This window comes from Cibotium barometz, chromosome 50 (assembly GCF_041138505.1).
Source record: "Cibotium barometz isolate CiBa-2024 chromosome 50, ASM4113850v1, whole genome shotgun sequence".
NCBI lineage: Eukaryota > Viridiplantae > Streptophyta > Polypodiopsida > Cyatheales > Cibotiaceae > Cibotium > Cibotium barometz.
In genome coordinates this window covers 2,758,519-2,889,151 of record NC_141095.1, presented here as the reverse complement: position 1 = coordinate 2,889,151, position 130,633 = coordinate 2,758,519, and the positions used below count along the sequence as shown (strand labels likewise).

General features: G+C 44.3%; 1 protein-coding gene and 1 pseudogene across 1 annotated transcript; both read right to left on the bottom strand.

Annotated features, from left to right (window-relative positions):
* Positions 1–23,128: 23,128 nt before the first annotated feature.
* LOC147609721 (aspartic proteinase 39-like) lies at positions 23,129–99,972 on the bottom strand. Its single transcript, XM_086787356.1, has 12 exons — positions 99,270–99,972; positions 98,992–99,112; positions 98,466–98,896; positions 98,223–98,379; positions 63,148–63,227; positions 52,682–52,778; positions 52,490–52,562; positions 51,246–51,413; positions 51,021–51,148; positions 23,661–23,762; positions 23,481–23,578; positions 23,129–23,365 (listed from the first exon to the last, which is right to left on the bottom strand). The coding sequence occupies exons 1-12, from the start codon at positions 99,524–99,526 to the stop codon at positions 23,200–23,202; spliced, it is 1,878 nt and encodes a 625-aa protein (XP_086643482.1). The 5' UTR covers positions 99,527–99,972; the 3' UTR covers positions 23,129–23,199.
* LOC147609722 (uncharacterized) lies at positions 26,842–35,504 on the bottom strand (annotated as a pseudogene).
* Positions 99,973–130,633: the final 30,661 nt, after the last annotated feature.

The following is a 130,633-nucleotide window of genomic DNA, read 5'->3' as shown; positions in this document are numbered from 1 at the left end:
GTGTGCACTTGCAAGAGCTCAAGCTCTCTTCTCTCCTGCATCTTTTCAGGGGGGGAGAGAGAGAGAGAGAGAGAGAGAGAGAGAGAGAGAGAGAGAGAGAGAACGAGTGCATATTTTATTTTTTCTTACTTTTTTTTGTAGGGAGGTCTCTTGTGATGCACCTTGTGTGCTTATAGGGTTTGATTCCCCATAGACTCAACTGTTTGTTTCCATGAATTTTAATTTTTCATTATTAAATATTTCTTAAACTAAATATGTGCTAAGAGTTATATATATGATTAATTCATATTTCAATTAAGTATGAAGGTCTTTTTTCCCATTTTGATAGTATAAAAAGAAGATATATCTGCCACCTTTGTATGTTGTTTCTTGATCATCTATCTTTATGTGCACATTTATGTGTGTCTATTAGAAAGAATTTCTTTATTTGCCTTCTTGGTGAATATATATTGTTGTCATTCTTGGAGAATACCGATATGGAGGTTTATGAAAACATAGATTCATCATATTTATTTTTTCTTGGTTCCATACTTAGCTTTCATTTTGTTGTGCTTTAAAGATCTCTCAAATATACAAGAGAAGTGCCACACTTAATTCAAAGGGTGATTAAGGATCACCCTTTAAATTAAGGATCCTCTCTTGTACCCTCGCTTGGCATGTGATTAAGGATCACCTTCCAAGCGAGGGTACACAAGAATACTTTGCTTTCTTTCTCTAATTATTGTAGGTTTTGAGATTCGTTTGTATTTTTATGAATGACAACTTGATTGTTTATTTGATGCGTTTTCTTTGCAGATTCTATCACTCATGAGAGTGACAATGTTAGTGGAACCTGAGTAACATTGTGCTTAACCCAAACCTATCTTCTCTTGTCCTTGCTCCATCTTTGCATGCTAACTTTCAGCTTGTAGAATAATCTAGTGAGAGTGATGGGGTTGCATCCTCCTTTGGTGCTTGTGCAACAAAAGGCATCACCTCCAATCCTTTTAACTAAACAAATTACAAAGAGCACTTCATCTTTGAGGGGAACATCCTTGTCAAATATGGGACTTACAAGAATAAAAAACTAACAACTTGACCTAAGTTTTTGAAACTTGACTTAACACATTGTGTAGCTTTCACACTATAGTGCAAGGGCCTTTTCTATCTCACTTAGATAAGATACATGTTGATGACTTTATAAGAGTTAAGGGACCGATGATTGATCTAAAGAGAAAGAATGATGGGGAGATTGCACGTTACTCTCTCCACATTGATGTTACAACTAGAATCATAAATGCTAAACCATTTCCCATTTCCCTTGAGTTTTACACAGAAAGCAGGATCATGCAGTACTTGGATGGATGCCATTGGGCAGCTATTAAGGCACAAACGAAAAAAACTATTGGCTTGTAATGCATAGTTGCCTTTGTGGTTGTACATTGATACCATACTATGGGTTGGTGGAGGGATTGAGGAGTAGATGACTATGGGCTGATGGCCCTTTAGCTGAGAATTGTGCTAGTGTGCATGTATTTGGCCTTCTCTTCTTTATCTAAGTTGTTGTCATTCTTGACTTAATGCTTACTTTTATTATGTGCACAAATTAGCTTTGTGAATTATTGGAAACAACACTACTATCATATGGTTGAAGCCTTTCATGATGATAAGGGCATTGTAATGTACGTCATGCAGAAGCCTTCCATGGCAACATCATGTGGGGAACATTGGAGCACGGGTTAAAAAGAGTAACACTCTTTCAATCATGTGGATTCAATCATCACATAAATAAGGAACAACCTATTGTAGTATGATCTCGAATTGGCATTCAAAGCCTAAATTTTTTATACAGGTTTTGGTAAAGAGATATTGAATTTTTTATACTCCTTGCCTCTTTAGCTATCTGCCTTTACTTGCCATGTCTCTTACTTGACTGGGATTTATTTTTGCTAGGTGTGAGATTGCAAATGTGAATAGCACTCTCATCCAAAATCTTTACTCCAATTGCAAGAGAGCACACAAAGATCAAAGAGCTAGTCTTGTGCTATTTTTTTATTGTGGCCAGTATGTTAGAATCAAAGAAATTCCATAACATTACATGATGGTTCTATCACCCTTGTTACCATACTAGAGAAGTTATGCACACTTTCCATACATTAATAAATTCATGCCTCTATCCTAAGTGCATTTTATATTCTATAGGGCCATGGATCCCATTGATGTAATAATTTATCATCCATAAGGCTTGTGTGTGAATAGAGATAGGCTATGGGCTCCCATTTAAGTTGGATAGTCGGGAAAAGCCCTTTGTATATATACAACATTTGATAATATGAACGCGAAGAATCAAAGAATTTCTTTGGTGCAAAGATTTCTTTTCCTCTTGCTCTTACCTTTGTGCTTGCTTGTGGTATGCATGCTTGTGTGTGATTGCTTGTAGTGTGATTAAGTGTGCAAGGCATGATAGTTAGAGTGAGGGAGTGATTGAACTAGAGTAGAGAGTGGTTTAAGCTTTCTAGGAAGGGTTACCTTAGAGGTTTGAGAGTAGAAGAAGAGCTCAAACAAGAGGGATTAACACTCCTCTTGGCCTCTTTACCCCTCCTAATGGGACTTCCATGATCCAAGATAAGTGGCTTAGCCACTATCCTATGATTCCTTTCAAGAGGGCAAGATGTTTCTTTGACATGAACAAATGGCACCATTGTTGAAGAAGAATGAGGAAAGGAACTAGAGTTATTCTCTCCTAAACAATATTCTATTTTCTCACTTTATCTTGCACTTGGATGCAAATCCTTGGTCTAGTGTTGGAAATGTGTTCTAGAATAGGGTATTGAGTATATTTGAGTGTTAATGTGTGTGATTTGTATGTTTATGTGATTAATGTAGGATTTCTTTCTAACCTTAACCTTTTGGTGCTTTTGATCTATTCTTTATCTTGGGAGTGATGCAATGAAGAGAAAGCTCTCTCAAGTGTGAATGGGTTATCCCTCCACTTGGTTACTCTCATCATTACCATGAGCCTTAGACTAATTAGAAAATTAGTGTACATTAGTATTTTTACCAAGTTTAGCTTAATTTAGGCATTAATCTTTGTTGACCAGGATCTGGATTGTCTATAGCATCCAGATCGTCGTTTTGAAATTCGGATTATTAGCCAAATTTAAAAGTGGGTTGTATGGGACAATCAATGATAAATGATCTTCATTCCTACATACTTGAACTAAGAGGACAATCAAGGTACCATTCAAATATTTTCTTGTAAGAGGATATAAAATTGCATAAGATTCCAGTTTTATAAAGTTGTGTATCTCTTGTAAGTGGGTATAAAGTTATGTCCCAAATCTAGATCACCGACCTATCCATTTTTGATTGTTGGATCTCAGCTCATTAGTCTGGTTTTCTGATCCCTATCCATTTTTTATTGTTGATCCTAGATCATTAGTCCATTTAGTTGACCTGACTTTTTAGATCGTGTGATTCCAAATCCAGATTGTTATCAAATTTAGATTACTGACCCAACTCTCAAATCATTTGGGATCCAGATTATCATTCCACTTTTTGGATCATCAAATTGTTGGATTATTGCTAGTTTTGGATCGCCTTAGTTTTTAAATCGTTTGTGATCTGTATATCGTCGACCCAAGATCTAGATCACGACCTAAGAATCCAAGATCTAGAGCAACTCGGTCGTAGCTCATAAAGTTATTGTCAAAGTCTATGGCATCCAAGCAACACTCCATTAGCATCGATGCCTATTGGCATACAATGTAGCATATAGTTACTTACTCCTCAAACCTTCCAAGAACAACAAGATTAGCCTAGTTTGGCTCAGTTTTCCTTAGTAGAATAACTATTGTTCAAGTTCTTGAGATGATTTATGCAGTCTCATAGTTGCATGTTTAAGCTGCTTGAATTGATATAATTATCTCAAAGCTATGCTTTACACTTGTTTTGGAGAACCTTGTATAAATGCAAGCTCCAAGTCTTCCATGGTTTCTCTTTACAAGTCTTCTAGCATTTAAAACTTGAGCAAAATGTTTCCTTCTCCCTATATGCTACGGTTATCACACGAGACTACAAAAGCTCTAGTCTACATTGACTAGAATGGGGTGCTTTTGGAGCGATGGTTACTTCTAGCATTGCTAGGTCATGAATTCGAGATCCTCGATGATCCAAAAGCCGTCGTTTTGGTATGCACGATGGACACAAAGCTTATGTATACAAAAGGAAACATGCATATCCCACACAAAACTCCTCATGTATATCAAATCTATGTGTGCTAAGTGGAGTACAAGGACCACATAAAGTCCACAAAACTTCATGAGCTAGCACTATTTGAGGATGCCCATGGTGACCTCATCAACTCACCATTTTACATAGGGATGTGAATGGAAACCTCCCAAGGATGCCCATGATGCAAAGTGTCGGTGTCTAGCAAAGATGGACACCATAAATTTCTTGACATACCCTTAGTCAAGAGGTATTATAGTATCAAACTATGTATGCTGCTATAGTATCAAACTTTGTATACTAATGAGAATGGTAACATATCCTAAGCACGACGGCCAAAGAAATGAGGAGTATGGAAAGGTTTGGGCAGGGGGGAGTGTTCCTATCCAATATAGACCTAGAGTATAGAACTTCGAGGCCAAGAGAAGCAAGGACTTCACCTAGGAAAATAACATCAAGACTAGGAAGTTGTGCAATCAATGGGAGAATTTTCATTCTATTCTACCAAGGAAACTACTCATAGACCCAAAGCCAAAGTCAGGCTTCCCTTCACATTAGACCTTTGTAAGAAGGAAGGAACATTTAGTTTCCACCCATATGATAATTGTTAGAGGTAAGAAACATCACTTTTAGAAAGAACCAAGTCGATAACCCCAATTGAACCCATAGTACCAATCCATTTAGGATGGGAAAACAAGAGTTGATTGAGAAGAATATATAGTCTCAAGTATACCAGTAAACCTAGAATAACACTATATGGATACCCACCATTGACACATTCAATCTTTATACCTCCCTATGACTAAAAGAATCATCTTTTGGGGTGCCATCTTGAACCATCCTATACTCACATACCACAAAGTTGAACCCAAGCACATGGCTATAATGGCTCTCCAACCAATAGCAAAACCAACTAAAACAAGGGCCATAACTTATACAGCCCACGAAATGACAAGAACTACATATGCCATTCCAGCAGTAGTTAGGTCCATAAGAAGGTTGGGAGAGGAAGTAGAGTATAGCCATCCTAGGATAAGAGCCTCTTTGATAAGAAGGCTAAGAGAGAGGAAGTAGAGTATAGCCATCCTAGGAGATAAGACCCTATTTGATAGTCGAGTTAATTTCCAAGTTCAATGGAATGGCCACTTTTAAGCAAGTTTATATAGCAAAAAAAGGTGACCGATCATAGAACAAAGCTAGATTCATTTGGCTTAACCTTGGAAGGCAACACTTTGCTCTATTTTTAAATGCTAGAAGACTCATAAAGAGAAACAAGACCTAGAGCTAGCATTTATACAACAAGGTTCTCCAAAACAAGTGTATGCACTTACCAATAAAGACACAAAGTATGAATGGAGTCTAGAGTGTCAAAAGGCATTCCAATGGTGGCTAAAGAGCATGGTGTCAACTGCACCAGTAATAACCACCCCAGACTGGAATGAAATGTTCCATGTGTATGTAGATGCTTTAGACAAAGCAATGAGTAGTGAACTCATGCATGAAAAGCAAGAGGGGTATATGCAACCCATTCATTATGCTAGCAAAGCCCTCACAAGGGCAGAAAGGAACTACAACACAATAGAGCGGGAAGCTCTCTCAATGATTTATGATGTGAACAAGCTCCAACACCACCTCTTGGGAAACAAGTTTGTTTTCCACGTGGACCATCAAGCCCCAATCTATCTGGTGAACAAAGCCTTTATGGTGGGGAAGATGGCAAGGTGAATGCTTCTACTACAAGAGTTTGAGTTCACCATCTAGCACACGCCCAACAAAGAAAATGCAGTGGTGGAATTTATGTCCAAGCTAGATTCTAGAGAACCTGCTCTAGATGGAGTGGATGACCTCCTAGATACCAACTTATTCATAGTAGCAGTTGTAGAAGTGGGAGAAAATTGGTATTATGATATGATGCAGTTTCTAGAGGATGGAACTTATGATGCAGTTTCTAGAGGATGGAACTTATGATGCAGTTTCTAGAGGTTACACTGTTGACAGAAAGCAAAGGATTTTCTTAAGGAGCAGGAACTTCACTATGATTGTAGGGCAGCTCTACAAAAGAGGCATAGACTAGATCCTACGCATGTGTGTCTTGGACCATGAGAGCAACAAACAGTATTAAGAGAAGCACATTGTGGCATTATTGGAGGACACATGGGTGGAGAAATCACAGCCCAGAAATTTTTGTAAGCAGGCCTATGGTGGTGGCCAACAGTCATGAGGAATGCCAACATCAAAGCAAAGCAAACTGGTGTCTCAACAGATGGTTCAACCTGGTGATTATTATAGATTGCCCATCTCGCTCATATTGTTGCTGTTTCATTCATGAAGTGGGGTTTTTTGTTGGACCAATCAAGCCGCCCATAAAAGGCAGCAAGTGTGAATACATCATTGTGGTTTCACCAAATGGCCGGAAGCTAAAGTTGTGAAGAGAAATTCCACATAAGAGGTGGTGAAGTTCCTCTTTAAGGACATTATTGCTAAGCATGGATTGCTGGTGGAAATAGTCAGTGACCAGGGCACCCATTGCATGAACAAGGTGATGCAAGGGTTGATGGAAAAGTACCTAATCAATCACAATAAGTCCTTGACCTATTACCCCCACAGTGCGATGGCTAGGCGGAATCTACCAACAAGGTTCTGACCAAAATCCTAAAGAAGATTATAAATGCCAATAAGGATGATTGGGACTAAAAGCTAGACGCAGCCCCATTCCGCACATCTTACAAAGTCTCAATGGGGAAAATACCATTCAAACTAGTCTATGGGGGGGAGACAGTAGTGCGGATGAAATTTGTGGTGCCCAATTTTAGAGTAGCAATCCAAGAAAAGCTACCAATGGAAGAATCCCAGGAGTATAGAATACATGAGTTCCTAGCCTTAGAAGAAGAAAGACAACTTAACTCTCTACAGAAGGGCAGAGATAGTGCAACGGAGAAGCTAGGATTGACAAGCATCTCAAGCACTTAATTTTCGAGCAAGGAGACCTTATATTGGTCTACAACTCCAAGTTGGGATTGCACCCTAGAAAATTCAAAATCAGGTGGATAGGACCATTCATGGTGGTGAAAAACTTAGTTAGTTAGAATGCCTTTTCCCAAAACAGTGAACAGATTTAGGATGAGGAAATACATGGGCCAACCGGTGGAAGCTAAACCAAAAGAAGAATAAGCAGAGGATAAGGAGCTGGTCCGCGGAGCATCCGTTTTGCGGCATGATATCACTAGCAGATAATGACGCAAAAATCCAAAAATCACCAGAATTGCGGAAGAATTATGCAAGGGTAATAAATGAAGGCCAAGATAGCAAAGAAGCAAGCAACCAAGTGTACGCCAGCCAAATCCATGTCAGCAATGTGAATTTCCATGATGTTGGCAAAAGTAACCGCATGAAGGACAACTATCACAATGACATTAAAATTCCACATGCAACGGTAAGACGGGGAGGCGGCGAGCAAACTTTAATGCCTTTACACCAGTTCGATGGGGATGATATGAATCAAGAGTCAAATCACATCGAGAAATGGGAGGTTGAAAATGACAATGCCCCAAGAAAGGAAGGAAAAGAAGATGATATGGATGATGAAGAAGAGTGGCAAAAAATCACCCAAAAAGCCAACAAGAAAAGAAACCTTAAAGTAGACAAAGAGCTGCTGCTTGACCCAGATGAGTAAAGAAGCAAAAAGTAAAAGAAGAAAGAAAAAGACAACTAGAAGAGAGATAGAAATAGGAAGTCGTCCAATGGGCAGAAGCAAAAAAGAAGAAAAATCTAGCAGAAGAGAAAAGGAAAAAGGAGGAAGAAGAAAAGAGAAGGAAGGAGGAAGAAGACAAAAAGAGGAAAGAAGAGGAACAACAAAAAAAGAAAGAAGAAGAAGCTCAAAAGGGAAAGCTGTCCACAGGGGCTGATCTATCCACATCGGAACTGCAGCCTTGGGTGGCAGCCTCAAGCACAAAAGATGCAAGAAGGGCCAAGCCATAGCCCCAAACTACCTGGAGAATTGGGAGGCACAACTTCCTACCTAGCAACTACACATGAACAAAGGGCTGACTGTGGCCCAGAGCATCCTCTCTCATGCCCTTGCTTCCATTGAACAATATGAATTAGAGGCCCGGAACACCATCAATCAAATTTGCGTCCGAAAACAATAGCAACAACATGTATTGCTAAAAAATGTTGTAGCAAAATCCAGCGACCTGGAGAGCAAAGCACATATAATGGATCAGCATAGCATGGAAATACTGTTGGAATTAGGGTTGCAGGAATGCACACACAACTTCAAGAAGATGAGGAAGCTTGAGCACAACACTGTAGTGTATTATGAGTGCCAAAAATGAAAGATAACCAACCCTAAAAGATAATGGGCGTATATACAATGCACGGGGGAAAAAACCTCCTAGTGAGGGAAAAAGTGCCCCGGCGGTCCTAAGTGTGTTCACACACATCACTACTATAATATGGTAACAAATCCCCCCTGGAGTGATGCGGTGAACAAGAGCTAGCACTCATGTATAGGGAAGTGTCTAGCTATGTGGACGAATCCACAAAAGGGAGTAAGCCCAAAGCTTTGCGAAAAGCTTCGAACTTCTCACGAGGCAGAGCCTTTGTGAAAAGGTCTGCAAGGTTATCCTGTGTTGGCACATAAGCCAAACTGATCTCTCCTGCAGAGAGTCTCTCCCTGACATAATGGTAGTGCACCTCAATGTGCTTCGTACGAGCATGGAACACTGGGTTCCGCGCAACTGCCAATGCGCTCTGACTGTCAGTGAAGATGGTGGTGGCAGATGGCTGCCCAACACCCAAATCAGCCATAAGGCGTCTGAGCCACACACACTCAACCGTAGCTGTGAAAGCTGCCCTATACTCAGCTTCACAACTAGAAGTGGCCACAGTAGGCTGCTTCTTGCTCAACCATGATATGCATGAGCTTCCAAGCATGAAGCAAAAACCACTCGTGGACACGCGTGTGTCATAACAACCAGCCCAGTCAGAATCTGAAAAAGCATGTAAATCTGGCGGCAATGATCCCCCCTTGGGATAAAACAACCCAAGATGCCGAGTACCACTCAAATAGCGAAAGATACGCTTCACTGCCTGCCAATGCTTAATGCCTGGGCTATGCATAAATCTGCTCACCTGTGAGACTGCAAACTGAATGTCTGGCCTCGTAATGCATACATAAATGAGGCAACCAACAGCTGTCTGATAGAGTGTGACATTAAAGTGATCTCCAGCATCATGAAGACTCAACTTCAAACCTGTCTCCATTGGAGTAGTAATAGGCTTGCAGTCTTCAAGGCCAAATCTCCGCAACAATGTTTCAATATACTTTGTCTGACACAAAGCAATACCTCCATCACACTGCTTAAATTGTATCCCCAAATAATGATGCAAATGCCCCAAATCTGACATCTCAAAAGAGGCATTCAAATCAGCCTTAAAATCAGCAATATGACTCTCATTTGGTCCTGTGAGCAGCATGTCATCGACATAGAGAGCAATGATTAGATGTACACCATCCACACGTTTAACATACAAAGTGCTTTCTGTTGGACTATTCTGAAACCCATGTGCAGTCAAATATGCATGTATTTTTTCATACCAAGCTCGTGGAGCTTGCTTTAAACCATATAAAGCCTTTTTTAACCTGCACACTTTGTTTTCCTGTCCTCTTTGAACAAAACCACGAGGCTGCGATACATACACCTCCTCATGCAAATCTCCATTTAAGAACGCAGTCTTTATGTCCAGCTGATGTACATTCCAACCATTATGAGCTGCTAATGCACAGATGCTACGAACAGTGGTCATACGACATGTGGGAGCAAAAGTCTCATCAAAATCAATGCCCTTCTCTTGAGCATAACCTTTTGCAACAAGCCTAGCCTTATGGCGATCCACTGTGCCATCAGGCTTACGCTTCAATTTGTATACCCACTTAGTGCCAATGGCCTTCTTGCCAGGGGGCAAGTCACATAAAGACCATGTACCATTCTTCATAATAGCATCGTATTCTGCTTGCATAGCAGCCATCCAATTTTCTGAACTTTGTGCCTCATCAAATGAAACAGGCTCACTTTCATCGCACATACTAGAAACAGCCAATGCATAACAATCTGACGCATAAGAGGCACCATGAGAGCCAGAACGAGTGCGACTAGACAAAGGGGCATCCAACTTGCTGTCACGCAAAGTCTGCACCAGCCATCTAGGCATATTCCTAGAGCCCTCAATCTCTTGTCTCTCATCCTCAAGTGCATCATGCACATCTGCATCAGATATAGGCTGATCTGTGCCATCATTTAAAACCTGCATAGGCTGAAAAACTGCCTCATGAGGTATTGCACTTGACTGTGCACCACTGAAAAGAGGCAACAATGTATCATAGACATCACGTGAGCTGATATCTGTCTCCTTAGTACATGAAACCAAGGGCTGAACTGCATCTTCCACAAATACAACATCACGGCTAACCAAAATGCGCTTTGTCTGTGGATGATACAAACGATAGCCTTTGCTCTCAGCACTATATCCAACAAAAATACATTTGACAGCTTTGTCATCCAATTTTCTGCGATGTTGCACAGGCACTAATGCATATGCTAGGCAACCAAAAACACGTAAATGGCCAACAGATGGCTTGCGGCTATGCCAAGCCTCATATGGAGTGACAACCTGTAATGCTTTGGTGGGACACCTGTTTAGTACATAAGTGGCACACATGACAGCCTCAAGCCAAAAACCATGTGGTAGACTTTGACTCTTAACCATACATCTTGCCATTTCCATGAGAGACCTGTTTTTTCTCTCAGCCACACCATTTTGCTGTGGTGTATACGGCACTGTACATTGGTGTTTTATCCCACGCTCAGCCAGAAATGCATTAAATTCTGAAGACATATACTCCCCCCCTCGATCTGAACGGAGGGTGCCCATCTTACTTTCTGACACATTTTCAGCCATAACCAAAAACTGTTTGAAGCACAAAAACACTTCGGACTTTGCCTTCAAAGGATATACCCATGCATGCCTGGTAAAATCATCAATGAAAGTCACGAAGTAAAGGTAGTTTCCAAATGATGGAGTTTGCATGGGACCACAAACATCACTGTGAACAAGCTGCAATCTGCGTTCAGCTCTCACTGATCCATCTTTGGGAAAGGAAGCACGCTGCATTTTACCCAATATGCAGCCCTCACAAACATGCTTGACAGGTGCCTCAAGCTTAGGCAAAGAAGACACCATTTCAGATTTCTGCAGGCGCAGCAAACTTGCAAAATTCAGATGACCAAAACGTGCATGCCACAGTTTTGCATTTGAAATAGCCTGCGTATCCATAATAGCACATGCTGAATCCTCTACACATTTGCCATCCATATTGAGCTTATACAGCCCTCGACATAGTGAACCAGATGCTACAATGATGTCACCACAAGAGAGATCATGAACAGTACATCTGTCATCCACAAATTTTACAACCAAACCTGTTTTGGCAAATGCGGAGACTGACAGCAGATTCTTTTTGATCCCTGGCACATACAATGCATCAAAAAGTGTAAAGGTGTTGCCATTTGCAACATTCAGCACAATCTGTCCAACTCCTTCAACGGGATAAGAGGAGTTATTGGCACAAGTGACAGTATTCCCTGTGGGAGCAGACTCAAGGAAAGTGAATAAACTGCGCTGCGAGGTGATATGCTTAGTGGCACCACTGTCAAAGTACCATACATCTGAATCTACTGCAGACATACATGTGTCATGCAAAGATGGGTCATAACTGCACTGCGCATTGAATGCCCATTCTGTATCTAGCACAACATTAGCAGATTCATTGTTAGAAGGAGAGGCATCTGCAACAACAGCCATACCAGCCTCTTTCTTCTTAGCCTCTTTTGCAGCCAGCTTAGGACACGCTTTGATGACATGATCATTTCCCTTACAGTACTTGCAAAATGTCTTCTGTTTGTCACCCTTCTTCTCATCTTTGTCTTCCTTCTTTGGTTGCGCAGCATTTGCAGATTTCTGCTTACTAGAAGAAAAGCCAGCTTTACCTTTCCCGCTTCTCTGACTAGCAACGAAAGCTTGATCTGCGACACGCATAATATTCCTGTTTTGCCTTGACTGGTCTTCTTGCAGCAAAACAGAAACTAACTCCTCAAATGATAAGGCATTGGGATTGCCTTTCATCATCAAGCGAAGAGTGGAAGCAAAACCCTGATAAGAATCTGGTAGACCATTCAAAACAGTCTGCACAAGTGAACTGTCTGACAGGATTTCATCTGCAGAAATGAGCTGCTCTTTGAAATCCTTGATCTTTGTCAAAAAGCTATCCATAGAATCACCTTCGTTCATATGCTCACTCTCCAACTGTTTTCGGAGATAAGCAACACGAGCCTCATTTCTTGCCTGATACAATGTGGCAAGTACATCCCAAGCATCCTTAGAAGTCCTGCAGGAGCGAATATGTGGGATAATGGTACGTTTGACAGACAGCGCAATCAAGGCATGAGCCTGCGCATCTCTACCATCCCAACGAATCTGCTCTGCTGAAAGTGGTGGTTCTCGAACAGCTGCTACAGCACTTGTGCCTGCACCATCATCAACAGTACCTGTTTCTGATGTGTTTGCAGCATTCCCAGCCACAATAGGACGTGCATCAATACCCTGCACAATGTTCCATAACCCCTTTGCTACCAATACATGTCGCATCATATATGCCCACAATGGATAGTTGGTGCCATCCAACTTATCCTCAGCAGCCAACATGCGGAATACATCATTGTTGTCAGCCATGGCCAATGACTGTACTACTAGATGTAAATGCTGTCTGTAAGAGGTAAACCTGTATAAAATCGACCTGTGCTATGTAGCACAGCCCAAAACAGACGAATGGGCACCTGTCCTGCAGATTTTAATCTTGACAGAAAATCTGCACAGTAGGACGATTTTGCATGCGCAGTACTTGGAATGCAAAAACGGAGGGCGAAATGACTTCAGATCAAAATTCTGAAACGAACAAGCCCTACGGGCTTACCCACGGCATATACTAACCTGCAGACGCTCGTGAAACCTCGTCGCAATCGGAGGAGATGAAGCGGCAGGTGCCGGTGATGCTGCCCGGGAGGAGGAAGCCTGCTCTGATACCAATTGTTGGAATTAGGGTTGCAGGAATGCACACACAACTTCAAGAAGATGAGGAAGCTTGAGCACAACACTGTAGTGTATTATGAGTGCCAAAAATGAAAGATAACCAACCCTAAAAGATAATGGGCGTATATACAATGCACGGGGGAAAAAACCTCCTAGTGAGGGAAAAAGTGCCCCGGCGGTCCTAAGTGTGTTCACACACATAACTACTATAATATGGTAACAAATACATAACAAGGTCACTCTAGCGAAGAAGGCCTTAGTCTAGCAGAAAGAGCTGAGTGAAGGAAAAATAAGAACCCTCACCAGTGAGAAAAATATGCTCAAAGCTTATGTGGATAGGCTCATAGTAGAGTTAGCTAAAGCACAAAAGCCAGCCAAGGTCTAGGGCGATGCCATCCAAGGGCTAAAAGAAGAAGTGTTGGAGAGCACAACAACACTAGCGGTCACCTCGACAGAGGTCTAAGCCTTGAAGACCCAAGAAGAAGAGGAGATCCTGTGCCTTTTGCTTGATGCTAAAGTGGTAATCATAAAAATAGCAAAGGCCAGACTCAGCAAGGTTTGGGACCGCATGGCTGTCCGTCAGCTCGTGTCGTGAGACGTTTTTGGTTAACTCCTATAACGAAGACCTAGAAGCCCTACTAGAAATTCAGGAACATATGGCTTGCAAGACTCAAAAGGTCATCCATGACCTAGACGAAGATGATGACACAGACAAAGAGCAGCATCAACAACAACAACAACAACAGTAGCAATAGCAACAGCAATAGCAACAGCAGTAGCCTGTAGGCCAGGGTCTCCCAAACCAAACACTTCTAGAAAGGACAAACAAGCTGAAGATGAGGACCAGAACCTGGTGCTAGCCCTGAAGGCCACCGCTTGGAAGGAAGCTCACTGCTGGAAGAAGGAGGCTAAAAAGCTAGCACAAAGAAATCAGAAATTACACCAAGAATTGTAGGATGCCACACCCTCCCAGGAGTAAGCAAAGATCTTGAGAGAAGCCATGGAGGACAGAGACAAGGCCAAGACACAGGAAGAGGAATACAAAGAAAAGCTCAAGAGGAGCACCAAGTTTGAAATTGACACAATCAATGAACTGAATGCGCTAGAATTAGAGATGTAACATTGTATGGAGAATGAGGCTCAACTCAGAAGAGAAAGGCCTAGAGATTGGACAGAGTACAAGATGGCACTCCAAAAGCAAATAGAGGAGGCATGTCTAGTGACAAACAGGGTACAGTAGACCCAAAAGACTAGACTGCAATGGGTGCTTCAGCTACGTCAAGCAAAAGAAGAGGCTACCACGCTACAAGTAGAACTCATAGTGGTGAAGGCTGATGCAAAATTAGCCATGGACAACCCAAAGACGCTACCAGCTGGTGTGCCAAGGAAGGAGTGCAAAGAGCTACTGGTTAAGGTCTGTAAGCTACAAGATGCCAACCAAGATCTAAACAAAGAAAATGTGTGCCTTAAAGATAGGCTAGCAAACAGTTCAATAGCCCCGTGGGCCAGCACAAATAACCCCCTCTTTGAGGCCTCCCATGTCATGTTCTCAGAACTGTTTAAGGCTAATAAAGAACTACCAACATACTTTCAAAACATAGACAGAATAAGGTCTATACTAACTAGGAAACCCCTTCCTCCAAAGCATCCATGCTCTCAATACTTGTTCTCTCAGACTCTGGAGGGAAGGAAGATGCTGCCACCAAGGGTGTAACCACCAACCAGCGCCGATGTCTGGAAGTGGGGCACCAGAGATCTAAATGTGGAAAAGACACAAAGACCATTTCCAAAACATCTAGTAGAATACGGAGAAGATGCATTAGTCAAGTGGAGGCCTATCCCCTTGGCAGAAAAGGAAATTCTAAGGCAAACCCCACTCCGATTGGTGGTGAGAGTTTTTGACCTCCTGTAGACTTTGCAGACCAACAGAGGTCTTGGGTGCTCAGAAGAGCAGGCAACAAGGCTGAAGAGGATGCATAAGCATGCTACTTACTCATCAAATAATTTATTCATTCCATACTGTACTCCTCCAAAAATGTTCATAAGGTTTAAAGATAAATTTATCAAGGAAACATGTTCTGGATGACTCTAGCACCGGATGGGCTAGGTGTTCCACCGAGCAGCTTAGTGGTGATAGAGTGCGCAATTGGACCACTTCCCACATTGTGAGCACCACCTCGGTACTGCACGTGTGAAGGTGGCAGGCTGTACCCACTAGAATAGCCATTCCCAAGATCAAGAAGACAAAGCTTAAAAGGGTGGTTGATCACTACTGCAAGAGGTTGCACGCTGCTAACAGCTCACAGATAATAGTTGATAGCTAGTAGTGAGAAGTCAAACATGGTCATAGTCCTTAGGAGAAGTAGTAGTGTCTGTGTCAAGCAGTTGCTCTATAATGATCCTGAAATGATTCTAGAAGTAATCCAATAAACAAAGAGCAATGTTGCCATTCATTATGTCTATGTGTTACTCTCTGTAATGTGCTAAATAAGAGTGATGTGTCTCTATTTTAATAAACATGCTGTGCACTAGAGAGAGAGTGAGAGAGTTATGTAGCAGAGCAAGAGCAAAGTGAGAGTATGTGGAGTTCTAAAGCGGAGCGGTGTTTTGAGTGTCCTCATGACCACTCTAGAGATGGTGTTCGAATCTAGAAGCTCTGGTGGGTGGCTACTTGCCTCCCACATCATTGCCTGACTGGTTTGTTACTTCAGATTGTTGTCTTGCCATTCTGCTGTGAGAGGGAAATTGGCAAGAAACATCGTGCCAGGGTAGTTGGGCTCACAGTTATTCAGCCCAGATGAGAGAGGGGCTCAATATTATTGATCTGGATGTTCAGAGCAGAGCGTTACTCTGCAAACTTATGGGGTCAGAAGTTTCCTACCAGGCATTGAGCCTTGGAAGGATTTTTTCTTGTCTTAGATTTCTAGATGTACACCCCGTGTTGGGAGAGATTGGCTACCTAACACATGATGTTAGTTCACAGAGGCTGATATCAAGGCACCATCTTCCCCTCTTATTGCAACCATTGTCATAGCATGGAGAACCATGAGACCATTTTTGCGACAAAAGGCTTCGTAGGTCTTTGGATAAGGCTGGTCTTTGCCATTATCTTTTGGTGACCAAGTTTGTCTTCTTCGTAGACCATCAAGCCCTCTTGTACCTGGTTAATAAACCCTGTATGACCTGCATGTAGAATTACCAGGTGGCTGCTTATCTTGCTCGAGTTTGATTTCATCATTTTACGGTGAGGAAAGGCTGTCACCATGTTCTTGCAAACCACATGTTAATGATCCCCAATGACGAACAACCAATGGGAGTAGACGATGATTTACCAAATGCCACCCTGTTCCAACTTTGCTTAATTCCTAAATGGGGTGAAGAAATGGATCACTTTTTAGCCACTCGCTTACGAGTTGATCCTCTCCTCAACAAGGATTGCACCCATCGCTTAATAAAAAAAGTGGCCCCATACCAACTGATTGTGGGTTAACTTTACAAGCAGGGCAAGGACAAAATCCTAAGACGTGTTAGAGAAGACGAGTATGTCTTGCTCCTTGAACAAGCTCATTTTGCCTGTGCTGTGGTGGTGGACACTTTTGCAGTAGATATCACTACTTGTAAGGTTCTCACAGTTGGGTTATGGTGGCCCACTTTAATGGGGCTGACATTGCTGAGTATGTCAAACGATGTGATGAATGCTAGCGCGTAGCGATCCCTTGTTTCAAGGATCACATGCCCCTGAACCCCATTGTGTCCTTACACAACCATTTGAAAAATGGGGCATAGACATCGTAGGACCCATCAATCTGACACAGCAAAATACACTCAAGCAAGATATATAATCACCGCCACCAACTACTACACTAAGTGGGTAGAAGCTCGTGCAACCTGCAAAGCTGGCTAAATTTCTCTATGAGTCTGTAATCACACGCTTCGGTTGTCCTCTCGAGCTTGTCAGCAACAATGGAATGCATTTCATCAATGAGGTAATCAAAATCCTCTTGTAAGAGTTTCTTGTCACCCACAGGAAGTCCTTCCCTTACTATCCTCAAGAAGCAAATGGCCAAGCCGAAAGCACAAACAAAACCTTGTGTGCCATTCTTACCAAAACAATGGAGGCCAGTGCAACGACTGGGAATAGAAATTCCCGGCTGTACTTTGGTCTTATAGAACTTCATATAAGGGAGAAACTAATGCGATCCCCTTCAGTTTAACCTATGGTACACTGAAGCAGTCATGCCCATGGAGTTCTTAGTCCCAAGCCTACATGTTGCAATACACAAAAAGCTCACCAAAAATGCTTTAAGTTGTCGCCTATTTGAACTTGAAAAGCTCAATATGAAACCCGCCTCCTTACAGTCTACAACATGATGGTAGAGAAGCTAAGGCATAAAAAGTGGTTCAACGACCAGCTCAAGGATAAACAGATGAATGAGGGCGACATGGTCCTCTTATTCAGCACAAAAACACATAAGAAAAAGCTTAAGCTCTGTGGCTTAGGACCCTTGTCTCTGAAACCACACCACAAGGCGTTGTGCACATTGAAACACTTGATGGTGTCGAGATGGCTGGATACTTCAATTGTAGCAAACCTAAACACTACTATGGCCCTCTCACTGAGGCCACCTTGAAGGCCATCCATGATAAAAGCAAATAAAGAAGAACCATGAAGATCTGAAAAATCCACGCAAGAAGAGGCTAAAGCAAGACAAGCCAAGTTGAGGCAAAAGCATATCATGGTCAACATGGCCGAAGTAATCTACTTAGAAGAAGAAGACTGGGAGGTGAAGCCAGCTCGGTTACGGTTAGGAATGACCACACCAACTAGCTTTGTCCAAAAATTATCTCTTGTTGATACAGGGGCAAGTTACAATTTACTGTCCTATGAAACATGGCGTTTCCTCGGGGAACCCCCATTGAAAGGAACACCTATCGTTGTCACCATAGGTTCCTTATAGCATATTCATTGCATTGGCACAATCACACTTTTTTTCCACGTTGGAAATAATCCCTTGGAAGGGAAGTTTTAGGTGATGCCTATAGGAACTATGCGTGCAGAGATCCTTCTCGGATGGGCCATAATAGATGCAACATCAACACAGACACCACCCTACAATTGGCGTCTAGCCACATTACCATTCTAATGATGGGTGAAGAGCCAGTTTCTGGACTGGCTCGCTTCAGAGCAGACCCAGGCATTTTCTTCAGGGAGCTGTGGATACCCCCTTCATTGATGTATACCATTTTATACCCCCAGTATGGTACAGGTTGCATATCATGATTGTATACTCCATGCATATAGCTTTGCATTCTCCTAGTAGTAGAGATCCATCCCCTCCCCCACTCATTGTACTTATTGCACACCCAGATTCAACTTTTTAGTTCAGTACTTTTTCATTTTGTTGGGATGACAGAGGATACCCCACACAGGTACACTAATTTGTCTCATAGGCCGAGTTCGGTCTTTTGGAAGACGTTAATAAAATCTTTCTCTCTCTCTCTCTCTCTCTCTCTCTCTCTCTCTCGCTTGCTTATGGTGCCTTTCTTGCTTGTGATGCTTGGTGTATGTGAATAGAACATTGATCAACATCTTTTTGATTCACCAGCACTACTAATCAAGACCATGGGAAATGGGTATGCATAGGTTAGAGAGCAAATGGATTAAAAAATACAAGGGATGGCGCCCACAGAGAAGAAGAAGGAAGGGTCGAATCCAATGATTAGCACTTGGCCAACCCTATTAGGGTCAACTCCCCGATGTGAGGCCGCTAGGGGCTCACTCTACACTCTCTTTGTGTCACCCAAAGAGAGATCCAAGCAAGCTAGGTGGTAGGAGCAAGAGGGAAGGAGCTATGGAGGACTCAACCTCTACCTCATGCCAATCGTATGCAATAAAGACAAGGTGGAGAGCAATGAGAAGGGATTGAAGGAGAGAAGGGAGAGCAATACCATTCCTAAGCAAGCAAGCAAGCCACCATAAGAGAGAGATAGAGAGAGAGAGGGAGAGAAGGCAAGAATCAATTATGACAAATGGGATTGTCCCTTTTCATATTCCATCAAATGTCTTATATACAAAAGCTTATATTCACAATGTGTGGCCGCCCAATTACAAATGGGGGCGGCCCAAAACTAGTCTTCCTAGTTTAACTAGCTCTATGTACATCGATTCCTTATGACCGGCATTACACAAGTCGTAAGCTCGGTCATCCCATGTCTCTTTTACAATTAGCGCTTAGCGCCGTTACAAAAAGATGAATTACAAAAGAGGTATAGTAGCCATACGAAAGGTCATGTTAACCAGAGTGGTTAACATGTGTCTAAGAATCCATGTAGTCTTATCCAAGTGTGGCTTTCTGTGGGAGAGGGGGGGGCATAAACTAACTCATAAGTACAATAGCATAGCTCAAGTCTGGGCGGGGGATGCATAAACTAACTCATAAGTCCAATAGCATAGCTCAAGTCTGGCTTAGTAATGGTCATGTCGATCAAGCTACCCACTATGCACCTATACATAGTAGGGTCCTCTAAAAGCTCACCTCTATCTATGAAAAGTTTAGTATTCTACTATAATGGCACTAAAATAGACTTACAACTTGTCATACCATAATTCGACATGTCCAAGCCAATGTCTAAGCCATTTTCCATTTTGCCTCCATAATAGCAAAATGCCATCACTTGATTTCACCACCTCCATACCAAGAAAATATTGTAGCTCACCCAAATATTTCATCTCAAAGTTTTACTTTAAAAGCATCCCAGCATCATGCATCCCAGCATCACTATCACCAATGTTTTTCAAGTCATCAACATAAATGACTAGCAACATGATCCCTTTATCAACCTTTTTCACATGTGCGAATGACTTAATTACCACCACTAGTGATAATCAAGTCATCCACATAAATGATTAACAACATGATCTCTTTATCAGTCTTTTTCACATGTGGATGACTTGATTATCACCACAGTGAGATAATCAAGTCAACCACATAAATGACTAACAACATGATCCCTTTATTTATCTTTTTTTTACATAAAGTAAAAAATCTACACTAGATATCTAAAATCCAATGATAACAAGATACTCTCCGATCTTCTTTGATCATGCTCTCGGTGTCTGCTTCAAGCCATACAAGGCTTTGTGTAATCTTCACACAAAATCTAAATTTTCATCACTTTCATAACTTAGTGGCTACATCAGGTAAACTTGTTCTTACAAATCACCATGCAAGAATGCATTCTTTACATCTATTTGATGTTAAGACCTCCTCGTAGTCAAGGCCATATGTTTATGCATAACCCTTTTGGCAACAACCAGGCTTGCCTTATATCTATTATGCTTGACCTTATACATCCACTTACATCAAATTTTCTTCTTATCCTTATTCAAAGGCACTCGATCCCATTTAGCACATCTATATCCAATGTTGACATCTCTTCATTCGCATGGCATCTTTCCATTTCTTATTTCTAAGTGTGCTAGTTCAAAACAAGTGGGCTCTATCTCTTATATGACTTTAACCATGTAAGCATAATGATGCGCTATCTCAACCAATCAATAAGGCATCTAGTGGACCTATATACACATGGATCAATATCAAGTGTCCTCAAAATAGCCTTGGTTCTCCAGAAGTTCACTCTCCTTGGAAAAGTACAAGAACCTATCACCCAAATATTATAGACCGTATGTGACTACATGGAGAGTTGATGATCAAGTTTGTGAACTTTTCCTTCCTGTACTTGAAAATTCACAATGTCTTTCATGTGAGCTTATTGAAGAAGTGTGTTGCACATCCAAGTCTTATATTGGATGTGAGGAGCAAGTTGCTTCTCCTACCCAAGGTTAGGTGAAATTGGAACCAAAAGCAGCTTTCGACATTGGAGAAAAGTCTCTTAGGAACAGGATCTTAATCAAATGGAATTCTTTCTTGGTTGAGGATGTTACTTGGAAAAAAGAGGAATAATTGAGAAAGATTATTCCCAGTTTATGAGATGAAGACATCTCAGATCTTCAAGGAAAAAAGATTATCCCTAGTTTCCAAGATGAGGACATCTTAGATCTTCTAGTAGTAGGGGACAATGTAAGATCCCTCTTCCCGTATCCTAATGCAATTGATGTATTAATTTTTGGATTTATTTCTAGTGAGAGAATGTTAACTTTTAATGAGATGAGCATTTTAATAAGAAACCTGAAAACCTTAGAAGTTGAGAAATTAGAGAAATACAATTCAAGATTAAAAGCCAAGTTGATGTGTGCATAAATTAACTAGGGTTTTTGCATATGCACATGTGCATATATGCACCTCTTTGTACATTTGGGGTTAGAAAAGAGAAAAATATGTATATAATATTTTTAAAAGAAATAAAAGAATTATATTTAAGAAAATTAAATAGTACAATTATTTATAAAATATAATGTATGCATTAGCCTTGGTAAAATTTATAAATAGAGTGCATATTTTATTTAATTCAAGGTTAGATGGGTGAAAGACTAAAGTCTAAGGTTGAAAGGTGAGTGCAAAACACTCGAGGATAATTTTGGGAAAGAAAGAAAATAATTAATGTGGAGATAAGCATGGTGAACTCATAAATAACTCTAGTTGTGCATAAATATAGGAGTTGACTAGACGTATGAGTGGATGCATGTAGGAGCAGTTGAGTGCATGAGAAAATTGGTGGATGCATGAAGTCTAAGGTTGAGTAACGTGAGATATGGTGTGCTACTAACTTTGAGTAAACTAATGGTGCATGTAAAGTGTGTAGCCACCATTTTCAAATATAAAAAGAGGCCCCTCCTCATGAGAAATGTACAAACTTTTTCCTAGAGAGAAGAGAGTGCTTTCTGCCCTGGTTTTAGTGATGCACATGCCCACTTGTCATATGTTAGCATTACCTAGGTTGGAAGATTTTGAAATTACAAAAAGGCTACAGGGCTCTATAGCATAGATAGCACATTGAAGAAAGCCATCACTAGTCATGTTTCCCTCCACACAAAAAAACATAAGATGAACTAGGTCAAAGGAAGAATAAGGCTAACTAGGCCCCCCACTAGTTCATCGAAGACAAAAACAGTGTTCAGGTACAACAAGTACAAAGAAGAAAAGTAATCGTGTCAAAAGACCCTTGTGTTACAAGGGTAGGTAGAAGTTTTACCTTTGGGAGGTATGACAAGCCAAGTAGAAAACTACTGATTATGGCCTTTACATTCATTTATTCCATCTAGAAACAAATCCCTTGGAGTATACATCTAGGGATATGAGAGATTCCATTCCCTTCTTGAGAAGTTCAGCCGCCGGTCCTGTCCACACCCCATTCATACAGCTTGGATTGCAGCTGGAGGTATGTTTCTTGCTTGTCATGGACGTAGTAGAACCTCCACACGTCCTTGCTCCTCTCTCTCTCTCTCTCTCTCACACACACACACACAAAGAAGGCAGGAGGGCAATCTATCATGAAGGTAGAGCACTCATTGAGGATTTTCGCTAACCCAAACAAAAACCTGGGCCAAAACCAAAACTAGAGTATTTTCAGCAAAGGTAATCTGTGCTTAACTTTACAGACAGTTATGTATTTGGTCTCATAGGTCATTTTGGCCTTTTGCATACGTTAAGATTTCTCTCTCTCTCTCTCTCTCTCTCTCTCTCTCTCTCTCTACCCACCTACCTATGTATGTATCTATGTATATGCATGTGCCTAAAATTCAAAAAAAGAACACCAAGATCTGCAAGTGGAACGAGTTTCAAAAGCTGAAAACGGAATGACTTTCAACAAATTTGTATCAACTCAAGCTGTTTTTATTAAGAAAGTACATAATACGAAAAAAATGTGTACACTTCGTGTGTGCTAATGCTGATCCGACATCTCAACACTCTGCTGTATGGTTACATATTTTTGACCTCTGAATCTCCATGTATACCACCACACTAGAATGCCAATTGCAGTGAAAATCACCAATACAAACGCAACCACTATTGCAATAAGCACCCAGAGCCTTTTTGAATCTATTGACCTGTGATTACCATTAATAGATCTCAATTTAGATGCCAATAATAAGCTAGTGTTCATCATACTAGAATGAGAAGAAACAAAGAAGAGAAGCTGCTGATAACTAGATAAGAACAAACCTGTCGTTTAGAGGTCTTATGGCCCAGTTGGTTACTTGGTACACCCCAAATGCATCACCTAGATGGACTTCATTCTTGGTTAGCTGAGCAACAATGCCCTGCCATACAAAGAGTCACGAGTTGCTAATTTGGAGAATAACAGGCTTCTCTGTGCAAATAACCTTAAGGTTGATTGCACACCTGTGCACGAGTATTCAGAAGGCGTTCATCCGTCGCGGCAATATGGACTGTGAACACAACAGTCAAGTTTCCTCCTGTGTTTGTGAAATTGATCAAACTAACCTACAGGTAAGAACAACCCACCTGTAAGCATTCGATACCATTACCACAATAACTTTGCCTGCTCTAAGCCCTCTTTAAGTACAACTATCAGCCAAAATGCAAGTGGGTGTGATCTTCATGTTAACTTGCTTGTATCAATGTAACATTTAACATTCCATTTAACATTCACTAATTAACATAACAAGAGAAGAAGTTTTCTACAAGGAACCTGCCTTTGTTATCGAGAGAGAAAAGAAAGAGAAAGAGAGGGGGAGAGAGAGAGAAGAAGAAGAAGAAGAAGAAGAAGAAGATTGTATTATCGTCCACTGGGGGCCAAATATGACCCATGGGACCAACAAACTAGTACAAGACAAAAAAAAAAAAGTCTCCTTCTGTTACTATGAAGGGTAAAACTAGCAAGCTAGTGTGTGGCATAATGTGACTCAAGCTCCTCTCTATGTTTGAAGAGTCGAGTGATGAATGCCCCCAAAACAATGGGTGTGGCTGTAAGCAATACTTGTGGCAGATGTGTGTGGCCTATATCGAGGACAAACCATGACCATATGTTCTTCTGTCTCCATGGCCTTCATGTCACAAAATTTGCAGATTCTTTCTTGCCTTGGCACCTTCTGCCATGCTCCTCTTTCAATCTCAAGCTTGTGTGATCTTGTCCAAAGACATGCTATATTCCTGTGTGCATGGGGTGGCATTGGTGTGCTTATGTATGCTTAAGTGTTGTCCTTTCCTTGTGTGTAGAATGACCAAAAATCAGGATTAATGGCATCACAATAGTACTCAAATTTAGCCTTTTTCTCAGCTGATTGACACTTGTTACGGAGTGTCTCTAGGAGGGTGTGATGGAAAACTTCCATATCCATATTTTCATGTGGCAGTTCTAGGTATTTAACTACCTTCCATCGTTTGAACCAACCTTGCAAATCTTGCATCAATCCAAAAGATAGCATCTTACTTTTATGATTCTTTTGTAGCCTCTTGCTTGTCTCCCAAGCCTTCTTGGGTAATCTATCATCATTCATACATTTGATCTTGATTATATATACTTTCATAAGGTCAGAAAATCTGAACTTATGAATTGAGGGATTTGAGAAAGAAATAATAGTGAAGAAGGACAAAGACAAAAACAAAGCATTTGAAAGATCAAAAATAAATAAACTAACAAACCTAGCTACTAAGGAGAGGAAATCAAAAGATAATATCAAAAGAAGACTTTTAATTAAGGCATTAACAAAAAAACAAAAAAAACAAAAAACAAAAACAAACAAACAAACAAACAAAAACAAAACAAAACAATTACATGAATGAAAGAAACTTAATTTTTTTTTTAAAAAAAAACATACACACACTTCTTCTTAATAAGAACTTAAAAACCTTTTGAGCTGAGATACTAAACAACAACTCAAAATAGCAAAACAAAGAACTGTAAACTCTAGACCTAAAGCACTTAAGAGCCAGAACCAAACATTAAGCTAAACTTTAAAAAAAGACTTTGACTCAAAAGTGCAACCAGTAACTCCAATGTCTGTCCGAACATGAAGTGTAGGTTCATCAACTCTATCATGCATAGAGTGGACAATAAGCTATGACATCCCTACTCACGTCATCAGTGCCCGAGAGTAGGTGCAGGTTTATATAAGGTTAGTCCAAAAGAACATGCTTTATAAAACCAACGAACTGAGTTTCTATCACTCTCTGGAGGTGATGGGCATACTCAGCCATGATAGAAACTAGCATTCAAAGTCTGCTCTAAGGTATAACAACAAAGAATCACAAAACATAGGAAAGAACCAAACTAAGTCTATATTAAGCCCTCTTCATTGCCTGACTCAATTGGTTGACAGCCCGTCTCTAGGAGTAGTATTGAGTAAGGCGTTGTAGCTTTGACACCCCGATGTCTTCTTAGGAAGGACTTTTGCATTTTCTCAATATCATCCCAAGTTGATTGTGAGATGCTTCCCCCCCATACTTCGACTCCGTACAATACTGTTTGCAGCACATGCATCAAATAACATTTGGCGTACGTGCCATCTTCTTGTATCATTGTGGCTGCAATCATTTTCAAATTGGTAATATTTGCTCCACCCTGTATCAATTCTCCGTTGTATGCATTGGCTCCATCTATAGTTGGCAGGTATGTCGATGCCAAGGTATTTGAAAGATGACACCGCCTCTATTGGCTGCCCATTGTACACAATGCATGGGAGAGTGTTTGGTTGCTGTGTTTTGACCACCATTAGCTTAGTTTTGCTCACATTTACAGTCAGGCCGCTTTCCATGCAGAAAGTACGTAGTACAAGCATTAGCTTTTGCAAGGTAACTTCATCATGTGCAAAAAAAACCACGTCATCTACATATAATAACATCAAGACAGCAGAGTGGCCAATGGTAGGCCCATACAAACTCTCTTTGCATGCAATTTCCTTCACCATCTCTTCCAGTCTATCAATGCATAAAGCAAACAGAGTGGGTGAGAGAGCACAGCCTTGTTTGACGCCCATATTGCTGTAAAATTTCTCGGACATACCATTTGTGCATTTCAATTGGCATATTACCCTTTCATAAAGCCTGCACACAGCCATTCTTAGCTCTTGTGGCACTTCTAGATGCTTCATCCGTTCCCATAGGCTATCCTGTGGCACAGTATCAAAGGCCTTCTTAAAGCCTATGAAACAACAGTAGAGGGTTTTTCCTTTTAAGTGACTCTCCTCCATCCATAGTTGCATTCCGTACCCGTCCTCATCCAATGAGTACCTTCAGTACCACTCCATACGTACCGTACATCGTATGGATAAGGTCTTCGTACCAAATATGAGGTTCAATGTACAACACTTATTTGGCCCGTTTTTTAATTATTTTGTTCAGTGGTCATTGCTCAGTAGCTAATAGATTAGTTTTTATTTCAGTATTACCATTGTCTTTCATTTTGTATGGATGCTAGATATTTCTTATTTTATATATATACATATATACATACATACATAGTAAAAAACGTGAACGTACTTAAAGTACTTATCTTGATGCATACTTTGCGTACTCGTACCGTACACGTACCATACCACACCATACCTAAAGTACTCAACCACTATGCCTCCATCATAACCCGTAGAGCAACAAGATGGTCCATAGTGCTATGTTCAGGTCTAAAACCAGCCTGGCTGTGAGCTCTCTTTTTCTCCTCTTCTACCCAAGTGCTTAGCTTTTGTTCCACAATAGTGCTATATAGTTTGGCCATTGTTGAGCCTACCATGATGGTTCAGTAGTTAGTCAATAGATTCCGGTCTCCTCCCTTGCATAGTGGCTTTATCCAATTCACTTGCCATTCCACTGGGAAACCAAATTCTAAAGCATGGTTCAAGATCATTGACATACATTTTTGCATGTGTTCATTAGAGAGAGAGAGAGAGAGAGAGAGAGAGAGAGATTAACGTCTGCGAAAGGCCAAAGTGGCCTATGAGACCAAAACATAGTACACAACTGATAGTGTCTCATCAAAAGAAAGTCCTAAACAGCTATGAAAGGAAAATATTCCTACTGAGGTGCAAAAGTGTATAATATCTACAACTAGCATAAGACTGGTGTAATCTACTCATCTCAATATCTCTCTCATGGGGTGCTGTAAGATAGAGAAACTAAAGTGGCAAGGTAGTCGTCTCCTGTGTGGCAGGTGATGATGGCTCTAATCCACCGGTGATGAAGCGGCCGTGGACGAGGTCCTGGTAAGCGTGGGCGTCTCGCTCGACAAAGTGCTATGGCTCTATCAAGGGTGACTCCTCCTGAAGGACGTCTATGGGACGTCTGGCTTGCCGAGGGGGTAGTGGAGGTCTTGGTCGTATCTGCCGGGGTGGTCCTGGCCCTGAAAAAATCTGTCATTGCTCGTTGGTGGGGTGGGTCCTGGTGTGCTGTCCCGGCTCGTAGGAGAGCCTCTTGATGGCGTCTGAGCTCCCATAAGAAAAGCCCCAAACACCTCTGATCCTCAAACTCCACATGTCGTAATGGTCCAAAACCCTCTCGGAAGAGACACCAGTATCTCCCTTGTATCTCATAGTACACAGTACATCGGCATATGTAGTGCTCTTCTGACTCCACTTCCTGGTGACATAGAAGACAAATGCAGTCTTCTGGTCTTCTGGCTTCATCCCCTCGTATCTGCCAATCTCTACCCTCAGCTGATGTGATGAAGTCCAGATCTGTACAATGGCACTGGGAATGCCATGTTGGACATGGGTGTCCATGTATGTAGACCATGTCACAAAACCATCTGAGGAGAGATGTAGAAAATGGTCCCGATAGTGGGCCATCTTCGTGCCTAGTCGTAGGGGGGGGCTGGACAGTGTCCTTTCTGCATTTAGCCGCACGATGACCATCCTGATCACCCTATTTTGCTCAGAGAGAGAGAGAGAGAGAGAGAGAGAGAGAGAGAGAGAAATGAAATGATATATTAACGTCTTCAAAAGGCCAAAATGACCTATGAGACCAAAAAGGTTACAACAATTGGTGGATCTGATACAATGTCTGTGTAAGAAAAGCTAAAACATCTAAACAGTAAACTGAAACTAAAACAACAACTATGGGAAAAAGTAAGGTACTAGGAGCTCCTAATGGATAACATCTGGGAAGGAAAACTCCAACAACAAAGGTAAGCATCATATACATCACTATCCAAAGATGTCTCTCATCAATCGATGGCGGATATCCTCAATGTCCTCCATGGTGAGTACTCTGACTGGACGTCTCCCATGCCGTGCTAGTATGGTCCTGATCCTCTGTTGTAGTCTCCGCCAGTGTCGAGATGGGCCTCTCGTCTTAGGGCGCCTGGACCGCCCCAGCTCTATAGCCCGATCAATCAGTGTACCTCTGGTGCGGCTATACTCGCGGGCTAGCTGCAATGCCAGCTGGCTTGACTGCTCAATCTCTGGTCGAAAGAAGTCTGTAATCTGCCTCTGTAGGTGTCTCTCCCTCTCTGATCCCCTCCCTCTCAAGAGACCCTCTCTATGTCTACGCAGCTCCAGCAAGTATAATCCGAGGCATCTCTGATCTTGGTATCGCATGACTCTGGAAAGTGGTCCGAAACCCTCTCTGAACAGGCAGTGAAAACGGCCTCGTATCTCATAATATACTGGACAATGACATATGTAATGTAACTGTCTCTGGCTCCATCTGGCACAACTGACAAATCCTGGCCTCAGCTGGTACTCCTCTGAATCTACCAGTCTCAATCTCTAGCTGGTGTGAGGATGCCCATGAGAAAGATGAGTATCCATGTAGCTGGGTCTAATCACAAAGCCATCCTCCGTGAGCTGGAGAAGATGATCTCTATAGAAAGCCATCTTCGTACCAAGCTCGTGTGTTGGTTGTATCCATGTCCTCCTAGTGTCCAGCTGAGTCAAGTCTTGCCTAACAAGTCTGGTAATCTCTGCTCGTGTGAGAGAGAGGGAGGGTGCATCCACGGAGTACTGAAATGGAGGTAGCCTGTCCATACTAAAGCCATGCAGCTGGAACCAAGCTGTCATCTGTGCATACCAACATGATCCGTCTCCCTGTGATGCCAACTGTCGTGAAGACTCCACGGCTAAGCGAGCATATCTGTCTCTAGGGAGAGCCCAAGTGCTATGTATAAAGGAGACTGATCGAGTGAGTGCCTCTACTACCAGCCATCTCTGCACGGATAATATCGTGTGGTACAGAGGCCTTGGCCCTAATCATCCGCGAAATCATAGAAACCAAGGGCCTCTCCATACATCTCCATCCATCAGTGCTACTAGCTCGGCTGTGGTGATCCACTGAGGGTCCCCATATCTCCACTCCATACAACATGGCTGAAGTGACCAAAGTGTCAAAGAGCCAGAGCTTTGTTCGAGGTTCCTGAAACTGAACCTGGGAACACATCCTCTCTAGTCTCCCCAATGCTGCATAAGCTCTGGTCAATCTGGTCTCCGCTGCTCTCCTCAAGGAAAATAGCGGGCCACTAAAAACCACACCAAGGTAAGTATATGCATTTGTATACTCCACTGTCTCCTGACCATATGTAAAGGTGGGTGCTGACCTCCTAACCCACTGTGCTGTGGTGTTAAACACCATCACCTTGGTTTTACCAAGGTTAACAGACAATCCACTGTCCTGTGCAAACGTGTGCAATGCATCCAAATGACGCTGCATCCCCTCTGGAGAATTTGAGATCAACACAATATCATCAGCATACAATAACAGCGGAATCCATGTCCCTGCTAGTTGTGCTTCTCTGTCACCCTCCCACTCTACATAGTCCGAAACCTCATCCACATACATCCCAAATAAGGTGGGAGAAAGGGGACAGCCTTGTTTCACCCCAATAGTGGAGTGAACCATCTTAGATATACCCTGAGTAGTACGTACCTGCCCCACAACTGTCTTGTATAAAGCCATGATTCCCCAAATCAGCTATGTGGACACTCCCATCTCCTGTAGTCTGTGCATCAGTCTGGCTCTCGGTACTGTGTCAAAAGCTTTGCGGAAATCCACAAAGCAACAATAAATCCTCCTGCCATATGATCTGCCCTCTTCAATAATAGCTCTGAGTGTCAAGATATGGTCAAGAGTGGAGAAACCTCTCCTGAACCCTGCCTGCCCTGATGCACGTATGCCCTCTCTCTCTGCCCATCTACTCAACTCCTGCTCAAGAATAGATGCATATAATCTAGCCAATGTGTGACCAATCATGATGGTACGATAATTCCCAAGAAGCATGGGATCCCCTGACTTGAAGATAGGCACAATCGTGGACATATTCCAAGTCTTAGGAAAACCCTCACACATGGCTCGTTTAAACATCATAGCAATAAGCTTTGCAAGCATATCTCTGGCATGAATAAAGTGCTCTGCTACCAAACCATCATGATCATATGCTCTCCCAGTCCTCATCCTGTCAATAGCTTTCCTTACCATCTCAGCAGTAAAGAAAGCACACGTCTCTAGGCATGGCTTCGATGGGTCTAGCAAGGGTGGCTGTCCCGGTGCTGTGTACAGGGATGCTGCATACTCACCCCAGATATCTGTGGAGGTAATGGTTGGTGATGGTGAATGCTCATGGAATAGTCTCCATGCCTCGCCTAAGTTCTGACTCATAAATAACTAATACAAATCCCTCTCTAACTGAGCAAGCTGAGCCCTCTTCTTCCGTCACACTAGGCGCCGGAAGGTAATCCGTGACTGTCTCTGAGTGGTAACACCCATGAGCACCTCTCTCTGTAATCTGATCCTCATCTCTCTGCACTCCTCATCATACCAGCTGTTCTAGGGCATGTTCCCAGATCATCTCCGTGTAGGGTGACTATGGGGATATGCCTCTGATGCTGCAGCATGAAGCGTCTCTATCAATATCTGAGTGAGCTCATCTAATGGCTGTCCCGACTCCTCGGCACATAAGCGTCTGTATATCTCATCCGTGTACACGGTGTCAATCTCCCTCGTAAAGGTATAACGAATGTGTGTGGAGACTTGTCCCAATGGAGCTGTGCTGAACTGAAATGTGAGAGTGAAGGACAAGATAGCATGATCCACTGCTACTCCAACCGGCCTAGTGCCTACCATAAAATCCTAAAAAAAGGGAATGAGACTGGGCTGAGCCATAGCATAGTCCACTGTACTAGGAAAGCAAGTGAAACCACCCGCTGCCGGGAATCTCTGTAGGCCATTCAGGATGGCCAATCCATGTGCAGTCCCCATGTCTATCAAATACCGCCCATACTTAGTGCGTTCCTCATCCTGTGAGAGTCTAGATAGGCCCATATCCCTAACATCAAGCTTCCTCAACATCTCCTCTGAGATATCATAAAATACTGTCTGGTCATGAGCAGTCCTGGACTTGAAGTCCCCCAGGAGAATGATGTCACCATCCCTGGAGAACTCCCAAATGTCATCATCCAAAATAGAAAAGGGAGACTGCCCGCTAGGTGATGCATACACTGATGTACTAGGAGCAAAATAGCATATAGCAATGTAGAGATATCTGCCCGTCTCTGCCCTCAGTCTAGCCCACATGTACCTAGCCTGCTCATCTCTGCAGACTATATGTATCAGTGGCTACAGCTCCTCTCTAAACAATACTGCCACTCCTCCTGAGCCCCGTCCTCTATGCTCTGAATGAGTATCCTGTCTACAAGCTGTCTCCCATTGGTATCCACTAACATGTGGCATGGACTGTCCAGGAGCTTGTTGCGTCTCAAAGTAGAAGATGATGTCCCTCCCAGTGAATCTATCCTCAAAAGCCCCTACATCAAGGCGTAGAGATCCATTACAATTCCAAGTAGCAACTTTGAGTGTAGTCCCATAGGTCTCGCGCCGTCATGAAGAGCGCCTCTCCATAATCACCACTCTACCATCTCTATAGAAGGGCACTTTCTCTTTCTCTCGGGCTGCCCTTATCTCCGGCATAACTTCTTTCATGTGGGCAAGCTGCCAGAGTGTGAGGTCATCTCCAAGAAATATTCCCGTCTTCTTGAGTGTAGGACGTCTCTTCAAGAAGTCCTTCGCTTCCATGGAGGGGAAACGAATGATAAGTACTCTCTCCTTAGAAGATTCGCCACTACCTTCTCTCTTCTTTCCCACTCTCCATGCCTTTGTGTGCGTGGCTTCAATGCCCATCATAGAGAAGAGCTCCTTGGTTTCCCCTTCCGCATCATCACGGTCTTTAGACCGGACACTCGTACATGTAAGGCCAGGGTCTTTCTCCTTTGCTCCTCTTCAAGGGTCATGTTGATGATGGTGGGAGTGGGGATGGGTGGCGATTCTTTACCTTTCCCTTTCTTGGCGACCTCGATCCATTTCTCCGCCTCGTCCATCTTCTTTTGTGTCTCTGTGATCACCTCCACCCATGAAGATGTCTTCTCTTTATGTTGCTCCTCCTCCTCTCGAATGATCCTCGTTTGTTCCTTGATGGTATTCAGCTCTCTTTTTGAGGGCTGAGATTTCAGCCGCTTGACTTTTAGCATGCAATTTGGCCTCCACTTGTTCCTCCTTTAGGGCTGAAATCTCAACCTCTTGCCTGGATGTTCTCTCTTCGAGCTCTTGGATTTTGTCAAATCCCTTCTTGAGTTTGGAGAGGCGGTATATGATTGCGGTAACGGAAGAGTCGACCATCTTCTTGTTTTCTTTGATAATTGTGCTGAGCTTGTCCTCCACCTTCACGAGCTCCTCTTTAACTCCGGTCTTGGCCATGACTTTTTGCAGTACTTCCCACAGCCAATGGACTAAAATTTAATCCATGACACCTGCGCGCAGCGCGAAACAGCAACAGGGGGGGGGGGGGGGGGGAGGGGGTTCAAGCCATGTACAGGACAGGCGGAAGGTAGAGAAGAGGGGGGGAGGCGGGGGCTGAGAGGACAGGCGGGAGAGAGAGAGAGAGGAGAGGAGGCGAGGGGCTGGCGGGCAGAGAGGGCAGGAGGCGCAGAGAAGGGGGGGGGGGGGGGGGGGTAGCGGGCAGAGGGGTACAGGGGCTGGCGGGCAGAGAGAGAGGGCAGGGGGGGCTGGTGCAGAGAGAGAGAGAGAGAGAGAGAGAGAGAGAGAGATGTTATAGACGTGTACGAGAGACCTGAAGAAAGAAAGAAAGTTGAATTAAACGTCTTTCGAAAAAACCCGAAGGGTCTATGGGACCAAGCTAAGTGTTACAACAGTTCCATGAGATAAATCAATCAACGTAAAGAAAAACATAGACAACTAGTTACATGTACAATGATGATGACAATAGGCATATCTGCATACATGTGAAAATGTGTATCTCTGTATCATAGCAGTACATAAGGAAAGCTCATATGTGTGGGGTATCATCCTCGTTCATCAAGAATATCCAACATAGGGGAGTCAATGACAATCAAGAGGCTTGCCATGTCCACTGCTGGTGGGAAAATGTCTCGACAACACTGGAGGAACTCCCTAGAACTACTGTTTGGAGGGTTGTCGTGAACCCAAGTCCCGTAGGCATCAGGTGCGCTGTCGCTGGTGAGCACAGTCCAGGTTGACTCCAGGATTGAGGTGCATTGTGGGCCGGTGCAGTATGGCATCTAGTCTTCTTCGGAGGATCTACGGGTGCGGGTGTCTCGCAGGATTACTGACCGGTGCTATCATCCCATCCTATATCAAAAAAAAGCTAGTGATGATCAGTTATGAGGTGACTCGACTCTCCAGGCTGTACTATGCTCTCTCTGATTAGGGAGTCCCTGTGTTTGCCGAGCTCCATCAAGTAAAGTCCTAGGCATCTCTGATATGGGAAATTGATGATCCTCGACAATGGTCCAAATCCCTCCTGAAAGAGGGATCTCCCCCTGTTCTCATAGTATACTCGGCATCTCAGATGTACTGCTCCTCTGTCTCGATCTCCCTAGAGCAGAGTCTACAAATCTTGAATCCCCTGGAAAATGCCCTTTGCTCTAAAGGTCGCCATCGAAGGTGGTGAAATGAGATCCACATGGTACCCGTGCAAGTATCCCCACCTCTCAATGGATCCATCTGCTGTAATTGTCAAGTGGTGATCTTTGTAGAACTGCATCTTCATGAGTAGCACCAGGGGTGCAAGCCATGTGATGTGGGTGTGTAGGCTGAGGAGATCAGAGATTGATGGTATCCTAGGGCGTGAGATGGAGGGAGGTAGCATCTAGAAGGTTGTAGAGGATCCATGTGGAGCCCGTGTGGAGAACCAGCGGGCGACCATACCCGATCATGCCCCTTCTTTGCTAGCTATCACGAAGACTCCCAAGCAAGCCTCAATAAACTGTGGTTGTCCAAAGTGTGGAGGTGATACATGTATGTCACACCAAAAGTGCATCTACCACCAGAAGATTGCCCCGAACTCAGATAGGATGGTTTGCTCCGGATCATGAAGGAGAATATCATGACCGGAGCCTCTCAATCCTCTTCCAGTCCTGCTTACCAAGGTCTGGCCCCCACAAAGCAGCCCTGTACATCACCTCTGGGATCACGAAGGTGTCGCTATTGTTGGTCATGTCCATGTCCACTCCCGGCTAATTCAGGTGTGAACCCAGCTTACTCACGGGCACTTTTTCCCTGTGATGACTGGACACAGGTTTTTTCCCCGTGTGAACACACTTATGTGTGTTGGGCACTTTGCCCTAGGCCTTTTAGTACTCACTTGTACTTTCATTTCATATCATTATTGAGTACATCTTTTCCAGCACTCACACGTTTCTCTTTGCTTGAGGTTGTGTGTGTGTGTGTGTGTGTGTGTGTGTGTGTGTGTGTGCAGGCTAGCTTCCCTCCTACCCAACATTGGTATCAGAGCCGGGTTAGGGTTAGGGTTAGGGTTACATCCTGCTGCCCCCCAACATTAGGGTTAGGGTTTACCCACCTGCTGCCCTTCCGCCTATTGCACACTTTACACACCACACTCTCTCTCTTATTATTATTATTTTTTTTTTTTAAACAGTCGTGTTCTTCTCTCCCTTGCTGTTGGCAACCTATACTGCCCGTACTTGCTGCAACAATTGTGTGATGTCCGTACGCTGTACTGTACCGCCGTCGTACGCTACCCTCTGCTGTGCGCCACTACCGCCGCCACTGCGCGTCGTCGACCTTCAGATCCGTCACCCATGCGCCGCCACCTCCAACGCCTGCCAGATCTGGGGTCGCCGCCTTCAGATCTGCCATCGCTGCCCTCAGATCTGCACCGCCTGTTATCTGCCCAACACCGCCCGTCATCTGCCCAACGCCGCCCGTCGCCTGCCCGCTGTTAAAGCCTACTTGCTGTCTCGACGCCATCGACGACGCTGCGCCGCCGTCACCTAGATCTGCGTCGCCCCGCCTCAGATCTGCGCCGCCTCATGCCCGTACTATCTAGATCTGCTCTGCTACCTGCTGCCATACTGCATCCTGTACCGTACGATTGTACCTGCTCTGGTTCAACTATATAGTACCTAATCTGCCCAAAGCAACTTCAAATCTCAGATCTGCAAGGTTTGTGAAATTTGCAAGCCTGGAATTGCACATTTTGCCTGTTAAAAATTAGGACTTTACACCATTGAGCCTGCAATTGCAACATTGGCACACATTGGCATTGATTTCAGTAGATTTGGCTCATAATTACACTAGAAATTTGGGGATTTTGGAGAAATTGGCACTATTCGCAGGCAATTTTGGGTATTACAGGCACATTTGGTTGACATTGGGGCATTTCCCCCAAATTTTTGGGTATTACAGGCACATTTGGTTGGCATTGGGACATTTCCCCGAAATTTTTAGGTATTACAGGCACATTTGGTTGGCATTGGGGCATTTCCCCCAATTTTCTGGGTATTACAGGCACATTTGGTTGACATTGGGGCATTTCCCCCAATCTTTGGGCATTACAGCATTTGGTACAGGTGACAATCGCATTAACAGATTTACAGGTGCAGATCCGGTTCAGATTTGGTCTAATTGGCTGCCTAAAAATTAGGGCTTTTCTACATTGAGCCCATTTTTGGAGCATTCGACCAATTTACCTTTGATTTGCCAGGATTTGCGCACTTGCAGCTCTTACAGGTGTCAGCTGATTGTGTTTTTCACAGCACATGTATACATTTGTGGTTTGCTGCAGTATATGTATGCCATTGTGGACACTTTGACAGATTTGCATCATCGTGCAGTACACTTGCAGATTTGGGACATGCATATGTATTTCTCGTGGTGAAGGAGTTCCCTTTCAGTCCATTGATTATCCTGCTATTTATCTCCCGCATTCTTACGGTTTTGTTGGGCATTGCCTACTTGTGGTGACTTGTGACGACAGATTTGTTGTGTTAGCATGGCCAGCAGTAACAATGACCTCTTTGGAATGCTATCTCAAGAGAACAAGCTCAATGGGGACAACTACCCTATGTGGGCTTATATGATGCGTCATGTTTGGTTGCCAAAAATGTATGGCTGTATGTGGATGGCACTGAGGAGCGTCCTCTTGCACCTACTCCTGAAGTGATTCCCGCTCACCCTCATGCAGGTCCACCTCCTCGTCTTCCTCCTGCTCAGCAGCAACGTACTTGGGATGCTAGGGATGCTCAGGCCCATGCATTGATTGCTCTCTCGTGCCACAGGCATATCATTCCGCACATTCGTTCTTGCACCACTGCAAAGGGTGCTTGGGATACCTTGGCGGCGGCGTATTCAAGTCTCAATGAGGCTCGTGTAGCTTACCTTCAGAAGCACCAAGAAAGACGACACCATGGGCCTTTACCTCGTATCCTATGCTGTTGAACAAAGAATAATATGTGCAGAATATCCACAAAATTTCCTTTTGCCCGGCAAAGTCCATGAAGATGACGAAGAAGGGCTAACAATCAGCCCACCTGTTGTACTGACCAGCTCTATCTGATCACACAGTCTGTTCAGCAAAAACCCAAAATGTACGACCAAAAAACTATACGACTAGATATGAAAAAGCTATATGGCCATTGTAGGACCAGGTTAAACACTGTAGGACCAGGTCTCAACTGCTTCTACCTGACTGTGCGTCTAGACCCAGCTGCTATCGTACAACTGTACTGCACTGTCTGTACAGTATGGACACTTGCACAAGCCGTATGATGGTTGTGCCTAATGTACGGAGGTCTGATGCACCTGCTTGAAAGCCAGGTGCATCAAGCCGTATGATGGTTGTGCCTAATGTACGGAGGTCTGATGCACCTGCTTGAGAGCCGGGATCAGCTTATTATTCACTTTTGTCACATGAAAGTTCGGCTGGAACACCTTGATCCGCACGTCGATGCCCTGCAGAAGATGGTGACCAGCTGAAGCCTGATAGCAATGCAAGAGAGTAGTCGCCAGCCGTCTTCCAAGCTCCCAACTCTTCATGTGTACAAATCAGCCCTCAAACCACCTTTTTTATGTTGCTTTCGTTGTTTGAAAGCACCTGATTGTTTTTAATAATCTCATCTCCTTTTCTTTCAATAGGTGCCTAGCAAAAGGGGTATCCACATGGATAATACTTATCCCCGATACAAAAGCACTTTAATAACTTGGCCCAAACACAGTATAACACAAGTTTAAAGGTGAATATGTACATTTAATGCTTAAGCAATAAATATACTTACCACCTGCAAAACCCATGAGGAACACCGTGTTAATCCCAAACAAGTTGTGCCCATGTAACTTAGAGTATTACCCATTTGCTTTCTTGTTTCCAAATGTCCAAAAACACCATCAAGTATACCGTTGTTCTAATATCACAATGGGCCGTTGCCCAAAGATCGCTAAGTGCCCATTGGCCCGAGATCTAGAAATAGTCTGTAGCCATTGTTCAAGGTTACTGAACATCACAACGGCCATTGCCAATGTTTAGTACCTCCCATCTTGTCCTACACGGATTCACAACAGCCATTGCCAATGTTTAATACCTCCCATCTTGTCCTACACAGATTGACACATGGGTGCGACCCATTTAATCCATACAAAAGTTCAACACCAATATGTCTTGCATGCTTTAAGATAGTCATAACCTGTAAGTCCAAGAAATTAGTGATTTGTGATATCCCCCTGGCTTATATTCGGTTGTCCGCATCAAAGGGAGGCCTAGATCATGAACACTCCATTGTGCACAGTCATGCTAGCAATCTCCCTAGTAATCTGAGGAAGGCCTAGGTCATGAACATTCCATTGTGTATCCATGCTAGCAATCTCCCTATACTTCCAAAGTCTTCACAAGCTCTTGGCCTTGCTTCACACAAATCAAGTGACACTAAGAAGTATGTGACCACTAGTCAACAACTCCCAAATGTCCATAAAAGCAATCCCATTGCCAATCCATGATATGCAATCATAAGCTCTTGATAGCATCATCCATTTCTATGATTTCAATAACAAACTCCATATGGTCTTTTGCCACGCCTGGTTGTACCACATAATCCAAAAGTTTCCTTCCCAAGCATCAACATAACAAGTTTCACAAAATCTATAAAGAGGCCACATGATATACATGGTAACTACACGATATACATGGTAACTACATGCATATCCACAAGTCCACATACATACATTCCATTGCTCAAATGCTAATCATGATTCATAGCACACCAACCTCAACATGGTTGCCTATCAAAATAATTGATTGCATAAACACATAAGACATTCATTGTTGCAAGTACCTTCCTGCAAAGATACGTACTATCCAGCTGTCTTTACAACCATGCTTTTGTGTCCCCCTTCCCAGCTTAATAGCCGAATCATCTTCTACGTCTCTGGCATCTTTAGGCTTCATCTTAAGTGGGTTGTCCACTCTTTTTTGCTCATAACCAGCCCTCCACATCTACAATCGCATAACACATGTTCAACAAATATGCAATTGCCAACTTTTGCAATTCCTCAACACCCATCTCTGTAGTAATGTCCTCAAAAGTCACATATTGTGTCGAAACCTTTGTCTTGACTTCCAAGATTTTCCAAACACCTTGGTTCTCTCTCAAAGTTATGAGCTCATGTGCCTCACACATCACACACCTTGGTTATCTCTCAAAGTTATGAGCTCATGTGCCTCACACATCAAAGCACCCGTCTCATGGTAGGGAATGTTCTCCACACTCTTAGACAAATGGTTGGTTAGCAGCGTAGACCTTCCCTTGACTCTAGATTGCTTCTTGGAATTGCGTTACGATGAAATGGCCCTCCTAGGATGCTACAACATGCTCTCGCTTCTTGTCTCCAAAGGATTTTTGGCTCTTGGGTATCACCCGCAAGCTCACCACCCCTTTTGACTGCAAGGGTATCATCAAAATTTGTGGCGTAAAGGCAGACATCATCAAGTGAGTAAATATTGTTCCAGAAAACCTCATTCTAATAATCCGGCAAGAAGGCCAAGCAAGTATAGCATACAAACCAACACATGCGGCTCCTCAAGGGCCTTACAATGGTTCACCAGGTCTTTAAACTCCTAGGGATAATTATCCAGGCTCTTCTTTCTCATCTCCAATTTAAACAACCATCAGAAACTATCTATTGTAACACGCAGAAGCTCTGAGAGTCTTCTTTCAGCCCTAAACACCACTTAGAACATGCTGATGCAAAAACGTAGACAGAAGGGAGAGTAAAGAGAGAGAGAGAGCTGGAAATTCAGTATATTCATATGGTACAAAAAGGTACCCTAAATCTACAGCCATAGGCTGCCTTCCTGAAAAGGTGGAATACACCCAAAACAGTCCTATACTAAGGACCCACTCCCTAGTGGAGTGAATGAATGAATCAACGAGCATAGTTGCCTATTTATAGGCCCTTGGACAAAAGGAGAACTGACCGACTAGCAGTCGGACAGCCGACTGGACAAAATCTTATAAAGCTTGATGCGCCTGCAGCCACCTCTCATTTGGTTCAGCCTACAGTCCTTCTTGCAGCCGACAGTACCCTCCTTGCAACCGACAAGATCCAAGTCCTTCTCCAAGTCCACACTAGCCAAAACAACACTTTATGCTGCAACTTCTGGTTCTTATGATCTTTTTCTGGCTGCCCCTTTTGGACTAGCGTCAGGATATGTCCATGGGCAAACATACACATGACATCCCCCTCTGCTAAACTTGATGACGGGATTCCAACCTGTTCTTAGATGACTGTCATCATCCCACTCTGTTCCCTGAGTCCCTCTGTCATCCATCCGTCTCTGCCAACCCTTTTCACTGAAAACCCGGCCCGGTCTCCAAAACCACTCTGACTCTGAATAATATCTATGCATCTGTTCCATCCAGTCCCCAATCCGTTCCTGCCCTGCCTTTGAACACCGTCTTGGTCTTCATTCTTGAGAAATGAGTCTGGCACTCTCACTCCACCCCTTGGAGGATAATCCTCCCTTGGGACCGTTGTGCGAGAACCTATCTGGCTCACAGGACTGCCATCCCCTCTGGCTTTGTGGAACACCGCCAACAAACCTCCTGGGAGTTCTTCCCGATCTTGTGTTCCTTGCCTTGGGCTTCGTACCCATGCACTTTCCTATACCTTGGACCTGTACACCATCATATGGGACTAAAACACTGTTTAGCCTTGCTGGGCTGGATGCTTTGATACCAATGTAACACACGGAAGCTCTGAGAGTCTTCTTTCAGTCCTAAACACCACTTAGAACATGTTGATGCAAAAACGCAGATAGAAGGGAGAGTAGAGAGAGAGAGAGCTAGAAATTCAGTATATTCATATGGTACAAAAAGGTACCCTAAAGCTACAGCCATAGGCTGCCTTCCTGAAAAGGTGGAATACACCCAAAACAGTCCTATACTAAGGACCCACTCCCTAGTGGAGTGAATGAATGAATCAATGAGCACAGTTGCCTATTTATAGGCCCTTGGACAAAAGGAGAACTGGCCGACCAGCAATCGGCCAGCCGACTGGACAAAATCTCATAAAGCTTGATGCGCCTGCAGACAGCCGCCTCTCATCTGGTTCAGCCGACAGTACCCTCCTTGCAGCCGACAGGATCCAAGTCCTTCTCCAAGTCCACACTAGCCAAAACAGCACTTTATGCTCCAACTTCTCGTTCTTATCATCTTTTTCTGGCTGCCCTTTTTGGACTAGCGTCAAGATATGTCCATGGGCAAACATGCACATGACATCTATCTTGTTTATAGAGACAAATTGTGTCTTAAACACATGCTGAAAATCAGCCCACGTTGTTGATTTCACGCAGAGATCCTTCCACCAAGCGAACGCTTTATACTGAAACATAATTTGAATTTGACTAATACGCTACGCAATGAACTTGTACAAATAAAAAAAAGCAATCCACTTCCCAAGCCAGCTATCCAAGTAAAGTTCCTCACTCTCCTCACCGGAAAAAGGTTCCAAGTGGAAGGAAGCCTGAAGAGGAGGAGGAGGATTACTAAGCATAGCTCCGCCAACTGTCTCTGTAAATCAAGCATTGTGGAGTATAAAGAATCCACAAGAGGAGATGCAGGAGGTTGAGGAGCGGGTGATGGCTGTCCAAATGGCAGAGGAGGATGCACATAGCGCATATAATGATGATACACGGCTATGAGTATTGAGAAAAAGCACAGTAAAGATTAGGATCAATACCAGAACTTGCCATAGGAACCGGCTGTCCCAAATACTGAGAAAGGCGCCGAAGTCGTGTATTTCAGGGCTGAGAGGTACCCCACTTACGAGGTCATAACCGGTTGACACTGGCCACCAAAAGCATCCACATGCACTCCCCAAGTTGCTTGTTGTTCTGCCATGAAGTAGAGGATGAAGAGATCTCAGCAACTGTGCATGGAATCAAAGAGTGTAGAAAGCTTAAGACGGCCGCCTTGAATGGGTAGAGTACTGTAGCTTCAGCTTTTAGAGTAGATACAATTCACAGAGGTTGACTTTCAGCCCATGCTTCAAGCATGAACGCTTTTATGAGCTTGTACCCCAAAAAAACAAGTATTGTCCCAAAATAACAAGGCGCCACCTTTTCAGCTTTCTTCTCTCCTTTTTTAGTATTAAAAGCTACTATTAGCTACAGTTGCCCAAAATACTGTTTGCACTTGCTTTCTTTTAATAAAATTGTGTTCCCCTGTAGTGAAACCATGCACCCATGCCTGCTGTCCACCCTGTACTCACAAATGTGGGCCTGTACTAAACACCCATGTGTCTCAAGCCACCACACCCATTGTCTTAGGCAGTCAGCGCTGTATGGCAGCCAAACAGCATTGCACAGTTCATTACAGTTCACAGCTTTTCTAATCCCGTCACATACACGTGTGTTAGGGTTTTCCCCTCCTCTTCTCTCAGTCGGCAGCCCACCTCAGGTAGTGTTGTTCGCAGCTATATACAGTAAAAGCTTGCAGAAGAGTTCCAAAAAGCATGAACACCCGGCACAACAAAGAGCGCACAGGTTTCTGCCTTTTGCAGAACTCGACCAGCTCTCTGTTTTATACAGCCAGCAGTCACAAAACCTCTTGAGCACCAAGACAACTAAGATCTAGGGTTTTATCCATAAACATGTTGACATGACGATTGCCAGGGAACAAGCAGCACACAAACACAACAAAAGCTTCTACTTTTTCCGTAGATATGCAACGATTCAAAGAACTATCTACGCACATCTAACCATGGTGTCTTCCCCGTTCACCTCTGACTCTGCTCCGTCCTCTGCCCTGAGCGTCCCATACCACCGAGCCTTGGAAGACAAAAAGCAGCCTGCAGATTTGAACCCGGAAGATCCACATGATGGATTTTGTCCTCTCCTTCCAAAGTATTTTCCACTTGATTCCAACAGGTCTGGCTTTGATACCAATGTCAAGCCACCACAAATAGTGAAACCTCCAGCAGATCTCATAGCATACTGGGCAGCAAAATATGTAATGCTCCTCTGTCTCAACCTTTGTGTGGCATAATCGGCATGCTCTGAAGACACGCTCAGCATAGTCACATGGGTCGGGGGACGGGAACGGGGACGGGGAAGGGTTTGGGGATGGGGAACGCCTGGAGGCAGGGAACGGGAACGGGAATGGGAACGGGAACGGGGACGGGGACGTGTCTGTGGGCATTCACCTCTTCCTACCAAGACCAACCTGAAGTTTGAACCCTTGCCCCCAACACGGACTGCTGGTGCTCGCGAGGAAGAGGCCATTGAAGGCTGATGGCAGCTTAGATGGAGCTTTGGCACGCTCAAGCCTCAAGAACTTGTGCAGTGTGCACTATGCACACTCCAGAGGAGAGATGGAAGAGAGCAAGTGTGCACAACAAAGATGGAGGAGAGCAAAGATCACTCAGCAAACTTCGCACATAAGCCTTTAGATAGGCTTTTTTTAAAACATTAAAACTTAAAGCTTAAAACCTAAGAAGCAAAGCCTTCCAAAAGTTTGTTCACGTCCCCAAACACCCCCCCGTCCCACAAATCCGTCCCCTTGTGAGGGACGGCACATGGGACGTCCCCCCCTGCAGAGGGACGCATCCCCGTATGAAAGGGAGGCCGGGACGGCATTCCCCTGTCCCTAAGGCCCGGGACGGGCGTCCCCTGTTACTATAACGCTCAGCTCTACCTGTCTCCACTATGAGGCGGTGGGATGAAACCCGTATTTGGCCAATCACAATCCGCATGGCATGGGACGTATGAACACTCAAGTGTCCCGGCTGCTAGATGAATCCATCCTCAATGAGTGTTCTCCCCTATGATCTGCAGCAAACCATCATTCCCACATCGGATTATCCAGACAGAGTTTGCTGCAGCCCCGATGATAGTGGATGCACTCTTCTAGATAGTCACATACCTCCATCGCAGCAGTCACATGGATCCTGCAGGTGCCCGAGGCTTGCCCTAGAGTCCTTGAGACAGCTAGCACTCGAGGGCCAACCTTGGAGTATGGTATGCCTTAGTTTCCACTTGGCAGTATATGGGCTCCGCATGGACCGCCTTCTACCCCTTCAGTACAGTTTGGACTCCCCTTTTCTTCGGCTTTCTCGTGAGGACACCAACTGGGTTATCCGGTTAGATCTTCTTAGCCTCTACACCCACCACTGCGCATGGATCACACCTTCAGAGCTCCCAACGAAGATGCACTCCTACAAAGATCACTTCACGATATGATACCATACGGGAAAATACAGTATGATTTTTTATTTTTCTTATCGTACGATAAAATACGATGTTTTAAAAAAATACTTATAGACTTAGGTATTTCCAATTTCGAGATATGGAGTATTTTAAAAAGGAGGGAAGCATCACAGTACAAAGGGAGCTCAAACAACCATAGACAAGCAAAAGCAAGACCATTACCCCCCCCCCCCAAAAAAAAGGGAAAAAAACCGTATGAGTCCGTATGGTGTTCCATACAATATGGCGTCGTACGCCGTACAGAAACAACTATGAGGTAGAAATAGGATGAGACAATCCCCACAGGATCCCGTTTGTATGTGAACCTCAGTCTAGATGTGAAGGGCGGGAGGTATTGAAGACCATTACCTTGGTTTTAACAGAGAGGTCCCGGTGAGTGCAGAAGTCCTATAAGGCATGCAACTCTCTCTCAAGCCCCTCGGCTGAATCTGAAAGGAGGACGATGTCATCTACATAATGCAATAAGGGGATCAATATGCTTGCCAGTGTGGGACCAGCCCCACCTAATCCGTCAATGAAGCCCGAGATCTCATCAATGTAGAGGCCAAAAAGAGTGGGTGATAGAGGGCAGCCCTATTTCACCCCAATAGTGCTGGAAATCTCTTGCGATGTACCTCTTGGGGATCTCACTCGTCCGGTTACTGACTCATACAGGGCGATGATGCTCCAAACCAACTCCTATCTCCTATAAACGGTGTAGGAGGCAGGCCCAAGGTACAATATCAAAAGCTTTGTAGAAATCCACAAAGCTGTAGTAAATCCTCTCATACCGTGCTCTACCCTCCTAAATGATGGCATGCACGATGAAGATGTGGTCAAGGGTAGAGTAACTCCTCCAAAAGCCTAGCTGTCCAGAGGCTTTGCATCCCTATCTCTCTGCAAATCTCAGCTCCGCCTCTAGCACCGATCCATAGAGTTTGGCCTGAGTGGCCAATCATGATCGTCCTATGATTATTAGGATCAAGAGGATCTCCAGCTTTGAGGATGGGGGTGATAGTGTTACCGGACCAAGAGGGTGGAAATCCTTCACAAAGGGCTCTATTGAACATGTAAGCTAGTAGGGGCACCAAGGTATCATCAGCATGTGAGATGTACTTGGCAATAAGTCCCTCGTGATCCTGGGCTCACCCATTACGTAGTCTACGAATGATCTTGAGGACCATGCCCTTTGTGAAGTAGGTGGAGGTGGTGGGATGGAGATCTAGTGGTTGGGGAGAGGTCGCTAATGGGGGATATGATAGAGGGAGCGTGCATAGGAGTGCCAGGTGTCCGGGTAGGTGATAGGTGGGGGGGGGGAGGGGGGATGTTCTCAGAGTTTCCTGTAGGCCTCTTTGCAGTTCGGCCCTAAGAAAAGTCGGTATAACTCATCCTCTTTCTGAGCGTAGAACTCCTATTTCTTGCATTGGGTGAGGCATTGAGAAACCCGTTGCGGTCGGCGCTTCATGATTTGCCCAATCCATATCTCATGCTTAAGACGGGAGCGTGTGGCTTGGCATTCGTCATCATCATACCAACAGTTCTGAGGCATGGAACCGCCAGGTGGCTTGGTGGTAGACCACCACGTGCAGAAGAAAGAAGTGGTGGCACGTGTGGAGTATGGTGGTGAGTTGTGATGTGAGGGTGGGTAGGGGGATAGTAGGTTCCACATCCTGGGGTTGGGGGTAGATGTGGTTGGAGTAAATAGGGTAAAGCTCGTGATCGAAATGGACCTGGGTGTAATGCAAATGGGGGGTGGTGGCGGAGGGATGGGTCGTGTGCAGGTGAGAGTGAAAGAGAGGTAGGCATGGCAGCTTCAAAGGGGGGTGGTGGGATGGAGAAGTCAAGGAGAAGGTGTGCCAAAGCTAGAGATCCCATGACATAGTCCACGGTGCTGCTACCTCCAGAGTGATGGAAGGAGGTGAGGGTGTCCGAAGCGGGCCATTGGGACATCCCGTTACAGATAACAAGACCATGTGCAACTCCAAGCTCTAAGAAATATCTCCCATACACCATGACCTCTTGACAGTCCTATGATGATCTCTGCAACCCCTTGTCAGTGATGTCCATCTCCTGTAGTCTAATAGGGTCATCCAGATCGAGTAGTGGGATCTGTTGACTCCCCATCCTGGCGTTGAAGTCCCCAAGCAAGAGGACTTCCCCGAGCTATGAGAACTGCATAATATCCCCATATAATGATAAGTGCAGTGACTGGCCATGCTGTGCGGCGTAAGGGGAGTGGCTCAATGCAAAATAACACAAAGCAATGTGGATAACTTTGTCACCGCCGCTAAGTTGTAGCCACACCTACAGATACCGTGCATCCACGTCCTTTCGGATTATGCTGAGAATTTGTCGGAGATGGGATCTAAAAAGGACAGCTACCCCTCTTGAGCCACGTACTCCTCCTGATGTGCGGGTCTTCGGGTCTTGCCTTAGAAAGCTGACTCCCACTCATGCTTGGCTATGTATGGTAAAAACCCCTCTCAGGGCTCTGATGAGTCTTTGTATAGAAAATGACATCCTTGCCTATGAGAATCTGGCTCAAACCTCCTGGATTCGACCACAAGGTGACATTGCAATTCCATACTGCTAATCTCAGGTGTTTGGTCTCACAGGCCCCCCCCTACGTCCCTATTTGGGACGGCGCTCAATGATAATGACCCTACCATCTTTGTAGATAGCCCACTTGCCCGCACTATCCACCCCCATGTACACTTGTGCATAGTTGTCAAGTACAATACCATACGATTTGTACGATACCATATCGTACGGGGAAAATACGGTATGATATCAATTTTTTTCTTATTGTACGATAAAATACGGTGTTTTAAAAAAAATACTTATAAACTTAGGTATTTCCAATTTCGAGATATGGAGTATTTTAAAAAGGAGGGAAGCATCATAGTACAGAGGAAGCTCAAACAGCCATAGACAAACAAAAACAAGACCGTTAGCCCCCAAAAAAATTGGGATTTATTTTTCAAAAAAAAATATTGTTTTCAAAAAAATTCAGTACGAGTCCGTACGGTACCTTGTCATACAGTATTCCGTACGATATGGCGCCGTGCGCTGTACGGAAACAACTATGCCGGTGTGCCCTTGAGGGCAACCCATCTGTCTAGGAAAGCATGTTTGCTGGTGGCATCATGGAATGTGATGATGAGAGGCCGTCCTCATGTCATATCCTTACCTGCCCTCCATGTATCTGCAAAGGGAGGGGGGCGATCCCGTCCACTCCTATCATTTGTCAAAGTGTCATGGCATTTGCCTTGGGGGAAGCCCCCGCACTCGCACATGGAAGGCCCTATCCTTCCTGCGTTTCTCCACCTCGAGAGTCTTCTTCACTACCTCCACCCAATCCTTCTTCGTGACCTGTAGTTCTTCCCGCAACTTATCACTCACAGCCTTCAGCTGCTCCAAGTCCATCTATCAGACCCTCCTGAATATTCAGTTCCCCTTCCTCATTCGACAGTAGCCTTTAGGGTTTCCATTTCTACCCGGAGTTCCTCTATCACTAGGGCAGCCTTTGGCATTACCTGTTGTTGCATTTGCGTCTCTTTCAACATCCGCATCTCCTCCTCCTCCTATCGGTTCACCTTTGCTGCCAATTCTTTAATCTTGTTATTCTTGCCATGTATCTCCAAGAATAACAAGATTGAAGAATCAGGATATGGCCATAACGTTGCTGTCACATTTGCCCTCTGAGTACTATTATGGACACCCGTGTTTCATTTTCTTTGTGCAGGGAGGAGGTTGGAGGACTCTCCGCTATGGACACTCGGGAGTGGATTCTAGACAGTGGTGCTTCCAGGCACATGACTCCTTCTCGTTCGGCTTTACGGGATCTTTGCAGGTATTCTAGTCACATCCTTATTGGGGATACATCCACTATCCTAGTTCATAGTGAGGGCAGGTTGGAGATAGTTCCCGATGGCAGAGGGGGGAAGCATTCCTCCCAAGTGTTGTATGTTCTATCACTTGGTTTTCATTTGTTGTCAATGCATCAAGTTTGCAAGGCTGGCATACGGGTGGAGTTTGATGAGCATTTTGTTGCTCTCCGGGACAAAGCAACAGGCCAAGTAGTTTGGGAAGGCGGAGTGGAGAATGGAGTTTACAAACTTTCAGCACTCTCTCTCCCAGGTCCTCAGTTTTGTGAAGAGTGGCAGTCTTGTAATGGCCACTTAAGTGTGGATACGCTACAGGTGCAGGCTTTCCCGGACCAGATGGTGGATGGCTTGCCAGTTGATGGTAGCAGTTCGCAAGAACTTTCCAGTACTGATGTTGGTAGTTCTTGTGTTGGTCAGTCAGAGGAAACTTTACAGGTAACCTATGCTCTGATGTCTCATAGCATTCGGGACAAAGATATTCCTGTAGTTGAGGAAGCTCTTTCCACGGGGACCTATTGGAAGGCAAGGCAAGTGGCAATTGATTACTTGCAGGAGGAGGTAGATGTTGCACATTCTCCAAGCTTTGTGGTTCCGGATTCAGAGGGGGTGGTTTACAAGTTTTTGAAGGCCTTGAGTGATCTTCAGCAGGTTTCCAGGACTTGGCATCCCACCGTAACAGTTGTTGATCCTTGTGAGCAGTATGATGCCTCCTTGACTCGGAAGCAGAATGGTTCATTGTCTTGGTTGATGCATACCAGATTGGACAGAGCTTCCTGATGAGGCTGTTGAGCTCATGTTTGTAGAGGACTCTTTGGGAGGCAGGATTGCGTATCTTGTGGTTTCTACAGCATGCGAAGGATCTTGGACTCTCTTACATAGGAGGGGGATTGATGGATGGAGTCAGACTCCAAGGATGGAGTGACTCAGATTGGGGAGGAGAGCCAAACACGAGGACCTTGACATCAAGCTACAGTTTTTCCCTTGGCTTAGGAGCGGTTTCATGGAGCAGTAAGAGGCAGCCAACTATTGCCTTGTCATCGACATAGGCAGAGAACCGGGTTGCTTGTGGTGCTGCTTGCGAGGTGGTGAGGTTGCAGAGGTTACTTGGCGGGATTGGGTTTCCACTGGTGGAACCTGAAGTCATCAACAGGCATTTTATTCGTGAAAAGATCGTTGCTGATGACATGTTGCTAGAGTTCTGTTCGACGGAGGACAGTGCGGTGGACCTCTTCACGAAGTCTCTACCTCAGGCTATGCTCCAGCAGCACTCCAGCTCCCTGGGGTTGGTTCCACATCCAGGAGCTGAGAGCATAGTCACAAGGGAACGGGAACGTTTTGGGGAACGGATGACTGTTTGGAACGGGAACGAAAAGCTTGAATAAAAGGGAACGGAATCGGGAACGCCACATCATTGCATAAATGTGTTTATAAATTTACTTTATATATCTGTAAATGCTTTGGAAAGAGGCATAGTAAAGAAAGAACCTCAAACCATCTCAGTAGTGGCCATGATAATGCATAGATGTGTTCTACATGATACATAGTTCACTTATATTTCTTACATGGTCTGCGGTGCCATTTTGGAACGGGAACGGGAACGGCTATCTCTATGGAACGCGTTCCCCCGTTCCAAGAGCTTGGAACGACGTTCCCTTGTGACTATGGCTGAGAGGGGGTGTTAGCAATCATCTCCTGTCTGTATATTTACACCAGGGCCTTTGTTGTGGGTGTGCCCGCCCGATTTAGGTGTTTTCTCATTTTTCCCCACTCTCCATATTTTTCCCTATTTTTTCCAGGTGTGGGAGGCTGTCCTGTGCTTGTTGGCTTGTCCAGACACTGGCCGACTGATCCTGCTGCTCCCTGACCTTCCTTGTGTGCTGGCCGACTGAGAGTTGCTGGCCAACTGGAGTTGCAGCAGGTCGTGGACCTTTTTGGTGGCTGTCGGCTGCTTTTCAGCAGGCAGACTGGTCATCTAGGTCCATATAAAATGGCCCCTTTGCCCCCCACACATTGTATTCAGTTTTCGGGATTTTCTCTTGTGTATATAGCAGAGTTATACGCTTCTCTCTCTCCCTCTCTATTTCTGTGTTTTTCTGCAGTGCACTTGCTCTAGTGTTTTCAGATATTGTCTCCATCTCCGCTGCATATTCTGACAAAGTCCAGGCTGAAATGTGGCAGGAGACGCGGTCGTCACAGATGTGGTCAAGATCGTGATGAAAATGGACACAGGTGAAGGTGGTGGCAGGGGGTCTAGGTGTGGGGGCTAAGGTGGGGCATGAGATCGTGAAAAAAGGTATGCATGGTCGGCTGGTATGGGGGGAGGAGAGAGATCAATACCGATGACGCCAAAAACGAACTATGGCCCAAAGGACCAAATACGATGCATAAACCATGAGAGGTCTTGATCTGAACATCAACAGAGATGAGAAAGACAAAGTTATGAGTCCAGACTTGTCACAGCTGATTACACATTCATCAGCTTGAGGCTTAGAGATCCACTGGATTTGATTGCTTGAATTCTTTGATAAAGGTTCACCTTGAATGAAACTGCCCATTTCCCTGCTTTGACGTTTGCTCAACTATTGCAGCTCATTGTTCTCTCGTATAAGACCAACCTTTAACAAATGCAGGCCAACAAGGCAATACAATTTCTCCCCAAAAATCATATAAATAAGCCCCTTTCTAAATCGAATTTTTTTGTGAATCTATCGTTAAACGTTTAAAAAAATGTAGTTGTAAAATCCCTTGCCTTAGCTCACATGATACTTTACATGTTTTAGTAAAACCCAACACCCCCCCCACACCCCCCCCCTTCCCCCCTTTCTTTAAACGTACCCAGCCCCAATACCATTTTCTTCTTACCTGGCTCATATCAATCTGTAGCTCTTGTGACAGGTCCTTCAAAAACTTGGACTTCAGGTTGTCAAAGTCTGTATAGTTCATATCCAAACATATGGCCACATCCACATTTCCCGAAACACATGTTGGACCTGTTCTGCAACAAAAAAAAATTAAATAGATACATTTGGCATTCTTCTAGCCTGTTGACATATAGAGAAAGTTAATTGAAAGGTAACAAAAGGTAACCTGGTGTGGTAGAAGAATTTCCTTCCGGTGCTATGTCAGGGGGTGCCAATGGCGGTGTGAATGTGGCTGCTTGCAAGTTGTTCCAAAGATCAGAACAATTTGTCCTCCAGAAACCAATTTGCTGATTTACACGGTCATATGTGACGAGCATATTTCGCACTACGATGCCTGTATCAACATGATTCATGACCTTGAATATCCACAATAAACATGAAAAGGATGCATAATAGGCATATATCTCTAGATAAGCATAAATAAGACACATGCGCCATTTAAATGAGAAAAAAGAACCCCTAGTTTTATACTTAAGTGGAATCCCATTTCAAAATAATCTCATTTTCTGCACTAACACACCCTAAACTCATTTATGTAAGTGCCTAGCATAAGGTTTAGGCAATCTCTTATGGTCAAGACTTGAGGCCAAAAAGTTGGTGAGCGAAAATCCCAGGTAGCACTGGAGCTCCCACACCTTGCGACCTTTGTGCAGCAGCACCCCCTCATCCCTTACCACCACACACACACACACCCCCCCCCACCCAACATTTTAAAAAAGTAACAGAGACTGGTAGATCCATGTAGAGAAGACAATGCCCCACAGCATCCCACAAACCCAGGATTGGAGGAACCACATCCACTACCCAAAGAAGACCACGCAGAGCCCAGAGGTGGAATAAGGAAATGTTCCATGGATGCAAACATGGTTCACCACAAGGTCCCTTGAAGGATGAGATCCTCACCTGTCTGTTGTGCTCAGAAGTAATATTTTATTTTCAATTTGTATATAACATTAGAGGATGCCCTTGTCTAACTATTTTGCTCTCATAGACCACTTTAACCCATCGGTAGACATTACTAAATCTGCTATTATTAAAAAAGCACACGCCGAGTCAGAGAAAGTCTAGCAAAGAAACATAAATCTGCTATTATTAAAGAGGCACACGTCTTCTAAGAAAACATTCATGTATCTCTGCTATTATTGAAAAGAGGCACATGCCAAGTGAGAAAGTCTACAACAAGCAAGTCTCTCTCTCTCTCTCTCTCTCTCTCTCTCTCTCTCTCTCTCTCTCTCCCCCTATACTGCAGACGCACATGCAAAGTCTGAGAAAGTCTACTACAAGAATAAAACTAGTTCCAAATGCTATGCATGTTGTTCTCTTAGGTGCTTTATACTTGATTGAGATGACATAATAAACAGAAGAAAAGAGCAAAAAGCATGCAAGTCCACCATTCATCAACTAGCTGACCTCCTAGGAGTGTAGCAGAATCCTTGTCACTGCCAAATATCCCCAAGCAATAGCTTCCTTGCACCTTCACATGCTACAATAAGAGAGCCACAACACCAAAGTTGCTCAAAGCATCAAAAAAACAATCTGAATTCCAAAAGCTGAATTAATATAAAAAGTCGATCCTGAGACCTACAATCAGGAAAAGCTTACCTTAAAAAGGTAATTCTCGGGAGCCAAAGACACTATCTGCCCATCTCCAAACTTGAGCTGCACTTCAGGAAAGTGATCTGAGAGCTTCGACAAGTCACTGACACGTTCAAAGAGAACCAGTAAGAATCCAACTACTTTGAAATATAATACCCCAAGTCAAACTCTTTCTCTCCAAATGCCTTTCCATGATTCTCAAACCCCACCAAAGAAAAATCACCTCTACACTGCCTGAAATTGGCTCGATCTTCCCCTTCACTTCTACCCCAACCTGTTGGCTTTCTGCCAGGCCCTCTGTTCCTCGGGTCTACCCTTCTAACCTGCGTCTAAAGTAGCAAAACACACACGTTGACAAACCATAGACAACTCATTTGAAGTCAACAGCTCACTAAGCCAACCATTGACTCCAAACTTGTGAAGGGCTGCTCCTACTAATAACTGTAGCTACAACTACAATTCGCAGAAATTGCCACAATAGCATGGAACAATGCAAGCACAGTTGAAATAACAGAACAGTGTAGGAGAAGTCTCTTACTTTTTGTAAGAGGGCAAGTACACGAGTAAACTGGCTAGTACAGCTAGAATTGTCCTCCTTTGTATTCATCCACAAAAGAGTGAAAGCGTACAAATGAGTCACCCATGATGGAAATGATTGATTGTAATGTCTACATGAATGGCTGTCATATAGCTAAGGTCCTTTTTATGTACATACATTAGTCCTACTGTCTACCAGATAAATGAGCAACCAAATGGCACGAGGCATCGTCCACTAGATCCCATGATGACTAACAAAATACAAAAGTACACGAACTGTAAATGAAAATTATCTACAACCCTGCCCCTTTACTAATCGAAATAGGGGTCTACAGCCTAAGCTGACTGTCCGATTGTTTGCTAACATTACAAACACATCTTGCTTGGAAGAATTTGCCCTCCATCTCCACCCATTATCTTCTCTTTTGCACCAATTGCACAAATAAATGCATCAAGAAATATCTGGTATGATTCCAACTGTGTATCCCACAAAATCTCCTCATCTTCAACAGCATCATCGCCTCTTCCATCTCTCTAAGGTTCACACCAATCCAGAGAGCCTTCCAAAACATAAGAATCATATTTACCTATTGCGGTGGGAGGACTGCTTGCAGGGAACGAGGACTCAGGTAGTATTTCTGTAATCATTGCCTCTTCCATCTCTCTAAGGTTCACAGCAATCCAGAGAGCCTTCCAAAACATAAGAATCATATTTACCTATTCTGGTGGGAGGACTCCTTGCAGGCAATGAGGGCTCAGGTACTGATTCTGTAATCCTGAGCTACTCATGGCTGGCAATTCACAAAGACTTAAACAAATAAAGTTCCTATCCTCACAAAATGATGAAGGGAAGAAGGCGCTTTTGCAAAACCGATGGCGAGGAAGAGATCTCGTAGCAAAACTGATGACGAAGGTGGTACATACACACTAGTCAGCCTTCTTTTTACCACTCAACCCATTCATTTAAAGGGTTGATGACACATGTGGGCCAACCCACAATAACCGGTGGGCTGCCACCACCTTGCAAGTGCCCATAGGCTTGTATCCACACCCCTTATTAATGAAGGGTGCCTAACCCAAGACCTCTCCATATGTTACATGCACTGCGGAAGTATGATCTTGATTAACGCTAAGCAAGAGAGTTTGATGTTAATCCTATTGGTTAGCAAAACACACAGAAGACGAGATGTAATCCTAATCTACTGTATATTCCAAACATATGGTTCTTGGATCTAGACTTACGTCCAGTTCATGCATGCTAATCTATTGTGCATACAAAGGATTCCTGTTGATTCCACAGCTTGGTCGTGCTCTCCATATGCTTGCATTCATGGCACCGTACACTAATGCTTAATCCCCTTTTTATGCAAGAAGTCCTTGAAAACATTTGACATGTAGTCACCTCCTCTTATCTGTGCGAAGAGTATGAATTCTCATTCTCAACCAAAGCTACATAACACTGAAAATGCATGAATACCTCAGATGGGAAACACCCATGTGAACCTGGTGCAATCATTGATGAATGTGACAAAATACAAATGTCCCCCCAAAGATGGTGTCCTCATAGGACCACAAACATCACTATGGATGAGCTGTAATTTACCATTAGCTCTCACTGAATCATGTCTTGGGAACGGCTTTCTATGCATTTTGCCAACAATAAAACCCTCACAAACATTATCATCCGGAATCTCGATATGAGGCATGCATTCCACCATATTATGTTTTTGCAAAAGCGTCGAGCCATTATTCAGCTACCTTCTTTGCATTTGCATCTGATGCAACTGAACATACATGATGTGTTTGTTTGACCATTGCAAAGCGAACTTGTGGATACAATCCGAAACTATTTTTTAGGGTCCTTTGATGAGACACTTGTCACCCACAAACTCCACATGCATACCATGCTCGGCAATAGAACACACTGACTAAGTTCTTCTTTATGCCTAATACATACAACACATCATTCAAGCAACTCTACTTCCCATTGGCCAATAACAAAGGCACCTTGCCTATACCTTTAACAAGGTATGTGAGTGATTTGCACAAGAGAAACTCCAATGATCTGAAACAGATTGCATGGAGCTGAAAACAGCACTCCTAGATGTTATGTGACGTGTAGCACCACTATCTATGTACCAAATAGGAGAACTCTTCTCAGAAGCACTAAGAGATACATCACTAAATACAGAAGCATCACTATTCACCTCTTCCATAGTCAAAAACACCCAATCATCGTCCACAAGGTTGGCTGAATTTTCTTGCTTACCCTCGGATACATCAGCCACATTACCATATTCCTTGCCAGTATCCTTCTTCTTGTCCTTTTCTTGAGCTATCCTTTCACGACGCTCACTGAAATAGTGTCCAAGCTTGTGGCAAAAGTGGCATTTACCCTTCTTTTTCGTAGAAGCCTCACCCTTGGCTGAAGTATCACCCTTAGAAGATGACTACTTGGAGTCAGCCTTGGACTTCCCTTTGTCTTTCACTCCTGTTCACCACCATGAGTACGGTTGGCCCTTGTTTGCTCCTCTTGTTAACGCAAGCCCACAAGCTCATCAAAAGTCACTGGATATATATACCTAGACAAATCCAAGAGCATGCCCAAATTCACCTAATAAGAAAGTGCAATTTATAACCTCATGGTAGTCATCCACAAGACAATAAACCATCGACTCCATCATGCAGAGTATGGACTAGATACTACAACATCCCCCACTAACATCATCAGTTCCCGATAGTGGGTGTAGAACTTGGTATCAATATATGCTCCCACACACACACACCCCACGCATGCACACACAGCATACATTCATACAAAGGTCTATGTACTGAGTTTCTGTCAGAGCTCCGGAGATACAAGGCAGACTCAGACACCATAATGCAGCCTAGCACCAAGGATCATAACAAATAGAAAGAATTATTATAACAAAAAGGTAGTTGATAGGGCATATGCACCATTAAAGATAGAAAGAATTAACACAATATCAAATGGTTGCAACTTGGACGAAAACTTCACAATGCGAAATTTGCATGTCTGCTAATACAACATAAAGATATACCTAGATGATGGTAGAGGCCATATTTCAGACTATATGCCTGCTAGTAGACAGATTCAGAGAGATGCCACAGGACAGATTGTCATACAGAGCTTTCGAGGCATCTAGACAGCTGGCTGAGGCAGGAGACAGAGGATCATGGTATGCACAGGTCACACATTGGTTCTCACAACATGGCCTAGACATGGATCATCTACCACCATTCCAGTATGACAGGGATGCACCACATATCCGTCTCTCTCTTATTGAGGGGAACAGAGTATTGAGACAGGACCTATGGCAGCTCTATACAAAAGACATGGATATCCCCTACACAGCCTCTTCCACCGAAGATGCTATACTACAGAGATCACTTCATGAGTATCACTGATGATGGATTTATAGAGAGGCCTAGATACATGGAGGGCTTTTTACCACACGGCTCCCGAGTGGCTATTGGTCAGCTTAGAGTTTCATCACATCGATTGGAGATCGAGACTGGCAGAGCAACACGGATCCCCCAAGAGGAGAGGGTATGCAGATTGTGCAGAGAGGAGGTGGAGAGTCAGGAGCATTATGTATGCAGATGCAGAGCATATACAGCCATCAGAGAGAGAGATCCCATTTTATTCAGAGAGCCACATTCCCCACGCCAGATCTTTGAGGCAGCAGACCAGCGCATACTGGGGAGATTCATTCTAAACATACAGCGTCAAAAAAGACACATCATTACAGGCTCAGACAGCTCCAGAGGGGGGACGACAGACACAGATTACTACATTTTTTCAGAGATCCATCCCACTCCCAGCCCCTACACGGCAGGGAATTACTCTCTAGTGAGCAGAGACACTCAGAGCCCGCAGGAGACAGAGGACACCTGGCTTTTGGACACCACGCCTATACCAGAGAGAGAGATGACAGAGATTAGAGCTTTGTTTCACAGAGAGGGTGCGGAGCGACTGGCTCGCTTCAGAGCAAACCCAAGCATGTTCTTCAGGGAGCTGTGGACACCCCCTTCATTGATGTATACCATTTTATACCCCCAGTATGGTACAGGATGGAGCTAGCTAGGTTGCATATCATGATTATATACTCCATGCATATAGCTTTGCATTCTCCTAGTAGTCCTTTTTTTTCTGAACATCCAGAAGACATTGACAGCTGTACATTGATTTGTCTCAAAGGTCGAGTTCGGCCTCTAGTAGATGTTAATACAGCTCTCTCTCTCTCTCTCTCTCTCTCTCTCTCTCTCTCTCTCTCCCGCAAAATTGAAACTAAAGGTTGTATAGTATTAGTAAGTGCTTTAATGTTCATTGAAGAATCTTCAAACTTCATATTTCAAAATTTTATAAATAAACTATAAATTTTGTGTGTGTGTGTGTGTGTGTGTGTGTGTGTGTGTGTGTGTGTGTGTGTCGGGGGCAGCGTTCACTACGTTTGGAACCACCTTGTAAAGATACCCCAACTTTATTTGGGCTAAGCACCACTAACCACTTGACGAACTTCGTGGCACAATGTCAGTCCGATGATCTTGCGATCTCTCTAGCTTCTTGCTTTGGCTTGTCGGGACAACTTCTAGCCATATGTCCCTTCTTTCCACAATAAGCATCGATCTTGAAGCTCTTCTCTCCCAGCTTGAAGCCCACTTTGCTGGATGATGAAGTCTTCTTTACCTTCTTTTCTCTTGCTTGTCCTGAAGAGGTTGCATCCCAGATAGCAAACCTAGGAATGGCCTCCCTGTTTCCTTCATGAGAAATGGAACAGGTACCTGTAGATCCTTTTGCGATGGTGACTCCTTTGGCACGAAGATAAGCTTTAGCAGATTCGGTGGCTCGATCCTTGATAAAATCTTCAAACATTCGAGCCCTTCTTTGGTCATGTTCCCTCTTGGTTCTCAAAGCAAGGACTTCTTCGTCTTTGAGAAATCGCTTGAACTACTGAAAGTCATGATACTCTTCTGATGACCATGGTTCCCATCCTGAAGTCCTGTATTGACCTCATAGTTTTTCCCTTCATTAGGCCCTTGGTCTCCCTCTACTGTCAACATGGCTCTGCCACCCCAAGAAAGTTTCTTCGAGAGAAATCCTGCTCTGATACCACTGTAAGTCCAGCGGAGCGTGCAGTGCCAGACTCAACCATGTGTCCAAGTGATAAAGATATAGAGTGAGAGGGGAGAGAGTGAAGGAAATAGGGATCTTGCACAATACACCACACTGAGGGAGGAACAGGCCCCGCCCCTTTTCAGGAATTTATTCAGGAACAATCCACGAGCACGTTGGCCAGGATCAATACAATCAATGAATACAAAACAAACAAATATGCCGATGTAGGATATCCAAGTCGATGTTGAGGCACAAGATCTCTGATGCCGAGCACACCACGGGGATGACCCACAAGTATCTCTCACCGAGTTAGTACCAGATCCAATATCCAATATCCAATATCCAAATCCAATGAATCCAAGTCCAAGTCCCAATCCAAGTCCAAGTTCCAGATCCAGATCCAAATCCAAATCCAAGTCCAAGTCCAAATCCAAGAAACACTTACTCATCCCATGAGTAATCTCCACAACTCCTATAGCCTTGTCGATGAAAAAAATCATGGAAAAACTCTTTCTGGCAAGAAAACTCATATTAAACCTGTTTTAATGGTTTTTGGGCGATAAAAACCTCCAGAAAGCAATTTTTAGGGTTTTTGGAGCAATTTTAGGATTTTTGAAATTTTCTATCCGTAGCTCCCTACATGTCCGTACAGTTCCTTATAGTTGTATGGATCCGTACAGTCGTACGGACATGTGATGACGTAGCACTACAGCCGATGGAGACGCTGCCTCCAATAGTGGCCTTTCTCGCCACAATCAGTACAGTCCTCTCTGCCTTCAGTTTCTCACGGTCTGAATCAGACTTCTTCTCAGGAGACTTCTCCGGTGAAGCCTCCCCGTTGCCCTTGTTGTTACGGCCTTTTGACCATTGGCCAGTTAAGGCCTCAGAACCTCCGCCCTGTGGAGGGTTTGTGAATCTTTCCTCCTGGTCCAAGACCATGGGCACAAGCTCCTCCCATGTGATGGTGCTGAGCTTGCCACTGGTAATCAACGAAGATTAAAATGCTAAGTACTGAGAGGATAAATGTGACAGCAACATTATGGCCATATCTTCTGATGATATCTCTTTCCCAGCCTGGAGAACTTCTTGCTGAAGAGCCTGCAGCTTGTTGATATGCTCCCGCATCGTCGACGACTTTGCAGGATTCATCACCCGCATCTGTACTTCCAAGGAGATCCTCTTCATGGGCAATACCCTGTTGTAAAGAGAAGCCAAATGCTGCCATATACCTCTGGCCAGCGCCATATGCTTGATATGATTGATTACATGTGGTGTGCAATTGAGGAAAATGAAAGAACAGACTCTAGCATTGACACAATCGCATAATTGTGCCTGTGTCTCACGTTCCTTCCGAATCCAGGGTAACTCCCCTTCCTCTAACTCCGACTGTGGAACCCCAACAACAATGAAATCAGCAAGGTCATAAGACTCCAAAACAAATTCCATCATTACCTTCCATATGCCGTAGTTGTTTCCGTCCAACTGACGGTCCACTGGGAACGTGGGGAGTGTTGGGATCTTCACGTGCTTCTCAGCCATCTCAAGTAAATCTGCCATTGCGGGGGTGTACCTGAAAAGGGTGGGTGGGTGGGAAAAATGAAGAACTAAACTTGCAAGTGGCTGTCCAGCAAATCAGCCCGCCTTCCTCTAGCTTCTCCTCTTCCCGTACGGTCCAAAACAGTCCTCCAATCAGCACAAAACAGCCCCCCTCTTGCTCAAATAGTTCCCAAGATCTATCAAGAGCCTAGAGCTCTAATACCATGTCAGAATATGCAGCAGAGATGAAGACAAGGTCTGAAAACACAAGAGCAAGTGCACTGCAAAAAAACACAGCAATAGAGAGGAAGAGAGAGAGGCGTGTAAGTCTGCTATATACACGAGAAAATCCCGAGATCCTGATTACAAGATGTGTGGGGGCAAGGGGCCATTTTATATGGCCCCTATCATGATGCCAGTCGGCCAGTAGTAAAGACAGCCAACAGCACCAAAAGACCCACGACCTGCTCCCACCTCCAGTCGGCTAGCATATCTCAGTCGGCCAGCACACAAGGAAGGTCGGGGAGCAGCAGGGACAGTCGGCCATCATCAGGATTAGCCAACAACCACAGGTCAGCCTCCCACACCTGGAAAAAATAGGGAAAAATATGGAGAGTGGGGAAAAATGAGAAAACACCTAAATTGAGCAGGCACACCCACAACAGAGGCCCTGGTGTAAACATACAGACAGGAGATGACTGCTAACAGTTAAACCTGTTTGATTCTTTTTTCCAGCTTTTTGACCAAGAATGGTGCTTTTTTCTTAATCAAACCTTATGGACCCTGTCCCCATGTCTTCTTCCACCTGTCTAGTGTCCGGACATGGGTTTCATCATGAAGAATAGAACTAGGAGGGCCAAATAGTTACACATGGAGCCTGAGATGATGTGATTACCCAGGGCTAGCTATCCTGGTGATCTTCTGTATTTATGTTTTGGGAAGATTCCAGAGGGATCATGAAGCCCTGAACACTTTACTTGATACAACTGAGCAGATGGGTGTTTCTTTCATTCTAGTTGCACTCGTGTGTGTGCATAACTTTGATTTTATATTTGGATGACTTGTCTTGTTTGCCTGGACAATGCCTGAGATTATTGCCTGTGTTGTCTATGGGGCTAGGGACACCTGGGCACCCTATGGACATGTATGTGCACACCTCTTTGGGACTGCGAGGTGGTCTACATGTGTTTTGCACATGGTAAGTGTCCCTAAAAACCCAATATAAAACCTTCTGATTTCACATACTAATAAATCTGGGTGCAAGTTCACACTCACTTATAAGTGACCAGACAACTTATAAGTTGTACACACTGGGCAGGACTATTTTAATACACCTGGAGGTCAACAGACGGGCACTGGACAAGATTTGGGCAATCTGCTTGTAGGTGCCCCATCCTAGACCTAAAAAGCACACATTTCAAATATTATTGGTGGGCAAGCTCTATTATTGAGTAGAACTCCAATTTTGCTCATGCGCATGCTTTTCTGGCGCATGGAGAGCTGGTCGACCAGATCTGAAGCTTCCTACCGCCATCCACCGCGTCAGATATCAACCAAGTTGAAGGAGGGAGCTGGTCGACTACTTCTGGAGTTGTTTCTAGTGCTGGCCAGCTGCTTACAGACCTTAAAAAGCTGATGGTCAACTCATCTTTGGACACAAGAAAGCTGGCCGATTTGTGTGGAAGGCTTCCTCGGCTGATCGATTATCTTCCGGCTTGTAAACCCTAGTCGACTCTTCCTAAGTTCCTGGGGCTGCTGAGAGCTAGTCGACTACTGAAACAACCCCTCAAGGCTGGTCGATTTGGTTTGTGAGCCAGACAGGTGGAAGATGGAGTTACAAGGATGTCCCGGGCTGATGTGGGAATGTTGTGGGCTGTCCATGGTTGTCCTTCATGTGCTCTAAGCTGGGAAAGCTCTCTTGTTCTGAAAAGGGACATCAAATTTAGCATATGTTTTGCTTTTGTTTTCATCTTGTACTGGAAAATTCAGGTGGCCAATGGAGAATCCCCGGGCACCCGCAAGGTTGTATCTGAAGCAGCCCATCTTCTGGCCCCTTGTACTGTGCAGAGTTGTTTACCTCTCTCTCTTATCTGCCATGTTCATGTGTTTGATCAGTTTTCATGATTGATAAGATTTCCGTGTTACAGCTACCCTTCTGTTACATTATGCCTCAATCAAGGTTTGATGCAAGATACTGAAAAAGAAGTGTTTTCACCACTGCAAGTAGATCTTATACTTGCTGAAATAAAGGACTTTCTTTTGTTTTGCACCTTGTAGGCTAGGGTTTGCTGGTTTTCCTGAGTTGCCACTGTATTTGACTGTTTTGAACCTCTTGCACAGCTATGGTCAACTGTTTTTATTGAGCTGCTGCTTCTTTTTAATGTTTCAAAACTACTCAACGGTTAGAATTTGTTGTTTTCACTGAGTTTTTGCTTATTTACCATGAGAGAGCATGAGAGAGCTAGGTATGGGGAGTCCATGCTATACTGAGAAAAGGAAGGAGGCGGTCCATCTCAAGGCCATGTGTGTCAAACCACTCAACCACCTGGAAGTACCATCCTGGTGCTGCTGGTAATGATGGTGATAACGCTGATGAGGAGGAGGGTAGTCTAGCATGCCTCTCTCTCATGAAACCTTAGACCCAACCCTAACTTTGGGTTCACACCTGAAGTGATAGGTTTCACGCTAAAACTAAGAAGTCTAAGCTGGTATGAGCGCCCAAAGTATAAATGAGCCCCACTACTGTGTTATGCAACCAATGAGGATTTATCCAACAAAACTTAACTTGTGGTAAAGGATTTCTATTGCAAAAATCACAGTTTTCTTGGAGGAGAGAATTAATGATCAGGGTCTGCGGCTGATCAACCAGCCCTAGGCCCCCTCTTGTTTGTCACTCAATTTGCAATCTCTCACCGCATTTGCACCTATTTTAAAATGTTGGAGCCTCCCTTCTGGTGGAACGTACATTGGAATCCGCAAGACTTAAGTTCCCTGCAATCCAAGCTGGTACCAGCAATCGTAGATTCCTAAAAATCTAATCTCCCGTACCTTCAATGCCTACAAACTTATAAATATAGCATTTTTTTGCCATTATATTTTGTGTGCTTTAATTTTCCCAATTAAGTATGATTTAGCCCCACTCTGCAACAAAGTTATGGTGTTTCGGTGGAAAAGGACTAAATCTTTGGCATATCGGTGAATAAGGAGAGCAAAATGTTTAAACTTTAACGAGTGTCTGTTCAGACTGCTCGCGTCTTACCTTCCTGCACCTTCAAAGCATATATCAGGATAATGTGAATCTGGCCCAGCAACTCGATGCAGTTTCACGTGCTGTGTGAGCTGCAACAGTAAAGCTCAAGTCATTATTAACACAAACATGTACACAAAATTCTCAAAGGTCCATAATACATTAGTTATCTTCTACCATGAAACAACTGATTCTCATCGAAAGCAAACCAAGATCTTGTCACAACCACAAAATTGTCTCACACAGTTTGAGCAACTTGCAAGCATACTTCAATTCACATACATAATTCGCTATACATGCATCAACCCCAAACAAGAAAGTATGTATCATGACTACTCATAACAAAGGTTCATGTTGCAGGCCCTATCTTAAGCACACAAATCATACTCATCATGCAACGCACAGAAGACAAGATAGAGACCTAAGCTACTGTATATTGCAAAATATGAGTATATACAATGAATATCCTAGATCTCAATCTAGATCCTAATCATACATGTCATCCTATGATGCATACCAAAGATCCCTGCAGTCCTCTACTTGATAGCACACAAGAGAAGCTCATGTTGATCCACCAATGTTGCCCTTGCTGCCTAGCATATGGATCCTCCTTGATCTTTGCTTGATGATGATTAATGAATCCTACTGCCTCCTTCCCCTTTCAGCCCACAAAACAATATCCAAAAAATCATATTGTGTCCAAACCATGCCCCGCGGTGTCCCATCGATGGGCACATGTTCCAGACACTTTTGGGCGCCTACAGAGCTGCAAAATCAGGTCCAAATCTGCCCATATACCTACTAGCAAGGATAAACATGTTGGGATATTCGGAGCTTCATCCATGTGATACAGCCCTTATTTGTGTCATTGTGTGTGTGTGCGCGTGAACCACCTCTTATGAGGTGATAAGTGTGCCATGTGGCAACCCACATGTGTGTGTGTGTGTGTGTGTGTGTGTGTGTGTGTGTGTGTGCGCCCCATAAAATAAGGTTTTATACCTACAAAAAGCCATTGTACTCATCAATCAATATTATTGATCAATCAATCATATTGAGTCGTGCAATCATTGTCTCACTCTAGCTTTGTGCTCTCTCTCTCTCTCTCTACCCACAGTCACCATGGAGCTCCATCCACCGTAGTAGCTCTACTAGCCTACACCTTGGGGCCTCATCCAACATTTGGTATCAGAGCCAGGTTCGTCGCTTCCGGACCTCGTGAGCCGCCCTGCCCTGCTGTCTAGACTGCGCTGCCAGCTCTACCCATTTGCACTGCCCACCTGCCGGACCCCATGATAGGGTGCCAACTGGGCAGAGCGCGCATGGGGGTGGGGGGGGGTGCAAAGACCCCGGCTGAGCCGCCACCTGACCAAGCAACGCTGGGCGCCCGGACCCCTTGCTGGGTCAGGCTTGTTTTCGCCCTCCACTCCGCAAATTTCTCCCTTGATTGGTCTGGCCCGTCATTTTTCGCTCTTGGCGGCCTCGCAATCCGGCGCCGTTCACTCTCCTGTCATCGCTACTATCTTCTTTCTCCGGATCATCAACGGCTTCTCTCAGCCTCTCCACCGTGGGCTGCCTTCCTCCCGCCGTCTACTCCGCATGTAGCAGCCCACATCATCATTGCCTTCCACCCATACCTGCACATATCAGCATCACATTTGGGATTTTCTAAATTGAGGTAAAATCATCTAATTGAAGCTTTGCACTCGCGAAAATTTAGGGCTTTCCACAAAATCAGTTCTTTACATCGAACAGGAGCTCATACAGCATCTCATCTAAATTTTTTATTTTTTATAAAACCATCAAATTAAAGCCCTATACATCCATAAAATTTGGGGCTTCTACCAAAATTGTACTCTTGCATCAGCATTGAAGCATCTCCTACATTTTATTTGACCCCTAAACCCTAATTGAGCCTCTCAACCTTGCCATTTTGAGAGTCATGGGCTATATGCCCTAAGCAACTGAACCCATGGGCTACACCGATGTTATTTTTCGGGGCATTCTTGTTAAGAGCTTCACCAATAACATCACTGAAGAGCACGAGTGTGCACACATGTGTGCTACAGTTGTGCGAGGAGCATCTCCCAAGTTGGGCGATTTATTATTTTTTCTATATGTTTCTATGTGTGAGCGTCAATAAGGGTTCTTTGCCCCAAGTAGTCCCCCGAAAATCTAATTGTATCTATGTTTGTGTGTGTTTTCCTTTCTTGTGTGTAACAAGGGCCTTGATGCTATAAAGGGCTTCTTTTATTCATTTATCGAAGTTAGGAGCCAAGGGGGTTGATTGAAGTGCTAGCCTTGCTACCTCGGTTGCATTATGTGATTGGAGGGCTATCATGACATGGGAGAGCAAGGCTTCCACGCATGCAACAGTATCAGCCCCTTTGATAGCAAGTCTTGTACTTGTGTCATAATCTCTTCTTGTTCTACTGCACTCACACGATAAGGAGATCGATTCTTGTTGAACTCCCTAGAATCAACTTTGTCACACAATCCTCTGGTCGCTCAAAAAGCAACTCTCCTAGAATAACATCCGTGAAGCAATCCTTGTATCCCTCTAGACACTGTAGTCTCTCCATCTCAAGAGAGTTCAAATCTTTCACTAAGTCTTCACTCTTATCCTTTACAAAGATCATATACGCGAAGATGGAAGATTTTCTTGCTTTGGAAATAGATACATGGGATACAATAGGGATGGTATCTCCCTTCTTCTTTGCTACAGTAGTGATATACTTATTCTTATGCTTAAAAGAAAGTCCTCTCGGGAATCTAGATAATAGCACTCTTCCTATGGAGCCATGGCATCCCCAAGATGACATCCGAGTGCTTCAAAGGTGCAATATAGAAATCCTCATAGACCACATAACCCTAGACATGAATCCTCAACTTACCAATGATAGGGGTTACTGCCACTACATCACCATGAAACACTTGTTCCGCATGCAAGGCCGGTCCCATCTCCTTGGGTTTGATACCCAACTGTTCCGCAAGCTCTATTGTAACACACGGAAGCTCTGGGAGTCTTCTTCCAGCCCTAAACACCACTGAGAACATGCTGATGCAAAAAACGCAGACAGATGGGAGAGAGAGAGAGAGAGAGAGAGAGAGAGAGAGAGAGAGCTGGAAATTCAGAATATTCATATGGTACAAAAAGTTACCCCTAATCTACAGCCATAGGATGCCTTCATAAAAAGGTGGAATACACCAAAATACTCCTAGTCTAAAGACTCACTCCATAAGGGAGAGAATGATCTATCCAATGAGCACATGTGCTATTTGTAGTCTCTTGGACACTTGGTATGCAGCAGTCGGCCAGCCGACTGGTCTTTGAAATCATAAGCATTTATGCGCCTGCAGCCGCCTTTGCTTTGGTTCAGCCGACAGCCTTTTGTTTCAGCCGACAGCTCTTGCTTTGCTCTGGTACAGCCGACAGCCCTTCTTGCAGCCGACAGTACCCTCTTGTAGCCGACAGGTCATCCTTGTCCCCTTCTCCTAGTCCACACTAGCCAAAACAGCACCTTATGCTCCAAGTCCTAGTTCTAATGCTCTTTTTCTGGCTGCCCCTTCTGGACTAGCTACTGAGAATGTTCATGGCAATGCTTGCACATGACATCTATGGAAATGGAATTATCTGTGGCTCCCATGTCAAACAACACTAGAGCATTCTTGTCCTATAATTTCCCCCAAGAGAGACATAACTCTCTAGCCTCGGGTTCAGAAGTGTTTCCCAATACATCAAGAATCCCACCAACCACTAGCTTAGACTTTTTCTTGGACTTTACTTGCTCTCAAGGTCCCTCAGGATGATCCGAACATTGGGCCGACATGTGCCCCTCTTCGCCACATCTAAAGCATTTCCCTTCGCGGTAGACCTCTATTTGCTCATTGGTCAAGTCTTTCCTTTGTAGGAGTTTGGAATACCCCTCAGCTTTATAGGCTGAAACCTATTCTTAGAGTTCTCACGCTTCTCAAGTACCCGAAGACTTTTGATCTCCAATACTTGTCTTTTTCTTTGGTTCGTCTAGACCCTAGCAGCAACTGAAGCTGAATGCATCAAATCTTGGATGGTATCATTTGGGCATACATTCACAAAACCTCAAATGTTGTCATGCAACCCAACCGATACTTTCTTAACTTAGACTTCTCACAAATCTCTTTAAGAGGAGTAATCTTGAGATATGCATCCCAAAATTTCTTGATGTAATGATCAACTGTCTCACCTATTTCCATCCACAATCTTTCCCATGCAAGGTGCACATCATCTTCAAACTTCTTAGGTAAAAACTGATCATAAAATTGATTTTTGAAGTCTTTCCATTTCTTGGGAGATGTTCCCTCAACCATGAGTGCACCCCACCATGCATTGGCTATCTCCGTAAGATGTAAACTAGCCATGCGAATCTTGGATGACTCCAAATAGTTTTCGGAACCAAAAGCTATATCAAATTGGCGGATAAAAGTTAGGGCTTTCTCTATGTAACCATAAGCTCCATCATATGGTGTAAACCGCACCATCCGTTCTCCTCCTTTGAATTCCTTCGCTTGTCGCTTACCTTTCTTCCCTTTCTTTCCATGTCGTGGAGAGAGTGACCTAGAAGGGGAAGAAGAAGAAGAAGAAGAAGAAGAAGAAGAAGATGATGAGAAAGATGAAAGGCTTGATGAAGAAGATGGGCTCCTAGACCTTGTCCGACCATGTCGACCATGTCGGCTTTTCCCACGATGAGAGTGAGCTGATTTGGAATGGCTCCTCTTCCATCCATGAGAAGGTGGAGGACTAGGTGATCTCTTTGAGAGAGATCTCTTTGATGAAGACTTCTAATTTTCAGCCGCATCCTCCTTTATTGGTTGCTCATCCCCTTTCTTCATTTGCTCGATCTTCTTAGATAGTTGCTCAAAAATTCTTATCAATGGAGAATGGTAACCAAACTAGTCATAGTTTCTTTGACCGTGTGGGTTCTTGGGTCTTCTTGGGTTTGCTTTTCACTTTGGGTGGCTTGGTCCTCTTCTTGGTGGTCAATGCTTCCCATTTGCTCGATCTTCTTAGATAGTTGCTCAAAAATTCTTATCAATGGAGAATGGTAATCAAACTGGTCTAAGAGATTTTGTCCCCCTGGATTTTTGGAAATCAAAATGAACGAATTCTTAGAGCTAAAGCAGGATTTGCTTTTCACTTTGGATGGCTTGGTCCTCAACTTGGTGGTCAATGCTTCCCATTGCTTAAAGAAAAAGTAAAAAGCACCGTGTGTAAAGATCATTATCCCTCGTTATAGGGGAGAGATTTAACCTTTGCTCTGATACCACTGAAACAAGCCTTCGTTAAGGGCTATGGCACGAGTACTTAGCTTATCTTCAAGAAAACAACAATTTCACGCGTAAAAGTTGAGAAAACCTAAAAATAAACAAAAGAGAGAGAGTAGAGAGAGAAGACACCACACTAGAGGTCGAAATAGCCTCCCTCCCCTCCGAGTTAATATTAGATAAAACTCCTTGGAGGAGTCATGAGTACAAGTTCTTAAAGCTAGAGAGCTCTCTTGTCTTTTTACATGTCTCGACAATGAGAGAATAGCTGAATTTATAGTTCTTGCCCAACAGCACTTAGAGAAAAAAGCTTTAAACTCACTTACAGTCCAAAAAGCATCTTTTCAATAGAAAAAACTCCTCTTTTTAGTTTTTAAAAAGCTTTTAATCTTTTGCTTTCCAAAAGCTAGTCATATCATTCCAAGCCTGTAAGAGGACCATGCGTTGCTTTCATGCTACGTGTCAATGCCACGTCACCATCGCATCAACGCCACCCCACCCTTCTTTTTCAAAACTTTTTAAAAAAAAATAACTCTCCTTTTTTTGGGCACGTGTTGCGTTTTTGCATATTGGCAAACTGTATTTTGATGCTTCGGTGACACCGCTCAGCAAGTCCAGTTCCTGCTGACTTCTGTAGACAAGAAAGTTGATGGATTTAGCACAGGCATGACGATGAGCATCAAGTTTGAGGCTCAAGGTACTAAGATAGTGATTCACAGCATAGAGAGTCTGCGAGACTTTATGGTTGCCCCTCTTGGAAGAGCAAACATAATTTTGGGAATTCAATGGTTTCATAAGCCCTAGCCAAACATTGATTGGAACAGGCACACTTTTCGGATTACCCGGAATGTGTCCAAAGCCCCAATAACCATTAAGTGTGAACCAAGGATCCCTAAGTTTCCTCTCATAGGCCATTTGCAGGCTAAACGAGAAATACAGAAAGGCGCACAATGTGCAATGATTTATATCCAAACTGCCTAGACAGTGGCAAATGCTTCCGAGAAGTACCACGCTCTCCATAACAAGTTCTAGAAGATTTTTCTTGGAGGCAATCTCCCTCCCTAGCTCCCTCTGTCTAGACCGGAGGACCTCCTCCCCCACTCAGATCACCCGAGCAAGTTTTTGTTGGAGAATGCACAGGCGGAAGCATAAACAGTACAACTGAAAGAGAGAGCAAAGGAGATGGAGAGAGTTGGGCAAGATCACCTTTTATAATAGCAATAAGCTTTACAATGGCAATAGCCAGCAGTGGTGTTGAACTATGCACGGGAATAGACTACCACAAGTGAACAATGAGAAGACCCCTTTTATAGTGCATATGACCTGGCCGACTGCTTGATACAACTGCCCAACTGGTCCAAGACATAAAAATCATGTGAAAATAGATAAAATGCCCAGTAAATAGGCAAAGTCCTATAACACTAAGATACACAATTCTAACACCCCCTCTGCAGCTAATAGTGTGCAAGAGTCTAAAGAAGATAAGCTGATGAAGATGCAACCGTGGACCCTCCAGCACCGCGAATACTGGAATCACCTCAGAGAGAGCACCCGCCAACCTGTTTCCTTGAAACAAAATGCCACCACGAACAACAAGGAACTTTGCTTGGCTACGAATTCCCACACAAGTGTGCAGTGAAATCCAAGAATAGATGATGAGCTATTGGACACACCGCGCACATAATCCCCAGCAGTGGACGGAAAACACATCACGTCCCAAAAGCCTCGAACAATGAACTCGGAACAAATCTAATCTCTGTTGTACCAAAGATAACCATGTCCTGCCAAATATCTGATGCTTGGAACTCTGAATCATGGTTCCCATGCACCAGTAAGTGGAGCTGCAATCAGCCCCCTCAGCCGCCCACAAGCTTGTCAGAATGCACAGCGGAAATGAAGACAACTGTTGTAGAGAGCAAAACGCAGATGAAAGAGAGAGAGAGAGAAGCTGTGTAACTCTGCTATATACACTAAAGAAAATCCTGGAATACAGTGTGTGAAGTGTGGGGGCAAGGGGACCATTTTATATGGCCCCAGGCTACTGGTCGGCCAACCTAAAACAGGCCAACAACAGCCCATGCTCACGACCAGCAAATGCGAGCCCCTGACAAGAAACAGGCAAGTCGGCTAGGTGCCTGAAGTCAGCCGGGTCACCTGGACAAGTCGGGTACCAGAGCATGTAATCGGCCAGCATCTGGGAACAGCCGACATCCCAGCCACACCTCCGAAAAATGGGAAAAATACATGGAGAGTGAGAAAAAATGATAAAACACTAAAACGAGCGGGCACACCCACAACAAAGACCCTGGTATACTGTACAGACAGGAGATGACTGCTAACACCCCCTCTCAGCTCCTAGATGTGGAACCAACCCCAATGAGCTGGAGTGCCGCCAAAGCATAGCCTGAGATAGAGACTTCGTGAAGAGGTCCGCCGCATTGTCCTCCATCAAACAATAAGGAAGCAAGATGTAACCTGTTCAAATATACAAGTGAATAGGGTGTGTGCGGGAATAAGCCCTTGGCTAGAGGCTCTAAAAGAGAATCTGTAAATGTGAGAGAACGTGTGAAAAGGTGAGAAGAATCTACTGGGAGAGAATAAAGGGTAGCATGAGAAGATTTAGGAAGTGTGGAGATATTATGGGAGAGGTGGAGAGAATCAAGCAAAAGAGGTGGAGTGAATCAAGGAGAAATCGGTGGGATTAGATGCTTGGATGTAAACTCTATAAATTGAGGCATTGGCCTAATGAGAATTCGCTGGTTTTTTATTATCCATGCCTACATTAAGCTATTAGTTAATTGCTCACTAATCACGTCTTAATTATCGTCTAATCACTTTGTTAATGATGTTGATTCTAGCATTTGATCCACCATAGCTCACATTGCTGTAATTTTAACATGGTATCAGAGCCAAGCATAGAATCCATCAATTTGTGAGCCCATTATCTTGCTAATCACTTTGCTAATTAGGATTAGTAAAAAATTAATATTTTTCACCTCTTTTTCAACTAGTCTGTGCACCCCTAGCCAGTGGAGGAGCTCCCTCTCACTCTAGAGAATTCCGTACCCCACCCCCCTCGAGCAAATCCATCCATGGATGAAATATAGCTATTTTTATTTTGAACCTCAATTTCGAACTAGATGCAATAGAACCCATTGTAATTTAAACTCTTAAGAGTATTAAGAGTTCATTTTGAGTTATTTTTTTTCAGTTTTATGCCTCTTTGGCATCGATACCCAGAGTGGAATGTAAATGGATGTATCTGATCTGTCCCATAGGTCGGATTCGGCCTCCCATGGACGTTAATATAACTAACTCTCTCTCTCTCTCTCTCTCTCTCTCTCTCTCTCTCTCTCTCTCTTCTGTCTGCGTTTTTGCATCAGCATGTTCTAGATGGTGTTTAGGGCTGAAAGAAGACTCCCAGAGCTTCCACTTGTAACATTGGTATCAGAGCATCAAGCTCGGCAAGGCTAAACACTGATTCAGTCCCATATGAAGGTGTACAGGTCCAACGTACACGAAAGTGCACAAGTACGAAGCCCAAGGCAAGGAACACAAGACGGGGAAGAGCTCCCAGGAGGTTGGTTGGTGGTGTTCCACAAAGCCCAAAGGGGATGGCAGTCCTGTGAGCCATGAAAGGCTTTCGGGCAACGGTTCCAAGGGAGGATGATCCTAGAGTGAGAGTGCCAGACTCATTCCTCAGGAATGAAGACCAAGAAGGTGTTCAAAGACAGGGCAGGAACGGATTGGGGACTGGTTGGAACAAATGCATAGATCTTCTTCAGAGTTAGAGTGAACTTGGAGACCGGACCAGGTATTCAGTGAAAAGGTTGCCAGAGTAGGAAGGATGACAGAGGGCCTCCGGGAATAGCATGGGACAGTCATCCAAGAACAGATTGGAATACCGTCATCAAGTTTAGTAGAGGGGAATGTCATGTGCACACACATGTACATGCTTCACAGGAGCTAACCCTAAGGAGGCAACAAGATAAAGAAGAGATGATCAGAACAGAACCAGATTTTAGGAGCATTTTCTGTGGAGTATTCCCTGTCGGCTACATCATTATGTGAATTATTTGTCCTCGAGCTGGCCGACCAGCAGTCCGACCAGTCCATGGGATATTCTCCAGCCTATAAAAGGCAAGTTTGCTCATTGTTTTAGTGATTCACTCCCACTTGGGTGTGGGTCTAGACATAGGACTAGGGATTAGGGTGTTCTACCTTTTCCAGAAGGCAGCCCATGGCTGCAAGGGATTGTGTACCTTTTTGAACCATATGAAATACTGAATTTCCAGCTCTCTCTCTCTCTCTCTCTCTCTCTCTCTCTCTCTCTCTTCTGTCTGCGTTTTTGCATCAACATGTTCTAGATGGTGTTCAGGGCTGAAAGAAGACTCCCAGAGCGTCCGCTTGTAACATCTACCAGATCTCCAATCCCAAAAAGAAGTGGAGTAAGCCTAAATCGGTCATCTCAAACTCCTTTGACAAGGCAGCCTTCGTCACTGCAATGTGCTCCACATGACGAGGAGTGAGAATGAGGTCATCCACATAAAGGATGATCAACGTGACCATACCGCCTTCCCGAAAGAGATACAAGTGAGGATCTGCAACTAATCTTTGAAATCCAGTCCATAGAAAGAAGGAATCAATCTTCTGCTTCCAAGCCCTGGGAGCCTGCTTAAGACCATACAAGGCCTTCCGCAACCTGTAAACCATCCCCTTTAATCCTGGAACCTCAAAGCCTGGAGGCTGCTCAACATACACCTCCTCTCCTGCAGGTCACCATTAAGGAACGCGGATTTCACATACATTTAATATACGGGCCACCGCTAAGAAGAAGCAAGAGCAAGAACGGTCCGAATCGTGGTCATCCTTGCTGTCGGTGCAAAGGTATCTACATAGTTGATGCCAGGCCACGAAACATAACCCTTAGCCACAAGTCTGGCTTTGTGTTTGTCCACCGACCCATCCGAAGTATACTTGGTCTTAAAGACCCACTTCACACCAATGACAGACCGTTTCGACGGCCTCAGAACCAACTCCCAAGTTTTATTCTTCTCTATGGCATCCAGTTTCACCTCCATGTCTTTCCTCCAAGTATCCTATGCAAGGGCTTCCTTGACGGAAGTGGGCTCTTTGTCCCGCATGATATGAGACATCAAAGCATAGTTTACCTGTAAGAGCTCCGCTGCATGACTTTTGTCACGAACTCTATGCGATCTTCGAGGTCCGTCCTCTGTGGTCGATTCGGAGAGAAGCTCCGTAACACCTGACTCCCGAAGGGTGTCTAACAACCCCCTGGGTACTCGAACAGAACGCGGAGCCTCCTACTGCAGCAGGGGCTCATCTCCAACCGCGGGCTCAACCTCCTCAACTGACTGAGGATGTCCAGCTGAAACAATCAACTAGGAATCATCTAGGTCTCCAAGAAGTGGCAGCTCATCAACAATGGAAACTGGAACATGCTCATCAACAACCACATCTCTGCTGACGACAACCTCGTTCCGCTCTGATCATACAACCTGTATCCCTTGGAAAGAGAGTTATATCCCACAAAAACAAGCTTTTGGGACTTCGAGTCAAGCTTCCCCCTCTCCTTCTTTGGAATGTGAACATATGCATCACCCCAAACACACGAAAATGGGAGACATCTGGTTTCCTGCCAAAATACGCCTCAAAGGGAGTCATGTTCGGTGTACTGAAGTCGTCAGAGAACGGTTGTAGATATGGTCAGCCATAGCCACAGCCTCTCCCCAAAGTGGACAAGGAAGATCACGATGCCACAACATCGTTCTCGCCATCTCCACCACAGTCCTGTTCTTACACTCAACTATTCCATTCTCTGAAGGCAAACCTATATTGGCCAGCTCCCGCTTGATGCCATGTTCCGCACAAAACCGCACAAATGCATTGGAAAAAAACTCTCCTCCTTTGTCAGCCCTAAGAGTCTTTATCTACAAGCTAGACTCTTTCTCCACCATCACATGCCACTCCTTGAAGCTTGGCCATTCTGGGAAAGAAAATAAACCCAAGTGAATTTGCTGCAATCATCAACAAGCAACATAAAACACAAAGAACCTCTCAAGGATGGCGTCTCCATAGGTCCACACAAGTCAGTGTATACCAACTCCAAAGATTTCGAAGCCCGCCTGAAAGCCTGCATCGGAAAAGATTACCTATGTTGCTTACCACGAATGCAAGATGTAAGCCCAGTGGGACGTGCAGTGACAGACTCAACCATGTGTCCAAGAGATAAAGATATAGAGAGGGGAGAGATAGAAGGGAATAGGGATCTTGCACAGTACACCACATTGAGCGGGAAACAAGTCCCGCCCCCTTTCAGGGATTTAGACAAGAACAATCCATGGGCACGCTGGCCAGGATCAATACAATCAATGAATACAAAACAAATAGATATGCTGATGTAGGATATCCAAGTCAATGTCAATGTCAAGGCACAAGATCTCTGATGCCGAGCACACCACGGGGATGGCCTGCAAGTATCTCTCACCGGGCTAGTACCAAATCGAATATCCAAATCCAAATCCAATGAATCCAAGTCCAATGAATCCAAATCCAAGTCTAGATCCAAGTCTAAGTTCCATGTTCATGTCCAAGCTTCATAACCAAGCCATATGTCCAAGTTCCATGCTTATGTCCAAGCTTCATGTTCCATGTCCAAGCTCTATGTCCAAGTCCAAGAAACACTCGCTCATCCCATGAGTAATCTCCACAACTCCTATAGCCTTGTCCATGAAGACAACCATGGAAAAGCTCTTTCTCGCAAGAAAACTGATATAAAACCTGTTTGAATGGTTTTTGGGCGTTAAAAACATCCAAAAAGCAATTTTTAGGATTTTTGGAGCAGTTTTAGGGTTTGTGAAATTTCTATCCGTACAGCTCCGTACACGCATCTATATCACCCATGCATATGCCCATACAAGTCTAGGGCTAACCGTACATCTGAAAAGCAAGTTGAAGAAGGTGTTGATGGCGAAGAAGAAGCTCTCCATGATTATAACGATGCCCACACACACTCCACGATCTCCTTCATGATGCTACAAGAGAGGTTCAAGCCTTTTTATACTTGAAGAGGGCTCTGCTTTTCGCCAAAAGCTTAACCAAGCTTTTGCTTTTGCCTTTTTATGTTTTGCTTTTCTCTTTTTGCCTTTGCTTTTGCTTTTTTTACTTTTATTAATAAAATATTACTCAACTTTTGAAGCTTCGCTTTTCTGGCTTTAAGGCCTTGCTTTTTGGCCTTAGAGTTGCTTTTTGAGAAAGCGCCTTTTAGCTTTTTGGTCTGGCGCAGTCTCCTCTTTCCAATGGTGCCCTTGGCTCGCAATCAACCCTGCTTGACTTTTTGCTTTTTCTTGCTTTTGACCAAAAACAGTGCCTTTTCTTAATCAAACCTTATGGACCCTGTCTCCATGTCTTCTTCCACCTTTCTGGTGTCCGGGCATGGGTTTCATCATGTGAAATAGAGCTAGGAGGACCAAATAGTTACACAAGAACTACAAAGTCCCTGCCTACTGCCAACATCTGGCAAGCCAACCACCATTTGGTCCCGGAAAGCTCGCCGCAGCACATCCACATTCAAGTGGCCAAACCGAAAGTGCCACAAGTCACCAATCTGAGAGCCTGTAAGAGAGGAAAGTGCTGAGAATTTGTATATACCATTCTCCACTCCGCCTTCCCAAACAACCTGGCCTATCTCGATTCTCTTTGTCTCGTAGAGCAACAGAATGCTCCTCAAACCCCTCCCAGAAGCCATTCTTGTAAACCTCATGCACTGACAACAGATGAAAACCAAGTGCGGGGATATAGAGAACACGAGAGAAATGCTTCCCCCCTCTGCCATCAAGAATGATCTCCATCTGGCCCTCACTGTGAATTGGTATGGTGGAATTGTCACCAACGAAAATGCAACTTGGCTACCGTTTAAGTTCCTGTAAGAAATCACAGGAAGGAGTCATGTGCCTGGAAGCACCACGATCAAGAATCCATTCCCGAGTATCCCTAGCGGTGAAGCCAACTACCTCCTCGCTCGTAGAAGATGAAGCATCTATGTCCAAAATCTCAAAGTGCACAAAGGCTGGAGTCTTTGCAGCTGAAGCTGAAGAATCAGCACTATTCCCGTTATTCCACTTGGGACACTTCCTCCAATAGTAGCCTTTCTCGCCACAATGGTTACAGGTCTGCTCGGCCTTCAGTTTCTCAGGGTCTTAATCGGGCTTCTTCTCAGAAGACTTCTCCGACGAAGACTTCCATGTGCCCTTGTTGTTGTTGTTACGACCTTTTAACCGCTGGCCACTCAAGGCCTGTGCTGAGCCTGCCACTGGTGATCAAAGAGGAGTAAAATGCTGAGTACTGAGAGGGCAAATGGGACGATAACGTGATGGCCATATCTCTAACAATATCTCTTTCCCTACCTGGAGAACCTCCTACTGAAGAGCAGGCAACTTATTGATGTGCTCCCGCATCGTCGACGACTTTGCAGGATTCATCACCCGCATCTAAACTTCCAAGGAGATCCTCTTCATGGGTGATACCCTGTTGTACAAAGAAGCCAAATGCTGCCAAATCCCTCTGGGCAGCATCATATGCCTTATGTGATTGATCACCTGTGGTGTGCAATTTAGGAAGATGAAAGAACGGACGCAAGCATTGACACGATCCCATAATTGTGCCTGAGCCTCTCGTTCCTTCCGTATAGAGGGTAACTCCCCGTCTACCAACTCCGGTCGTGGAACCCCAACAACAATGAAATCAACCAAGTCATACGACTCCAAAACGGACTCCATCATTACCTTCCATATGCCGTAGTTATTCCCGTCCAACTATCAGTCCACCGGGAACGTGGGGAGTGTTGGGATCTTCACATGCTTCTCAACCATCTCAAGCAAGTCTGCCATCTCAAGGGTTCACAAGGTCTTGTGAAGGGAGGCTAGGGGGGAAAAAAGAAGAAGAAGAGGCTGCAAATAATATGCAAGGTAGCTGTCCAACGGTGATGGCCGCCTTCTACCCGAGATCTCCAAGTCCCGTACAGCCCAAACAATCTCCAATCAACACCTCAAATCAACAAACCCTCGACGTCCCACTGTCTCCAAGCTTCAAGCCACCTGAGGCTCTGATACCATGTCAGAATGCACAGCAGAAATGAAGACAACTGCTGTAGAGAGCAAAACGCAGATGAAAGAGAGAAAGAGAGAAGCTGTGTAACTCTGCCATATACACCAAAGAAAATCCCGGAATACACTGTGTGAAGTGTGGGGGCAAGGGGGCCATTTTATATGGCGCCAGGCTGCTGGTCAGCCAGCCTAAAAAGGACCGACAACAGCCCATGCTCATGACCAGCAAATGGGCATCCCCAGCACATGACCAAGTTGGCCAAGTCACCTGGATAGGTCGGGTACCAAAGCATGCAGTTAGCTAGCATCTCGGGACAGCCGACAACCCAGCCACACCTTCGAAAAATGTGGAAAATACATGGAGAGTGAGGAAAAATGGGAAAACACTAAAACGGGCGGGCACACCCACAACAGAGGCCCTGGTATAGTGTACAAGTCCTAACAAAGCCTCCTCTCGCTGGAAGCACATGGGGGAAACTGAATGTATACTAAAGTACACCATTTGGGTCCTCCTGAGCCGGAAGCACCCTAGAAGTGGTACTAGAAGAATCTATATCACTATCGTGTGTCGTGTCTTTGCCCTTTCTCTGAGATGAAGACTTGCCCTTGGTCTTGCCCTTCTTCTTGCACAAACAATCCTTGGACAGATGTCCCCTCTTTCCGCAAGAGAAGGGGCGACTCCGACGTTTCTTCTAAACTGTGTAAAGTGCCTAGTCAGAACTATTGAGAGACACCTTCAACTTACCCTGTGAAACGAGGTTGGACTCTTCCTCCAAGAGTAGGGAGCTAAGATCATCAAAATCCAACTGAGTGGATGTAACCTGGCATCCCAAAGATCGAGAAATCGCATCATAGTCCGGGGGAAGCTTGGTGAGGATAAGTGCAGCCAACTGAGCAGAGGACAAAGCAGCACTCATAGCCAATAATTGGTCATGGATAACCTTGGCCTTCATGAGGGATGACTGCATGGAACTGCCTGCAAGAAATAACAAACCGTAGAGCTGCCCTTGCAAGGGAACTGCCCTCATCGACGAATCCCGAGCAAAGAGATCCTCCAATTTAGACCATACTTAATGAGCACTGGTGAGAGTTTGCACAGCCGGTGAGACCTCCTTTGTGATGGTCCGCACAAGTACTCAATGCGCCTTCAAATCCCGATTCTCCTAGTCATGTAATTCCGCAAGGAATTCCTCCTCCTGATCCTGAATCCACCTCCTAGCGTTCTGAGGACGCTCAGGCTTCTTCTCGGTGCCCTGAACAATCTCCCACAAACCCTTGTGGATGAATCAGATCCGCATTTGAAGCTTCCAATGGGCATAGTTGGGTCCTTTCAATTGTTCGTACAAGGGGGAGCCATATCCACAACAACAAAGAACACAAATCTAAGCTCTCCAAGACTCCTCTCAAGTGCTTTCCAAAGAAGCGAGACTCCATAACCAATCAGCCCCCTCTCAAATCTGAGAGAGATAGAGGCTGGACAGCAACAAAACAGTCCTAGAAACCACCGGGAACCTCCTACTGGTAGGATAGGGACTCGTGGAGGAAGAAGATGTACAGCCACTTGTCTGGCAACACCACATGCAAGAAGCTCACCACAACAGATGCTGAAACAGAAAACGCAGCCAATAACTCCACAACCTGCTTCTAAAGAGCAAAATGCAGCCTGTAGGGCTAGCCGACGGCAGCAAGTGGCCTGGCTGGACCAGAAAACGTAGCAAGGCAGTGAAACGCAGCCACTGTATATGCTGATCTGCAGCCGGAGAAGCTATGAAAGCAAAACACCCAGCAGAATAGAGGACGGTGAGCAGTTTGCAGAAGGATGGAGCATCCTGAACCTAAGCGAATGATACCATGTTACAGGCGGAAGCATAAACAATACAACTATGAGAGAGAGCAAAGGAGATGGAGAGAGTTGGACAAGATCACCTTTTATAACAGCAATAAGCTTTACAATGGCAATAGCCAGCATTGGTGTTGAACTATGTGCACAGGAATAGACTACAACAAGTGAACAATGAGAAGACCCCTTTTACAGTACATATGACCTAGCCGACTACCTGATACAACTAGCCAACTGGTCCAAGACAAAAATCATGTGAAAATAGATAAAATGCCCAATAAATAGGCAGAGTCCCATGACACTAAGATGCACAATTCTAACAGTTTCCATACCGCCTGTCCAAGGCAATGGGATCGGAGTTGGACCGCCAAATCCAAGGGCTGTTGCAATCTACTGCATGCCTTTTGGCTTGACAAACACCCCAGCCAGATTCAAATGCACGACAATGCGGATATTCACGGACTTGATTGGAAAGTGTGTTATTCATAGTTTTGGATGACATACTGGTATTTTCAGCTACGGTTGTCAGGCAACATGACATTGACATGGAGAAAGTTTTAAAGTTGCTGGAAAGCAACGAGCTCTATGTCAATGAGAAGAAGTCAGAGTTTTATCTATTCGAGATTCACTACCTTGGATACATAATCAATGCCGAGGGCATCCTGCATGATCCGGCCAAGGTGGCCAAGATAGTAAATTGGGAGATACCACAGACAACTTACGATATCCGATCCTTTGTGGGTATATGCCAAGCATATCCCACCCACATCAACAGATTCTCTGACCTCTCGACGGCTCTTACAAATCTCTTTAAGGGTGTCAAGACCAGAAGGCAGCCGATCCGAATGACTCCATGAGCTTTGGAGGCATTCAAGAACCTCAAGGTGGCTTTGTCAGAAGCTCCTTGTCTAGCGCTTGCCTCGTGGGACGAGCCGTTCCAAGTAATCACCAATGCGAGTAACATCACAATTGGAGTTGTTTTACAACAGAATGGCCATCTAGTAGCTTACATGTTCTATAAGTTACTACCCCCAGAAAAGAATTACTCGGTCTATGATCGAGAAGTGTCAGAATGCACAGCGGATGTTGGGGTAAAGGCGTTATGCCCACCCTTATAGTGTGTACAAGCCCATAAGTTATAGTACATAGTACACTTAGTACTTTTAATGTACTAAGTGCACTATGTGTACTAGTGCAATATACATGTGTGATAGGGGAGTCACACACTCATGCTTTTCATGAGTTGACTTATCCCCACAACTCTCTCTCTCTCTCTCTCCCTTGCTTCTCTGTGTATGTCTCCCATGAATGACTCTAAACCCTAATTCAGGTTTCTCCCCATCAACTGGTATCAGAGCAGGTGTCCTTCGAATCTCTGACGCATGGCAGGCAGCAGCTCGACTCTCCATTAGCCTGTGTGTGAAGAGGCGTTAGACAAGTAAGCAAAGACTACTAGACAGCAATCAGGTGGGCGGAAGGGTGGCGGGCAGCCACTTCTGCATCTAAGCGTGAGAGCGAAGGCGCTAGGTGACGAAGGTAGCGAGCAAAGGCACTAGGCGAAGGCAGCATAGCGAGCGAAGGCAGCAGCCGTAGCCTGGTACACACAGGCGGATAGGCGAAAGCGCTGGCGTGAGACGGCTACTACGCAGCTAAGCGATTCAGTTGGCGAAGGTCAGCACTCGGCGCTGGCGACTAGGCGATGACGAATATGTCAGGCGGGCGGCGCTAGGTGACGAAGGCGCTCCCCTGCAAATTTATCCTGGTCGAATCGTTCGCTAAGCTTCTTGATGGAGTAGGCGAGGTAGATGGTGCCGAAGGACTTGACATCTGTGATTACACCATTGTGAGCGCAGACGAGGCGGCCCAGCGTGGACATCACATTCACCACGCTCTTCCTATCCACTGAGGGCTTCAGCAGCAGCACGCAGTCAAGAGCTTGTGACTCCACGACTCCTGCAGCACGCTTGAAGAGGCCCCCCCCCACCTGCACAGTTTCCTGCAACAAAATTCAGAAATTTGAAAGGTATTTTGCTTCAATTTTTTTTGGGACTTGCAATTGAGCAGGTACAATTTGCAATTGAGCAGGTACAATTATCAATTGAGCAGGTACAGGTGCCCAATTGCTCAATTTTTGAGCAAAATTGGCAAAATTGGGTGACATTGGTCACAATCAGGATCAATTTGCAGGAAATTGGATGTCGAAATTTGGGGCTTTTGATGTAATTGTGCAATTAAGCACTCATACATGCTGTATGATGTGAAAAATCGCACATTTGGGCAAAATTGCAGCAAATTGCAGCAAATTGCAGTGCAAATCAAGGGGCTTTTGTGCCGATTTGGTTGATTTGCATGCAGGCAATCGCATTTGATGCTGTGGATAATGTGCTGATGCCTTACAAGCACTCAATGTGCCTGTAAATCAAGGGGCTTTCATGTATTTGATGTATATGTGGCCAGGGGGAAGCATCGTGAACACTCGGATGCCTTCATGTGCGTCAATGTACCATGCATGATCAGAAATTGATCTCAAATCAAGGGGCTTTTCAAGTTTGTATACTTGTTGAGCTTGGCAAAGCAGCAGGCAAGACATTTATGTCTTGAATCCTCAGAAATCAGCTTGCAGTCAAGGGGCTTTTGCCCAATTTCTGTTCGGGACTGTTTTATGCAGTGTTCGTGACTGTAAAAATCTGATTTTCACTCATTTGGACAGCCAGGAGAGCATTTATTGCTACTGTACCTGCTGGTACAGATTTGGCACAGCTTTGTGCATGTTTTGGCATGGCTGTACACTGTTTTGAGTGACCAAAAGATTCAATTTCAGCTGCTGAAATTGCCGATACAGGTTTGGTACATCATTGGTGAGCGCTTAGTACTGCTGTACAGTACTTTGGAAGGGCAAAAGAGCACATTCAAGGTGCTGTCCAAAATCTGCAGCAACCAGATTTTGGTGTTTTCATCACAAAAAGTGGGAGAAAAGTTGCATTCTTGCTTCCGCAGTGGGAGATAAAGCTTGGGAGAACATTTGTAAGCACTTTGTGTGCTTTGGGTGCAGTGTTTGCACATCTTGGGTGCAGTGTTTGCACATTTGCAGGGAGTTAGGCATTACAGGTTGCATTTTGCTATGGCAACCACAGGTGAGAGCTCTTCATTGCTTCACATCAAGAAGCTTGAAGGCTCGCATAACTATGATATTTGGCAAACCCAGTGCTACAATGTGTTGCTCCAGAAAAAGCAGCACAAGCCTATCAAAGAAAGGGGTGTGATGCCCGCTTCTCTTACAGCTGAAGAGTGGGAAGATATGGATGAGCTGGCAAGATCTACTATCATGTTGTCTGTGTCAGACTCATTACTTTTCAGCATTCGTGAAGAGAAGACAGCTTGGGGAATGTGGCAGAGATTGCAGGACTTGTATGCCCAGCAAAGTGCCTCAAGCAAAGTGTATTGGTTGAAGAAACTCATAGGCCTTCAGATGAAGGAAGGGGCTTCTATGACAGCCCATCTAAATGAGTTTAATGGTATTGTCAGCCAGGTTATCAATCAAAAGTTGGCAATGGACGATGAGTTCAAAGCCACTTTTTTGTTATGCACTTTGCCAGAGAGTTGGGACACATTCAGGACAGCCACTAGCAATTCGAATGCTATGCTGTCATATGCAGATGTTGAGGGTGCTCTTCTTCAAGAAGAGATGAACAGGAAGAACAACTCTGTTGGAAAGTCCAATGCAATGAATGCACGTGGGAGATCCCAGCAAAGGGGGAAAAGCCAAGAAAGGGGAAGGAGCAAGTCTCGCTCCAAAAAGGATTTGGAATGCCATTATTGTGGCAAGAAGGGACACATCAAAAAGCAATGCTACAAATGGAAAAATGATCAAAAGGAAAAGGGAAAAGGCAAAGACAAAGAGAAAGACGAAGCCAAAGATGTAAAGCCGAAGGGCAAAAGTGGAGTCAAGATTGAAGAAATCAATGTGTCACATGCAGGTGGCAGTGAGGATGAGGTCCTCTTTACGTCTTCACTTGATGCCCATTCACTTCTTACAGGTGGTCATGGTATGCACTCATGGATCATTGATTCAGGTGCCTCCTTTCATGTCACAGGTTGCAGAGACTTGTTTGTCAGGTACACTGCTGGCAATGAAGGAGTTGTTTATTTGGGTGATAACCATGCATGCAAGATACTTGGCAGAGGTGATGTGAGGCTTGTATTTTCAGATGGCTCACAGCTTATGCTCCATGATGTCAGGCATGTGCCTGAGATCAAAAAGAATCTGCTTTTTACTGGACAGCTTGATGATGCTGATTATGTTACCACATTTGGTAGTGGAAAGTGGAAGATTAGTAAGGGCTCACTGGTTGTTGCCAGAGGCTCTAAGGTGGACACTCTTTATTTTATGCATGCAGGTGTTTGTCACCATGCTAATGTAAATGCAACCGAGCTGCCGGAAATCTCTATGTGGCATAGCCGGTTGGGACACATGAGTGTCAAGGGAATGGAGCAATTGTCTCGTTTGGGTTACTTGCCTTCTCTAAAGTTTTCAAGTTTTCAGTTTTGTGAGCATTGTATATATGGTAGGCAACTACAGTGCCCCCACAAGAAAGCTCTTGGACAGAAAGATGCTCAGTTAGAGCTTGTGCATACAGATGTATGTGAGATGCCTCAGCTTTCTTTGGGAGGGGCAAAATACTTTGTGTCTTTTATAGATGATGCCACACGCAAGGTGTGGGTTTATCCTCTTCGTTTGAAGAGTGATACATTCTCAGTGTTTGAGAAGTTTGTTGCTCTTGTTGAGAATCAAACTGGCAAAACACTGAAGGCTTTGCGTTCCGACAATGGTGGAGAGTATACGTCAAACAGTTTCAGGACTTTTGTGATGCTAAAGGCATCAAGAGGGAGCTCTCTACTCCTTATGATCCTCCACAAAACGGGACAGCAGAGAGGATGAACAAGACCATACAGGAGAAGGTCCGTTCTATGTTGTCACATGCTGCATTACCTCATGGTTTTTGGGCTGAAGCTGTTATGACAGCCGTTCACCTTATAAACAGGTCACCTAACACGAGGCTTGGTGGGAAAGTGCCAGAAGAAGTATGGACAGGGAAGCCTCCGTCATACAAGCACTTGAGAGTGTTTGGTTGCGTTGCGTACGTGCACATACGCAGGGAAATGCGCACCAAACTTGATCCTAAGTCTCATAAATGCATATTCCTAGGATATGGTGACAGAGGTGAAATGGGGTATAGACTTTGGGATCCCATAAATAGAAAGATCATACGCAGCAATGATGTCATTTTTGATGAAACATGCATGTATAAGGAGCCTGCAAGGCAACAGGAGCCTGGCAGAGTCATCTTTGATGATGATGGACATCATGGACAACAACAAAGGGCTGTAAATCAGCCATTACAGCAAGAAAACCAGCCCTTAAATGGTGCTGAAAATGGTCCAAATGGACAGCCAGAGATGGCAGAAGATATCCCTATGGATATACCACAGTTGGAGGAGATACCGGGCATGATATTTCAGCCTTATGGCATGGAACAGGAGCCACCAATGGGTGATATGCAGGCTGGACAGCAACCTGCAAATGATGGTCATTGGGTACGGAGGTCCACTAGACCCTCCAGAGCCCCTGACAGGTTTGTTCCAGGGGTTGACTACTTGATGCTTACTGACTGTGGGGAGCCCTCATGTTATAAAGAGGCTTTACAGAGGGCAGACAAAGCTCTATGGGAGCGTGCCATGAAGTCAGAGATGGATTCTCTGCATAAAAATGGAACTTGGAAGTTGGTGCATTTACCTGCAGGCAAGAAGGTTTTGCCATGCAAGTGGGTATACAGGCTCAAAGTTGCACCAGATGCAAAGCCAAGATACAAAGCCAGGTTAGTGGCTAAGGGCTTTAAGCAGGAATATGGTGTGGACTTTGATGAGATCTTCTCTCCAGTGGTCAAAATGACCACACTTAGAGCTGTGTTCAAAATGACCACACTTAGAGCTGTGTTGGCTTTGGTTGCGCATGATGATCTGGACTTGATTCAGATGGATGTGAAGACTGCTTTTCTTCACGGTGATCTCCATGAGGAGATATATATGCAGCAGCCAGAGGGTTATGCAGAGAGTGGAAAGGAGAAGCTTGTATGCAAGCTAAAAAAGAGTCTTTATGGGCTCAAACAGGCACCAAGGGAATGGTATCATAAATTTGATACATTCATGAAATCTCAGAAATTCAGGAGAAGTGACATAGATCACTGCTTGTACACCAAGAAAGCTTTGGATGGCAGTCTCTTGATTCTCATTTTGTATGTTGATGATATGTTGATTGCCGGGAAATCTCGTAAAGAGATGGATGCTTTGAAGAAGAGGCTGCATGAAACCTTTGATATGAAGGATTTGGGTGATGCAAATCACATCTTGGGTATGCGGATACTTCGGGACAGAAATCAGCATGTGTTGTATTTGTCTCAGAAGGAATACATTGGCAAGGTCTTGCAGAGGTTCAATATGGACGGGGGGAAGAAAGCTAGTACTCCTTTGCCTCCATATGTGAAACTCAGTGCTATGGACAGCCCACAGTCAGATAGAGACAGGGCTGATATGGCCAAGATTCCGTATGCTTCAGCTTGTGGCAGTCTCATGTATGCCATGGTTGCTACTAGGCCGGACATTGCATTTGCAGTGGGAGTGGTTTCTAGATACATGGCCAACCCTGGCAAGAAGCATTGGGAAGCAGTGAAAGGTGTCATGAGATACCTGAAGGGCACACAGGATATGTGCATTTGCTTTGGCAAACAGGATGCATTAGTGCATGGTTACACGGATTCGGATTATGCCGGTCATCCAGATAACCGGAAGTCTACTACCGGTTATGTATTTACATTCACAGGAGGTGCTGTGTCATGGATATCCAGGATGCAGAAGTGCACTGCCTTATCTACTACAGAGGCCGAGTATATTGCAGCCACAGAGGCTTGCAAGGAGGCATTATGGCTATCTCGGTTAGTGGTTGATTTGGGTTTTACAGGGGATATTCCATTGTTGCATTGTGACAGTCAGAGTGCCATCCAGTTGGCAAAGAACCCTGTCTTTCATGCAAAGACGAAGCATGTGGATGTGAAGTATCACTTCATCAGAGAGGTGATAGAGAACAAGCAAATTCAGCTTGTTAAAATTCATACGGATGACAACCCGGCTGATCTGTTGACGAAGAGTTTGCCTCCGGAGCGGTTTGCTCATTGCAGACACTTGATGGGCATTGGATGAGGCCATTTTCAGCCTTGATATGGCCTTGTATATTATCATGTACATGCTGATTTTTTCTTTTCCTTTACTTAAGGGCACTTTGCCTTTAAGTGGGAGGTTGTTGGGGTAAAGGCGTTATGCCCACCCTTATAGTGTGTACAAGCCCATAAGTTATAGTACATAGTACACTTAGTACTTTTAATGTACTAAGTGCACTATGTGTACTAGTGCAATATACATGTGTGATAGGGGAGTCACACACTCATGCTTTTCATGAGTTGACTTATCCCCACAACTCTCTCTCTCTCTCTCTCCCTTGCTTCTCTGTGTATGTCTCCCATGAATGACTCTAAACCCTAATTCAGGTTTCTCCCCATCAGCGGAAATGAAGACAACTGCTGTAGAGAGCAAAACGCAGATGAGAGAGAGAGAGAGAAGCTGTGTAACTCTGCTATATACACCAAAGAAAATCCCAGAATACACTATGGGAAGTGTGTGGGCAAGGGGCCATTTTATATGGCCCCAAGATGCTGGTCGGCCAACCTAAAATAGGCCGACAGCAGCCCATCCTCACAACCAGCCTATGGGCAGCCCCCCGACCAAGTCGGCCAAGTGCCTGACGTCGTCCAGGTCACCTGCACAGGTCGGGTACCAGAGCATGCAATCAACCAGCATCTGGGGACGGCTCACAACCCATCCACACCTCCGAAAAATGGGAAAAATATATGGAGAGTGAAAAAAAATGGGAAAACACTAAAACAGGCAGGCACACCCACAACAAAGGCCCTGGTATAGTGTACAGACAGGAGATGACTGCTAACACCCCCTCTCAGTTCCTAGATGTGGAACCAACCCCAGTGAGTTGGAGTGCCGCCGGAGCATAGCCTGAGGTAGAGACTTCGTGAAGAGGTCCGCCGCATTGTCCTCCGTCAAAAAATAAAGAAGCAAAATGTAACCAACCAAGATCTTCTCACGAACAAAGTGATATTGTATCTCTATATGCTTGGTCCGAGCATGGAAGACCGGGTTCCCAGCAATAGTGATACAGCTCTGGTTATCGCACTGGATGACCCTGGGCTCCTTCTGTGGAAACCCAATCTCGCCAAACAACCTCCGCAACCACATAACCTCGTAAGCAGCACCACAAGCAGCCTGGTACTCTACCTCTGTAGACGACAAGGCAATAGTTGGTTGCCTCTTGCTACTCCATGAAACAGCCGAGGGTAAAACTGTAGCCTGATGTAGAACTCCTCGTGTCTGGATCTCCTCCCCAATCTGAATCACTCCAACCTTGGAGTCGAACTCGGTCCTTCGTTTCACCTCCTGTGTCGTAGAAGAGTCCAAGATCCTTCGTACCCTGCAGATACCGCAATATCTGCAATCCTGCGTCCCAATGAGACTTCAACAGCGTCTGCATAAACGAGCTCAACAGCCCCATAGGAAAGCTCAAGTCCAATCTGGTGTTCAGCAACCAGACCAATGAACCAACCAGCTTCCGGTACAGAGAGGCATCAACTGGCTCACAAGGATCATTCACTGAAAGCTTCGTGTTCAGGTCCACCATCGATGACGTGATAGGCTTGCAGTTCTCCATCCCAAAGGCCTCAAGCAACTCATGGGCATACTGCTACTGAGAGATAAAGAACCCCCTTTGGGTCTGCAAGATCTCCAATCCCAAAAAGAAGTGGAGTAAGCCTAAATCGATCATCTCAAACTCCTTTGACAAGGCAGCCTTCGTCACTGCAATGTGCTCCACATGACCACCAATGAGAATGAGGTTATCCACATAAAGGATGATCAACATGACCATGCCGCATTCCCGAAAGAGATACAAGTTAGGATCTGCAACAACTGATCTCTGAAATCCAGTCCGTAGAAAGAAGGAATCAATCTTCTGATTCCAAGCCCTAGGAGGCTACTTAGGACCATACAAGGCCTTCCGCAACCTGTAAACCATTCCCTGTGATCTTGGAATCTCAAAGCTTGGAGGCTGTTCAACATACACTTCCTCCTGTAGGTTACCATTAAGGAATGCGGATTTTACATCCATTTGATATACGGGCCCCTGCTGAGAAGAAGCAAGGGCAAGAACGGTCCGAATCATGGTAATCCTCGCTATCGGTGCAAAGGTATCCTCATAGTCGATGCCAGGCCGCTGAGCATAACCCTTAGCCACAAGTCTGGCTTTGTGTTTGTCCACCGATCCATCCGACGTATACTTGGTCTTAAAGACCCACTTGACAACAATGACAGACCCTTTCGACGGCCACGGAACCAACTCCCAAGTTTTATTCTTCTCTATGGCATCCAGTTCCACCTGCATGGCTTTTCTCCAAGTATCCTGTGCAAGGGCTTCCTCGACGAAAGTGGGCTCTTTGTCTCGCATGATACAAGACATCAAAGCATAGTTTACCTGTAAGAGCTCCGCTGAATGACTTTTGTCACGAACTCTATGCGATCTGCGAGGTCCGTCCTCTGTGGTCCATTCGGAGGGAAGCTCCGTAACACCCGACACCCAAAGCAACTACCTGGGTACTCGAACAGAACGCGGAGCCTCCTGCTGCTGCAAGGGCTCATCTCCAACCGCGGGCTCAACTGACTGAAGCTGTCCAGCTAGAACTATCGACTAGGAATCATCATCAGACTCGTCTGGGTCTCCAAGAAGTGGCGGCTTATCACGAGTGGAAACTAGAACATGCTCATCAAAAACCACATCTCTGCTGATGACGACCTCGTTCCTCTCCCGATCATACAACCTGTCATGTGCATGATCAATGCCATGTACCTTCTCAAGGCTAATCCAGAAGGGGGCAGCCAATAAAAGATCAACAGAACCAGAATTTTGGAGCCTCAGGTGCAGAATCTGTGGTGGACTTGGAGCAAGGCATGGGGATCATGGAGGAGGATGCTGTCGGCTGCAGAGAGCAAAGGGGACTGAAGACCAGGCTGTGCTGCGTTTTTGTATTTAATGCCAAGACTGCTGGCCGACTGCTGGTCGGCCAGCTCTCCAAGGATTTAATGGGCCTATAAATAGGCTAGGAGGCCCATCATTCATTTCATTCAATCCTCTAGGGATTGGGTCACTCGGCTGGCTGGCGTGCGCCTTAACAGCGCTGCGAATGAACTCCTTCATTGCCGATGCTGTTGCTTGTGGGCCTTAGGGGTCCAAGTAGGGACCAGATCTAGGGTGTTTACCACCTTTTTATGAAGGCAGCCTAGGGCTGTAGCAAAGTACCCTTTTTGTACTATATGAAATATACTGAATTTCTAACACATCTCTCTCTCTCTCTCCTCTCTCTCTATATCTGCGTTTTGCATCAGATGGTTTCCAGGAGTGTTTAGGGATGAAAGAAAGACTCCAAGAGCTTCCGCATGTTACATTGGTATCAGAGCATCAGGCTCAGCAAAGCTAAACACTGATTTAGTCCCATATGATGGTGTACAGGTCCAAGGTACAGGAAAGTACATGGATACGAAGCCCAAGGCAAGGAGCACAGAAGCAGGAAGAACTCCCAGGAGGTTTGTTGGTGGTGTTCCACAAAGCCAAAGGGGATGGCAGTCCTGTGAGCCAAATAGGTTCTCGGGCAACGGTCCCAAGGGAGGATTATCCTCCAAGGGCGATGTGAGAGTGCCAGACTCATTTCTCAGGAATGAAGACCAAGACACTGTTCAGAGTCAGGGCAGGAATGGATTGTGGACTAAATGGAACAGATGCATAGATCTTAGTCTAAGACGGAGTGGTTTGGAGAACAGGCCGGGCTTTCAAAGAAAAGGGTTGCCAGGGATGGATGCGTGACAGAGGGACTTCGGGAAAAGATTTGGGATGATGACAGTCATCCAAGAGCAGGTTGGAATCCCGTCATCAAGTTTAGCAGAGGGGGATGTCATGTGCATGATCAATGCCATGTACCTTCTCAGGGCTAATCCAGAAGGGGGCAGCCAGTAAAAGATAAATAGAACCAGAATTTTGGAGCCTCAGGTGCAGAATCTGTGGTGGACTTGGAGCAAGGCATGGGGATCATGGAGGAGGATGCTGTCGGCTGGTTCTAGGAGCTGTCGGCTGACTCCAGAGAGCAAAGGGGACTGAAGCGCATCCAGAAGACCAAGCTGTGCTGCGTTTTTGTGTTTTATGCCAAGGCTGTTGGCCGACTGCTAGTCGGCCAGCTCTCCAAGGATTTAATGGGCCTATAAATAGGCTAGGAGGCTCATCATTCATTTCATTCAATCCTCTAGAGATTGGGTCTTAGGGGTCCAAGTAGGGACCAGATCTAGGGTGTTTACCACCTTTTTATGAAGGCAGCCTAGGGCTGTAGCAAAGTACCCTTTTTGTACTATATGAAATATACTGAATTTTCCAGCACATCTCTCTCTACTCTCTCTCTATATCTGCGTTTTGCATCAGATGGTTTCCAAGAGTGTTTAGGGCTGAAAGAAGACTCCCAGAGCTTCCGCGCGTTACACAACTTGTATCCCTTGGAAAGAGAGTTATATCCCACAAAAACAAGCTTTTGGGACTTTGAGTCAAGCTTCCCCCTCTCCTTCTTTGGAATGTGAACATATGCATCACTCCCAAACACACGGAAATGGGAGACATCCGGTTTCCTACCAAAATACGCCTCAAAGGGAGTCATGTTCAATACTAAAGTCGTCGAAGAACGGTTGAGGATATGGTCAGCCGTAGCCACAGCCTCTCCCCAAAGTGGACAAGGAAGATCACGATGCTCCAGCATCGTCCTCGCCATCTCCACCACAGTCCTGTTCTTACGCTCACCTACTCCATTGTCATGTGCATGATATCATGCCATGGACAATCTGAGGTGCTGATCCAGAAGAGGCAGCCAGATAAAGAGTATGAACCAGGTAGAACCAGGATGATAGAGCACAGAGCACTTTTGGCAGTGTAGACTGGAGACAGGCGTGGAGAGCAAGCTGAAGGTCAGATGGTTGTCGGCTGCAGGACAGGTGTTGCTGGCTGCACACAAGGCTATCGGCTGCTCACTGAAGTGGTCGGCTGAACCAGAGGACAGGGGCAGCAGCAGGCGCAAGGAGGAGGACCAATCGGCTGTATTAAAGAGCATTTACTGCATTTATGGCTGGCCGACCAGCAGTCGGCCAGCATACCAAGTGTCCAAGACATATAAATAGCCAGTGTGCTCATAGATTGAGTCATTCATTCCACTAGGGAGTGGATCAAGTTCTAGGACAGATTTTGGTGTGTTACCACCTTTTATGTAAGGCAGCCTATGGCTGTAGTAGAAGTACCTTTTTGTACCATATCAATATACTGAATTTCCAGCACTTCTCTCTCTCTCTCCTCTCTCTCTATATCTGCGTTTTGCATCAGATGGTTTCCAAGAGTGTTTAGGGCTGAAAGAAGACTATCAGAGCTTCCGCATGTTACATTGGTATCAGAGCATCAGGCTCACCAAAGCTAAACACTAAATCAGTCCCAGATGATGGTGTACAGGTCCAAGGTACAGGAAAGTACACGGATACGAAGCCCAAGGCAAGGAGCACAGAAGCGGGAAGAACTCCCAGAAGGTTTGTTGGTGGTGTTCCACAGTGCCAAAGGGGATGGCAGTCCTGTGAGCCAGATAGGTTCCGGGCAACGGTCCCAAGGGAGGTTGATCCTCCAAGGGTGATGTGAGAGTGCCAGACTCATTTCTCAGGAATGAAGACCAAGACGGTGTTCAGAGTCAGGGCACGAATGGATTGTGGACTAGAGGAAAACAGATGCATAGATCTTCGTCAGAGACGTAGTGGTTTGGAGAACAGGCCGGGTTTTCAGAGAAAAAGGGTTGCCAGGGATGGATGATGACAGAGGGACTTCGGGAAAGGATTGGGATGATGATAGTCATCCAAGAGCAGGTTGGAATCCCGTCATCAAGTTTAGCAGAGGGGGATGTCATGTGCATGATATCATGCCATGGACAATCTCGAGTGCTGATCCAAGAGAGGCAGCCAGATAAAGAGTATGAACCAGGTAGAACCAGGATGATAGAGCACAGAGCACTTTTGGCAATGTAGACTGGAGACAGGCGTGGAGAGCAAGCTGAAGGTCAGATGGCTGTCGGCTGCAGGACAGGTGTTGCTGGCTGCACACAAGGCTGTCGGCTGCTCACTGAAGTGGTCAGCTGAACTAGAGGACAGGGGCAGCAACAGGAGCAAGGAGGACCAGTCGGCTATATTAAAGAGCATTTACTGCATTTACTGCAGTCGGCCAACATACCAAGTGTCCAAGACACATATAAATAGCCAGTGTGCTCATAGATTGAGTCATTCATTCCACTAGGGAGTGGATCAAGTTCTAGGACAGATTTTGGTGTGTTACCACCTTTTATGTAAGGCAGCCTATGGCTATAGTAGAAGTACCTTTTTGTACCATATCAATATACTGAATTACCAGCACTTCTCTCTCTCTCTACTCTCTCTATATCTACGTTTTGCATCAGATGGTTTCCAAGAGTGTTTAGGGCTGAAAGAAGACTATCAGAGCTTCCGCATGTTACATCCATTCTCTGAAGGCGAACCTGTATTGGCTAGCTCCCGCTTGATGCCATGTTCCGCACAAAACCACACAAATGCATTGGAAGAAAACTCTCCTCCTATGTCGGCCCTAAGAGTCTTTACCTGCAAGCTAGACTCTTTCTCCACCATCACATGCCACTCCTTGAACAGAGCAAAAGCTTGGTCCTTCTGGGAAAGAAAATAAACCAAGTGAATCTGTTACCAGCAACATAAAATACAAAGAACCTCCCAAGGATGGCGTCTGCATAGGTCCACACAAGTCAATGTGTACCAACTCCAAAGGTTTCGAAGCTTGCCTGGACGCCTGCTTCGGAAAAGATTCCCTGCACTGCTTACCACGAATGCAAGAACTACAACGTCCTTGCCTGCTGCCAACATCCGGCAAGCCAACCATCATCTCGTCTCGAAAAGCTTGCCGTAGCGCATCCACATTCAAGTGGCCAAGCCAAAAGTGCCACAAGTCACCAATCTGAGAGCCTGTAAGAGAGGAGAGTGCTGAGAGTTTGTATATATAGTTCTCCACTCCGCCTTCCCAAACAAGCTGGCCTGTCTCTGTGTCCCGTAGAGCAACAGAATGCTCCTCAAACTCCACCCGAAAGCCAGTCTTGCAAACCTCATGCACTGACAACAAATGAAAACCAAGTGCGGGGACGTGAAGAACACGAGAGGAATACTCCCCCCCTCTGCCATCGAAAATGATCTCCATCCGGCCCTCACTGTGAATCGGTATGGTGGAATTGTCACCAATGAAAATGTGACTCAACTGCCGTTTAAGATCCTGTAAGAAATCACAGGAAGGAGTCATGCACCTGGAAGCACCACTATCAAGAATCCATTCCCAAGTATCCCTGGCGGTGAAGCCAACTGCCTCCTCGCTCGAAGAAGATGAAGCATCTGTGTGCAAAATCTCAAAGTGCACAAAGGCTGGAGTCTCAGCTGAAGCTGAAGAATCAACACTCTTTCCGTTATTCCGCTTGGGACACTTCCTCCAATAGTGGCCTTTCTCGCCACAATGGTTACAGGTCCGCTCGGCCTTCAGTTTCTCATGGTCTGAATCGGGCTTCTTCTCAAAAGACTTCTCCAATGAAGACTTCCCTGTGCCCTTGTTGTTGTTGTTACGACCTTTCGACCGCTGGCCAGCCAAGGCCTCAGAACCTCCACCCTGTGGAGGCTTCGTAAATTGCTCTTCCTTGTCCAAGACCATTGGCACAAGCTCCTCCCACATGATGGTACTGAGCCTGCCATTGGTGATCAAAGAGGAGCAAAATGCTGAGTACTGAGAGGGCAAATGGGATAACAACGTGATGGCCATATCCTCTAACGATATCTCTTTCCCTGCCTGGAGAACCTCCTGCTAAAGAGCAGGCAACTTGTTGATGTGCTCCCGCATCGTCCACGACTTTGCACAATTCATCGCCCGCATCTGAACTTCCAAGGAGATCCTCTTCATGGGTGATACCTTGTTATACAGAGAAGCCAAATGCTACCAAATCCCTCTGGCCAGCGTCATATGCTTTATGTGATTGATCACATGTGGTGTGCAATTTAGGAAGATGAAAGAACGGACGTGGGCATTGACACGATCCCATAACTGTGCCTAAGCCTTCCATTCCTTCCGTATAGAGGGTAACTCCCCGTCTTCCAACTCCGGCCGTGGAACCCCAACAACAATGAAATCAGCCCAGTCATAAGACTCCAAAACAGACTCCATCATTACCTTCCATATGCCATAGTTGTTCCCGTCCAACTATCGGTCCACCGGGAACGTGGGGAGTGTTGGGATCTTCACGTGCTTCTCAGCCATCTCAAGCAAGTCTGCCATCTCAAGGGTTCACAAGGTCTTGTGAAGGGAGGCTAGGTGGGAAAAAGGAAGAAGAAGAGGCTGCAAATAATATGCAAGGTGGCTGTCCAACGGTGATGGCCGCCTTCTACCCGATCTCCAAGTCCCGTACAGCCCAAACAATCTCCAATCAGCACCTCAAATCGGCAAACCCTCGACGTCCCACTGTCTCCAAGCTTCAAGCCACCTGGGGCTCTGATACCATGTCAGAATGCACAACAGAAATGAAGACAACTGCTGTAGAGAGCAAAACGCAAATGAAAGAGAGAGAGAGAGAGAGAGAGAGAGAGAAGTTGTGTAACTCAGCCATATACACCAAAGAAAATCCCAGAATACACTATGTGAAGTGTGGAGAAGGGGGTCATTTTATATGGCCCTAGGCTGTTGGTCGACCAGCCTAAAACAGGCCGACAACAGCCCATGCTCACGACCAGCAAATGGGCAGTCCCCAAACCAAAAACAAGCAAGTCGGCCAGGTGCCTGAAGTCAACCAGGTCACCTGGACAGGTTGGGTACCAGGGCATGCAGTCGGCTAGCATCTGGGGACAGCCGACAGCCCAGCCACACCTCCAAAAAATGGGAAAAATACATGGAGAGAGAAAAAATGGGAAAACACTAAAACGGGCGGCACACCCACAACAGAGGGCCTAGTATAGTGTAATACTCGGTGCTTAACTATTGTTGATAGATTTAGCAAATTTGTTATGCTTATTCCATGAAGGGCCAATGTGACCGTCGAAGATGTTGCCTTGACATGCCTTTTTATAGGGATCTGATAAAAGGTTATATGTTGGTCGACCAACAATTTTTAGACCCAAATATATCATCAAAAAGGTCATTAAACATGTTCATATTGTGCCCAATAAATGTCCCATACATAGGGGAACAAGTTAAGCTCTTCTGGGTATATATATATACCGTGATAAGGCCAGATGAATCTAAACTTACGAATAATTTTAAAAGAAAGAAAAGAATCACCAAAAACAAAAAAAATAAAAACAAAAAAAAATTAAAAAAAAATCTGAACTTACAAGCTGATGAGCTCTTCTGGGTGCCTGTTGGGCTATCAAAACTGCCCAACTCGGAACATACTCACCTTCCGGTCTTGCATAACAGGTCGCTACAAGTGGGAAGCACGTCCAGATTAAGGTGTGCACCTGGCATTTGGCAAGCCTTGTTTTATGGCCTAAGGACGAAGATACATTTCACCACAAAAGTTCAACAACATACCTAAGACGAGACAAAAAGTATGAACAAAACTGTTGGGAAATCAGAGCTTCATGCGTATCCACCTTGTGTGTGTATGTGTGAGCACCCTCTAAATGTGTGTGCGCGTGTGAACCCCCCCTAGGACTAGATACTATGTGTGTGAGTGTAGTAAAGCAACGAGGTCATGGCATACGCCAAGTGTCATTGCCCTAGTATGTTTGAAAGAGTCAAAAGATAAGGCTTCTATGACAACAAAAGCATTGTACTTTGCGAGTTCTATATGAATCAAATCCCCATTTTGTCGTACAACACTCCCTCTCGATGAGCTTTGCATTTCTCTCTCATAAGTGGAGGAGTAGCGCACACAGATCCTATGCAGAGACAGCTTACTGATTTCTTTGGGAGCACCACTTCAGCACAGCAGAGGCAGGGTCAGGACACAGCCGCATCCACATACAAAGGGATCACTCTTGAGCGTGCCTCTCAGCTATCTCGGGACATACGCCCTAGACCTCGGGGTATCTATAGTAGATCCAGATGGCATGGGAGGATTAAAGAGATCATCACAAATCACCTGCAAATACCCTCTAAGCAGTTCACCCCGGAGGAGTTTGTCTTCGTGCTTCAACGACCTATGAGGGATTTCATCCACTGAGGACCCGTCTATACCCTCACACATTCATGAGCCTCACGCGCCCAGAGATGTCTTTGAGTGGACACTTTCGTCCCCTCTTAGTAGCTTCCTATGTTTCCCATTTTCCCATGTTACTCTTGATCTCTAGATCTATAGATCTTTAGGTCTTTTCTCACTTTTTTCTAGTACACACCACTGACATCCTGCAGCAAAGAAACCATGGTACTACTGCCAGGGATGAGGGTCATCAAATTGAGGGAGAGATTGTTGTGTGCGACCTTTTAAAGGTTTTGTCAAGCATCTCCACCTTTGCTTCGAAGGGGGGTTTGTTGGGAAATCGGAGCTTCATGTGTGTGTCCACCTTGTGTGTGTATGAGCACGCTTCATGTGTGTGTCCACCTTGTGTGTGTATGAGCACCCTCTAAATGTGCTTGTGCATGTGTGAACAACCCCTAGGACTAGATATTGTGTGTGAGTGTATTAAGCAATAAGATCATGGCATATGCCAAGTGTCATTGCCCTAGTATGTTTGAAAGAGTCAAAAGATAAGGCCTCTATGCCTACAACAGCATTGTAGTTTGTGAGTTCTATATGAATCAAATCCCCATTTCGTCTCCCTCTCTGTGAGCTTCACATTTCTCTCTCTATCTCTTTCTGTCTCTGACATCTTCACACACACAATGAAGATATTTGAGCCACCATAGCTCTCCTACATTGCTACCGTAATACCAATAAAAACCATTATCACAATGCAAAGGTGTTACTATTAGGAGCTTCACCTTCTTTGAGCATGCCATCAACATAACATCCACAAAACAACAAAGAAGACTCTCATTGGAGGTAATTTATGGCCATCATGTTGTGAACTTCCAGATCTTGATGAACCATTAAGGCAGGTTTGTAAAGAGATCAGAAGGCTCGGACTAAGAAGGAAAACTTGTTCCAAAGAAGGAAGGTCCATTGAAGTTCGTCCAGATGCTGAGTGATGTGGTCAAGCTGTGTTTCCCTAGAGCCCTCCGCATCCCCTCATCCATATGCTCCTGCATCGCCTAGTTGGAGACTAGTCCTGCTTTGGATCAGGCCTTTCTGCTCTACATAAAGTTCCTCGTGTTGCTCTTGACAAATCTCCTTGAATTCCAACTTGTAAAAACATTCCCAGCCAATCAATTCTTTCTTGCCTACCTACCATTATTTACTCCTGAGTCCTAGCATTTAATGTTCACTGTTGGTAAATCAAATAATTGTCATGTCTAATCATCTTGTAAAAGGGAAGACCTGGGCTTCACAGCAATCTTTATTTGTAGCAAAACTCTTATTAGAAAACCTTCATCTCCCATAACAATGGCACACACTACTCCGTTGCAAAAGGCAAGGACTTACGACAGTTGTAAAAGCCTTGAAAGCTTTATCTGGGAAGTATGCATATGTAGTTCCACTGTCAAGTACAGTTCCAAAATTCAAATCAAAGATACCCCGATCGACAGGCAAAGGAGTGCCACCCACAAGGACTTCTTGAAGTCCAAGGTTGTAATAAGAACTGTGACAAAAATCAGGAAGTCGTAATCCAAAACACCACCACATTACATATAGCAAAGTTGCAAATAAGCGAAAGACCGTGACTACCTTCTCCTGAAGTTGGAATGAGTGAAGACCATCTTGGGAGGGCTGGGGATAGCCCCCATGATCATGGCACCTCCACCCTCATTCATACCACCATAGCAAAGAGAAAAGGAAGCAGTCATTGCCTTGCGTTCAACAAGCTGATCCACAATGCTAAGAGGACCTCTACCTAGCCCCATTATACCATCCGCCTTCTGATCATATATGTCCCCTGACTCTGCTGTTTCACATCCAAAAACAAGACGTTCAGGTCCCAATGTGCTGACATCGCCAAACGATACAAGATCATCACCGAGAAGCCCTTCGCTTGTGCTCATCTCAGCATACCGCCGCTGGTACTTGCATTGGTGCTTCTGAGAATCGCAAGTTGCACAATGAGGCCCACATCCCATCGGTTTATAGGTGCTTGAAGCCTCCGGCTTGAACCTAGGATCCTAGTAAGACAAACATTGAAAACCAGTTGTCTTGCTTGTTAATCTATTGGGAGTTGTGTACAGACTCTATATGCTGGAAAGAACATAAATCATACCTGGTGGGTGCCACATTGTGTACATGAGGAGCACGGCACATAGGTGACAGTGCTGCCTGTGTCCACTATCAGCGCAAACTCCTGGGGTGGGGAGCCAATCCACAATCTACTAGTGTAATACCTAAAAGAACAACCCATTCCCTGATTGATGTAACTGAGAATATGAAGAAACAAGCTGAGAAATGGAAGTCATTGGGAATAAACCTAAGTGGTATCCATGTGAGTAGTACTAATTGATCAAAATTCAGAAAAAAAAAATAGGAATTGGAAATAATTACCCTTTGGAGAGGAGGTCATCGTACAGGGTCATCCTGGCATTAGCATCAGCACCATCGGAGAGGTGTCTTGAGCGGAGGATGCTTTTATACCGGGCTAAGGAATGATTTCCCGGGTGTCTGGAAAGGGGGAGGACAAGGGCGAAGCCCAGGTCGGGGTGGTGCAGGACATTAGGGGCCCGAAGATGCAGCTGGGCGGCGGAAAGCCAAAAAAGCAGAAAAGCAGAAAAGCAAAAGACGGTAGAAAAGCAGAGGGCCATGGCTATGGGCGCCTGTTAGTGCTGCTGCTGCACCACTACTAACGATCCAGCCATAGATGCTAGAGCTGCTGCTCTGCTCTCGGCAGATCCGAAGCTTTCCGCTTCTCTTTCAGACCCATGGCAATGCTCCGGCTGTGCTGGCATTAAACCTGCGAACACAATGCTCTGCTCAATTGAATCCTACATATGCCGCCGTCTGCTACTGATTTTCCTCTTATGTGCCTCTCTGCTGCAGACCAGAGGTCCGGAGGGGGGGAGGCGCGGTGTTGGTATTCTGTGTTGTTCTAGTCTTCCTCGATTGCCTATTTGCTGGTCAAGCCAACCAGCGTATGATTTTTCATACGCACAGACTAGTCTAAAACCTACTCACCGGAGTGTTTCTCTTTTTTGGCCTGCTTTTGTCTACAGTCTCTCTCTTCCCCACCTTAAATGTATCTAGTTTCTTTGTTAAACCACATAAATAAAGTTTATGGATTTTTTTGAGGGAGGGGCATATACATATGGTATGAAATCTATTGATTCCAAAGCTCAATCAATGAAATTGTGGGCATTGAATTCCCCTAATATGCACGCAAAACATTTTGTGCCATAAATTAATTAGATATTGATACATCTCCTTGGTGAGGAGGCTCTTATAAATTAATTAGATATTGATACATCTCCTTGGTGAGGAGGCTCTTATAAATCTATGTAGAGAGTATTGGTATGAAGAGCCTCCTATTGTATGGTCATGTTTAAGAGTTCTCATCTCTCTCTCTCTCTCTCTCTCTCTCTCTCTCTCTCTCTCTCTCTATATATATATATATATATATATATGTATGTATGTATGTATGTATGTATGTATGTATGTATATACATACGTATATATGTATGTATGTATGTATGTATGTATGTATGTATATATGTATGTATGTATGTATATATATGTATGTATATATATATGTATATGTATGTATGTGTATATATACATATGTATGTATGTATATACATATATTGTATATATTACATACATATATATGTATGTATGTATGTATGTATGTATATATGTATCCTTAATAAAAATATTATCTTCTTGTACACGTTGAGCCCTTACTCTTTATGATTGTGTGTGTAGTTACGCGTCTTATTTTCTTCTCCTCCACACGACCACAAGTAGGCTCTTGTCCACTGTTGTGAATCTCTTCACATGGTATTAGAGTGGGTCTAATCCCCTCACACGTTGGTTTCAACTCTTATCACATGGTTGGTTACGTCTGGCGGTCTTTTGCCGTTTCTACTCTAAACTGCTCAAGGGCGCAGCCGGCTCTGTCACCTCAGTTGAGAGGTAAATGATCAGCATGTCATGAAAGAGCCGAAACTCAGAGATGGGTGCAACCCTAAGCACTAGTCACTAATCAAATTGGTTGGTTGGTTGAGTGTAGGCACTAATAAGGTAATTAGGTGAGTCAACTTTCCTTGCTGAAAAATAGGATCTAAACCTACCCAGCTTGGAGAACTCGTTGAGATCGAATTAGCTTGAGGGTTCATCTTGGCATATCTTCAAGGACTTAGGGTGTTGTGGGCTAACACACCATCTGAAGTGGTTGAGTGAGGCCACAATATTATGCAGTTTGTCAGGAGGGCATAGTTTTGTATACACACCTGGTCGTACCTCCAATACTCTCTCTGCAGCTCACGTTCGCCTCGCCCACCTTAGGGATTTTTTAGCCCTACTGAAGCTTGTTCCATGTGACTGAACTTGAGTCTTGAGGGTGGGCATCATCACTTAAGTTCTCACTTCAACATATCTATAACAACAAAGCGTGGGGTGCAAGCTCTTGAGGGTGGGCATCATCACTTAAGTTCTCACTTCAACATATCTATAACAACAAAGCGTGGGGTGCAAGCTCTTGAGGGTGGCGTTAAGCACTTAAGAGTGTTGTTAAACACTATTGGTGGCCGTCAACGTCAATGTCAACATCAACGCAAGTGTCCTTTGACACTGAGGAGGAACTTCTTCATCAGTGTTGGAGGCGCCATAAGTGTAATTTCTGAAGCCTTCTTCCTCTTATCCTCTCACACCTTACTGTACTTGGTTAAAATTTGCTATATTTTTGCTGGTTTTTTGTTGTCATATACATAGGCAGTGATGTGTGTGAACACACTTAGGACCGCCGGGGCACTTTTTCCCTCTTTAGGAGGTTTTTTCCCCGGCTTGTATATACGCCCATCCTTCTAGGGCTAACTTATCTTTTGTACATTGACACAATCTAATACACTTCGTGTTGTGTGCATTCTTGCTTCTTCTTCTCCAAGCTTTGTGTGCTTTCCTGCAACCCTAATTCCAACAATTGGTATCAGAGCAGGCATCGGCTCCCAGGGCTACGCCGCCAGCACCCTCCGACTCACATTCTCCGATTGAGGTGAGTTTTCACGAGCGCTTGCAGGTCCCTATACTCTGCAAATAAGCCCGTTGGGCTTGTGCGTTCTCAAAATTTGCATCTGAGGTCGTTTCGGGCTCCGTTTTTGCATTTCAAGTTCTGCACAGGTGTTTTCGTCAATTTCTGCATAAATTTCGACAGTGCAGTTTTTTGCAAAACAGGCATATGTATTCTATTGTGGACCGTGCTACATAGCACAAGTTGTCTTCTGTTCAGTCTTTGCTTCATTACAGGTAGCTTTTGCATCAGTTTCAGTCAGTGGCCATGGCTGATAACAGCAATGATGTATTTCGCATGTTGTCTGCTGAAGACAAACTGGATGGAGACAGCAACTACCCACTTTGGGCATACATGATGCAGCATGTTTTGGTTGCAAAAGGAGTGTGGAACATTGTGCAAGGTACGGATGTACGTCCAGGTTCTGTGGATGTAGGATCTGTTGAGGATGTTGCAGGTTCTAGCAGCTCTACTATTGTTGCTGCTGTTTTACCCACTGCTGAACAAGCTCGTTGGGATGGTAAAGATGCGCAGGCTCATGCCTTGATTGCACTTTCTGTCAAACATAACATCACCCCACATATTCGTTCAGTTAAAACAGCAAAACAGGCTTGGGATATTCTAGCTAGTTTGTATGCAGGTCGTTAACGAGGCAAAAATCGCTTACCTGCGTAAAGAGCTAGAATTGAAGATTATGCAAGAAGATGATGACATGAATGTTTTTCTTGCTGAGATTAAAGATCTCAAAGAACAGTTGATTTCTGCAGGTGAGATTATTCCTGATCATTCTCTTGTGCAGACTGTTCTTGATGCTTTACCTGAGACATATCAGACTTTTGCTTCCACGTGGAGACTTCATAATGAGGACAGACCTGATGCTGTCAAGTATGATACTTTAGTCAACAAACTCTTACAAGAAGCGCAGTCTAGGCAAAACAAGGCCAGGCAGCGTGCAGTTGATCAAGCATTTATTGCTGCCCAGTATAGCAGAGAAGAAGTGGTAAGGCAGCCCCTTCCACTGTTTCTTCTCCTATTAGTAGGTCTGCAACTTCTTCTCCTTCCACAGGTAGCAACAATAAGTCTGAGAAGGCTCTTGATAAAGGCAAGAAAAAGACCAGGTGCAACTATTGTAAGGCAAATGATCATGTCATTAAGAATTGCCCTAAGCTAAAGGCTAAAGAGGCAAAGAAGAAAGAGTCAAATGCAGCCACAATAGCGGATACTTCTACAAATGCAGATTCTGCAAATGTTGTGCAGGATACATAATGGGCGTTTAGCGTGTATTGCCAGTATGACCCATCTGTACATGATGCATGTTTGGCAGTTTCTGTTGACTCTCATGTATGGTATTTTGACAGTGGTGCTACAAAGCACATTACCTCGCATCGTGATATGTTCACTTCTCTTGAGGTTGTCCCTAATGGGAATACTATCACATATGCCAATAATGCTTCTTATCCAGTGAAGGGCATTGGTAAAATTATGCTTACTGCTGCAAATGGCAACGCTTTCACACTTTCAGATGCTTTGTATGTGCCAGGGATAAAGAAGAATCTATTGTCTGTCTCTGCGCTTGCTAGACTTGGACTTATAGTCAAATTTGTGGATGACAGATGTACTGTTCATGATTTGACTTTTGGTGATACGATTATTGTATCTGGCACCTTGTTTCGTGGGCTGTATAGGCTCAATTCTTATGACAAGTGTTGGGAAGATTCAGCAAATGCAGTTTCTGATGAAAAGGCAGTTTCAGATGCAAAACTATGGCATGCTCGTTTTGGTCATCTGAACTTTGCTAGTTTGTTGCGTTTGCAAAAATTTGATATGGTTGCTTCATTGTCCCCTCTTGAGGCACCATTGAAACATGTTTGTGAAAGGCTGTATTTTGGGCAAAATGCAGCGTTCTGCGTTTCCAAAGGATGGTTCTGTGCGGGCCACTCGCAAATTGCAACTTGTACATAGTGATGTATGTGGGCCTATGCAAACTCCATCATTTGGTAAACACTTGTACTTCGTGACTTTCATTGATGATTACTCAAGGCATGCATGGGTATATCCACTGAAGGCAAAGTCCGAAGTGTTTTTGTGCTTCAAAAAGTTTATGCTTATGGTTGAAAATGTATCCAATTGTACTGTGGGCACCCACCGTTCTGATCGAGGGGGGGAGTACATGTCTAAAGAGTTTGATGCATTTCTGGCTAGTCGTGGGATAAAACACCAATGTACAGTGCCGTATACCCCTCAGCAAAATGGTGTTGCTGAGAGGAAGAACAGGTCACTTATGGAGATGGCACGATGTATGGTCAAGAGCCAAGCTTTACCACATGCGTTTTGGCTTGAGGCTGTCATGTGTGCTGCATATGTACTCAACAGGTGTCCCACTAAGGCCTTGCAGTCTATTACTCCATACAAAGCTTGGCATGGCACGAAGCCTTCTATTGGTCACTTGCGTGTCTTTGGTTGCTTGGCCTATGCTTTAGTGCCTGTGCAACAACGTAGTAGAAAATTGGATGATAAGGCTGTCAAATGCATTTTTGTTGGTTACAGTGCTGAGAGCAAGGGTTACAGATTGTATCATCCGCAGTCAAAGCGTATCTTGATTAGTCGAGATGTTGTTTTTGTGGAAGATGCTGTGCAGCCTTTGTTATCATGTACCAAAGAGACAGGTGTGTGCTCACGGGATGTATTTGATATGTTGTTGCCTCTCTTTACAGGTGGGAATTCAAATGTAAGTCCTAATGAGGCAAATATTCAGCCTATACAGATTTCAAACAACATCATAGATCAGCCTATTTCTGATGCAGATTTACAGGATGTAATTCATGAGGATAGGGCTGAAAATGAGCAGGCTAGAGGTATGCCTAAATGGCTGGTGCAAACCTTACGTGATAGTAAGATTGATGCACCTATGACTAGTCGTACTCGTTCAGGTTTTCAGCATGCCTCTTATGCATCAGATTGTTATGCTTTAGCTGTGTCTAGTATGTGTGAAGAGGAAGAACCTCTTTCATTTGATGAGGCACAAAAATTAAAAAATTGGTTGGCTGTAATGCAAAGTGAATATGATGCTATAATGAAGAATGGTACATGTTCTTTGTGTGATTTGCCTATTGGTAAAAAGACCATTGGATGTAAGTGGGTTTTTAAGTTGAAACGAAAGCCAGATGGTAGTGTTAATCGCTATAAGGCTAGGTTTTGCAAAGGGTTGTGCTCAAGAAAAGGGCATTGATTTTGAAACCTACTGTGGCCACTTCTAGTTGTGAAGCTGAGTACAGGGCAGCTTTCACAGCTATGGTTGAGTGTGTGTGGCTCAGACGGCTTATGGCTGACGGGTGTTGGACAGGAGTCTGCCACCTCTATCTAACAGTCAGAGCGCATTAACAGTTGCGAGAAACCCAGTTTTTCATGCTCGTACAAAGCACATTGAGGTGCATTATCACTATGTCAAGGAGAGACTCTCAGCAGGAGAGATCAGCTTGGCCTATGTGCCAACACAGGACAACCTCGCTGATCTTTTCACAAAGGCGCTTCCTCGTGAGAAGTTCGACGCTTTCCGCAAAGCTTTGGGCTTGCTCCCCTTTGTTGATTGATCTACTTCGGGCATGGCACTCCCCTATACATGAGTGCCAGTTCTCGTTCACACCATCACTCCTTGTCATATACATAGGCAGTGATGTGTGTGAACACACTTAGGACCACCGGGGCACTTTTTCCCTCTTTAGGAGGTTTTTTCCCCCGGCTTGTATATACGCCCATCCTTCTAGGGCTAACTTATCTTTTGTACATTGACACAATCTAATACACTTCGTGTTGTGTGCATTCTTGCTTCTTCTTCTCCAAGCTTTGTGTGCTTTCCTGCAACCCTAATTCCAACATTTTTCATAGAAATCAGTGTGTTTCTTAGCCTCGTTATACTTTTCACACCTTCAACATACTTGGTACATTGTAAGGCGTACCCTCATTAGCCACCCTATTGTAAGGAGACTAGACACTACCCTTGTGCACAAGAAGTGGTAAGACCACCTCCATCTCCCTAATGGGGCAAAAGAGGACACCAAGGTGCAAATCAAGAAGTTCAATGGTGAGGGCTTCCATACGAGGCAAGTCTTGGTCAAATACAAGATGATGTCCAAGGGCTTTTGGCCATGTATCATGGGCACAAGGAAAATCAACCTCATAAATGCCGAGGATGTTGAAGATGATGAGAGAGCACAATCCATCATCATGCTCCATCTTGATGAGGCACTTATCCATCATGTGGACCAACTTCTAATTGCAAAAGCCAAATGGGATGAGTTGGAGAAGCTCTATGAAGCTAAAGGCAAGAACTCTAAAATCTCATTAAAGATAGAGTTTTTTAGCCTTGAACACAAGAAAGGGGAGGAACTTGGGGCATTCATTTCTCACATGTGAAGGGTCTCATGGCCCAACTTGCTTTTGATAAGGCACCAATTGATGATGAAGATGCCATAGCCATGCTACGCAAGGCCGTCAAGCATGTGTATCCTACATTGGTGACCACATCGAGGAATATACCCAACCCCTCTCTTGAAGGACTCATCCAGTCTTGCCTTGATGAAGATAATCAGCACAAGGGAGATAACCAATCTGGAGATTCCCCCTTTACAAGATAATCAGCACAAGGGAGATAGCCAATCTAGAGATTCCCCCTTTACCTCTACACATTAAGTACTTACTAATCAAGTGTTAAGGTGCTCTCATTTGCATAAAAAAGGGCATCATGCAAATATAATTATTGGATCAAGTACCCCAACAAGATGAAATGCAACAAACGCAAGCAAACTGGCACATCAGTTCTAAGTGTCCAAATGCAACTTCATCTATGGGCCAGGAGGCCAACTATGCCTCCGAGCTTCCATCAGAGGGAATCTCTTCTAAACATACATCACCAAAAACATCCTTGTGAGCCTATGTTATAAAGGCATTCTAGTCATAGATTAAGGAGTGAAATCTTGCCGAGTAAGCCAATGGCACCCAGTCTATGCCATGAGCATCGACATGGCTCGCATTGAGGGGGGGTGTTAGAATATTAGGTTGGCATGTGAACAAGGGTGTAGATAAAGTGGGTGGATGTGGGAAGTCACCCTAGGGATGCAAACCCTAACCCTAGGTGACAATGCCTATACAAAGGCACATTATGCTTCATTCTCATATACGAGAGGGAGAGCCTAGTTGTATTGTGAGCAGCTTAATAAACAAGATTATCTTCTTGTACACATTGAGCCCTTTCTCTTTATGATTGTGTGTGTAGTTAATCGTCTTATCTTCTGCTCCTCCACACGAGCATGAGCAAGCTCTTGTCCGCCATTGTGAATCTCTTCACAAAGACTCCTTCAGATCTACCTCAAGCAAGGAGATTTGGGATGAAATGAGTCAATTAACCACACAAATGTGAGAAGAGGAACTGTGGAACCTCTAGAAAGGGAAAGAGCTGTGCCAACTATGTCCATTTATGGTGTTGCTACTAGTGCGGTGGATGCGTCTAAGACGTGGGCTGCTACGCTACATTGACTTGGTTCACTGCCCGCATATTCATAAGCTGTCCCAACGGACCACCACCTACTAATGATGAAATTAGTATCCATAGAATATATTAGTATCCATAGAATATTCTAAGAATATTCTCTATACCTTTTTGAGCTGGGAACCCCAGCTAACGCTTGTACCCCTCATCATCTCCTAACCATTGACAGCCAAAACTATGACCCCTTCGAGCATCTAAGTTAGGGTTCCCACTAAAGATATGTGTACCAATGGCTTCTCCTCATAATGGGGGCCGTACAAATGTGCACCATACAACAATGTGAGATACATGCTGAGAGGTGGGCATTGAACATATACTAACATCCACCATATCCTAGATTCACCAATTGGTTAGCTCAATATAAATAGCACCATGAACTTTGTGAAATGGGTATTAAACCACCCAATCTTTGGGTGGTTTAATATAAATAGCACCATGAATTTTGTGAAATGGATATTAAACCACCCAATCTTTGGGCAAAGCTTAATGATGACGAAGAAGTGGGAGTTGGACTAGGTACCTCAACGTTTTCTCTCATAGGAAGTGCCCTCATGAGGCCATAATGTTTCAAATGTTTGGTGTTAATCTTGAGCTAGATTTGCCCTAAACTAAGGCCAAGCAACCCAACAACCATAGTTATGGCACTCGGGACATGTATCTTTTGTAGTATCATTAGGGATGATAGCATTCCACAAACCACTCACTAAGTATACACTGAGCTGGGTTTTCCCCAACTAGCCATGGCTAAGCAGCCTAATAACCATAGCTATGGCACTCAGGACCTGTTGCTACTCTCTTTTTGTACCACTTTGTAATCGCCACCCTAGCTTAGGTATTTCACATTATACACACCAAGGCCTACCATTATAATAAAAGAAGGCTCATATAAGGCTTGAGTTGTATCGCGAACACGTTTTGAGCATCCCATAAGTGTGGGCAACCAGGCAAAGCCCAAACACATTATACATGGCCAAGGCCTACCATTGTAATAAAAGTCGGCTTATATAAGGCTTAAGTTATATCGGGAACACGTTTTGGGCACCCATAAGTGTGGGCAACCACGCAAAAGCCTACTTGTATATAAGAGACTTATGGGATTGTGTAAGGACACTTTTTATAATAATCTACATTTTAGTTCAAGCTTGGGAGCCCCTTGATTCTTACTTCTATTAATCTATTCTTAATTCTTGTATGCTTTCATGTTCAAGTTGTCATTAGCTATGGAGTCTTGATGAGTTGCTTGCTTGCATGTGTGCGTGCGCTTGAGGTAAGCTTGCTTGATTCTTTCTTGTAATTAACTAAGGTTTGGAGTGAGATTAAGAGAGAGAGAGAGAGAGAGAGAGAGAGAGAGAGAGAGAGAGAGAGAGAGAGAGAGACACAGCTTGCTAGCTTCTCCCTCAGGAGTGACAAGATTATGAAGGTCCAAGCATTGGATTGGTAGAGCTTGAGGGTTTGACATTCCTTGAGGTTTTCCATTCCCACTTTCAATGTACTTTCATGCTTTACATGGGTTGTATTTCTTGATGAAGATAATGCTTGTTAAGAAGCTACAACTTTCATGAATAAGAGGTACCATTGTCGGGGGGTAAAACTAGTGTTGGAGTGGAATAGAGACACTTTATTGATCCATTGTTTGTCTTAGTTTGCCCATGAGTGGAATAGAGACACTTTATTGATCCATTGTTTGTCTTAGTTTGCCCATGAGTTACAAAAGTTGTGGTAGACTAAGTTAGTGATTAGTGTGGTAAAAGTGTTGAGATTTGGAGTGATTAGTGTAGTAATAGTGTGTTTAGAGTTTAGAGTGAGTGTACTAATAGTGTGTTTAGAGTAGGAAGTTTGAGTGGATTTTGCTAATCTTAACCATCTTTATGTCCTTTGTTTTCTTGATTTTGATTAATGGGTGATAGAAGAAGGATGGGAAACCCTCTCGAAGTCCCATGACCTCCCTAGGTACCAATTTCATCATCAATGGTTTCAATTTTGCCCATTTTTTGTCGAATTAGTCTAACTAGAACTTTCAATCTTTTGTAAAAATTCTTGATTTTCTGGAGTTTTATGCTTAATTGTTGGTAATGTGTCAAAAGATTCAAGATTCACTCCATTCTAAGGTTTCCTAAGCCTTGTAGATGTATCGCCTGTTTGGTAGAAATCAATCCCTACATCAAAGGAGGAATTGTAGGTTGCCATTATTGCAGAAGATAATTCTACATAGCTCACTTAACTGCCCATATTTAGCTGACTTAACTACCCATATTTAGCTGTAGAATTCTAGTCACGCCTACCTGATTACATCAACGGAGATGAAGCATGACGCCACAAACAACCTGCTCATCTTGGATCATTATAAAAGCCAATTTTGTACGTAAGTGAACTGGATGAACTGAAGTGAATATAGTAAGCAGAAGCCATCTGGTGAGTGTAGTCTGAGACTGATACTCATAGCATTGTATAAATTGTCACATCTGAGCTATTTGAGCTCCTTAGTACTAGGATTAGGGTTTTGGGGATTAGTCCATCCATTGATCAGAGTCAGAATTATTATTCATGTATCTCATCTGATTTATTCAGTTCTTAACTTGTTCATTCAATTATATGTGGTGGTTATTGTGTCACATTTCCTCTTGTCCTCACGATTTTAACATGGTATCTGAACCTCGTTTATTCTATCACGTAGAATCTACCTAGACACCACCTAGCCTCTGAGATCAAGCACACCAACATTTGCATTAGCTTCAGTCACACGGTGCCTCGGACTTGCAGTTGTACTGCTTCGCATTAACGCTACACAAACTACTAATTCAATCTTCTACATCTTGGCATTTAGCATTCTGCACTTGTGTTGCAAATTCAGCATTAGCCACTTTCATCTATAGACTCAGATCTATAGAATTTGCATTAGCTTTTGAACTGTTGATGGCACATTATCTTTTGATATGTTGATGCCATGTCATCTTCTAATGTATTGAATCCACATTATCATCTGACTTTCTGATGCCACATCATCTTCTAATGTATTGAAGCCACATTATCATCTGACTTGCTAATGCCACATCATCTTCTGATCTTTTGATACCATATCATGTTCCGACCTATTGAAGCCACATCATCTTTCGACCCGTTGTTCCCACATCATCTTTCGATCGGAGTAAGCTCTCTGAAACAGTTGACTGAATCTGCTGTCTAAAATAGCTATCGAAACCAGCTACCTGAATCAGCTTCCTAAATTGGCTGACGAAATTAGTCGTCTACATTAATTGTCAAAGTCAGCCATATGAGTTGACGTGGTATTGACAAGCCGTCGAACCGCTACTACTGATAGTTGTTGGCTTGCTGACCAGCAAGTGACTTGCTACTGATAGTCACCGCCTGTTTGCCACATAGCCTTTTGCATTCCAGAATCGGCATTCAGCATTTGGTCGAGTTTACTCATTTGCCCAAGTTTATTTTATTAGGCGGGTTTATTTCGTTTGGCTAGGTTAACTACAGTTAGAATCGCCTTTCGGAGTCGCTCTAGCTATCAAAATTGGAAGGCAGAATTAGCTATCTATTCTACTAACTCAATGGCATGCAACCTGAGTAGCCTACACTTGGAGGGATGTGAAAAGTCAATAGTACAAACTATGCAACCTGGAAGCTAAAGATGGAGTCACTATTATTCTTCCAAGGCTGTTGGGAGATGGTTTCTATGGAGAGACCAACTGATCTTACTGCTGAAGCTCTAGCAAAATGGGACAAGAAGGCCATGTTGATGTCCACATGATAGAGCTGAGTGTGAAGGATGAGATCCTCAGCCATTTGAGGGAGGTGTTTACTCCCAAAGAAGCTTGGGACAATTTGAAGGTGTATGAGTCTAAAAGCACTTCAAGACAGATTGCCTTAAGATCCGAACTCACAAATGAGACAAGGAAGCCCAATGAGACTACTACATACTTCATTAAACGGGTGAAAGACCTGCATCAGATGTGGGAGATAAGATGTCAGACAACAAGCTTGCTACAATCATCATCCATGGGTTGAAGGACAGCTATGAAGGTCTTGTTCAAGGCCTTATCATTTTGAGAGAAAAACCCTCACTAGATGAAATGGAGCAGATCCTTAGGGACGAGGATCAAAGGAAGTAGCTATGAAGAACATCCATGGTAGCAGCAACACTTTAGCAAAGCCCTCTTCACACATAGAGGCAGAGGAAGATCAAATAATTAAACAGGAAGAGGAAGACATAACAACTATTGAGCAACTATCAGCCCAACAACAACAACAATGATCAAGGTACTCATCACTCATGAAGGTACTTATTCTTCTAATGGTAGAGGTGGCTATTTCTCTAGAGGTAGTGGAAGAGGTAGAACTTCCCATAATTCCATTCAATGTTATTATTGTAAAAAATATGGATATTTTGAGAAAGACTACAGGAAAAAGCAAGCTGATTTGAAAGGGAAATCAGTCGGCTATGCTAAAGATGGAAGCTCTCAAAGCTTCACAAATGCCATCACTTTTCTCTCTGTTGATGAAGAGATCACAGAGACCAAACATGTAGACCATGTTAGCAAGTAGGGCCCACGGTGGATTGATAGTGGGGCAAGCTCCCACATGACGTCTCATGCTGAATATTTTTCTAAGTTGGAATCTACTCATGTTGGCTTGATTTATACTGGAGATAGCGTTCCTAATTCTATCACAGGAAAAGGAGAAGTTTCCCTTGAGCTGAACATAGGGGAAAGGAAGTAGCTTGGAGATGTCCTATTGGTGCCTTCACTCACCAAGAACCTCCTCTCATTTGGAGCCATGGTGGATAAAGGCTTCAAAGTGGAATTTGAAGGTCATCACTTTCTGATAAGAGATTCTCAATGTAGCTATGAAAGAGGTCAGAAGCAAGGAAAACTCTTCAAGTTGAGTGGATTAGTAGTAGCAAGTTGTCAGCAATGCTAGCTACTAGGTCAGCCTCCTTAACTCCATCAGAATTATGGCATAAAAGGCATGGTAACCTAAATTTTAATAGCATGTGTATGTTGGTTGTCACGTGCATCCCGCACTTGGATGCCACGTAGACATTTCTGTACAGAAGGTGCAGGACCTGGGATGGTGAACTGGTCCCATGTGAGCCCAGTCCGAGATGGTGAACTGGTCCCATGTGAGCCCAGTCCGGGATGAGTCAGCCAGGGATCCATCTTAGTCGTCCAAGGTCAGGTGTGCACTGTCCTGCACATGAAACAGTGCAAGTCCGCGCTGTGAGTCTCCCTCTAGAATGATGTCGGTGGTTCTGTGTATGTGGTATGGTACCGAATGCCAGATCACTGAGTGATTAGGACAAGGGGCTAGCCCATAGGGCTACCCCGGATCTTAGTGTGGGCATGGGAATGGTGTGGAACCAACCCCATGAGGGCCGAGAAGGCCCAGGCTGAACCCACCAGCCATGGAGGGGCTGTAGGACAGCCCTAGGGCAAGCGAAAGGCAAATTTTTGGAGAAAACAGCCTTTGCATGGCTGTAGGGCAGGTATGGGGTAGCCCATACAGGCTGCCTAGCCCTCTTGAGGTTTACAAAGGCTCTGTCTAGCCAATCAGAAGCATGAGCATCATGTCCAGCCTTTTAAGAAAAAAAAGCAACATTTTATGTGAATATTTTCAGCATTTTATGCTGAATTTCCAGTCGTGGGAGCATTTATTTGCTGGCCGCTTGTAGTAGTACTGGCCAACTGAGTAGTTGGGCTAGTATAAAAGGGAGAGCCCATGTTCCCATTCATTTATCTCATCATTCACCAAGTGCTCAAGCAATCCAAGGGGCCAAGATAGCCAAGGGCTTGCTAATGCGAAGGGGTGAAGGACTGTAGGTCAAGGATAGAGATTTCTCAGCGCCAAGAAAAGGTCCAAGATTGCTGTATTTTCTTTCAAATTTCTCATCATTCTAATAAAGCAAATACACCATCCGTGTGGTGGGGGCCCTACAGAGGGTAATTGGGACCCAGTACTATGTCCTCTCCACCTCTCCCTCTCTCTCTCTCTATTTTCTGCACTTCTCCTTTCAGTTTGTGCGTTAATTTCCGTCGCGAAAAGAGTGCTGAATTTTGAGTATTGAAGTTACCGATTCTTCTCCGAAGCTTCCACATATTACAGTGGTATCGGAGCCTACTTCAAGTACAAAGATTCAGCAAAGAAACCAGAATTTTTTCTCGCTCATGTGGTTGGTTTTTAGACGCCGGTGGACTACCCCTTTCGGAGTGACTCCTATCCCTCGAAGGACGGTTGGTTTTTAGCCTCCGGACGTCTCACACACAGATAGTGGTCAGATTGCGTTCCGAAAAGGAATTGCATTTTCTTGCTATGGCAAGCTTCACGACGAGAGAGACCAAGAACCATGGGACCAAAGTGCACCAGGTAGCCCAGCTAGGGCACCAGGCTTGAGTGTCACCACAGACATGTTCCAACAGATGATGCGAGCAATCGCAGAACAGACAGCCAAGTTGGATGAGCAGAAGGCACAGATCTTGGCTCTGGAGGAGCGTACCCACTCTCTAGCGTCACATTTTCCATCTCCTCCTCCCTCTCCTTCCGTATCCCAGATACCGCTCTTTGCTTGAGTTGCAGATGCGTGCATTGGAGATCTGACAACGAGAAGACGAAGCCATGCAATGCGTGGAACACGAGCATCACCTCAGAGCCTTGGATGCCAGATTGACACCACTGGCGGTGCCCTCGAATCATTTTCCTGAGAAAATGAACTTTAGTAAGTATAATGGTAAACTCGATCCCACAAATCTTTATTCATGGTTACATCAATTTGAAGCTTACTTTGTCGTAGTTAGGAAAACAGATACTGACAGAGTGATCTTAGCCAGTTTTGGTACTTAGAAGGTGAGGCCATTCCTTGGTGACTCAGTGGGCTCATGCCCACACCAGAGCAGGTATGGCAGCTTACTTTGTCGTAGTTAGGAATACAGATACTGACAGAGTGATCTTAGCCAGTTGGTACTTAGAAGGTGAGGCCATTCCTTGGTGACTCAGTGGGCTCATGCCCACACCAGAGTAGGTATGGCAGCTTATGTGTGGGACAAGTTTGTCCGCGACCTTAAGAAGCGGTTTCTACTGCCCCACTACCTTAAGCGACTCGAAGACGAGTTCAAGGGAGCGCATCAGAACGCGCAACTAGTCCTTCAGTTTGCCAATAAAATTTCGACCTTATGTTAGGTTTATCTGATACGGACAAGAAAGGGCAGTTTTTGTATGGCCTGGACACGCGAATCCAATGGGAGGTGCATATGTTTAGGCCAGCCACCTTTGAGGATGCACTCTCGCTTGCGCAGAGTGCAGAAATGAAACATAATGGTGGCAAGCCCAAGACTTCCCAGCCGGCTTCTCCCAGGGCTAACGCCTGGGGGGCAAAAGCGAGAACCAGACGGGGTCTTTTGCAGGACACAGCCCGGGATCCTCTGGCTCCAAGAACTCGAACAATGCGTCAAAGCTTACTCCAGACCAGAAAGCGGAGGCACGCAAGACAGGTGGCAAGTTGAGTGCTGAGGAGCTTTCTCAATATAAGAAGGAGGGTAGATGTTTCTTTGTCATACAAAAGGACATACTTCTCGGGATTGTCCTAAGAAGCCTCCAAAGCCCGCCGCCGCCACCTCCACAGCTTCCATAATGAGCTCAGCTCCCACAAAAACCCCAGCGGGCTACCCCTAGTTCTTCAAACCCCGGTGCTTCAGTTGGAGCAATTAGTAGCCATGGGAGCTCGAAGATAAGCAGAAGGGCGCCCATGACCAGGAGTATGAGCGCAACAAATTGCTCAAGTTCTTTGGCTACATGGTGGCCAGAGTCATTGTCTTGTTTGACAGCGGCAGCACGGAGGATTTGGTCACGGAACAGGCCGTTAGGCGTGCCCGTTTCGAGCTGACTTCGGTGGACAAACAGGTTGAGGATTTTAGCACAGGCATGACAACAAGCGTCAAGTATGAAGCTCTAGGTGCTAAGTTAGTGATTCAGGGCATAGAGTTTGTGCGTGACTTTATGGTTGCCCCTCTTGTAGGAGCAGACATAATTTTGGGTATTCAGTGGTTTCACAAGTTTCTCTCTGATGTCGTGGGACAAGCACATGTTCCAGATCAATCGGAATGTCATGTGCATGATCAATGCCATGTACCTTCTCAGGGCTAATCCAGAAAGGGGCAGCCAATAAAAGATCGGTAGAACTAGGATTTAGGAGCATCTAGTGGAGCATCTAGTGCAACAGAGGCCAGTGTGGGGCATGGAAGGGTATGGATGAGTTTGTCGGCTGCTTGCAACGGTGGGCGGTTGGCGGACCAGATTAGAAGCGGTTGGTCCATATCTGACACAAACGCAGATTTTTGGATGATTTTATGCCCACGACTGCTGGGCCGACGGCCAGTTCTACAATATTCCAAGGCCTATAAATAGGCACACATGCTCATTGTAAAAGGCACTCAATCCTCTAGGGATTAGGTCTCTAAGAGTCCCATATGGGGACAGTTTTGGGTTATGTTCACCTTTTAGAAGAAGGCAGCCTAGGGCTGTGTGTAAGAGTACCTTTTTGTACTATAGCAATATACTGAATTTCCAGCACATCTCTTCTCTCTCTCTCTCTCTCTATATTTTTGTTTTGCATTAGATGGTTTCCAGGAGTGTTTAGGGTTGAAAGAAAGACTACCAGAGCTTCCACATGTTACATTGGTATCAGAGCATCAGGCTCAGCAAAGCTAAACACTCATTCAGTCCCATATGATGGTGTACAGGTCCAAGGTACAGGAAAGTACACGGATACGAAGCCCAAGGCAAGGAGCACAGAAGCGGGAAGAACTCCCAGGAGGTTTGTTGGTGGTGTTCCACAAAGCCAAAGGGGATGGCAGTCCTGTGAGCCAAATAGGTTCTCGGGCAACGGTCCCAAGGGAGGATTATCCTCCAAGGGCGATGTGAGAGTGCCAGACTTATTTCTCAGGAATGAAGACCAAGACAGTGTGTTCAGAGTCGGGGCATGAATGGATTGTGGACTAGATGGAACAGATGCATAGATCTTCGTCTGCTAAGAGAGTGGTTTGGAGAATGGGCCGGACTTTCAGCGAAAAAGGGTTGCCAGGGATGGATGGATGACAGAGGGACTTCGGGAAAAGATTAGGGATGATGACAGTCATCCAAGAGCATGTTGGAATCCCGTCATCAAGTTTAGCATCAAGTGTAGCAGAGGAGGATGTCATGTGCATGATCAATGCCATGTACCTTCTCAGGGCTAATCCAAAAAGGGGCAGCCAATAAAAGATCAGTAGAACTAGGATTTAGGAGCATCTTGTGCAGTAGAGGCCAGTGTGTGGACTTGTAGTAGGGGCATGGAAGGGTATGGATGAGCCGTCTCAGTTGCTTGTTGCAAAGGTGGGCGGTTGGAGTAGTTCAAGGCGGTTGGGACCAGATCAGAAGCGGCTGGTCCAGATCTGACACAAACGCACATTTTTGGATGGTTTTATGCCCACGACTGCTGGCCGATCAACAGTCGGCCAGTTCTACAATATTCCAAGGCCTATAAATAGGCACACATGCTCATTGTAAAAGGCATTCAATCCTCTAGGGATTGGGTCTCTAGGAGTCCCATAGGGGGACAGTTTTGGGTGATGTTCACCTTTTAGAAGAAGGCAGCCTAGGGCTGTGTGTAAGAGTACCTTTTTGTACTATAGAAATATATTGAATTTCCAACACATCTCTACTCTCTCTCTATATCTACGTTTTGCATCAAATGGTTTCCAGGAGTGTTTAGGGCCGAAAGAAAGACTCCCAAAGCTTCCGCATGTTACGTTGGTATCGGAGCATCAAGCTCAGCAAAGCTAAACATTGATTCAGTCCCATATGACGGTGTACAAGTCCAAGGTACTGGAAAGTACACGGATACGAAGCCCAAGGCAAGGAGCACAAAAGCAGGAAGAACTCCCAGGAGGTTTGTTGGTGGTGTTCAAAGGGGATGGCAGTCTTGTGAGCCAGATAGGTTCTCGGGCAACGGTCCCAAGGGAGGATTATCCTCCAAGGGCGATGTGAGAGTGCTAGACTCATTTCTCAAGAATGAAGACCAAGACAGTGTGTTCAGAGTCGGGGCAGGAATGGCTTGTGGACTAGATGGAACAAATGCATAGATCTTCGTCTACTGAGAGAGTGGTTTGGAGAACGGGCTGGACTTTCAGAGAAAAAGGGTTGCCAGGGATGGATGGATGACAGAGGGTTTTGGGGAAAAGATTAGGGATGATGACAGTCATCCAAGAGCATGTTGGAATCCCGTCATCAAGTTTAGCAAAGGGGGATGTCATGTGCATGATCAATGCCATGTACCTTCTCAGGGCTAATCCAGAAAGGGGCAACCAGTAAAAGATCAACTAGGATTTAGGAGCATCTGGTGCAGAAGAGGCCAGTGTGGACTTGTAGTAAGGGCATGGAAGGATATGGATGAGCTGTCGGCTGCTTGCAAAGGTGGGTGGTTGGACCAGTTCAAGGCGGTTTGGACCAGTTCAAGGCGGTTTGGACCAGATCAAGGCGGTTTGGACCAGATCAAGGCGGTTGGACCAGATCAAGGCGGTTGGACCAGTTCAAGGCGGTTGGACCAGTTCAAGGCGGTTGGACCAGATCAAGGCGGTTGGACCAGTTTAAGGTGGTTGGCGGTTGGACCAATTCAAGGCGATTGGACCAGATCAGAAGCAGCTGGTCCAGATCTAACACAAACGCATATTTTTGGATGGTTTTATGCCCACAACTGCTGGCCGATCACAGCAGTCGGCCAGTTCTACAAAATTCCAAGGCCTATAAATAGGCACACATGCTCATTGTAAAAGGCATTCAATCCTCTAGGGATTGGGTCTCTAGGAGTCACATAGGGGGACAGTTTTGGGTGATGTTCACCTTTTAGAAGAAGGCAGCCTAGGGCTATGTGTAAGAGTACTTTTTTGTACTATAGCAATATACTGAATTTTCAACACATCTCTACTCTCTCTCTATATCTATGTTTTGCATCAGATGGTTTCCAAGAGTGTTTAGGGTTGAAAGAAAGACTCCCAGAGCTTTCGCATGTTACATTGGTATCAGAACATCAGGCTCAGCAAAGCTAGACACTGATTTAGTCCCATATGATGGTGTACAGGTCCAAGGTACAGGAAAGTACATGGATATGAAGCCCAAGGCAAGGATCACAGAAGCGGGAAGAACTCCCAGGAGGTTTGTTGGTGGTGTTCCACAAAGCCAAAGGGGATGGCAGTCCTGTGAGCCAGATAGGTTCTTGAGCAACGGTCCCAAGGAAGGATTATCCTCCAAGGGCGATGTGAGAGTGCCAGACTCATTTCTCAGGAATGAAGACCAAGACAGTGTTCAGAGCTGGGGCAGGAATGGATTGTGGACTAGATGGAACAGATGCATAAATCTTTGTCTGAGAGAGTGGTTTGGAGAACGGCTTAGACTTTCAGAGAAAAAGGGTTGCCAGGGATGGATGGATGACAGAGGGAATTCGGGAAAAGATTAGGGATGATGATAGTTATCCAAGAGCATGTTGGAATCCTGTCATCGAGTTTAGCAGAGGGGGATGTCATGTGCATGATCAATGCCATGTACCTTCTCAGGGCTAGTCCAGAAAGGGGCAGCCAGTAAAAGATCAATAGAACTAGGATTTAGGAGCATCTGGTGCAGTAGAGGCCAGTGTGGACTTGTAGTAGGGGCATGGAAGGGTATGGATGAACTGTCGACTGCTTGCAAAGGTGGGCGGCTGGACCAGTTCAAGGCGGTTGTACCAGATCAGAAGCAGCTGGTCCAGATCTGACACAAACGCAGATTTTTGGATGGTTTTATGCCCACGACTGTTGGCCGGCAGTCGACCAGTTCTACAATATTCCAAGGCCTATAAATAGGCACACATGCTCATTGTAAAAGGCATTCAATCCTCTAGGGATTGGGTCTCTAGGAGTCCCATAGGGGGACAGTTTTGGGTGATTTTCACACTAGATGCAACAAAGTTCTATTTGTGTGCGCCAACATAAAAATGAATATGCATGTCCACTTGGCGACATGAGTGCTGCCATCAAACCCTATAACATCAAAACAACCATTCTTCAAAGCATATTAAACAATAAGCCAAGGCATCGTGAGAGAGAGAGAGAGAGAGAGAGAGAGAGAGAGAGAGAGAGAGAGCATGGGAGAAAATGGAGAGAGAAGGGCGTAATATAGTAATGTGTGTAAGAGAAAGAGAGAGCATGGGAGAAAATGGAGAGAGAAGGGCGTAATATAGTAATGTGTGTAAGAGAAAGAGAGAGATAGAGAGATATTATGGCCATGTGTATAATGGTAAAAAGACAAAATAGAGAGAGAGAGAGAGGCATGGAGGGAGAGAGCATGGATGCATGAAGAGAGAAAAGTGATGTTTGAGTCGTGTGAATGATTGTGAAAGGAGCGGAGTTGGGCACATGGAGAGAGAGTGAGAGAGAGCATGGAGAGCGAGCATGGTGAGGATCATTACCTAATAAGGAGCCATCATCCTCATCATCAAGCAGGGAAGTCTCCTTTTTACTCCTCTCTTGTCTTTTTCCTCTTCAATGATTACCCTCCTAAACATAAAACATATTATTGGACAAATGTTTCAAGCAAGGATGCAAACTCATCTTCAAACTCCCTGTTCACATCTAGCCAAATGGGATCCCAAGTAGCCATAATCTCGACAGTCACCAAACTAACCTCACCCTGGTTAGTGCAAATGGAAACTATGAAAACCCCCTTCTCAGGCACATATCCCTCCTTACCAAATGCGATCTTTAACCTAGATAGATCATCCCTAAGTCCTCTCACCTTTGCATAAGGAAGCATGCGACACAATGGAATAGGTGGACACTCAAAGCAACTGAGCACCCTAGTTTTTTTAAGAATATCCTCCCCCTCAACCATGGACATAGGACACCATTGTCTACCATCATCTACCTTCTAATAGTAGGGCTAGGGCCTCTGACGGCGGACACGATTGGAGAGGGGGCATGGAGAGGAGCCACACCTTTGTGGCATGTTATTTGGAGCTCCTCTATCATTGTGATGGGATAGCGCTTGAGTTGGGTTGTGGCATTGCTCCGCTCCTTAGGGCGTGCATGGACTCTAATCGATTATGTGTGGCCATTGACATTGATGAAGCGCTCATCACATCACGTGTGGTTCCCCTGCTTCTTAAGAAGAAAAGTCAACTAGGTGTTGGGGAAGGCACATCAGAGACTGCTGAAGATGAGGTGGATGTTTTGGCAGGGGTCTCTCCATACAACTAATGAGCAGCTCGCCTTTTCATTTTGTTGCACCATATTTCAATTGCACTATGACATTTGGTTCCATGCATTTAAGATAACATTTTGTTTGTGGCTTGCTACCTTTTGTTATGGTTGTGTAATCAAAACAGTTATTGAATGTTATATTGGATGAGATTCACATCTTTAGATCTTTGATTGGTGATGTTATATGCATTCACCCATATGTGGTGTGTATGGACATGTGGCAGATGCAAATTGAGTAAGATCATGTCCGAGATTGTTATTTGGTTGTGACTATTTTGTTTACATTTCGATAATGCCATTACAAGGTCTTCATTGGTTGAGCAAGTTCTTTGTCCATGTTAAGTGTCTTGCCAGATTATGTTGAGGCGATTGCTTTGGAGATGGCTCGGGATCGTCGATATGACAAGGTCATAGGAGAGCATCACCGACAATGATGATTATTTTTGGATGATGAAAGTTGTGTCGATTAAAATTCGCATATAGATGTGCCACCGGTTAAACCTCATTATACAACCTTTGTAATTTTGTTGCGAATAGACCAATGTCATAGCGCATCGTAATTATCTATTGTGTGTATTACGGCTTGGATCTTGTGTGCACATGGGGTGTGTGTGTGTGTGTGTGTGTGTGTGTGTGTGTGTGTGTGTGTGAGAGAGAGAGAGAGAGAGAGAGAGAGAGAGAGAGAGAGAGAGAAGCATTTGTTTCATCATTGTATAGCATAAAGACCAATGTCATAGTGGATCATAATTATCTATCATGTGTATGAGTGTTCAAAGTGACAATAGACATACTTAAGTACGCGCAATGGCACAACTTGGATCTTGTGTGTGTGCATATGGGGTGTGTGTGTGTGTGTGATATATATATATATATATATATATATATATATATATATAGAGAGAGAGAGAGAGAGAGAGAGAGAGAGAGAGAGAGAGAGAGAGAGAGAGGAGCATTTGTTTTATCATTGTGTTCCCGTAAGACCAATAATATATCGCATCATAATTATCTGTTGTGTGTATGAGTGTTCAAAGAGGCAATAGGCATACTTAAGTACGCGTAAGGGCACAACTTGAATCTTGTGTATGTGCACATGGGTTGTTTGTGCATGTGTGTGTGTGTGTGTGTGTGAGGGAGAGACAATGATAAACTACTAATGAAATATACAAGGATTTAAAAAAATGAGTTGGGAAGGGAGAGACAATGATAAATTACTAATGAAAGAGGGTTAAGGGTTATAGAGATAAGCAGGGCAGAGAGAGAGAGAGAGAGAGAGAGAGAGAGGGAGAGAGAGAGCAAAGAGAAGGATAGAGTGATAACGGGATCCTTTTTGTACTTAATGAAGAAATAGTTAAATACTCACAAAATACATTAATTATTAAAATAGAGACTTGCGAAGGCCCGCCGTATGGCTGAGAAAGCCTCCACCTCAGCAGGTCATCCATGAGGATCATCTCATGGAATGTACAGGGCCTTGGCGGCACACACTATGTACATTATCGTGGTTGCTTGAGGCAGGAGCTTCAGAGATGCCTGGTTGGGGGTAGTATTGATATTCTGATGATGCAGGAACACCATTTGAGTGAGAGCAGGATTCGGAGGTATGGTTCGGTGATGCCTGGTAGATGGGACACATTTTGGTCTGCAGGATTTGGCCCCTTGGGTGGGCTGGGAGGAGTATGTATGGTCATTGCGGATGTATGGCGATGAAATCTGTAAAAAGCAAACCTTGACAAAACGTTTGAAAATCTAATGTTGGTTGTAGCCCTTGAAATCCTTAATTTAACCTCCAAAAGTAATGGTAGAAGAATCTTAAAAGTATTTATTTATCTTGGTTGATTACAAAAGTCCTTAATTATAGTAATCAATATATAAAGCTTATAAGCTTTGCTATATAGGATTATATTATAAGTTTTATATTATAAGGCTTTATTACATGGCTTCAATAATCAAAGCTTAAAGCTTTGTGGCAAATGATGGTGGCCAGTACACAGTAGTGAAGAGATGGGCGATGGCCAATTTTGAAACTGAAAGGAGGAAAAGAGACGCTAGAGATAGCAATATATATTTATATATTTAAAAACCTTCACTACTAGAGCTTGAGGGCATACCGACGTTAAAATACCGACGCAAATGTCGAATGTCGATATGCCCGTCGTAATCTTGGAGGAGACAAGTCGGGCGGGGTAATTTGAAATTTTCGTATACCGACGCGTATACCGAAGCACATACCAAAGCATATACCATTGCTGATACCGACGCATATTCTGAAGTATATACCAACGCTGATACCGATGCACATACCGACGCTCATAAGTTTTTTACAGCCGAGAGCGTATTTTCTCTGTTTTCCGCGGCGTTGCAGAGAAGGTATGCGTCGTCTCTTTTCTCCTCTCTCCTCTTTTCTCCTTCTTTCCTCTTTTCTCCTCTTCTCCGTCTCCACTTTTACTAATATGCTCTTGCTTTTGCTTTTTAATTTAGGATATAGGACGTTTAGGGTTTTGTGTTTTTTTTGGCTCTCTATGCATGTTGAGAGCTCTCTATGTATGCATAGATCTCCTAATGCATGCATATAGATTTTAGGGTTTTGTATTACTTTGTATTAGTTCTTATTCTTGTGTTTAATTTACTAATTATTTTGTTTAATATTTTGTTTTACACCTCTTTCACCAATCTTTCACCAATCCTCTCCTTCAGCTTCGCAAAAAAGAGGTAGACCCTCTTTCAATTTTCCTTGTTTATGCTTTTTTCTACGTATTATTGCATCCCTGTTTTATGGTTTAGGGTTAGTTTAGGGTTCTTGTAAGCTTATACATAGGATTAATTCAAGATCTATGCATAAAACCTATCATAAGCTTGCAATCTCTATGCATAGCCTTCTTGCAAGCTTTATGCATAAGCTCTATTCATAGAGCTTGCGAGCTTGTGAAATCTCTATGCATAAGCTCTATGCATAGGCTTTATGCATAGAGTTTGCAAGCTTATAAAATCTCTATGCATAGGTTTCTTGAAAGCTTGCATGGACATTGTACATAGAGCTTGCATAGCCTTCTTGTTGAAAGCTCTATGCATAGCCTTCTTGTAAAAGCTTAATGCATATGCTCTATGTATAGGCTTTATACATAGAGGTTGTAAGATTATGAAAGCTCTATACATAGGGCTTGTAAGCTTATGCAAGCTCTATACATAGAGTTTATGCATAGAGCTATATGAATCTAGCTGAATGCATGAATTAAGATCTATGCATAAAGCTTAATACATAATGTTTTATGTATAAATCTTATGGATGAGCTTTATGCATAAGGCTTCACATGCGTTATGTTTTTATGTATAAAGCTTTTTTTGATGTAGAGTGCCTTGCATGGATGGAGAGCATAAGCTTTTTGAATGTTTATACTCTCTTCTACATATAACATATTTTTTATGCTCTGTTTTTCTATGCATAAGGTATTCTCTTTATTCATAGAGTTTATATATGTTATCAAGGTAATATCTCTTATCCATGTAAGACAAGATCATGTTTATTACACCATTGGTGGGTGATGGGATTAAGGGTTAGCATTTATAGCATAGAGCTTATGCATAAGTCTTGCATAGAGCTTATGCATAAGACTTATGCATAGAGCTTATGCATAAGACTTATGCATATGGCTTATGCATAGAGCTATGCATAAGTCTTGCAGCCTTATTATGCAAGCTTATACTTAAGGCTTGCAAGCCTTACTATGCATACGATTGCATAAACCTTATTCATAAAGCTTGCATAAGACTTACGTATAGAGCATTACACATAAGCTTAGGTATAGATCATTATGCATAGGCTTCATGCATAAGACTCTATGCGTTCAGCTTTAGGTGTAGGCTTCTATGCATAGAGCTCAATGTGTAGGCTCCATTTACAGAATCTATGCATATAGATTTTTGCATAAGGCCTTTATAAATAGCTATTTATGAATAGAAATAGCTTCTCTCTCCATCCTTGTTTTCTAATTACCTTCTTAATTTTGTATGGAGAGAAGATAAGCTAATGTATAAGTTATTTTTAAAATCTCCCTCAACGGCTGGGGAAAAGAAGCCCGTTTGATGCTTTTTTAATATTTTTAAAGTCTCCCTCAACGGCTGGGGAAAAGAAGCCCGTTTGACGCTTTAAATGTTATTTTTAAAATCTCCCTCGCACGGCTGGGGAAAAGAAGCCTTGTTTTATGGTTTACATAATGCTTTGTGTAATGCATAATGATTTATATTTAATGAGCTACATATACATGTTATCCTGCTAGATGGAGCCTCTCAATCTTGAAGAGAGAATAGTGTGTCCATGCATGCGATGTAAGTACCAAATCTTTCGAAAACGAAGGATTTGCAACCAGCATGTTCATGACACTGGCATATTTCCAATGGAGCGCTTGCAAAATTTACGGTTTCAATCGTACAACCAAGCAAGTGTGCAGCCGCATCTTGATAACATTGCGCCTGTGAATTCTCGTCCCCAACAAAGGATGAGGATATCGCAGGAGGGAGTGACAGATGGAGCTCAATTAACAGCACCCGAGGGAATGGAAGAAGGTCAGGAAATGGAAGAAGGTCCAATGGAAGAAATGTTGGATGCCTTCATCGAGCAACAAGAAGCTCTCTTCGAGGAGCATGAACATGAAGATCATCAACCACGACATTCTCAACGGTCAAATTATGAACCAGAGGAAGAGGCCATGCGTAAACTTGCACGCCTTCCATTATACAATGGTGCCAACATATCTGTATTGCGTGCATCTCTTACGATGCTAAATTTGCAGTCAATTTTTGGATCGTCTAATACAAGTGTCACTGAACTATTCAAGTAAGGACTTTTTTTGGAGATTACACCTACTGTTGAAATGATAAATTTTCAACTTGTATTTGACTAAATCTTAATAGTAACGATCAGATATTGCCATGCTTGATATTGCAGGCTTTTGAAAGACCAGATATTGCCCCCTGGCAACGAGATGCCTCCATCTCGTGCAGATGCCAAGAAGTTATTGAAATCCATAGGCATGGATTACAATAATATTCATGCTTGTCGCAATGATTGTTGCCTCTTCCGCCATGAATATGAGCATTTGCAAGAATGTCCCCATTGTGGCTCTAACAGATATAGAGAAGATGTTCAGGGGGAAGCTGTCCCGGTAAAGGTTCTTAGGCACTTTCCAATCATCCCTAGAATAAAAAGCATGTTCAGGTGCAAATCTATAGCAAGCTTAATGACATGGCATGCCACAACTCGATCCACGGATGAAGTGATGCGTGTGCTTGCTGATTCACCCGCATGGAGACACATTGAAGAGAAATGGCCGGCTTTTAAGGAAGAACCTCGAAACCTCCGTCTTGGCCTAGCAATGGATGGTGTAAACCCTTTTGGTTTAAGGAGCTCTTCATGGAGCACATGGCCTGTTTGCCTTGTGAATTATAATCTTTCGCCATGGTTAGCAATAAAGAAAGATCTCAAGAGTCTAACAGGCGAGTCATTGGTGAGGAACCTCAAGGCCAAGGCATTAAGAGAAAGATGGATAACAATTTGAGGGAAAAAATCAACAAATTTTGCATCTTGAACTCTCATGTAATGGAGAAGTGGATTGAGACATATGAAGCTCTCAAGCAACAGCGAGTACAAGATCGTTTAAGTTTCAGAAGGAATCGCACTACAAGAAATCTCCCATATCTAGAAGGTATGCAAACTCTTCCGGACTTTCCCACAGGTAGATGGCTAGAAGCTACAATTTTAGAAGCCAAACGTGCTGGTTTAACTATAATAGAGGAGGAGGAGGAGCTTATAAAAGGATGCGATGCGTAAGTGTTTAAGTTCTACATGTCTCTCTTTTTTTTCTCTACATGTCTCAGTGTTTGTTTCTCCATCAACAATCTTTATGTGCTATTTGTAGTATCACAAATATGGGGCGTTTTGGTCACATGGACGTCATTTTCGAGTAGAACGAATAGACCAAAGAAGAGCAACCTTTGATTGTGGTGTCACAGCACAGTTTCTTCAAGAAAGTCGTGCAAGTGCAAGTGATGATAACACAATTACTGGAATGCTTGATTACTTTGGAACCATTCAAGATATATTAAAGGTTGGCTTCAGAAGTTTTGAGTTGTTTATCTTTGATGTGAAGTGGTTCAAGTTAATCACGAATGGGCCACATGCAACCGCATGTAGAGACAAGAGTGGCCTCATCCAAGTGGACTCCACAAAGGTATGGACCGATCAACAAGATACTTTTGTGCGCCCAGAGCATTGTGAGCAGGTTGTCTTTAAAGCGGATCCAAAAGATCCACGCTGGCTATTTGTGGTTCAAGTCGCCCCCCGCAGTAAGCAAATTTTTGAAGAATTTGAGCTACAACAAGGTGATGTGGATGCACAGGGTGGTGGAGAGCAGCAAGAACAAGCCGATATCAACAATGAAGAGGAGCAAGCAAATGAAGAGGAGCAACTAGAGCAAGATCCAAATGAAGAGGTGCAAACCAAGGAAGCTGAAGAACATGTTGAGGAAGAAGACATAGATGATGAGGACATCCTTCATCAAGGGACTTTTAATGATGAGGATGCTGAAATGTACATAGACATAGATCTCTTTGGGGCTACTGATCTTAATGAGGATAATAGAATAGATAATGATTTTTAAAATGATGTATCCTAATGATTATGCAAATAGTTATGACATATTTGTAATGATTTTATGACATTGAAGGTCCTTTCATTGTTTACCATTGTTAATGTTTACCATCATAATCACTACTGTAGGTGCAAGTTGATATAGTTTTACCAATGTTGTTTATCATTGTTAATGTTTGTCATATGGTTCTTTCATTGTTTACCGTGTAATTTTCATTTCGCACAAGTTTGTCATATGGTTTTTTGTCCAACAGGCCATGGGTGACTCACCGCCCTACGACTACAGTCCTGATTTCTCATTTAATCCTACACCGCAGGGCATGAGTCCCCAACAGTTATATGGTTTTCTTTCGTCCATGACTCCAGAGCAGAGAGCCATGGCTCAGAGTTATTGGGGTTCTGGAGCAGGGACATCTGCCTCACCATCTGGCTTCCCGACGCCAGTTCCCACACTCGTGGGTACGACAGTAGCTCCCACACCTCATACCACACAGCCTTCCACTCCTCTTACAGCTCGATCTACCACCTCTTCACATAGACGGCGCTCACGTAGTAGGTCTTCAGGGGGAGGTTGTTGTGGTGGTAGTGCCACAGATGCTGTGACACCACCACCACGTGAGCGTCGTCCTTCGCTCTCATCTGTTGATAGCACACCCATAGGGTCACCTTCCACTCCCTGGGATGCACATGACCATGACAACAGCAAGATATACACAATTAGGGATGGGGCACCAATAATGAATAGTGCAGGGAAGGCAATGAAGACACGCATTCGACAATTGTGCACTATACAGTTTCACGACTCTGTCATGACTAAATGGGATCAGCAAGATAAGGGGAAGAAAAATTATATAAATACAAAGATAAAGCAAGAGTTTCAGCCACCTGACCCTATGAATGTCGTCTCTAATGAGTGGATACAGTATACAGCTCGCATTTTGATGGGACATCGTAGGTCAGAGGCGAGGGATGCATTTAGAGAGGGGAAAGAGAAACCTGTTTGGCTAGATGATAGGGAGTGGGCAGCCATTGCTCAGGAGCTCACAGAGACACTAGAGAGGTTTCAACAACAAAGAGAGGCGGCAAGGGCAAGACTCCAAACAGTAGGGGCTTCTCATCTTGGGAGTGGTGGTTACGAAACCATGCGCCATGAATTCGTAAGTATTTGTAGCAATTTTATTTATGTAAATGTATGTATGTGGGCTAAATGTTGATTTTTAAAAGTTATAATTGTTAATCGTTTGTGTAGGAGTTGGCCATGAATCGCCCACCAAGTAGGCGAGAGGAGAAGTACGCTCACAAACATGGCCTTGTGGCCTTATTTGAGATGCTTGAAGAAGAAGGAGAGACCGTCAATTGGGAGGCATTACCATGATGTAAGATGACCTTCAAACTAATGGTATATGATCAAAACATTCTTGAGTATTAATGTTTAATTTAATTTCTTGTTTATCGATCTGGAAAATAAAAAAACGAGCACGGTTGTTTTTGTGCTCTATTTTAGACAGAATGGTGTTGTCTGTTTGCTGTTGTTGATCCTGTTCATTGCAGGCAGCCAGGCAACACTATTCTGCCCAAAAAAAAATTCTGGTACAGCGTCGGTATATTCCTCGGTATATACACTGATATATTCATTGGTATATCTGCCGGTACTGCCGTCGGTATAGATGCCGGTAAACGTCGGTATAGGGGCAGGTATACACCCCGGTATAAGTGCTGGTATAGTAGCCGGTATAAACGCCGAAATAGCCGTCGGTATTAGCGCCGGTGAGACGTCGGTATAGACACCGGTATAGGCGCCGGTGTTGTTCCCCGACGCTTATACCGACGTCGTGGTTCCGACGCATATACCGGCGTTTATACCGATAACGGGGCTTTTTTAGACCCCGTTCAATGACGTCGGTATAAGCGCCGGTATTAGGCTAACATGTAGTAGTGCTTGAAATAATAATAACAATAACAATAAATAAATAAAATAAAGCTTGGCAAGGCTTATAATCTGAAATGGTCATCACATAGCATAAAGGGGCCGGAGACAACCAATTGGAGCCTCAAGGAAGGTAAAGAGAATAGGGTGAGGGCGGCCATCGCTTGTCTCTCTCTATATTATTATTATTATTTTAAAATTATAAAAATTATAAAGCAACCCACAATCTACTCTTGTAGATCCTTTTGGAAGCTTTTTTTTTAAAGTTTTTTTTTGAGATCCATAATATAGGAATTAATAAATCTTAGTAAAAGCTTTTCCAAAAAGCTAATGAAGCTTGTTTTAAATAAGCCAAATATGAGGCTCATCATTAAAGCTTGTATTATATTAAGCTTAAGCTTATTAAAGCTTTCTAAATTGAGCTTTTGCAAGCTTTACTTAGCCTGCAACCCGCGGCTCAGCCAACGCACATGGCTATAGCGCTTCCTCAACAACACCCCCCTCCTTTCTTCATTCGCATTTGCATAGAGCCGCCACGCGGCCATCCGGGTAGAGAAGATTAAAAATTTATTTAAAATTTTAATATACTGCAGCTCACAATTTAGAAAAAATATTTTTTGAGAGCTGAAACTCTCCAAACCGTCCAATATCTATAGACTGCTTCTCTTGGTCACTACCCAGAATTATGAGAACAGGAGAGTGCTACTAGTGCCTTGGTCTTCACATTTATAAAGAAAGATCTCAAAACCAACATCAAATTCTCAAAACCACTTGTGTGAAACCATACGTGGTTTCTCTTACACAGTAGTGGTATTTGCAAGAAGGGTGACATGAATTCCTAGCCATTGATTCTAATCTCCATCCAAGGGTCTATAACGATCCCATAACCATTCAATCTTTGGCCCAAAGGACTTCTATGTTCTCTATCTTTTACCCTTTGGTTTCTTGTAAGCTTTCCCCCCTTTACCCTTTGGTTTTTGATGATTTAATCTTCTTCAAGAATGTACACCCTTTCTGATGATTTAATCTTCTTCGAGAATGTACACCTAAGCTCTTCTTCAATCAAGAATGTAAACCCAAGCTCTGATACTGCTAATGATACGGGATCCTTTTTGTACTTCTTGAAGAAATAGTTAAATACTCACAAAAGACATCAATTATTAAAACAGACTTGAAATTAAATTAAAATCAAATAACGTAACATGTCATTAAACAAAGAAAATAAAATAACATCAAATAAAATAGCATCATCATCATCAAAAGATAAGATAGAGAGTACCACATAATGGAAACAGATTGGGTGCAAT

Coding starts and splice junctions, on each gene's coding strand:
- LOC147609721 (XM_086787356.1), bottom strand. CDS start 99,526: ATGGCCCTCTGCTTTTCTACCGTCTTTTGCTTTTCTGCTTTTCTGCTT. Junction 98,380..98,465: donor CATTCCAACTTCAGGAGAAG/GTAGTCACGGTC, acceptor TTTTTGTCACAG/TTCTTATTACAACCTTGGAC. Junction 23,366..23,480: donor ATAAGACCTCTAAACGACAG/GTTTGTTCTTAT, acceptor TGGTAATCACAG/GTCAATAGATTCAAAAAGGC.